This window comes from Scleropages formosus, chromosome 14 (assembly GCF_900964775.1).
Source record: "Scleropages formosus chromosome 14, fSclFor1.1, whole genome shotgun sequence".
Classification (NCBI taxonomy): domain Eukaryota; kingdom Metazoa; phylum Chordata; class Actinopteri; order Osteoglossiformes; family Osteoglossidae; genus Scleropages; species Scleropages formosus.
Window position 1 is genome coordinate 7,777,767 of NC_041819.1, and position 110,011 is coordinate 7,887,777.

At 42.0% G+C, this 110,011-nt stretch overlaps 4 protein-coding genes across 6 annotated transcripts; 2 read left to right on the forward strand and 2 right to left on the reverse strand.

The window, feature by feature from the left end:
- Nucleotides 1-5,065: 5,065 nt before the first annotated feature.
- On the forward strand, nucleotides 5,066-27,190 carry LOC108920554 (ecto-NOX disulfide-thiol exchanger 1-like). Of its 3 annotated transcripts, XM_018729382.2 has the most exons (16): nucleotides 5,066-5,367; nucleotides 5,457-5,523; nucleotides 5,641-5,781; nucleotides 7,525-7,662; nucleotides 12,214-12,381; nucleotides 12,896-13,102; nucleotides 14,034-14,249; nucleotides 17,402-17,614; nucleotides 19,399-19,505; nucleotides 21,145-21,262; nucleotides 22,254-22,438; nucleotides 22,741-22,848; nucleotides 23,878-23,931; nucleotides 24,719-24,821; nucleotides 26,130-26,215; nucleotides 26,775-27,190. In XM_018729382.2, the coding sequence occupies exons 1-16, from the start codon at nucleotides 5,293-5,295 to the stop codon at nucleotides 26,904-26,906; spliced, it is 2,118 nt and encodes a 705-aa protein (XP_018584898.2). In that variant the 5' UTR covers nucleotides 5,066-5,292; the 3' UTR covers nucleotides 26,907-27,190. The 3 variants fall into 3 exon arrangements, with proteins under 3 accessions (XP_018584898.2, XP_018584899.2, XP_018584900.2); XM_018729383.2 differs by lacking the exon at nucleotides 5,457-5,523 and having other exon boundaries at nucleotides 5,067-5,367; XM_018729384.2 differs by lacking the exons at nucleotides 5,066-5,367; nucleotides 5,457-5,523 and adding an exon at nucleotides 7,132-7,450 and having other exon boundaries at nucleotides 5,742-5,781.
- Nucleotides 27,191-33,631: 6,441 nt separating this feature from the next.
- dnajc15 (DnaJ (Hsp40) homolog, subfamily C, member 15) lies at nucleotides 33,632-46,509 on the reverse strand. Its single transcript, XM_018729486.2, has 6 exons — nucleotides 46,394-46,509; nucleotides 44,221-44,272; nucleotides 41,737-41,810; nucleotides 39,424-39,500; nucleotides 37,586-37,656; nucleotides 33,632-34,260 (listed from the first exon to the last, which is right to left on the reverse strand). Exons 1-6 carry the CDS (start codon nucleotides 46,490-46,492, stop codon nucleotides 34,190-34,192), a joined length of 444 nt encoding a protein of 147 aa, XP_018585002.1. The 5' UTR covers nucleotides 46,493-46,509; the 3' UTR covers nucleotides 33,632-34,189.
- A 782-nt stretch (nucleotides 46,510-47,291) lies between these two features.
- epsti1 (epithelial stromal interaction 1) lies at nucleotides 47,292-57,226 on the forward strand. Its single transcript, XM_018729292.2, has 11 exons — nucleotides 47,292-47,712; nucleotides 48,916-48,974; nucleotides 49,569-49,652; nucleotides 49,931-50,004; nucleotides 50,227-50,310; nucleotides 50,635-50,708; nucleotides 51,550-51,628; nucleotides 54,449-54,532; nucleotides 54,920-54,993; nucleotides 55,087-55,307; nucleotides 56,746-57,226. The coding sequence occupies exons 1-11, from the start codon at nucleotides 47,543-47,545 to the stop codon at nucleotides 56,871-56,873; spliced, it is 1,131 nt and encodes a 376-aa protein (XP_018584808.1). The 5' UTR covers nucleotides 47,292-47,542; the 3' UTR covers nucleotides 56,874-57,226.
- Nucleotides 57,227-77,911: 20,685 nt separating this feature from the next.
- Nucleotides 77,912-85,529, reverse strand: LOC108920497 (TNF superfamily member 11). The gene is made up of 4 exons (XM_018729275.2): nucleotides 85,320-85,529; nucleotides 82,730-82,765; nucleotides 81,019-81,157; nucleotides 77,912-80,525 (listed from the first exon to the last, which is right to left on the reverse strand). The coding sequence occupies exons 1-4, from the start codon at nucleotides 85,467-85,469 to the stop codon at nucleotides 80,095-80,097; spliced, it is 756 nt and encodes a 251-aa protein (XP_018584791.1). The 5' UTR covers nucleotides 85,470-85,529; the 3' UTR covers nucleotides 77,912-80,094.
- Between the last annotated feature and the right edge of the window lie 24,482 nt (nucleotides 85,530-110,011).

Below are 110,011 nucleotides of genomic sequence, written 5' to 3' on the forward strand. Positions count from 1 at the left end.
CCAAGCAGGGCTCGAACCCCAGACCTGCCACGCAGCAGGACCAGGCCAAGCTCTCTGCACCTCTGCACCACTGCACCCCCTGCAAATAAGAAATGATCTTGTTAATTTATATTGCAGTTACAGTAGAAATGCTGCTAAGAAACCTCCGTCCATTCAGGGAATGCTCTTTTGCCATGGAATGTCCTCGGTAAAAATCTAAATATATCATAAATAGCAGAAATGCTGTTGCTATAATGTAGCTTTTCACAAAAAGTAACGCAGGTCTTACAACAACACAAGTGTTACCTGAAAAATTATGAAATGTTGGAAATGACGGTATATAGTGGAATTTTTGTGTAAAACATGACGCCGGAAAGCCAGGTTTGCCCACAGAGCTCGGCCCATCTGCCGGGGAGCGGTGATGGAGAGCCCGCGCCACCAGACGCCGTTTATTCCTCAGCGCGGCATCAGCTCCAGGAGCACGGCAGATGGGTCAGCGAGATGGATGAGGCGGCGGCGGGAAGGAGGGGATGTCCTGCGGAACGAGGGACGCGCCGTCCGGGAGGGGGGGGCGGCGGTTGCGCTCAGGCACGGAGCCGGAGCGAGAGCGAGCAGAGCAGGCCGCCTTCTGTCACATGCTGCGTTTTGTCGGGTGTCTCCACACGCAATTGGGCCCATTCGTCTTCATTAATGGCTGAGAAGAAAGGAGGCTGCTTCTTTTTCCTCCTGACAGCGCCAGCATTGTAGACAGCAGGCAAACTATTTCTGCAATTACTGCTCTGGAGGCGCTCAAACGCAGACTAATTACATTCACTTCCTATTCGAGCTTGTCATCTTCTGTTACGTTATGTAATAAAGGCTGTTGCTTGAGGTGTTCGTAACATTTTTTTTTATCTCACACATATTTCGCGGTCTAGCCCCTGACTGTTTTGCTCAGGTGCCACAGACTGCGTTTTTAACACGATTATCCGTTTGACGCTTGCGTTACAATCTATCGAGTTAAAGTTTAGTGTAAATGAGAGAAGCATTCTTAGTAGTTTCAACGTGACACGTGGCCTTTTGTGACCATATCTCGATGTCTAGTGACCGCTCGGTCCTCAAGCCGTTGCCTGACTAAGAGGTACTTAGAGGTACCATGAGACCTGAGCTCATTCTTCTGGCCTTTGTGCTCTTCGGAAACCGAGTGGATGCAACCACCTGGCCTTCCGAGCTCTGGACACCCATCCTTTCGGGACTTTTCGCCCATGTTTTGTTTAGCTGTTTCGGGTTTTTCTTCTAATAACTTTCCATTCACCGCGTCAGAACTGCAGTTCCAGCTTTGCACTGACAAGAAAATATTGTGCTGTTATCGTGGAAGTGATGGTAACGTTCCGTCGCACTTCCTCGCGCAAACAAATATATTCTGTGTTATTTTTACACTGCTAATGTTTCTGGTGCAGTCAGTCCCAGTGGAGACGGGACAAAGGGAGGATTGCGCAGTGGAAGGCAAACCATCGTTGGAGGTGAATTGTACCCGAAGCGCTGACTTGCCCTTGAGGACTGAAGGAGTCAGTGTTGTCATTCATGGTGCTGAGGGCACAGGTTCGGTGGTCTTCTCTCTTTCATCCTCCATTAGATGTTTCCGCAGGCTCCGCTCGTCTGTATTTTTACGACTCAAAGGCTTTAACCGAACCATTATTATTGTCATCCTGTTCAGCATCTCTAGGAGCCCAGTGCAGTGCCCTTCCTTGGGTGGATGTGTCTGCAGAGCTGCAATCATTATGTCTTCAGAAGTAATAGTTATGCAAGTGTTAGATGGCCACGAAGGGTTAGAACATCACAGTGAGGAATCTTCCAGAAGCGCGGTCGAACGATCACATGTACTCTGCGTCAGTGTGTGAGAGTGCAGCCGTTGCCCCAGACCGACCCTCCGACAATGCGAGCTTTTCGTTGCAAAGTGATGCTGGGATCCTCTGAGCACCCATGCAGCATCACTGACCGTTTGTTGGCTTGTCGTTTGGGTGCGCTTAAGTTGTGTATGCTGGATGGCGAAAAAGAAAATTGCTGTTTTGCTAATGATAGATTGCATTGCTTTTCATGCTGCCGCCCTGAAATGCTGGTGTTAATTGGTAGTTGTGTTAAACACCGATGCACAGCCTGAACTGCAATTGGCTACCGGAGACTTCCTGTTGCCTGAGCGACTCTGCCGGAGTATCTGTAAATGTGCAGTGAACAACGGTGTTCCTTCCCTTTAACCTTCACAGGGCTTTCACAATACTGGCTACATATTTAACGACTTTGCTCTTTTTCCATTTTTTTCCAGTTGTGTTCATTGGTTTTTTCTGATGAAAAAACAAGGCAGACACATTTTTATTAGAATTTGAAATTTATTTAATTTTTTTCTTAAGTAGCGCTAATGGATCAATAACAGCAAAGACACGATGCACGGAAATTTAGGTACACATATAAGGAGTACAAGTGGTTTCACAGAAACATTTAATATGCACTGGGTATATGTGACAAAAGGAGGGAAGGAGGGATTTTTAGAGAACGTGTACAATTCTTTCATGGCTGAACGACAGCAACAGCAAAAAAATGGGGATTCTCCGTGGAGAAATTATATATACGTGGGATGTATGATTTCTTTAAACAGTAACCCGTGGTCTCTGGCCACATTTTCATAAGAAGGTTAATGGCTCCTAGAGGGGCCACGGTGGCGCAGTGAGTTGGACCAGGTCCTGCTCTCTGGTGGGTCTGGGGTTTGAGTCCCGCTTGAGGTGCCTTGCGATGGACTGGCGTCCCGTCCTGGGTGTGTCCCCTCCCCCTCCAGCCTTACGCCCTGAGTTGCCAGGTAGGCTCCGGTTCCCCGTGACCCCGTATGGGACAAGCGGTTCAGGAAGTGTGTGTGTGTGTGTGTGTGGTTAATGGCTCCTCTGTATAACTTCTCACATTTTTCAATACTTGTGTTCATGTGGCTGACAGAACAGTCAAATCGAGAAAAGTTGTGGGGAAAAAGAAGCGTTGGTTCACCGTTTCCATTTTTTTCCATTTTTTTCCATTTTTTAACCACCCTCTAAAAGCATCTTTTTGTACTGCCTGGCAGCAAAGCATTGCACTTACCCATATCTAAAACAATATTTTTAGATCGGGACATAACATCATAATTTGCACAACACAATTTAATAAATAAACATTTGTAATGCAGAGACTATTGACCGTTTTATTGAGTATTTTGGAAAGGGCAGTGTATGGGCCGCTTCACATGGCACGCTGGAAGTGCGTTTCATTCAGATGATGGTTTCCACTGGAAAAGAAGACTGTAGTGGGCACTCAGAAATGATGTACACTGGCATGTCTAGATGTCTCAGGGTTTTGTATTATGATCACAATGTGAAGTATTCCTTTGGGAATCTGGCTCCAACTGAGCCTTTATCCTTTCTGCTAGGCACTGCATTGGCCACTTATGAGAGCTGAAGGGGGGAACCGGTAGAGGTACCGAGCCAGCTGGCTATGACCTGTGCCAGCACCAGAAAATAAAGCATGGGTTTTAAAAAAGGCCTTAGCAAATACACAGGAAAATGTTAATAGACCCCTGTTTTTCTCCTAGACATTACTTTTGTACTTTTTCCTGCCTGTGCATCAAAGTTCTTTGTATGTGAGTTACAGTGAAAAGCAACACTGTAATTTTATCCCAGCTGAAATGGTGATGCTGACACAGATTTTCTGATATGGAGACAGTCAACACTTTGACAGTAAAACCAGCAGAAACAATATGGTCTTTTATCACTCGATGACATGTTGTATGAGTTAGGGCGCGAGCTTTGGGTATAGCCGTGACGACAATGCCTCTGCAGCTTTCTCTGTAAAATATTAAATTATTCGGCCTTGAGCATCACTTGCAAATGTAAAATTTTAACAGGACAATATCAGAATTTTTGAGTGTTTTCTGTGATATTTATTCATCTATTTATTTATTCTTTTTCGCTTTTCCCTCACATCCTTGCATATTTGCCCTTATTGTGTAATATGTCATTGCCCTTGGAGGACAGAGCTGCTATGATGCAAAGCACATTTCTGAGAAATCTGTGAAAGTTCAGTCGTGTCGTCTGAACCGCTCGTCCCAGTCGGGGTCGCGGGGAGCCGGAGCCTAACCCGGCAACACGGGGCGTAAGGCCGGAGGGGGAGGGGGCACGTCCAGGACGGGACGCCAATCTATCGCAAGGCACCCCAAGCGGGACTTGAATCCCAGACCCACCGGAGAGCAGGACCCGGTCAAACCCGCTGCGCCACCACACCCCCCCAGTCGTATCGTACAAATAATTTTTTCTTACCGCACTACAACCTATATTACTCGGGATCTTTGGAGGCAAAGAATATGTTGGCAATCATTCAGCATGTTTGCAAAAGTCTTCCTCATACAAATATAATAGAAACCCCATCTTAAACAAACTGTTCCGGTCACCTGAAGCGACTACATTTCTCCATAGTAATGTGTGGCTCCGTGGCTGTGTCAGATCGGAAGCCTTTTCTCCTGGAGTCCATGCCGCCCGCAATTACCGAACACCATAACGTTTCTCTCCAAGTTTTGTCACAACTGTGAAATGCTCCACTTGTCTGGGAGCAGAATGCCACTTTAATGATTTAAGGATGTCAAGTGTGCTCATGAATAATTAATGCTACACAGATTATGGAGTGAATATTTCATGGTGTGTGAAAGTGAGTATAAGCACTCCACGGGAATCGTTATCTGCGACTCACTCGGGAGACGGGGGGGGCGTGGGGAGGGTTGAGGTGGGGGCCAAAACGGAGGACTGAAAACAGCCGTCATGTGCCACAATTCCATGTCGTCCCAAGTTCCTGTGGCAGCAGAGAAGCTGAAAGCCTGTCTGCTTTATAGCACTAGGTGCTGGGTGCTGCGTTTGCCTTGCATGCCAGAGTGCACCTAGACACGGCGTCTGATGGAACTGAAGGCTGTCTGTCCGCATGTCTATTTTTGCACATCTATCTGCAGTATCGTCTATAGGTTTTATTTACTGCTACAAAACCGTTTCTCATATCTGAAGCTGAAATGGCACCGTAGCAAGACACAGAACCCATGCAGTCTCATGCAGTCTCGCACTTTGCTCTGTGTATTTTGCCTATTGCAGCAGCACAAATGTAGAAATGGGGAGGTTTGTTAGTGCATGAAGGAGGTAGTGTGCTGCAGTGCTGGAATTTTGCTTCTTATGAAGGTATGAGACCTGGTCGTTTTGGCTCTCCTGCGTTTCCTGTTGACTGCTAAAGCACACCGTGTGATCCTTGTACTGCCTGCTACCCTCGAACGTCTGTGTGCACATGCATCCATTCGAACGGAAAGACATGACAGGAAGAGGAACGGCAGCAGGAGGGACTGTCACCGAAGGATGTCAGGTGACCCATATTGCAGGGGGTGCGGGGGGGTTGGGGGGGGTTTGATGGCTTGTCTGATGACATATACAACCCGGGCTGCTGACTGCTAGGTCAGCTGTAGCTCATCCGCCGAGACAAAACAAACGGCTGTGCTGCCTAAGAAGATTGCTCTGCCCCGTGAGTTGATGGCTGTCAGACTCTGGAAACAGCATTGTGAAGAAACGTCATTTAATATGGATTTACTAGCTCAGTGTTTGGAGTGTCCCTGACCTGTCCCTGCACTGTTTCCCTCAGGTCGTGAAGACGCGCAGCGATGGAAATCGGCCTGTAACAGCTGGCCCAGCTGCTCCGAGTTCACTGCCCCCGTGAGCAGGGGTTCTGATGACCACAGTCGGAGGCTGGAAGAGGGACACTCAGTACCTGTCATGGCCAGCGGTAAGGCAGCCTACCCTCTTCTCTTTTCATGGCACTCTTCTGCGTTCCTGCCCCGTCAGTCTGTCTCTGGTTTATACTGCCTCTTGTCATGGATCCATCCCATCTGCATCCAAACACCATGATATCTACTGATAGGTCTACTCATTGTTCCCCCACTCAGCACCATGTCTTTGGATCTAGACTACTACCGTCTAGACTACTTCTAGTCAGCATCGTTTCCGGTTGTGGGCCTACCTTGACTAACTATGATCTCTTTCATGGGTCTGTCTAGCCAATGTTCAGCCGCCACCATCACCTTCATTGTGCATTTTGACTTACGGATGCTGACCCTATAATACAGATTACTAAGCGCATGTTAAATTGTGAAACGAAGAAAAAACTAATCAAATTAAGTAATGATAAATAAATCAGTATTATGAAATATCAACTCCCCTGATACGTGTTTATTGCTGGTAGTTGGTTCTAAAAGATGCTCTGCTCTCAATCAGTGCTCTCAACCCAGCGTGTATAAAATGGCTGAAAAATGGAAAGAAGAAATTACTCGAGGCTAATGATCCATCTAATATTAGCCACACTGTTGTTTTTTACCGAGACTGTAAAATGCAAGAGAGAGAGCAGTAGAATTTTCCTGGTGTAGATGAGAGGTTGTGTTCGATACTTCATATTCTCAAAGCAACCAGTATCTCCACCATGTCAAAGAAAGATTAAAAAATATGAAAAATAACCGTTAAAGTGAGAAAGATTTGGAGAAGCTGATTCCAAAGGGCATTCCAAACCCTCAGAAGGGTTGCGTCATCAGGCAGAGTTCTTCCGTCATAGCCTGAGGGTCCGAACCAGAGACAGTGAGATGACAGGGGAGACCGCTTTTCAAAGCATAGCTACTCTACCACAAGGTTCCTTCCTCAGAAAAATTCATACCACTGTTGAGTCAGGCTTTGTGAACAACAGTGCAATTTTTCTGTCAGAAGCCCTAGAAGACATCTAAACAACAAACGATTTAATATTATCATGGAACATGGCGCATGAGAAATTATTTTAAAGGCGCTCATTTTATTTCAGCGTGGTTCTTCTGCATTATTAAATACAAATGAAAAGCTTACTTCATTTGGTGAACAAGCATTCAGGAACAGAGTTGGTGAATGTAGAAGGAGCCGTGCGTTTTAGATCCTGCACAGCTGGAGAGCTATGAGCTGACCTCCCATTAGACACCTGGGAGACCGGGCCGTGTCAGCCTTATTGCATGATCTGCGGCGCTTTACGTGGGCGTCGGGGAGGGCTGCGCTCTGCCTTTCTCTATAATGGCTTGGTCCAGCCAAGGCTGGATAATAACGCAGAGGCTTTTGTTCCCAGTGCTCTGGGATGGGCTTGGCCACAGATGACACAAGCAGCGGTAGGAGAAGCCAGCTTTCTGAGATTGACAACGTAACAATGTGTCCTTGATGGTGTGTCTGTCCTCATTTTATTTTACCTCGTCGCGCCTTTCAGAGCTGTCACTGTGAAATCCTCTCCAGTCTGCTCTCCTTCTCTGAGTTTCACAGAAACCCAAACCCCGGTAGCATTCGTCTGAAGGGTCTAGTGAAAAGAGTCTCCACAACTGCGGTCTGATGCTGGTGTGTCTGTTCGCTCACTGGGGAAGCCATTTAGTTCTGATGTCTTTCTTTTCAATATGGTGAGTCTGGTTGCCCTCGGGGATGCTATCGGGGTGCTCTTGAATGCTCAGTTGTTTCTGGTTCTGCTATGCAGCGGCGGACGGTCCCGGGAGTGTGGGATCGGAGCAACCCCACCTCACCGTGCCCGTGGCAGACCATGGCGCCTGGACAACTGCCATGAACAACCTTGGCATCGTGCCCATGGGACTAACAGGACAGCAGCTGGTATCAGGTAGTCCACAGCCCACTGCCCTCATACCACGTCCATCTCCATGTGAAACGTGTGAAAAGTAACAGTCAGAAGTAAAGATCAGGGTCAGGACTGTGACAGTGTGTGCTAGTGATACAACATGTCTGTAATGTAAATGCTGTTCAGCTGCTTGATCTTTGAAACATTTTTCTCAGTCTTCAAGGTTTTTGCTCAGGTCTTGAAGTAGTCTTATGTATTCTGGGTTCTGCACTAAAAACACTTTATGGTGTAGCTGTACAAATGAGTGTACATTTCAGAGCAAAATTTAATTTCAGGACAGTGCTGTCGACAGCGGGCAAAATGAGCTCATGACCATGAACCAGAATACAATGTAATTTTACCTTGATAATATGAAGCGTTCTCAGTCTAAAGCCATGACTATGTAACACAAACACACTGGTCTCCTCATAGAACTCTGGGGTTTGCTTTTGCAGTGTCTGGCATTTTTCTGTTAGGCATCAATTGAAACACTGTGCTGCCAAAGGATTAACTGAGAGCATTGCAGGAAACCACATGAAAGATTTGAAATTATTTTGCTGCAAGTATCGGCAGATTGGTCAAACTGCAGAATTTGTACCTTCATTATTTTTAAAGATGTAGTTTGTTTATTTTTCTAAGCCTGTTTCTATTGTTAAGGATGATGTAGGAAAGGGATTGAATCTGAATACTGCTCTAAATATAGCAGGTTTGTTTTGTCCAAGGAATGGCTATTGTTAAACCGAAGGGATTTACAGTAAAAATCAATGTGATATGTGGAAAAATTCCAAAAAGCTGAAAGATTAATTTTTAAAACATTAATTGAAAATATTTATATGATGTCGACATTTTTTGGATCTTTGGCACATCAATATATTATTAAGCCTTTTAGCATGACGTCTGTTTTCCTTCCACTGCTTTATTTATTCAGATTTGTTTTGTCTTTATTTAACAATATGGTTTGCAGATGTTAAAAGGTATATACGAGTACATACTGTATATAAAGATATGTATGTATGTATGTATTCATATCAATATAGGAATATAAACTCATTTGGTCGCATCTTGTCTGAAGTCTTAGTACTGGAATTACCTTTCTATCAATCTCGTATTCAGCTCTTGAATTAATGCTGCTTTGGCTGCACACATAATGAACCATCAGCAGATCACCTTTCTGAATCAGCTAGAAATTCTCCTCTGGTCTGGAGATGCTCGTCCCCATTGTAAACACAACGCTTAGGTGAATAATGAGGGTCTGCATTCATTAAATGTGAAGCGACGGGGCAGCGCAGGAATCTGACAAGAGGAAGACTTACTGGAGCTGCACGAGTGGCTTCTGCTCGATCTGAGGGCTGCTGTCTGAACTCCACAGCCTCACTCCCTCTTCACTTCACATCTACATCTCATGGCTGTTATTTTACAGCCTAAGAAACAAGTAGAAGATACATTTGTCCTTGGATTGTAATATTTCACACATTAAGAAAGGTCGAAGGGCAGTCCAGTCCAGCTAGAGAAGTATCACAATGTCAAAGTTGTGTCAGTCAGTAACTGCTTGAAATATGTATTTTCCTTGCATATTCTCATTACATTATGGGAGTGTTCATGCAGATGGAGGCTTAGCTTGGGAACATATCTTACTTTAATTACCACTGCAAAGGACAAGGAAGGCGGCGCGGATTGAGGCAAATTAGACTTAGATTAAAATGCATGAGCAGATCCTGAGATCATGCATATTTATAGCATTGTCATATACTTGCAAAGTTACCATCCACATCATTAGAACTGTATATCTGAGTTTCAGTTTTGAATGACTCTAAAATAACTGAAAAATAAAACGTGCAATTTTAACCTTTTGAGCAATTTTCAATGAGACATTTCGAGGACATTCTTGCTTTAGGGGAAATGCCAGACAGCAGACTTTTGAGCTGTAAGGATATGTGAGTAATAGACTGGGATACGTGAAGATGTTTCACCCAGAGCAAGTGCTGTATATCAAAAAAAAGGGTAATTTAATTTGAGACGTAACTGATTCTCTTACCCTTTTAAGCCCACTTCAGTATGTAAAAACATCAAAGCTAGAAAACGAACTTATTAACATTTCTAACAATTAAATATTAATGTTGATTAATTTTGGCAACCACCAAGGGTTTTCCAGTCTGACATTGATGCTCCTCAACAATTTCATGAAATATTTTTTTGCATTACATTTTTGTCTTTGCAAGTTTAAATTTTGGTATTTTGCAGTAAAGCACAATTTCAACGGCACCTCTGTGACATACAAACCACGATGAAGATATACAGAGCACAGTGTGTCCTGCTGTTCCCTGTCTTTAAAGATTTACCTGAAACGTACCTATGGTCAATGATAGATAGATATGTGTTGGCACTTAAATATAATGGTTTACAGCATTCAGGTAGTGAATAAATATAATATCTGAGTTAGGTAAAAAAGCATCAAGGTATCTCTCACTGCCTGCACTTCCAGGGGCTTCTTTCAATGTTTTGATGTTTTATTTTTTCAGTTTTCCAAGAGATGCTCATATTTTTGCACTTCAAAATATTCATGAATTACACCCCAAATTCCAGAGGAACGTTTGAAAAACATCTGAAATTTACATTTTTGAAGGTATAGGTATTATACATCTATTGGTGGCTGCTGCGCCTCCTCCCCGTTGACAGTTGCCCCTTTAATTTATCTTAATTGATTAATTTAATATTAATTAATTATTCTTTTTAAAATGTGTGTATTTGAAAGTGTACTTGTATTTCTGCTGATGATTTTCCAGGAAGGAGAATGAATCCAAATCTTGTTCTAAATATAGGTTTGGCTTGTATGAAGTGTGGGTATTGTTAAACTGCAAGGGAAGATTTAATAAAGCAGCATTGAAGAGGATTTGCAGTTCAAATCGGTGTAAGCCTTGAAATTCTTTGTGCATAGATTTCAAGAAGAAATTCCAAAACCTAAAAGATTAATTTACAAAAAATAATATTAATAATTTTAATTTTGCTACTGATATTCAGTTTCCATTATGCTGTTTGAAATGTGGGATATAAAATAGTATTTTGTTACTGAAAAGCTGTGTATTTTTATTGGAATTCTTTAAAGGCCACATTGATGTTTACAGCTGATGTTAATGTAGTCAGTCCTTTAAGATTGAATCTGTTTTTCTCTTCCACTTCCACTTTATTCTGAATTTCAAAGGTGGATGGAGGGTGGATGACCTAATTTAATACTATGTTTGCCAAATATGAAAAGGCTAATAATAATTTTTTAATGCTAGGACACAAGTGCATGATAATTACTTTGTTGGTTGAATGGTGGCTGAAACTAATTGTAGCGTTTAGCTCATAAGCTCTTACCAGTGGAAGATAAAATGGTTGGTCCCATCTTCTCAGAAATTTAAACACTGGAATTACCTTTCTGTCAGCCATCAGTTCAGATCTTGAATTATTCCTGATTTGGTCCTGCTCATGTTCAACCTCAGGAAGTCTCCTTTCTGAATTGTGTAAAGGTTACCTTCTGGTCTGCGCAGACGTGGAGATACTTGTCCCCACTCTAGACACAATATTCTAATACACGACAGCCTGTATTTACTGAATTTGACCTGACAAGGAAGCACTCAGCAGAATAATTACTCCTCCTGGATGTTATTTTACATCCAAGGAGCCATGTATAAAGAGAATTTGTCCTTGGATATTTACATTTCAGACTGGTGCATGGGAATGATCTGACCAGTTTCACATGCATGGCAATTTCATTAATGAAATTCGGATTCAAGATTCCATGACCTCCGTGGAAACTATGACCAGATGTTCTCAAGGTGAACTCAAAGCCGACCTTATTTCTGCTGGAAAGAGAAGAGAAGAAAATAAACCATTAATGAAGTGAAGGGCTGATGTTCTCTAAGGCTCTTGGAGAACTGCAGGACCCTGCAGCACTCTCATTGTAAACAACACACTGGAAAACCATGGATATCAAGTGCTCAGTGTGTAATTTATATGTCATTACAGTTTCACGTATATCTGAAGGAAGTTTCAGAGCCATCCTTCATTTTGCTCCGGTCTAACGAGAGATTTGCTAATGATTTGTAGCAAGCAAATGGAGTCATCTGCCATGTTTTTACACCAGTGAATTTTCAGTGCAGCCCTAAAAAGTCACAATAAGAAAAATCCTTTATTACAGGTTAAAATAAAAAAAAGATATTTTTCATGTAAAAATGTTTTTGTTTCTACTCTCAATGCTTTCATAGTCATCACAACAGCAATCTTTTTGGACAACTGCCTTATGGAACACGGGGACACGGTGGGGTAGTGGGTTTGGCCAGGGTCTACTCTGTGGTGGGTCTGGGGTTTGAGTCCTGCTTGGGGTGCCTTGCAAAGGACTGTTGTCCCCTCCTGGGTGTGTCCCCTCCAGCCCTGTGCCTTGTGTTGCAGGGTTAGGCTTTGGTTCTCCATGACCCTGGTTGGGACAAGCGGTTGTAGACGTTGTGTGTATGTCTTAAAGGCGGCAATATATGTTACCTGAAATTCAGTTTTGTGTTCTGTTGTATCTGCTAGATCCCATCTGCATGCCAGGCTATGACCCAACCCTAGGCATTCTAACACCCATCAACCCCATGATGGCAGGAATCAGCCTGGTACCACCACCCCCTGTACCTGCAGAAATCCCAGTCGTCAAGGAGATCATTCACTGTAAAAGCTGTACGCTCTTCCCTCAGAATCCCAGTAAGGGTCAAGGACCAAAAGTTCTTATCTGAAAATGTTGTTGGAGTTATGTGTTACATGAACTGTGTGAAAAGGCAACAGAATCTGTTAAAGCGCAAAAGATGTACCAATACACTATAGACCCACATAGTCTGGGTTCATTCCCTAAGAGACATTTTTCATGTGCTTCAGCTGTTCCCTTCTGCTTCACTGTAATTACTATCAAATTATGATTTAAGGTGAAGAAGGGTATTCTTGTGAACTATTCAAGCAAAGTAAATATAAACATAGAAATCCTGTCCTAGCAGTAGTCACCATGGGGATGTCTGAAATAGCAAGTAATGTTCCTCCTTATCTTCTCTGTTAAGGCTCTGCCTGATTACTTTAGGTCATCTGTTGTTCCTATTGCTGAGATGTAGACTGTTGTTATTATAATATGTAATGCCTGAAACAAGAACAGATTATTGCTCTGGTTAAAGTAGTCTGTATTTACTGTATATATACAGTAAAGCTTTCCTCTTATTTGTACACATAGATTTGCCGCCTCCATCTACCAGGGAAAGACCACCAGGGTGCAAGACTGTGTTTGTGGGGGGACTTCCAGAAAATGCCACAGAGGAGATCATCCGGGAGGTGTTCGACCCCTGTGGGGAGATCATTGCTGTCCGCAAGAGCAAGAAGAACTTCTGCCATATTCGCTTTGCTGAAGAGTTCATGGTGGACAAAGCCATATACCTCTCTGGTGGGCTTCCATTGCTGGATGTTGTGGCAGGTGTAACATTATTGTGAAATCAGTTCAGGGGACAGTAAATGGAAAGGAAATGGATTGTAGAGAAAAGTCCTTACTAACTCTCTGCAAGAGCTTTACACCAAAAAAAAAAAACCCAACAGAATAGAAGGGTAAATAATTGTAAATAGCTTAGCGTACAAACCAACATTGTAGATTCCCTCGGACAAAGGAGTTAGCAAATGAACAGTTAATAATAATACATTTTGCCATTTTTTTTTGGAAACCCTCATAACCTGAGGTCACCAATGTGTCCATGGCAAGAGGGCTCAAAGTGTCTTTAACCCCGACCCATGTTTCTATAATCATTTTTAACTACACTTTCTATGGGGGAGCACGGTGGCGCAGTGGGTTGGACCGGGTCCAGCTCTCTGGTGGGTCTAGGGTCCAAATCCCACTTGGGGTGCCTTGCAATGGACTGGTGTCCTGTCCTGGGTGTGTCCCCTCCCCCTCCAGTCCTTCACCCTGTGTTGCTGGGTTAGGCTCTGGCTTCCTGCGACCCCCTATGGGATAAGCGGTTTCACATTGTGTGTGTGTGTGTGTGTGTGTGTGTGTGTGTGTGTGTACACCTACTACGTCATTGGAGTTTCACCACACTTGCTACCCCATTGAAGACTGTTACATCACACTTAGTGCCACACATGTAGAAACTGATGCTTCACCCACATCATTAGTTTCTCTTCACTGGAAAGAAAGACACTGAGGAATTAATATATTGAAATTACAGAATCAGAAAATCTATAGAGGAATTGGGCTTTATTGGTGCAGACCAGATAGTTGCTTTTCTTATCTTAAAATGATGGTTAGAAAATGTGTGCTCCTGCTGTAATTGGCTGTGGACAGCACGATATTCTGTATGTATTCATGCCAATGTTTCGCTGTGCAGGGTACCGGATGAGGATTGGGTCCAGCACAGACAAGAAGGACTCCGGCCGTATCCACGTGGACTTTGCTCAAGCACGAGATGACCTGTATGAATGGGAGTGCAAGCAGAGGCTGCTGGCCCGTGAGGAACGCCACCAACACCAGCTGCGACCCTCCCCGCCTCCCATAATGCACTACTCTGAGCACGAGGCGGGCCTGCTGGCTGAAAAACTCAAAGGTCAGCCTTTTTTTGTCAATCAGCAGCTCAAACAGAGAATTCCTGATGCAATCTGCAAGCAATGATGTAAATATGATGTTTTCAATTAAAATGAGGGGTGAAACTGGAGATGAAAGCAGAGGGGCAGGTATGTGGGATGTGCGTGTTAAGGGTAAATTAAAAAGATTTTCAGGGCTTTCAAGAAGGTGGCACAGCAATGTCCTGCTGTGTTCAAGATGCCTTTTGCAGCACTGTGTTTGTCAGGGAGGCTTAATAAAGCCCCCGTTAATGAGACCCCCCCCCCCAGCCATCAGCAACCCCTTTCCCTAGTCACTGCTGATAGGGAAACAACCCAGTGGTTGTTGACTCTGCACTGCACTGGTGTGTTTATTCAGTGGTCATAGTTTCCTGTCCAGTCCTGGCTCTGCTATACTGGAGGGGGACGTGGGGACGTGGGGACGTTGGCCATGTTAGTATGAGGGAGTGTTTGTCACTCGTTTACATTCTATTCTATGTTCCGTGGTACTCTTGGTTAGCCGAGGATTTTGCAATTTGGAAACAGGAAAATAACACAAATCCCCAGCACGGGCAGGCTTTGTTGACAGATGCCAGAACAGATTCATTAGGAGATGTCGCTATTCGTGGAAACAAATAGCTAGTCCCCTTTAAAGCGCAACCGCTGACCTAAACTGTGCAAACGCTCATTAATTATACATGCAAGAACGTGGAATATGCCAGCAAGTGCAAGCACATGGCTCAGAGCAGTTTCTTAATGACATTAGCCTTCCTTCAAGCGTTCATACTGAAGACTGCAAATGGACTTCATCAATATCTGCCTCAGAAGACCTGAATTCTTGGCCGTGACAAACTGTCTTTTACAGTGATTCTCATTTCAGATACTTTTGGAATATTCCAATTATAAATGGCTGTAAATAATCAGAATTAAATGCCTGTGTAATACAGACCATGTGTTTAATCCCATTTTGTCTGACAATATAATTTACGCTCAGTTTAGAGAGGGCCGAAGTGAATTCAATTCGCAGAAGCTCCGCACAAAATGCTTTCTTTTAATTCATTATTGAAGTCATGTATAACCCCTTTCTGGCAAATGTTTTCTTCAGGTGTCCTTTGCTTTCAAAATGAGTTTCCTGAATCAGAACTTGATGAATGTCTGCATGCAAAGTGATCGTTGGGCCACAGTGGTAATCATATCGAATGCCACGCCTATCTCTTCATACCAGTGGCAGTGATTTTGACCAGTGGGAGCTTGACTCCTCCGATTTGCTGTCATCAAAAAGCCATAATTTCTGTTGCAAATGAATAAGATGATTACAGCTGCTGGTGCAGTTCTGGCTATTGTATTATCAGACGTGTTCATTGAGGAGGCTGCAGGACGTCAAAAGGCCTGTTGCTCATAAATATGGCTATGTGTCAGTTGTAATTGCTGGAGCTGGTTTTGTGTATTACAGCATGTTTTTATAATAGAATGCTGTGAGCATTATGCTCAGCTGCATGGTATGTTACAGCACAGAAGAAAAGCCCAGGACCTTGGTGTTCAGCAACAATGGCTCCTTCATTGCAAAGTGTTCTGCATTCATGACTGTGATAAAAATGTACACCTTTATGATGTCTCCCCTGCTACTATCATTAGTGCACTCATGGTTGTCATCTTCCGAAAAAATTCTTGTTTTTAAGTTCCTGTTCTGTTCTTCTCATGCTGTCAGCACACTATATATATATATATATATATATATATATATATATATATATTTTTTTTTCCTTTCGCTGTTATTTGGAAATCTTTTTTTATTTTATTTTATTTGTTAATCATATTCAGCCAGAGAGCCTCTGGCTAAAGCCTTTTCCTTTAGGAAAGTAAATATATTCGTGATGCTCATTTAATTTTTATAGCCTCTCAAAAAACAGTTTTAAACATCTAATAACCATCACTGCACTGAAGCTAATTGTCTACCGAGGCAGATGACGTTTTAGAGGCCAGAGAGATTGACTTGAACGGAGGGGGACGCTGGGGGAGTTTTTTCAGCAGGTAGTGTGTACAATGCACCTCCAGGCTTCTTGGGTGCAGTCTCATTTGGAGGAAGGAATTATCATTAAAGCTGTCAGGTACTGTTGCTGCCCTGAGGGCAGGGAAACGGATTGTCTTCCTAACAGCCTATGAAGTCTGGGGACTAGCTTAACTACAGCAGGATCTCTCACACTTAACTGCTGTGTGGTGCCATGGCTGCTTCTTGCACTCCTGAGCTCTCTGTTCTCATTAAAACCATGCATCCCCTTTACTGGTATCAGTACTGTTTCAAAAGTAGAGGGTATATTATTCTCGTCAAGATAATGGCTTCCTTCAGCTTGGTGATGGGCTTCTTTCAGTCCTGTGAGGTCATTTGCAATCCGCATGGTGTACGGTCCTTGATCCGTAGTGCTTCTTAACATGTCTTTTGTTGCATTCGAGTCAATTGGCTCATTTGCTGGAGGCCTGCCTGTGTGAATTCCAAGTTGGTCTCAGGTGAAAAAAACATTTGGGCCATTGAGATGTTATAGCACCACTTTCACATCTGAACTCGCCTCTTACTGTAGAATCGACTCATTTGTTGAATACCTTTTTGATAATGAAGTCCAAGCAGCAGAAAATGGCTCACGTGAGGTGTTGGATGGTTTCTAAACAGCAGCCTGTGCCTCTGCCTACACATGTCAGTCATCATTCAAATGTGAAATGCATTCAGACGAGCTGCACATAGCCTTATTAAAGCTGGTGAAGAGCCGTGAAGGGCTCTTCTTGCCGTCACCCATCCTGAAATAGCATTTCTTCATTTTGTCACTTGGAAGCGTAGCCTTTGATGTGGTCCACACACCAGTGTGCATTTCTCTTGAAAATCGTTTAGCGCTCTGTAGGAAAGCCGGGATAGTCATTCGTGGCTTTAGTGTATCTTTCAGTATTTTTAGTATTTCTGTGGGTGTTGGTATAGCTTGTTTGTCTGTTTTGATTAGAAAGCACAGTAGATGCAGCAAAGAGTTGCTGTTTATCATTTTTCTTTACTTACATCTCTTGCATGAAATCAGAAGCTGTTGTAATAGCTGCCTACATAGGGGGCCTGTTAATTAAGTGAAGAAACTTGGCTCTGTGCAGACTGCCTTAGAGATGACATGTCTTCATGTAGATGATAACAAGTTTGGCGAGGCAACCACTGTGCTGCTTGCCTGGATCGAGCGTGGCGAGGTCAACCGCCGCTCAGCCCACCACTTCTACTCCATGATCCAGTCGGTCAACAGCCACGTGCGGCGCCTGATGAGTGAGAAGGTCCAACACGAGGAGGAGCTGGAACTGGCCAAAGAGCACTTCAAGAACGCTCTGTTGGCCATCCTCATGCAATGTGAGTCTCACGCCTGTTTCGCAGAGCTTCTGTAGTGTCTCCAGAGAAAAGAAGGACATGGCCTACTGTTGTAGAACCTGCGTTTATTGGCAAATGTAGCTCAGGCTGATGAGGAAACCATTCCAGTCCAGCAGTCCAACACATGAGCAGAGAGAGTGGTTAAAAAGATATAAAATCCTGGTAAGTACAGTATGGCTGGAGTCACTGGAACGGCAGAAGAGTGATGGTGTCTATTTATTTCCAGTTCCCACAGGTAGGGTAGCATTCATCTATGAATTTGTATGATATGGTTTAGAAGTTGGAAGTATTAGACTGTGATTGTGTGTTTGGTCGAATGTGTAGTGTACTTTTCAACCCAAGCTAAGAGTCCGCTGAAGGACTTGCACCTGCCATCCAGCCTGATTGTTGAGCCTCCCATGACAAAAGAGAGGTAGAGGTGGGGTGGGTGAGGATTTGTGTAAAACAGCACGTGTGGAGATTAGTGGGTGATTATACAGCCCTATGATTAACAGCTGGGTGTGACTATGGGTTTGGTCTAACACACACACACACACACACACACACACACACACACACACACATATTCAGAACCGCTTGTCCCATACGGGGTCACGGGGAACCGGAGCCAACCCGGTAACACAGGGCGTAAGGCCAGAGGGGGAGGGGACACACCCAGGACGGGACGCCAGTCCGTCGCAAGGCACCCCAAGCGGGACTCGAACCCCAGACCCACTGGAGAGCAGGACCTGGTCCAACCCACTGCGCCACCACGCCCCCCTCCTTGGTCTAATACTTCCCTGATAAAATGTTATTTTTTTACAGAATTCTAGTTTAAGAATCAATTTGTGCTCCAGTATTTTCTGAGGGGGGGTGCAGTAGTGCAGCGGACTTGGCCGGGTCCTGCTCTCTGGTGGGTCTGGGTTTTGAGTCCCACTTGGGGTGCGGTGTGAGGGACTGGTATCCCGTCCTGGGTGCGTCTCCTCCCCCTCCAGGCTTACACCCTATGTTGCCGGGTTAGGCTCTGGCTCGCTGCGACCCCACTTGGGACAGACGGCTTCAGTAACTATGTCACTGCGTGAGAAGAGCGCTCTATAAAAAATTATAATAATAATAATAATAATAATAATAACTATGCGTGTGTAGTTTCTGAGGTGTGTATAATGTGTTTTTGAAAGAACTACGAATGGTAACAGCAACTCCTGGAAAACACGGTAAGTATAAAATTGAGAAGTTTTGACTGTTTCAAAGATGTGAAAAAGATTTTATGCACAGAAGTGAATCTTAGTAAAGGTGGCTTTGAAAGTGCTAAATGGAAAAAAATGACTTGCCGTATACTGAAGGTTACTGACACTTGGCAACATCAGTATTTTAAATGAATTTAGATGTATACATATTTAAGTATAACTGCTAAAAGACAACAGTTTGGGCACAACAAGAGTTTTAAATGCAATAAAATCCAAGAAAAAACACACTTCACTGGATGCAATGTTTCGAAAGTGTGATATAAAGTAAATATATTGTGATCTCCATGTTCTCTTGGCAGTTCATGGAAAACCGTTGGGCATCAGTAGTATTTTTACATGTAAATTTGCCATTCAGAGAAAAATGTTGCTTTTGTAGGTGCTGAAGGAATCAGCAGGTCATGGGATGTAAGTAGTGCGATATGCACATGAAAGCTCAACGAAGCAAGCTTGCGTTGAGATGCTTTGCATCTCTGGTTTGTCACTGAGGTTCAAAGCTCTACATAAATGGCTTGTCTTGTTTGACTTCCTTATCCACCAAAGTTGAGCAGATTACGGCCGTTTTCACCGCCGCTACCAGGCAAAAGGCATGGGACCATTTCTCAAAAGCACAGCGCAAGAACATAGACATTTGGCGCAAGCAATGTGAGGTTGGTATCTTCTTCCCTTCTTGCCATGCTGACGACCAGATAAAAAAAAAAAAAACTTAATGAATGTGTTGTACCTACACTAAGATTTTGTTGTTCTCAGGATTCAAATCGCATATAAAAAACCCAATGCCTGAAAGAGAGACATACCCTCAAAGGCTTCTTTATAAACTGCTGCCTCCTAGAAAGTCTAGGATGCTGCCATGGTGATGATAGTTTCCAGACTGACAGCGGTTTTATTAGATAGCAGGGTTTGAAAAAGAAATAAATTAAAATACATCTCTCAAGAAAAGGGAACTTGGTGTCAGTTTGTAACTTTGATCAGTAACTGAGAACAGCAATTAATCTGGATGAACAGGGGTTTTATGAAGTTTGGTACATGAAGGCTCAAAGCAGTTTGCATCTGTTTATCTCATGTTAAGCTTTTCTCATGCTAGTGTTTCAATTGTTATCATATGAGAAAATACAAAAGATATTACTGCTGTACCGAGCACATACCGCATGACATTAAGGTCGCAATTTTTGCTTTACTATTTAAGGTCAATTTGCCAAAATATGCATACAACGAAAGTCAAGACCCTTTTAAAACCCTGTAAGATTTACTTGCTTCCAGACTTTAGTACTTCTGAAGTAGTTCTGAATGTACTAGAATGTCTGTGTCTCCATCATACTGTATTTTGTGAGCATCTGTGTTTGTGCAGTTGTGATGACCCGCTGTAGAATAGAAAATTGTCAGTTGAATGCTCGGTCGAAGTTAGAAGTCCCGTGGTTTTCACACTGTTCACCAAGACAAGTCAAAAAAGGGATTGTGACATTTAGACATGTAATGGGAGGTAAGGCGGCAACAATGTTCATGCAGAGGCAACTTTATTCACACTGTTGTATGTGGCTGTTGGAAGAGTTGTGATTGATCTGGTAAGTTAATTTTGAGTAGTTGCACATCATGGCAGAAGGAATGCTCCCAGTGACTAATGGCCAGTCTCCCAGTCCATGGACTGAGGATCAAAAAACCATCTGTAGTACAGTTCTCGAAAATTCAAAATAATAAAGTCTCCGGACAAAGAGCATAGCGCTCTCGCATTTTGGAGAAGATGAGCTCTTCTCCACACCCTGAAAGGTAACATCATTAGCTGCAGCAGGCAAGTACACAAAGTCAGCTCCTCCTCGTAGCCACAAGACCCTGCACTGTTTTTTTCCTTCTGGCTGATAACAAAGCTGTGATACGCTTACCCATCCCTAAGCGTATTTATTTTATCAGAGTGGAGATATTTCACAGCAGAACCGTTCAGTTTCCTCTGAGCTGTTCTTGTCGTTTCTATTGTGGGATTGCTGGTGCAATAAGTTAGCCTAATGCGAGTTTTTTTACGGTGTGTTTTCAGCTCATGAAAAATGAAGCTCTGGGCATTTGGTAATGTTTTTCCAGCGCTGAGAGAGTGCGGCCCTTGCAGGGATTGGTCTTCACTCCACCGAGTGTATTTGCACGTTAGACCCGTTGAGGCGCACAGCAAACGGAGGTCACCTGCGCATCCTGTCATTGTCCCTTTGTCTTGCTCAAGGGGGTTTTTGGGAGATCGTTCACTGAACAGCCACCCAGGCTGTAAAATCACTTATAGGGCCCGTGTCTCTGGTTGTGGTGTCGCAGGAGCTGCGGAATGCTCACAGCGAGGAGATCATGGGCATCCGAAGGGAGGAGGAGATGGAGATGTCTGACGATGACTCAGATGGAAACCCTTGCAAGAAACTGCGTTTGGATGACTCAGGTGTGCCGAAAACCCTTACGCTAATCTGACACTTCCTAGAACACGAAATGCCATTTCAGGCTTTACTTCCGTGAAGGACGTAATATCACAGCGGAGCCGGAGCTGAATTTTCCACTGTACAGAAAGATAATTGCACATTCCAGTCCCCACTTTTAATAGTTGTCATTTTGAAAAATGATTAAACAGTCTAAGGGTTCAGCACACGCATTTGTTTCAGCTAGTGTAGTCCAGGTTAACAAAGAGGCGATATTATGCAGCATTATAGTATTTCTTGAGATGCTTGCTTAAGGCTGCATGAGCTATGTATAGTTTATCGTATATATTTTTCTAGCTAGTATTTTTGTCAAGGGTATTGTTTTGAAGTATTTCCAGTCACTTCAGGTTTAGTATTATTTCTGCCAAGCCTGGAAGCTTTTATAAAGCCTCTAAAGTGGCCGTTATAAATATTTATAAGTCGAAAAGCAGTGTTTGTTCAGAGGAGCTGCCGCATTCAAAGCTGTTGCGCGGGTTCAATAGTGACTTCAACCCCGGACTACAAACTGTGTTAGAATTTGTGACTGAATGACAGTCAATTCATACTGTATGTACTAGATGTGTGTATGTATGTACATAGAGTATGAAAGGGAAGTGAGGTGTACTTCTGTCTGCTTGTGCGTCACTGTGAATGTCATTATATGTCTTTAAATGTGTGATGGAAGTTTTTGAGTATTCACATTTAATCATTTAGCTTATTCTTCTCTCCCTAGTGACTAACAGTGTTAACACACTTGCAGTGATTTATCCATTGATACAGCTGGATTTGTTTTGCAGAGCAACTCAGGATAAGTACCTTGATCAAGGATACTGCAGCAGGAAGTGGGGTTGATACCTGTGACCTCCAAGGAGGCGTCTTTCACCCTGTACTGCCTACTGTCCTGCGTATGGGTGCATGCGTACACATATCTGCGTGCACGTACACATAACAGTAGCCCTCTCTTGTTCCTGCGGCCAGACCTGGCTGCACAGACGTGCGCCCTGAGGGAGGAGAACGACAGCCTGCGCTGGCAGCTGGACGCTTGCCGGAGCGAGGTGGAGCTGCTCAGGCAGGAGCAGGGCAGGGTCCCCCGCGGTGAGGACGATCGCGCCCAAGAGCAGCAGCTGCGGTTCCTGCAGCAGAGCGCACAGGGTGTGCAGCAGGTACCACTGCCTCCGGCGCGCTGTTCCACTGCTCTCACCCGCAACAGCAGCATGCTTCCCACCGTTCATCATGGGTAGTGAAGCGCTCCTTGGGCGCACGGAACTGTTCACACTCGCTCTGCTCACTGGTTCCTTTGTACGCTTCAGTACCAGTTAGTTGTGTTCGGTGTAACAGTTCATACCCACAGTCACAGCAGCAGTGGTCCTGGGCATGGGGATATATGACCATCTCTGGGGGTGGCGCTCTGCTGGCCCTGCTGGTACTTCTCTAATCGTGGCAATGCTGTCCTCAATTTGCGCAGCAACTTCTCAGCCTTCAGGAGGAACTCAGGAGGAAGGAGCTGGAGCTGGAGCAGGCTAGGGAGGAGCAGCGCTACTTGGAAGGGGAGCTCATTGCCCTGAAGGAGAAGGTGAGTAGATACAGTGAACTTCTACACTTATAAAACAGTTTTACAAGTTTGCTTGGCTGGTTTAGATGCAGTCATTCAGGTTACACTCTTTCTCAAGAGGGTCCCTTCTGACACTTAAAGTTCAGGTTACAGGTTTCAGTCCTTACCCACCATGCCTCCTTCTGACATCATAAATGTGGAGCTACAGAGAAACATAGTCAGTGGCGTGCAGTTTTTTTCAGCATTCAGTGGGCTTGCAGGCATGAAAGGAACGGTATAAATCAGTAACATACAGTACTATTGAAAGGTTACCTCCTCGGTCTTTTGAGTGGTTTTGATTTCCGAGCAGGGAGTGTCTCCTCGGCCATCCTCACATCCCACATCCTGTCTCCGGGTACGACAGCCCGAGTGCCAGGCCAGCTCAGCGCACGCAGCTCACATGGAGCAGCCTTTAATCTATTCAGTAGGACTTGCTTTCATGAGGGGTTGAGCTGTGGCAGCTGGAGGGGGATGCCTGGCATAGGGGATCATTGATTTTTTGCATATAATTACACTACAATAATTCTCATCTCTATGTCCACTGTATATACAGACCTTTTTAATGCATGCTGTGATTCTGGAGTATTAGATCTAGATCTACATCTTATAACCCAATGGCATCCTGTCATCATTCATAGGTTTATATTGAAGGTGCATGTACAGCTAGGACATGCATTCATCCTTCCATCCATTAACTATGACGGCTGTCCAACGCAGCATCGCGATGGTCTGGATTCTCTTCCGGAAGTATGCAGTGTGAGGCAGGGAACCCCCTGCATAGGATGCCAGTCCATTGGGACTGATTGACTCACATCCTAGAGGCAATTTGGAGTCATCAGTTCACCTGAAAGACATGCCTTTGGACTGTATCAGGAATTCAGCATGAACACAAATAGAACACAATTCAAACCCACGTCCAGCTGTAGAGACCAGCAGGTGCGAGGCACAAGCACTACCCAACATGTCACCGTGTCAAAGTTATTATGAGCCGTTTGTTTTGTGTTTTCACAGCTGCTGAACAACATGGACATGGTGGAAATACACAGTACGGAGCGCTCTGAAAAGGTGGGTCTGTTTCAGGCAGAAAGGGGATACAGGACCGTCTGTGTGATGAGACCGCAGGCTGCAGAGATTCATATTAGCTGCATGTTGGGAGGAGGAGGGGGTGTTCCAAGGATCGCTTACATCCCCCCGCGCATCCCCCTGCACTTCCGGTCCCATCGTCTCCTCACCTCACACTGGATCGTGCTCGACCCAGCGGGAGCCTAAAATCAAGCCTGTGATCTGTGTTTGATTGTGAGTGCGCATGCCTGTTTTCCTGCAGGAGGGAAGCAACGGGAAGCGCGGATGACAGGATGTAAATATGTGCCTGTGTGTGTGTGTGTGTGTGTGTGGGGGTGTTGCTACGGTGTCATACTCACCGCTTGCCAAAAATGGAAGTGCTCTTAAAATAATGAATAGCTCCAGGGTAACGGCAAAAGACATCTTCCTTTCATTGATGAGTAAGACAAGCATCCTTTATCCTTTGTTGCTTGGTTGTAATTTAACCCGTCTGATGTATCGGATGTCAAGTATATTAAATGTTCTACACAGTTTATTAAAACATAATACCACTTTAAATCTGCTCTGTAGGCTGTATTACACTGTATTATACTGCGTGTCCGCAGTGCATTACAGTCCCGGAAAATGCATGTATTATCAGTGGGGTTAGTTCAGTGGGAATTGTAAGGAATAACTGAGCATTTGATTTGAAATGCTCCCCATATTAGATGTGATTGTCGATCCCCAGCCCGATCGGGTGGGTTCCTCCGAAGGCTCACGTGTGTCTTTTTTCCCGTTTCTTGGTCAACAGGGAGTGAATGGATGTGCTGGGTTTCTCTACCCCAGTCAGGAGAGGATCAGCGCACTGGGGGCGAGAGGACCAGTCAAGTCAGAGAAGGAGGCCTTGTTGCTGGGTAACTGCCTGACATCTTAGCATCGGACTCTCCGACGGACGGGATTTATGAAGAGATGAGCAGGGCGGTGTGCCAGGCTGAGGGGAGTGTTTCCCATTTGCATGGTTTGATCAGTCGGGAACCCCAAATGAAAGGCTGGATTCCCCACAGGGCCTGAAATAAACCCCTTTCATTACAATACGCTTAAGAAGAGCAGAAGAGCTCTGCGGTAGGAGTGCTGCTGCAGCGCAGCGAGCATGCGTTTGGCCTGGGCCACGTCAACACGCTGACACAGGCGGTACGGGGCCCGGGGGACATGTTTCTCTCTCAGCCAGACCCTCTTCTGGCTCCGAACCCCGGTCTGGTCCCCTTGCCCGCACACAGGCACGCAATCGTACACAAAGACACAAACGCCTGCTCATATTATCTCCCATTATCACAAAAACACACTCAGCGTTAGGGGGCTGGGAAAAGGGAACCGGACCGGGAGGACCTGGAGCCAGAACGGCAGGCTGGACAAACATATTCCAGAAGTTGGGAGCAAGCCTGTAAAACACAAATTGCCCATCGCTTGTGTTGCCACCCCCAGTCACCACCCCCAATTCCCAAATCAAAACAGCAGCCATAGTTTTAATCTGAGAAAGGCTGATTTTTATAATGTCTTGGATAAGCTTGCTTTTGGTGTCTTTCACCGCGAGTGCACGTAGATAGATTTATGTTCAATAATCGTTGCATATTCACAGCGGCAATAGGACAATTTTGACCTACAAAGGGCTCCACAGAATGATACGGAGACTATTTCACCAGCATTCTATTTGCTTCTGCAGTCTGAAACACGGACAATTTTTACAAAGCAGCACCATGACAAGAGCATCTACAAGGACATTTGTAGCTGTGAGTTTTAAGAAAAGTACCGAAAGCACTAAATCACTGTGCAGGAAGCTTGATTTCATGTCCCGTGTTACATCCCGGTACATTTGAACCGAAGATCAGATCAAGCGTGTTTTTGCACCCCCGCCCCTCTCGAGGGGAAGCAAGCTTTGTGGAGGGAATTGAATTAGGCTCCCCTGTAATTGGCAGTGTTACGCCATATAAATCAAGGAAATAAAAATTGGCTCCTGCCTCTCCAGAGACGCTCTTGTGCTCAACCCCTTTCTGTCACTGTGTTAACTTTCCCAGGCCTCTCTTGGGTAATCAACTTAAGGACTGATTTCTGCCAGGCCAGCCATGTTATATAATGAACTGGACCGTATCATTTTGTGTTCCACCAGTGATATGCAAACTCAAGTCACAGACATGCCAAATCAATCCCAGCATCCTCTCTTCCAGGCATTATATCCACCTTCCTTCATGTCCACCCATTCGGGGCCAACATTGAATATCTCTGGTCGTACATCCAAAGACTTGACACGAAGGTAACTTTACAGTGCTCACACTATTGTTGGCTGCCGTGAAAAAAATCCATTGCAGTCAAAGAAAATCACTGTGGAGTACAGCTATTTTTCACTAAGATATTACGTCTGATGTATTTAGTTAATAATTTCACTCGTTCATAATTCGAGGGCCTCGTAATGAATACTTTCAGTAATCCGGACTCATTTGTACTAACATCCGTTTCAGAAAAATATTTAATCAATTGGACAGTTATATTTAGGAAAACTGTGCAAAATTTAATAGAGCAGATTTAAGATTTGTGTTCTGAGACAGAATATTCTTCAAATAGCTTTTACCAGCTGTAGTGAAAAACATGCAACCAACTAGCATCATTGCATCACTGCATTCTGAACACCTCAGGCTTTGACCTTGGGTTGCATTTAAAATTCTTAAAGAGCTGAGAACGTGGTGTAAGGAGGGTTTTTCTTATCCCTCAAGCACTGACAGGATAAGTGAAATACTTTCAGAGTTGCAGATGGAATGTCAAGAGTGCAGTGTCTCTATGTGTCTCACCCTTGGGTTTCATGCGTGTTCCCCCAGGTGTCTGCCGGAGAGCTGGAGCGCCTGATGCTCCGACTACCCCGAATGTTCAAACAGGAGCTCTCGGGTGTGGGTGCCACTCTGGAGAAGCGCTGGAAGTTCTGCGGCTTCGAGAGTATCCAGTCCATGTGACCTCAGAGAGATGTTGGGGGGACTAAAAAGGGACCTCACACCAGGCCCCAGGCTCTATGCTCCAGGCTCTACGGTATGCTCAGCATCATGGCCGGGAGATGCTGGAGGGTACAAGAAGACCTCTTCCTCAGGACACTCGTTGAGTTATCCACTCGCTGACAGTAGCAAGGCTACTGTCGGAAAGAACGGAAACAGCAGCAGGAAACCATCAGTGGGACGACTACTTGAAATAGTTTGATGCAGAGTTCATAGTCGACTACACATAATCGATGTTTACAGGAAAAGCCCTAAAGAAGAGGAAAGACCAAAACAGGGCTTTGGGCTGTTGGGTGAGACAAGGAGACACATATCACACAATATGTCTGAACCTTTCTGTCACTCAAACTGGAAAAAGTGTCAGTGGACCAGTTTATACTGGATGAAATGTTTTTATAACAAGATCTGTGTATCAGTGTCGGAGAAACAGCCCTACTGCTCCTTGCAGTATCCATTTGGGAGTACATTTGTCCACCATGATCAACATGGACATCGTCTGCTTTTGCCAACCTTGTACTGCTGTAAGAATTATATCATGGCTTTTATTACCTACTATATTATTATCTAATGCTGTAAATGATTTTTTTTTACGAAATAAATGTGTTTTTTTCCATGAAACATGTTTCTAATAAGATATTATGATTTGTAAGAAAGAGTTCCCTGATTAGGGGAGAGACATTGCACCCCCAGATTATTTCTTTACCAAGGGTTTTACTGTTCTGCTACAATTTCTGGTAACACTTATGAATGACTCCCAGTGAGACCACCCCCCCCCTCCCCCTCGCCACTCTGTATTTGGACAAAATTTATGCCTCTGCTCTGTAATTAATTAGTCCACTTAATCCAGTTGTCTTCAGTTGACATTTGTTTTCTAATAACCTCTGCCACATTTCTAGTAATTTGAATCCAATATTTCTTCCAATCACTTCTAATCCAGAATTAATTAGCAAATGTTGCGTGACGTATATTGTGGGCAGACGTTCCGCCTTGGTTAAAAACGCATCACATTTTAATGATGTTAGGGTGGTAGAGGTACTTCCTAGACAGTAATGGAGCAAACACCTCTACTCTATTAAGTCTGCACTGCACTGATTTGTTGCCCACTGTGCAGTGGTTCAGGATGTGGACTTGTAACCCGAAGTGTACTGAAGGATTGAATCCACTCCTCACTACCGTCGTAGCACCCCTGAGCAATGTATTTACCATGAATTGCACCTGTAAAAATACCCAAGTATTATGCCGCTTTGGATGACAGAATCAGCTAAGTAAGATTTAATGATGGTTAATAATTGATTAACCCAGTGAGTTTTGTGACTTTGACAGACACTCTGAACAATTTTACTGTTTACATTTCATGCAGCTTTCAGCAGAGTGCATACAACATCTCACTGGTATCATCTCCATGGCTGAGGGCACATGGTTTCATTAGGAGCAGTATATTTAAATTTAGTTAGGACTGATGGGGGAGCATTCAGACTCGGTCCAAAAACGCTCCCTATCTGAGGTGTGTGCACACTTGCATAGAGAGTCCATGTTTATGCTAGAACTTCTGGATTCATTGAAGGGCCAACTCAGGTTTCACACAGAGCTTTTCTACACAGGCAACAAGCAATCCTTGCAAACGTCCCACATGAAAAAAGAATACTACACAGACTAGTTAATAAATACTGACTTTGTTTTCTGTTTCAGGCTAGCAAGATAATCCAGATGATGAAAAAATGTTTTGTGTAGAAGAGCTGTAATAAACAAGGGGACTGACCATAAGAACAAAATGCCTTATTTATTTTGCTGCTATATCTTGGGATTTTTGTCATAACATTTCTTTGAAGAAAAGGAACACCCATATGTGTGTTCTAATCTGCTCAGTGTCCTTATGGCTTTTTTTTTCCCATCATTTCATATTCCGTGTCGAGTTATTATTTTGTGACACGGGAAGGGAAAAGACCCCATTTACACATTTTCGAAACATTTTAACATCCAGTGGTGAAAGAACTGTTGTATAATGCAGACCTGCAATGTTTTACTTTACCCCTTTTGGTTAAAAAAGAAATGATCATGTGATTAATAATGGGTACTTTGGGAAAAAGTGCCTGTTGTGTTTTCCGCAGTAATTTAAGATATATTATTTAGTATGCAACGTGACATAAATATATAATGTAATAAAACACAGTTGCACTAAAACATAGTAGCACAGAGTCATGATCTGTCTTTAAAGCATGGTTTTCAAATTTAAAAAATGGAAAGATAAAACAGGTAGCTGTACTCTTTCCATATCTATTCCTGTTATTATTTTTTAAAGAAATCTGCACAAAATGGGAATGGGAAGGTGTCCTGAACACGGTGTTTGCCATCGGTATTTTATCATTACAGAACGACCGTAGGCTGATTCAAATAAAACACTGTAAAATATATATATATATAAAAAAAAATCACACGCATGATGGGAAGATGACTGACAACCCTATACTACTCCAAGAGGGCATAATTGTGCTACACACCACCTTACTTCAGAAATCAGTATTTCTCCATACATAATAATTACATCTTCAAGACAACATTTAACTGGAAGCTGTGTTTTTAGCTCATTTAAATTGTGCACTATGATAAAGCTAGGTAATTGCCCAAAAATTATAGTAATCAGTGTGGCTCCCTTTTTGCAGTGCAGTCATTAACCTAGAAAATGCCACTGCTGAGGTGGCCCAACTTTGTGTTGATGTTTGACTTGCAGAATATTTTCTTTAGTGTAAAATCGTTTTGCTTATGGAAATGAAAGGGGTTTGTTTCCCTTCCCACTGGAACACTACAGCTCATACTGTAGGTCACATTCATTGTTTGCTAAGTGCACACCATGTATACAGGAGAATTCTAAATTATTATTTATATTTTCTCTTAAACCTCCCCTACATGATAAATAGATTTTATGAGTGAAAGGCATGTTTATACTCTCTTCCCATTTTGTTCTTATTTCATCCATGTAAAAGAGCGAAAATAATGGATGGCCAGCAACATTGTTTGGAACACAATGGGCTGTCCAACAGAAAAGATTGAAAGTCTTTCTTATTTCACTTTGCATCTCTTCTTGTCTTGTGTGCAAATCCTTGCTCTGTTGTTCTCTCCATGGTCTACTGGTTGAATCACATGGATGACGTGAAAGAAATCGTATTTGTCTTTCCAGTCACATGATCATTTCTATTGTCTTCACGTTAATGGGATCCCTGTGACTGAGACAGCATGTCAGTCATTGATCGAGGTACCGGACAGGACTGGGACCACATTTATGAAAGAAACAGTATTGCACTGAAGCAACAATATATTATTTTTTTTTTTAATTCAAATGATTTTTAAGACCTGAATACTAAAGTCACATTTTAAATAAACACAACTTTCAGCTGAATAGACAGAACAGAAACAGCATGACTAGATGGATGCTTTACACATTGCAATATATTTCACCGCCTTATTAAAATAAAAGCACACACTGCATCAGCATGCATAGTATATTCCCTATAGGAAATATTTAATTTTGACGTCTATAAATTAGTCTTGAAGTTGCATCTCAGTGAAAGGAGTTGGAAGAGGGAATAGAAAGGCATTAACCATGCAGAATTCTGCAAACTAAGCAACTTGACAGTAGTTAATTAGCTTTGGCCTTTGTGCTCTTTTTTGCTGGGAAAAAAGGAAGAAATGCACATTAACATTTTAAGATGTATGCATTTATAGTGTGTATTTTTGTAATACCGGTTATGTCTCATTAACTGACAATTTCCCCCCATTATTATTACTGTTATTATTGTTTTTAATACATTTTTAAGTATTTCATTAGTTTATCTTTCCTTAGTGAAAATTTGACATTCAGAATATTAGCCTCATTGCCTAATTAAAAAAACACAAGGTGGGTATCTGCTTATAGGATGTCATTACAATATAATGCTTATGTCAATTTTTTAAAAAAAATCAGATTTTGGAGAAAGTCAGAGGGCCTCATGGGGCAGAGGGAGGGAGAAGGTGAACTGGACAGGTCTATTTTTAACATCAGTCTTTGTTGAACAACCCAGCTAGACTTTGCCCACCAATTTGTGGCTCCACCCCTGGTTCGGTCAGTTCTAATTGGATGTGCGACTTTTGGTCTGATCGATGCATCATTTACATTCATTCATTTAGTTGACACTATTCTCCAAGGCAACTTACAATGTTAAGGTTACAATTATTTACCCATTTATACAGGTGGTTGATTATTACTGGAGCTATTTAAGGTAAGTACCTTACTCAAGGGTACTACAGCCAAAGGCAGGAATTGAATCTACAACCTTTGGGTCCAAAGGCAACAGCTCTAACCACTACACTACCAGCTGTCGCTGAACCAGTCATGGGCCTGATGGCAACAGGTTTATTTGCCCTCTATTTTTCACTTCACCTATGATCGTGATGTTCTCAGTGATGTGGCTATGTCCAGGGCGAATGGCCAAATGTAGCTCAGGCTGGTTTTGCAAGCATTCTGGCTGCTTTGTGTAAAACCTGAGGATATTGCAGTACATTGACAGATAAAGGGAATTACTAATGTACAGTCTGAAAGAATTCTTTTACAGCCTTAAATAAAAGAAAAGCTGCTGAAAAAGCCTTATAGAATTTAGACAGGAAGCATTTAAGATGGTCCTCCCAATCTTATAAACATTTAAAATACAGATTAGCATGAATAAAAGCAATAGAACATACAGGAATAGCAGCAGAAGTAGCAAGAACAGCAAAAATCAGAAACAAACATTTCTCACAGTTCCTACATGGTTCTGGATGTTGAACCCTTGGACACGAGCAAGTACACCACAAGTGTGTCTTGACATTGTATTGCTTTAAAAAAACAACAGGACTGCACATGACAGTTGCTTAGCAACAAGTCTCTGGTCATGTCTAATTCCTATTATTGAACAGTTTTGGCGGCTATTTTTTTTAATCAACACTGTAAAGAATAATTTGTTTACCAAGTCCTTACACAAGCACATGGAAACTGTTTGTGTGTGCTCACAACTGGTGTGAATGTACAGAGTTATTTATTTAGGGGACAAACTAGAGCATTATTTAGAGGTTTTGTGTCCACTGAAAGGAGAGTGGTCACGGTGGGTGCAGTTCAAAAGGTGGTATTGTTTACGACAATTTGCACCAGCGTCACGACGGCAAGACTCATCCTCCATTATGTTGAGCGCAGTGGATTTCTAGAACGCAACATGAAATGAAGGAATTACAGTCCATTACGTGGAAATCACAACCGAAGCTCTCGCAGGACAGAACAATGAGCGTCAAACGTCTGCATAAACATATGACAAGAGCCACATAATTTGGAACTAAAGCAGCGCTACCTGAGAATTTCCAACTGGTTGGCCTGGAAAACCCCATGCACTAACCATTTCCCCAATCCGGAGGCGGCAGAAATAAATAAGTGAAAGAAGCCTGACCTGATTCTAACCACAGAAATGCAAGGCCTGTTTTTTTTATGGAAATCATACCTGCGTTAGACTGTAATGGAGTTCCGCCAGGTTCGCTGCAAAATACACGAAATTAAACAAAGCAGACCTGTAAAGCCTAATAAATGCTAATACAATTATAAGCGTGAATCATGTACAGCTGATGTTGCACAGTTGTCTGTAATACAGTAATTGGTTTCAGGAAGTGAGGTAAATCACGAGGTTAGCATTACACAAGGAATTCCCCGGCCATTTCTACAAAACACAAACCAAGCAGCATTCTTCTGCGTGCGCTGTTAAAGAAAAAAATCCCGTTTAATTTTGCTTCGGCCCGTTCGCATTCGCACAGCTGAATGGAAATGCGGCTTTGGAGAACAGAGTGGAAAACTGGCTTGTTCACAAAATCCACCTGGTATTCACAGCGAGAGGATCTGCTCAAAATAGCAGTAGCCACAGGAGACAGCCAGAGAGCAGAGGCTGGCAGCAACATGCTTTGAGCAGCACGCATACACGCATTGCATGTTCACCTTAGATAAACTGGCAGTGTCATAAAATAGTAATCTTTGTCTGGAGACACTATCAAACATCCAGTGTTTGCAAGGAAGTTTAAATCCTCAGGTAAATGATTCATTTAAATGCACGGTTGTAATAATATCAATGTTCAATTGCGCTATTTTTCCTTAAGTGCTGTCGGGTTGATCTTGCGATTACGAGATATTGGTTAAATATAATCAAGCTGTAAAACACAAGCTGGAGATGATATCAACACATCTATCTATCATACCATATCTCACACCTGACTGAAAAGATTATCTACAGTTTCCTAACGGTGATTACTGAAGCGAAAATGCAAATCAGCAGCGTGATGACAAATGGTAAATAAATAAGACAAACGCATCAAAAAAGCACGCTGTGCGGACACGCGAGCCGCAATACCCGACCGGTCAGTCTAGGTGGGGGGTGGAGCACGGGTGCCATCACCATGACAGATCGCTGCAGAGAGAAATACGGCCTCTGAAGTTGACCTTTACAACGGCTGTCCTGAGCATGAATAAAACTAACGGCTGCTCTCTCCATCGGCCTTTCCATCAGCACTCCAGGCAGCCGTGCATCTCCTATACTCAGAAATGCACCGAGGGCCATTAGGGAAGCGGTTAGGTGGCAGAAAATTAATGAAAATGACAGCGAGGACAAAAAAAAAAAAAAAAAAAAAAATCAGAAATGCAACTCTGATCTACATAAATTTCTTTATTGAGGATCCTATTATAAATAACTACAATGTACAGTGACGTTCCACCAACCCACGCAAATGTCACATTTCACGGACTCCCAGTTTCATTATTCGTATGCAAGCTGAAAAAAGTAACATTTGATGACTGCAGTAATATTCTCAAGAGAACGTAGTTCACACAGCCAGTTGCAGACAGGTGACCATTGTGTCTCACTTACACATGGGTATGTAGTGGGTTACAGGATCAGTGCAGCGGCAGTACACTGAACAGAGCCACAGCGTGTTTTCCCAGCTGCTGTGCGTGGGTGTCCACAGGCTCGACGCTCCTTCCAGCGGCTCCGCTGCAGTGGACATCCAGACTCCCCAGATGCTGGGGATGTGAGGCTGCTGTGTGGGGTACAACGATGGAAGCTGTGTGTGGTGGTTTCAGTGACACTGCATAGGAAAACTGCATGTATGATGAGTATGTGTGGGGAACCCAGAAAAGGGGGCTGGGGAGGAGGGTAGGAATGCAACAAACAGAAGAGTGGCTTTCCGGGAAAAGGGCGGAATCAAATGGGTCAGCGCCGCGAGCTTGAATCCAGCAGGTCTTTCGCTTCGTTGATCTTCGCCGCCAAGTAGGGCGATCCGCCTGCGGGGCAAGCAGTGGCTTTCAGTCAGTGTGTGCACTCTCGCCCAAACCTGGCTCCCCCGTACATCTGTTCCACATGAAGGAACAGCAGCACTGATCAACACACCTACAAGCCTTTTTTTTTTTTTTTTAACACTGCAGCACAGACTGGAGCAGCACAGAGAATCTCACGTAGTACCACGCTGGCTCTGTGTTCCCGATGCAATATAGCCTCCCGTTACATACAGTGAGTCTTCTTTCTCTCACAGTTCATAAGTCAGTCACTTATCCAATGGCCCTTCTATAAACAGTTTAAAAAAAAAAAATCTGCCATATTCAACTTTCCATTGATTTCCAAAAAAAAAACCTTTAGCGTAAGTTAGTACAGTACCGTTTGTGCTATAAGTATATTTTATGAAATATTAAAAGGTTTTTTTTATGCTGCATAGACCATATTACTGAGCTCGGTGAAAAGCATTTTTGGAAGACTTTCTGGCAGTTTACTATAGTACTACAACATATTACTAATACAGTAATAGAGTAGGACAGTCACAATGCTTGCTAGGAATTCTGGGCCACCTGAAAGAAACCCCTCGCTGCAATATAAATACTTACCTTGTGTGTTCCCTGTACTATGTAGGCTTCTAGAATCATCACTGCCATTCACCCCTCTAAGTGACAGCCCTGGTGACCACACAGTTTGTGGCCCCGAAAGTAGTGGGTGGCACAGCGAGTAGCGCTACTGTCTCACAGCACCTGGGTGGTGTGAGAGGACGTGGGTTCGATCCCCGCTCAGTCTGTGTGAAGTTTCCATGTTCTCCCCGTGTCTGCGTGGGTTTCCTCCCAAAGACATGCTGTTCAAGGTCCCCCATAGTGTGTGAGTGACAGAGAAAGTCTGTTCCACTGATGTATGGATGAGTGACCCAGTGTAAGTAGTGTATCTAGCAGTGTAAGTCACCACAGTGAATAAGGTGTGTGGGCTCATAACACTACATAAAGTTCATTGGAAGTGGCTGCTAAATAAATAAATGTAAAATTATCCAACAAATGCATCAGTCAACCTGGTCTGAGAAACAAGTGGTCATCAGATAAAGACGACTCACTGCATTTGCATAAACCATTCTGCAATCCTTCATCAGTAGCATCTGAGTCCAGTACAGCTTCTCCTAGCTAAATAACAGCCTTTTATCCCCGGATTACAACATAATACCTACTAAATATACTTAGGCAGGTACAAATGTATGTGCTAATCAGAGTGTGCACTTATTACAATGACTAACAACCAGCTGACAAAGGAGAAAATGTGACAGCAAGTTGCAATGGACCTTTATAATATACCTTTGTGGATATGACTCAAACAATGGCCGGGAAAGCTCAGAGGAGAAAGGATCTTGACTAACTTATTCACACCTCCAGTGATGATTCAGAAAAAAACAGAATGCATGAGCGAAACAGGATGCCACGTCTAACAAAGTATAGCTTTGCTGAACCTGCAGAGAACAGCATATCAGCGTGAAGGTAGGAAAAGCTGCACTTAGTGTGCTCTGCACAACGTCAACTGAATCCTTTTTACACCACTGAGCCTTGATCACACAGTGTGTATCTATATAGTGCTCTACACTGGCAGGCAAGAGCAGCAGTGATGGTCTGAGGAGGCTGGAGAAACGGAGCAGTAACAGCTGGAACGGGAGGCCCTCGCAATGGACAGAGTAGCATGATGGCGTTGACGTGTGCAAATGTATGGAAGCGCCCATGGGAGGTGGGGATGTAGAGCCTGCGGGACCCATGAAAGGGAACAGACAGAACCCGTTATACAAATCAGACAGCACAAGGCCATGCCCGGTAGAAGACTGGGTGCCCACACTACTGTACATACAGGGAAGACATCTGCACAGTGCTGGACTCCTCCTCACACAAATCTGATTTACTGCCGTAAAGTGCAAAGCCTAATGAGGGCTAAATCTACAGTAATTCCTTGTCATCATTCCGGTATAACGTTGATAAGGCAACGTGGGCTTTCATTAGCAAGCACTGGAGATGGAGGCAATCATGATGATAAACACCAGAGAGCTTAAAAAAGTTAAGGCCCCATACAAATAAATAATAATAATAATAGCGTTTCACGAATATGTCTGAATCCAGCTCAGTCTGTGTGGTCGACATGTTTTCCCCAGTATTTGTGTGGGTGTCTTCCAGGTGCTCTGTTTGCACCCACAACCAAAAGACAAGTAGACAAAAGACTGGTGACTCTAAATGGCTCATAGTTAGGTGTGTGAGAGCAAGAGAGAAAGTGCAGTTAATGACGTTGAGTAGTGTATTTAGCTTAGCCAATACTTCAATCCAAACACACACACACACACAGTCTGAAACCGCTTGTCCCATGCGGGGTCGCGGGAGCCGGAGCCTAACCCGGCAACACAGGGCGTGGGGCTGGGGACACACCCAGGACGGGACGCCAGTCTATCGCAAGGCACCCCAAGTGGGACTCGAACCCCAGACCCCCCGGAGAGCAGAACCCGGTCAAACCCACTGCGCCGCCACCCCCCAGTCCAAACAGACTGATTTATTAAATTCATTTTTCAAAACCCATTCATACAGAGAGATATTTGACTGGAGTAATTCATGATGCACTACCAGTATGTAACTGTAGAGACCCTTTCCAGGACCAGAACTGGGAACCTTTACATTAGAAGAATGTGTTTTTAACCACTATTCTACCTGCTATCTGTGTTCTGAGAAATCCAATATGAGATAAAGAAAATATAGCATCTGCTTGCTTTAGCCATGAATAGAGCTACCGTCCGAGCGATAGAAAAACTAAGAGAGCTGCTTATCTCTGGCACTCAGATAGAAATCTGAAGTGAGCTATTTCTCCCCACAGGCAGCCATTTTTACACACTGCTGTGAGTAATGCTAGAAGAAGAGGGAAAGAAGGAGAGGCCATTAACCTTGGGGAGGGCGACGGCGTTGCCCTGGGCCACAAGCCTCAGTTAACCATGGTGCTCTCAATTCACTGTGTGACTCAAGAACGGAGAACCCCATCGATACACACGTGGTTGCTCCTTAATTAGTTACTACTAATCGAGTGCTGCATTCAAGAGAACAATTACAGGAATGAGAGACTTGAGTATTTAAGGTGGTATTATTTTACAAATGTAACCGTTTCAAATGTATCAGATCACTCTGCTAGTTACAAACAATGACAAGACAAGAACACCACACAATGACTGCTGCATCTCTGCTAATTCTCACACATTTGTTAACCATCTTAAAACAACACTTGAAATACAACCATCTGAACTGGTCTCTAAGGTAACCTTATTTTACACAACACCGAGTCGCTGACCTTTATCAGGGTGATTCAAAACCATGATCCTCTTGTGTGCTTCTCGTACTTTCGCCTTGCTGCTCGTTGGACTGTAAGGGAAACACAGTATTTTAGAGCTTGAAAACAGCGCCGCCAAGTGGCAATACCATGTACAACTTGAAAGGCTCAATCTAACCCTAAGCAGCTGACATTTACGCCACATTCAGTTAACCTTGATCACTTACCGAAAGCTGTTCAAACAAAATAGAGAAATGATGTATTATTCCTACAAATGGTGTTTATGTAAAATTAAGCCCGTAACTGTATAAGGCGACCCAAGACCATAGAACCCCACAACAATTCAAATTTCTGTAATTACTTCCGTAATCACATGGTGTCCTTTGTCTATAGTTCCGAAAATGACATGTACTGCAGCACTGACCACGAGAGAATGCTATGGCCTGGCTAAGGCAAACAGGCCAGCTCCAGTGGGAACGCACAGCGTGTCCCCCGGTTCGGCGTGCCTGTTCTGTCCCACCGCAGTGCATTTCGGTGGTTTGTTTGGAGCCGCTGATCAGCGGGGTCCGCTCTCCCTAGACAGACAGCCCTGCCTGTTTGCTCCTTTAGCTGAACGCCCCCCAACCTCTGGCCTGCGTACATGGGCAGTGAGTCAGAGTGAGAAACTGAGAAGGGTGGGGCAGAGAAGACACGGTGCTGGAACACATGCTCAAGAAGACTTTCTGAAATAAGACCCTTCCCTGTTGACCTTTACTGTCCAAAGGAGGAAAAAAATTCCAGAAAGAGCTGTAAGCACTTGGAAGCTGAGACACAGAGGGTCGTCTGGGATGGATGGATCTGCTGTCCTTAACCAATGATGCTATTCTACTGGAAGGAAGCTAGTGGGCTCATGAGTGCTGACAGCTCAAGCCTGTGTTAATGCACTGTACTAAACAGTGGAATCACAGTAACACACAGCAAAAAATAAATACCACTTAGGTAAACATTCAAATGGTTACAGCTTTAGAGCAGAGAAAAGTCTAATTGTATTAAATTCTTGCAACCTTTAAAATTTCAATAGGCTCTTTGCACAGAGTATGAAGATGAAAGTGATGCTGATGTTACATCTAATCAGCAGCACAGTGTTGAGTTGGCATAATTTTATTTTGGTCCATTTAAATCCCTCTGTGGGAGGATGAGGGGAAGAGAGATTTACATTTATATTTTTCATTTAGCAAATGCTGTTCTCCAAAAGCAATGTACAACTAACTCAGGGTAAAATAAAGGTGCCTTTTACAGAAGGCAAAAGGCTTTAGTTACAGACATGATTGTTGAAGCACAATTTATGTCTATAAATTACTCAAGTGGTTGCCTGTAGAACTGAGTTGCCTACAAGAGCACCAAGATGATCATTTAAGATGTGAGTCAAACTAGCTTTTAAGAGATCAGGAGAGAAGAGGGTCCAAAAGTGACGGTTTTGAGACCCTCCTTGAACGATGCAGAGACAGAGAGAGAATTCATTCCACCACACTGGAGGCAAAACCACGAACATACAGACTTTTGATTCGGTGCCTCGTGTGACTGGGACCACCAAGTGGTCAAAGGTCTGGGAACACAGTGCTTGCTCTTGGTGGGGTGTAGGGGATGATCAGATCCTGCAGGTGTCAAAGTGATGGTCCTTTCATTATGTAGCTGGCTAGAACCAGTCTTCAATTTGATATGCACAGATAGGGGCAGCCAGTATCACACTTATGAACTCTGCTTACAGCTATGTAAGCAGAGAAAGACCTCCACAGAGGCAGTGTAAGCTGTAAGGACCCCTTTTTATACACACACACACTCAGACACACACCCACACACTTGCTCAAAGTTCCTCTTACCTGACGCCCAGGATGAGGCTGGCTTCCCGTTTAGTCATCTTCTGTTCAAAACCTCCTTTGTAATACGATGAAAAGGCCTGAGGAGCAAGAAGAAAGAGCAGCGCTATTTAACTCCTAACCAAAAGCCGTGTGCGAAAGATCTATGTGCCCTTTGATTTGTGGGATAGAACATCTCGTCACTCAAGGACGCAGACTCCAACGTGACATGTGCACCAGAGGGTGTCATGAATATTCACTCTATTCTTGGGCATCTGACAGCCAACTCCAAAGCCGACTAGGGCTTCATTCTGCCTGCAAACCATTTCCGGTTTAGTAATTACAAGCCTGATTCAACAGTAAAAAAAAAAAAGTTTACAAAGAACGCTCTGTGTAATCTTACTTGGTCAGAAGTGAAGTTTTGCGAGTTATTAATCTTTTTGTGGCATATAAAAAAACCAAAGAGTATTTCATAAAACTCAAACTGGAAGACACAAAAAAATGTTTTTTTTACAGTTTACAGAGAAGTACACAAGTAAACAGTAATCATATCAGTTCCATGGCGTTTAAGTATTCACAAATGTTTGTATTATTATAACACACTGATAAATGCTGAACATGTCCAAGAGGGTGATTACATGACTATGATTTAAAACATTCTGTTGTGACTCCAAAAAAGACGTCGAAAACAAGATAGCATGACAGTGGCGTGTGTGTGGTTGAGGTTTCTGTGCCTTGGCGGAGTATCAGTCACGATCTCGTGCACGCACACACACACACACATAGCACTTGATTAATGAGGTATCTCAGCACGGCCTGCTGCCCTGCACACGCAAACAGGGGTGGTGGTGGGTACTGAAGGCCTGTAGTCCAGTGATGCTGGCCAGCACTTTTGGGTTTCGAGTAGACACGCCACTGGTGACGAGTCACGGCAGCTCACTACAATGGTCCTAAACACAAGAGGCATGCCACAAAAAAACCAAGGTGGAAAGAGGGCTCCAAAGTGTGGCAAACCTGACAGAAAAACCCATTACTTTCAGAGCAGGAAAACATGGTGACATGCAAGATCTAAAAAAACAAACTACTTTATAGAAACAGCAGCTCTATGACAGGCCGTGTGGAGCTTGTAATTCCTCAGCCCCAAAGACCATTCCCAACAACCTCACGACGACAGCTTATCGGGAGCCACATCCCGGGGTCGGAGTTCTCCAGATCAACCCTCTCTGTGTGTGTCCGTGGGGGGGGCTTTGTGAGACAAGTCCTGAGACAGCCAGCAGATGTGAATATTTGCACAATGCGGGCAACAGGTGTGCAGACAGAGACTGGCACAAGGTCAGCAAAGTGTTTCTAAATGGCATCTGGTCCACGTGCTCCACATAGCACCCATTGCGCAAACTCACAGTGATGTTGCCCAACTGTAGGCTACGGCTACTCTGTGAACGCAGCAACACATCGGCTACAGCGCGGCTTTTACCAGGAGGGGTGGGAGACAGGTCACAAGCCCACAATGTGTAACTGATTCAGTGCAATGTTGACAATGTTTCAAAAAGAATTGTACCCCACTTCTCTGGAGCATGAATTCACAGTAACAGTACAAAGTGCGAGTACGTATGTATTAAATTTGCTCAAAAAGCAATTTGATTAGAACTTTGATGAGGAAATGCGGTGCCATGTCTTCCCAGCTCTTCCGTTGCAGTTCCCAGAGATGTAGGACACTTACTTTCACTCTTCTGTCCACTTCATCCCATGTAAGTATTGCCCAGGTTGCGCACACTTTTCCCTGGTACTGTACACCATTAAATTCCTGTTGTTCATTACCAGATTATTAAACATTCTAAATTAAATGTAGTTTGTTAATTGAAATGCATTAAAATGCCAATTAACAGTTTTTTATATGGATTTTGCATTTAGGGAGTGAAGGCAAGCGTGCTTTATTTGGGCGAAGCACATACTTCCAAGGACCCTTTGTGAAATGTACCCTTAAATAACTCGACTGGAACATCTGTTAAAAAAATATTAGTCATGAACAGAAGAAAAACTTTCAGAAAGATCTGAAGACGATCTTTCTGGGAATTCAATTAAAATTGGAGACAGACACATTTGTCAGAGCAGACATCTATTAACCACATGTAAACAGCACCCGCTTTCATACAAGGTACAGTGTTCAAGTTGTCAGCAGATCTTCTGACAAAACCTGCACCAAGAAAACATGTTCCATCATTTCCCATCACCATTTAGCAGAGTCGCTGTTACTGACAAATACACAGAACACACAAATAAGGTTAAATTCTGCTGGAAGCATCATGCGGTAAAAAAAACCTTTCCATCGGTGCTTACCGAGGTAGGAATTTTCTTTGCAGTTTCCGAAATAACTTGTCCTAAAGGTTTCCACAGATGAAGTGCGTAACGGCCTGAAACAGGAAAAATGAATGGTGAAAAAAGGGATTAACCTCAATCCTACATTCACGTCAATCAGCTGGAGTATTTACTTATTCAACTGTAAGACTATAACTGGCATTTTGGCACATTTATTCTAGGAGTGTAACATGGTACAAACTTACTGGAACAATGTTCTTTCAACTATTCAACAGGTTATGAACATAAAGGCTGTCTTTTCTGTATATACCTGTTAAATCACATCCCTAACTCTGGTTTTAATGAAGAATCTAACGAATGCAGTTATTCTTACATGTCTGGAAACAAAATGTATCTTATTGCTAAATTCCATCAAAAATATGTGGTACGTTCAAGAGTCTGCTTTCATTACAAAAGTTAATATTTAATCTGCATCATAATCTCAATAAATTTCAGAAAATTTGGTCACCTTTTGAAAATTTGTAGTGCTACATGTCCACCCCTGCTAAATACTGTAACCCTTCACCCTTGTGCTGTATTAGGAATCTGTACGTAATTGCTTTTTCCTCGGTATATTGATTCTCTCTCTATTTTATGGCAACCCAGTTCTGTTCTTTGTTAAAATAAAATTGTAAAAGAACTAAGTGCAAGTGGTAGGTTTTACCAGAACAAGCACAAAGACATTGAAATGACGCACAATCAATGCTTAATAAATGACCTAGAAGGTATGAATATCAGCCATGACAATGTACAATTTTGTTTGATTTTCCATTCACTGATAAATTAGGCCTTATTCTGCCAGAACCAAAGATTTTCCACACAAGACAAGCACAGGACACCAGACAAGTGGGTGTAATCAAAGTAATGAAAGAGAGGCACTGGGCCTCCACCTCAAACTCAGCAGTTTAAGAAGTCTTGGAAGCTGCTATTACATCCATATGCAGAGAGACTCGAGAAGGACGGCCCACACCATAAACACACTCGACATAATTGTTGCTCAAATGCCAGACTGTGGGAAGAGCAGACAGACGTGCAAAAACAAACGAAATAGAAGAAGGAGAATGAAAGCAGACAATGTGGCGAGGGAAGTCTTTCTGAGTAGGAAGCCTCATTAGGGTGACAGTTCACATCAATCACTGTCACTTTACTACAGACAGACTGCATGTTCCAGCCTGGCATCAGGCCTCTTCCTGAACAGGAGGTTCCGCTGTGCTCTAGGGCCCAATAACCACACTTTACCCGTGCCAGAAAAACCCACGCTGTTCATTTTCCTGTCCTACTGACAATAATATGCAAAAATATTGAGCACTGAGGACTATTCTGAGAGGGGGAGAACAACTTCATGGTGACCTATAGAAGTCACAGATCTCTCCTTGATCTTAAGCCCTAGGTAAATGTACCACCAATTTTCAGCCGCCAAAAAACAGGCCACGTTAAGCCTTTTCTCAGCCAAAGTGTAAGATTACAGTCAAGGACTTCAGACCTTCCGAAAAAAATCATTTGTCATTAAGCATTTTCAATAATGAAAGCAAACATTTTGAATTGTAAATTAAAGTTTAAAGGTTCTAGAGTGGATAACTTTTGCAAAACAAATTCCTTATATGAACGGATAGGTCGTAGAGGTGCTTCTGGTAAGAACCCCCAAACACTCACTAAACTGAAATGTACACTTCAAAAAAAGTTATCAGAAAACATATTTTACATAAAACAGCATTTTCTCGCATACGTGTTAAAGATGAATACATAGTGGCAACCTGAGAAACAAAACACGGTAAGTTAAAAGTTAAGCAATTTCATTGCCGTTTCTGCTTCTTCTTCACTAGAGTTTTGTGATGAGTGACTCAGTGTAAGTAGTGTATCTAGCAGTGTAAGTCACCACGGTGAATAAGGTGTGTGGGCTCATAACACTACATAGTATCCATTGTAAGTTGCTTTGGAGAAAAGTGTCTGCTAAATAAATAAATGTAAATGTAAATGTGACAGACTCAGATGGCTACACTGACTAGCTGGGGAAGGCATGCAAAAAAATCCATGGAAAATAAGTGACACGAATCACTTAGTCCACTCAATAAACATATTTAAAACTTGACTGCTTATTTGTTCAGGACCAAATCAGCTGCAACTACTGGATCAGCAGGTCACGTAGGTGTTTGAGAGATCATACTATAATAGAAAGACTTAGGCTTGAATCTCTGCTCCCAGCATACTACCCTTAAGCAAGAGACAAAACATACACTGATACAGCAAGAATACCCTGCTATACTAAAGGGCAAATCACTGTAAGTAGCACAATATATAAACCTGCCACTGTAACTCACTTTGGAGAAAAGCATAAGGTAAGTGCTTACATGTAATGTTACACTTCAAGGCATTTACATTAAATCATAACAAAATTAAATGTACACAGTTATATTTTTAGCAGCTTAGCTTTAATTTGCATACTGTACCAACAAACACACTGCTTACCTGCAAATGCTGCAGCAGCAACGCCAAGTCCAACAGCAATCAAAGTTCCACCCTGAGGGGAAAGGGGAGGAAGAAAAAAAGAAAAAAAAAAAAAAGAAAAAAAAAAACTTGTTAATCAAATCTCAACTTGAGCAGAAGTGTCTCTTCAAACCACATATATTCTGTAACACCAATGGGTTGACAAATGAAAGTGTAACATCTTGTCTATAATTTGAGCAACCGAAATCTGGATTTAAGGTTAAAGTGGTGTTTGAACCAATAACCTTATGGTTACAAATCTATATAAATACTACACTACCTGCTGTTGAAAAATCTACAGAGAAAACCTGTTCAAACATTTCAGCCTCTATTTTCACCTAATTAGCATACACAGCAAGAATGTAAAATCACATCTTTAAAATAGGTGGCTTTGGGTTAACATGAAAGGAAAAAAAAAAACGAGACAAATTTATAAAATCATAAAAAAAGACCAATGAACCCTTGGTGAGTCTGTTATAATCAACAAAACAAGTGATATATCAAATATAATCCCTCATCTTTAACAGTGCAGTCGCATGTTACATGCATTTGACTTTTGTGGTCTGAGCTTAATGCTGGTGACTTAGAAAAAAAAAAATGCAAAAGAAAAATATTTAAAAATTTTACTTATGCACATGAAGAAAGCTTCTGAATGCACGACAAGCCACCTGAGACAATGATCTTACATCAATACTCTCTTAGGAAAGAAACCTTGTGGGACCTCGACATCCCCATCAGCATCACGGTCTTTCTCAGTCTATCCCGACTACATTTACATATATAGCTATGTAGTGCATACTGGTGTATACTGTTTGTTCTTAGTTTTATCAGTAATTACACTTATTTTCTTTTTTTTTCTTAAAGTTTTTTTTTTTTTTTTTTCATTATTATCAGCAACTACTTGGCCAGTGCAGGACTGGGTGGTCCAGAGGCTATCCTGGAAGCATAGGGTGTACACCATGAATAACGCACTGTACTCATTTTCTCACTTCAATCCACTCGTCCCTCTCGAACTGACACAAGTTTTGATGTTTCACATTTAAATATGTTTGTCTATTCATTCACTTATTTTCCTAGTTATTTCACTCAGCGACATTTTTCTGCTTACTTACACGTTTGGTTACTTGTATATGCATGTATGTACATATTTGTCACACCTGTATGTATGCATGTTGTTCACTGTACGGAGCTGCAATCAGGATGAATTTCCCTCCGGGATCAATAGTTTCACTCATTCATTCATTCATTCATGGAAAGCCACACAAACAAGGGAGGAACACAGATTTTTACAAATATGTTTATTTTATATTTAATATATGTATTGTTTTGAGTATACTCACTCATATAGGAGCACCGCCCATAATGTTTATTTGGTGAAAAGGGTCTTTAGGTGCTCCGTCAGCCCCCTGAAGTACAGATTAAGTCACTGTTCTAACAAGGTTGGGAGGGACATGTCCCTCAATGTTCAATCAGGCCTAACCCTAACCCCAAATATGTGTGTACTACTAGCAGTAAACAGAATACTACCAACATGTGTATACTAGTTCTACTAGCAGTGTACGGAATACTACTAGTTCTTTGGTTCTCCAGTCCTAGATTAATTACAAACTGTAAATCCATAGCACGGCGTAGGCAACGGTGGTGGTGCGGGTGGCACGGTGAGTAGCACTGCAGTCTCACAGCACCTGGGTGCGAGAAGACAAGGGTTCGATCCCCTCAATCTGTGTGGAGTCGGCAAGTTCCCCCTCGTGTCTGCATGGGTTTCCTTCGGGTGCTCCGGTTTCCTCCCACACAGTCCAAAGACATGTCGATGCTGCGCAGGTTCAGTGTGAGTAACAGACTAGTGTTGTGTGTTCCACTGACGGATTTTGTGTCACCTTGTGTGTGGGGGCTGAAACACTAGCCTAGGTTCATTGGTCGTCGCTTTGAGGGAAAGCGCCGTCTGCTTAATAAATAAATGTAATGTAAATGTATATAATATAGCCACAACACAACTTCTTCGATTTACAAATCATCAATAACAATAACAAACAATTATGCCCGAGCCGAGGCTCTCCTGACGAGCTGGAAATCAAATAGACCAAGACCGGCGTAATGATAAATGTCTGGTTCGACGCTACCACTAGTATTATCTGTACACGAAAAGTACACTTACAAATCGTTTGTCGATGTCGGTTTCACTGCGAACGCTCGATTTCGGGGTGTATTCGGCATATCTCATGAGGTCGCTGTCCATGGCTGCGGCGCCCGCCATGCTCTCTGTTGCCTCAAGAAGGCTGCGCTACGTAGCCTACGGACCGCCGTTTGGACAAAATACATCGGAGTTCGACAAAACGAAAGGGCGCGTTTTCAATTTCCCTTTAAAACCCTTCCTGTCGTTACATTTGCTTTAATAGTGTCTAAATCCAGAAACCACTTTCCTATGGTGCGGTGGAAAGAATTATTGAAAGTGGACAAGTACTACATTTTTTTACACCCATATATAATTTTAAAAAAGGATTACCACTCGAAGTGTTCCAACTCGTTTAACCTGAGGAACTGTGTGTGTCATAGAGAAAGTGTCTTAATGTATACGTCATGCAGTTGTGTATATCAATACAAGATCATATAATGTACTTTTTTTTCTTTCCTATGAAAAACTATTGTCAGTGTCACATTTGTAATAGCAACAGTTCAGAAAATATCATCTGGGTTTTACTGAATGGTTTAAAATGGAGAAGTTGACTGATTGTCTGTAGAAACCAGAGCTTCAGGGAGGCGCGGTGGCGCAGCGGGTTTGGCCTCCCCCTGCTCTGTGGTGGGCCGGGGGTTCGAGTCCTGCTTGGAGTGCCTTGGACTGGCGTCCCGTCCTGGCTGTGTCCCTTCCTCGAGCCTTACGCCCTGTGTTGCAGGGTTAGGCTCCTGTTTGCCGCGATCCCGCTCGGGACAAGCGCTCTCTGTGCATTATGGCTTCACGAATGAGCTTACCGACCCCCCACGGTGGTTTAGTAGTTCCTTCCCAAACCGTCCTAAATAACCCCGACACTTACTGGCCGCACCTGGTGCGTGTTTCCTCCCCAGGTGCGGCTCCTAGTCACAGGGTTGGGTTTTAAACTCCTTTATGTCACACACGACGTGCAAAAAAAAAAAACAGATACATGATCATGATGATATTCTGGGTTGCTGTTTAACGCGACTTTGAATATACGCCGAGCGATTTCCACGGAAACGAAACCAAAGGAACAGAGGACAGTGAGTGACACTTAGCCGACTGAGCGCAGGATCCGAGAAATAAAACATCATCTACAGAACCACACACCTCAAAATGGACCCGGGGAGGAGAACCAACCCGAGTTACCTGAAGTACCCTGCACATGATTCTAGAGGCGCAGAAAGCCAAGAAGCGACAGAAGAGCAGGCGGACGGCAGCGAGAGCGCGAGCGCGAGCGCTCCGGCACACGAGCGCAGCGAAACAAACCACCAGCAGCCGAACTAGTAAGACAGCGACTGCAAATAGAAATACACATTATCACAATAAATAATTTCGTGGTGGCTGACAAAGCTTTAAATAATGCACCTGTGTGCTTAAACAACCTGCTTTGTGGTATACAAGTGTGAGCAAAATATGTAATAACCTTTTATTATTAGTATGTTTAGTAAAACTTTGAATATATGCCAATATGAAATTATATATCTCGAAGGACCGACAGGTTGCGTAGTGCTTAAAGTTGTTGTTGTGCAATTTAAAAAGTTATTGGTTCCAATCCCACTCCTGACCTGACGGTACTTTTTTGATCGAGGTAGTTACCCTGAACTGACACAGTGATAGTACAAATAACCGCGTTTATAAATTGAAAAATTGGTGTAATGTTGCTTAACCGACATTGTAAATCACCTTTAAGTGTCGGCTACATAAAGGTTAGTAATAATTATAAATAAGAGTGAGAGACTCGCTGAATGGCACATTACCGCTCAGCACTAACTGTAGTTTCACTTTCGTTTGTCCTGTTTTGCTCTGGGGGGGGGGGCATACTTTACATACATGATGCACTGGGTGAAGTAGAACATCTGTCTGCATACCCACACAGCACTACATCCTGTGCAGATCCATAGGAGAAATGAAATAAGGAACCTTGGATGAACCCGCTGGTCCAGATGAATCATCTAAATATTTATTCCTGAAAAACAATAATAATGTGGTTGCTGTGAAGCTCCATCCATCCTGATGTAATGTGAATCCCTGGAATATATTTGGGTTCATAAGTTCAGGAATGAGTGACGAGTTTAATGTAGTCAGGGCTGTATAATTTTCTGTTTTAAGATGTGACGCTTGGGAGTGAAAGCAATTAATCCAAATTTTGGTCTCATTCTTGCAAAATTCTAAAGTATAGTTGTAATGACATATTTTACAGTGTTTTGATTAAGCAGATTATTTGTGAAAAATTGAATACAATAGTTCCAGAATCATAATTCAGTGTAAGAATGGATGTTTAATGGTGGTTTCCTGGATTTCTTAATGAAATATGTTTGATTTGGACAAAATGTGTTGTTCTCTACATAAGGGTTACTGTGCATTAATAAGATGGGTCTCTGGTAATGAAAGCCTCTCAATGTAGAAAAAAATGTCAAATACCAGTACTAACATGAGATCTCCAAACAAAGCAAACCTGCTGAATTCCAGAATGTTTTGTCTCTCAGTGCTGGAGGATATACCGTGATACCACCAAATGAATCAAGAAGAACCAAGCTGCAGAGAAGTAAGTAATGACAGGACTTTTATGCTATTTCATTTCCCTGTCTCCATGCAACAGATTTCCCTAATGCACAGTAATTGTTACCAGGAGGTAAATATAATCAGAGCAGATGTTCTTTTAATCCTTTTCCCACTAAAAATCAGACCATAGTAAACTGCAAAGGTTAAAAGGCCCATGCAGTTTTCATTTATTTGTCACGACGAACTCATCTGAACTCATTCGTTTATGTTTTTTTACAGCCCCCTGCCTAGCACAGAATATAATTTGTGGTTTCAAAAACAATTGTATGTTACATTGTGGTAAATGTCATTTGTGCCATAAAGCATATTTCCATTAGCAAAGAAATATTGAAGCAAATCAATATATCTTCAGACCTGTTCAGGAAACATGATTTCCAGCATTTAAAAAACATTAACGTTGTGCAATTTGTAAAAATTGAGTTCAACATTCAGAGGTTCTTAAAGGCATAGATTGTACACACACTTGACTGCAATCACTGTGTGATGTATATGTAAATGAAGATTTAATTAGCAGACATTGTATGACTTGTCAGTAATCTTTCATGCAAGCTGTGTGTGTGTATCTATGTGACCTAAGTGGTGCAGAAGGAAGAGGAGGACCTGCAGAGGTGGAGAGAGACACACAGAGCTGGACCTATTAACTTGTCTCCAGCAAGGCTAGGTATGGCCAGAGTGAGAGAGAGTTGATAGAACGTAGCGCCATGCCTTAAGTCCGTCTTGCGTTGTCTGTTGCAATTGTAAGCCATCAGTCCATGCGTGTTACATGTAATGGTGTAACACCTTTTTCATGCCCACACAGTGTGACATTGCAGCCAGTCTTAGTACTTACTAACTGTATCATATAGGAGCAAGAGGTGTGTGGATCGTATTGCGCAATCTTTCTCTGTAACGAAGGCCAAAAAGTGTGCCTTACTGTAACCTTTTCTATCAAATTTGTAGGCGGAGCTGTATCTTTGGCTGAAGCCAGACAAAAGCAGTTTGTAGATTTACGACAATCGAAACTCCGGAAAAAGGTACAAATTATTTACAGTATTATTGTTCTTCCTCTGTTGCCTTTGTAAACCTGTCACTATGATCACGTGTAAAGTCAATTAAAGGTATCTGAGCTTGAAGTTGACCCCAAGTTAGCTAGAATAGCAAATGAGATAGCAACACAAACTGGTCACATGATGTGTTGATTATTACATGTCTATGATAGTCATAGAGATTCACTTGTACCTTTGACATTTCTAAAGCTGAAACAAGAGGACATGGAGAGGAAAATGAGGGAAGCTGCTGAAGAAGAGGTTAGAAAGATGAAAGCCATACAACGTGAAAAGGTAAGAAAAGTGGAATACCTTCTGCACTCTTTTAAAACATATTTGCTTTACATATGTAAAGTAATTCTCTACAGTGTTTTAGAGTGCGAAGGGTTGTAGAGACGAAGGCCCTCTATTCGTCACCTGAACGTGGCTGTTTTACCCTTGAAGTCATGTGCAAATAATTGCATTAATAAGTCACATAATGGCCATATTACAGAACAGTTTTTAGTTAGCATTGCTATTTATTGCACATTTTTGTCAGTTGTGAAACTCCAAAAGGTGCTATTAACAAAGAGGAAATTATTTAAATCCCCCCTGAATAGTATTTAAAATGAATTTCAGGCAATAAAACTTGAAGAAAAGAAAAAACTGGAAGAACAAAAAAGAAGGGAACAATATCGGCAAGATCATCAAGTGTAAGTAACAATAGCGGTGGGCTTGTGACACCCTTTCTCACACCCGTTATTGTTGTGAGTTCCCTCGTACATGGTGCTTTAGAAGGATGTGCTGCTTCAGGATACTGGAAGAACATTCACACGAGAATGTCATCTTGCTGATGGCTGGATGTTTTTCAAATGAACTGCACTCAAGATGTTTGAAAGGTCAAGGTGTGACAGGAAAAGGAAAAAGCAGAGCTGGCATGAGGCAGAACCATCTATTGCAGAGCAATCTGAACAGTTGGAACCTCCACTGGGAGAACCTGTATTACATCCTGACCTCTGTGAGGAACCTGGGTGCCATTTTTCATTGTGGCATCATCCTAACATACTGTATAAGTGCCTTACAAATATTTTTATTTTGTTATTGAAGTCAAGGGGGGGCGCAGTGGCACAGTGGGTTGGACCAGGTCCTGCTCTCCAGTGGGTCTGGGGTTCGAGTCCCGCTGGGGGTGCCTTGCGACGGATTGGCGTCCCATCCTGGGTGTGTCCCCGCCCCCTCCAGCCTTACGCCCTGAGTTGCTGGGTTAGGCTCCGGTTCCCTGCGACCCCGTATGGGACAAGCGGTTCAGAAAGTGTGTGTGTGTGTGTGTGTGTGTGTGTGTGTGTGTGTGTGTGTGTGTGTGTGTGTATTAAAGTCAAAGAACAGAGATTAACTTATCGTTCAGTGCAGTAAAATCGGTAAAAGAAAATAGTTCAATGGGAAGCATACAAAAGCATGGTATCATCTTCAAGAGCATGTCCATAAGAATCAGTGCAGGTTACATACTTTCTAACCAAACATTATTCCTAAAACTGAAGTTCCTCCATTTTCCCTCAGGAAAACTCAACAGTTCCTTCAAAGGTTTGAGAGGTCATTCCCAATGGCAGCAAGCAGCTCCTTGCCAACGTCATCATGGGTAAGTCAGTTTGCCAGAGAATGCTCTGTGTGCCTTTGAGTCTCTGGTTTGAGCCTTCACTGCCAGGGGCTTTAGGCCTAGGTCCCAGGATAATTCACACCAATTGAGCTGACTTTGATCCCTTTTTAAGTAAACACTGGTCCCTTGGTCAACATGGAAATCTGGGCTGCTGCAGGGATGGGTCTCGCCTCAATTATCTCCTCCTTATTTCCGAGATGGAAAGGGATGTTTTTTTTTTTTTTTTCGGGACTGGATTTTAGAAATTATAAATACAGACTTTCTCTTTATTGCTTGCCAGTGAGAGGGTGCTGGTGCTATGTCTGGGCTGCAGGGCAGGCAGAGTTCATGGGACTTCCCAGAGTTCACAGCCCAGTGTGGCGCTGAGTGCGTTTGAGGTACGTCTGAAAAGCCATAGAGATGGAGACAGAGCAGTGGAAGTGACTGCAGAGATCTGGTGAAAGTCCCTGGAATAATGCCAGCATTTCATTCACTCACATTTATTCTACTGTAGTTTTGGGGAAGTCACATCAATCACAGTGTCATCTTCTCTGTCATTTCTGATGCGTATAACATGTAGAGAACCCATAATGCACACAGTAAATGTACTGGGTGTGTTGGCTCCACATGTTAGTTACTCTTAGAAAACCAGTTTTGTTCCACTAATTCAGAATATACACAAATCAATGTTTTGATATATTTTCTCCCAGTCTTGTTCCAGTGGGAAAGTGGTGAGGTTACAGACTAGAGACTGGAAAGACCATGAAAAAGCTCGAGGGTAGGATTTTTATACTGTGAGAAATATGATATGTGGAGACTAACGGCATTGTCAAAATGGCACGCAGAGCTTCTGTGGTGCACTGCGAGATGTTTTTTTGTGTGGCTTTCACAATGTCGTGTGACTGTTCCAAATGTGCTTCTTCCAGTCATCTAAAAACGAAGTACATTTTAACGGAAGCAGAGGGTATTTGAAGCTTGATCATTCTTGATCTCACTGAGTTGGAACTGAGAGTTGGTTGGTTACTAAAAGTTTGATAGTCAAATGTCACATGAAGTGGGGGACAAGGGCTTATTCTGTTGTTGTTTTGTTCTATTTCTGTATGCATCTACTCATGTAATGTATGGCAGTAATAACGGTGGTATTAGACTGTCTGTAATTTCAGAATTTTGTGTCTGTATCTGTCTATTGCTGATATAATGCACTCAGAGATATGTTACTTTGGAGAAAAGTGTCTGTTAAATAAAAGAATATAAAGGTCTGTTGGCGAAATGTGCTTTTGTTTACTCACAGTACAGTAGTACGTTACTGTGGATAAACACATCTGTTAAATGAATAATCTTAAGGTCAGCAACATGAGAGCTCCACATTTTGGACGGGAACAGAAACGTGAACTCGCTCTTATGTCGCTGTGTGTTCAGAGTCTCCTGGCAGTGTTATTTTTGATGCTTTATAAATAAGAACGCCCAATAATAAACCAGAGCTAGAGCAGGGAGCAGGGTGTTAATAAACTTAAGGCAGTGCTCACTATTTCCAATTGCTATCTGTCTGCGAATTGGGTGGAAGCATTGGTGCATGATTTGAATTGGTATGCTAGCTGTAGTATGGGGGGGGGGGGGGGGGGGGTGGTAAAAGTTTGCTAACAGAAGATTTATAATATAAAGCAGATCAGCTGACTCATGGTATTTCATGAATTTTTTTTCTAGCAATGCCAGTAATTATGGTGCTCAGCTTCATTTTTTAATAACTGTTGCAGTATAAAGATAAATGTCTTACTTTTGAAACTAGAGTTAAAGTGCAAATATATGTTTCTTTATGGATGCAAGTTTTTTTTTCCCCTAAAATTTAGTACATGTTTCTTGAATAGGAAATGAATCTTTCATTAATCTGGTGACTATCCTTTACATGGTGGTTGGTAAATTAGCCATGCTGAAAAATCATGCTGTATCCACTGTTATAAACATATTTTCTGACTCATTCCTAATGTCTCAATGGAAATTTGTCAGTTTCAGAGCAAATCTCAGGAAATTGACTCTAGGGTCTGGGTGGACTCCAGGCCAAGTAATGAAGTGCTCCAACCTAAATGTCAAGAGTCTTCAAAGATCAAAGTGCTGAAGGAAAAGACTGGATGTTGATGTGGTTTGGTGAATACAGAAATTTGTTATTCCGGTAAAGAAGGATCCGTGTGATCCGTTCGTCTACTCCTTGGCCTTTGTTTGTGCAGAGATGCCTTTGTGCCGACTTCCCAAGGTGCACAGTCCAGGTTCTTCCTGCTCTCTTGCCATTACAAACACAACTACCCTGGTCATCTTCAGAGTCCTGCAAGAATGATCAGAATACCTCATCCTTGTGTTGTTAGTCACCACTTTTTTTCCTTCAACTTAAATTTTCTCATGTACTGAGCATTTCGTTGCAACAAGTAAATTTGAAGCACCATTCTCATGCGTTCTCAGCAGGCCCCTTTGGAGGATTTTAATCACCCGTCTTCAGATCACAAGTTAGTGTCTTAACTACTGTGCTATTGTATAGTATGCTTCCTTGGGAAGCTCATCTCATGACAAGAATTTCCTTCTCGTATTTAGCTTGTGTTATGTATTTATGGTGTAACCTTGAGAACCTTTTTGTTTTGAGACTTGCACTGGGTGTAGACAAAACTGTCCACTGTCTGATTCACTCTCCCAAAGAGCACCCTGTGGTTCAGCCACACTTGTTGTTTTGCTTGCATGCTGTCACTCATGGGAAAGCCATGTCAGAACTGTTCCATGATCTTCTCCAGAACCATGTTGTGGATTGAGTGAGTATGTTTCATGCTCCTGTGCTTACAGGGCAGGGCAAGAGAGCACCGGGAGGCCCAGAGAGCAGAGGAGGAGGGATTCCTAATGCAGATGAAGGAGGAACAGAGGAGGAAGGTGTCTGAATCCCGACACAATAGAATAACATATCCCCTTTACTTCTACTGTAGATCTTGTCAAACCCCCAAATGTCATGCTGTCCAAAAATGTAATAAATTCAAACCTGAATGAAGTATGCCTTAAAAATGTCATTAGGGATTGAGACTTGTTCATTAGGTTGGATCACAGACAAATCAGCTCAGATGTGCTGTTTTTAGATAGTTGGTGCACCTGAAAGACTTAAGCATCATTGTTCTCATGAGGAGTGCTTGAGGAATCTTGGATAATCCTATAAATATATACAGATTAAATTCTTTTGCAGGGAAAAATTGCTTTTATTGTCCTATGGTTCTCTTACTCTGGTAAATAAGGTTGTTTAAGCTATATATAAATTCCTGAATTCAGAGTGAAATCCTTGAGGAAAAACAAAAACAACTGGAAGAACAACGAGAGAGGGATGTGGATGCTGAACGAAGACGGTAAATTGGAGGGAATTTCGGTTTAGTATTTATTATAGTAAAAATAAATTGTTAGATGTGTCATGAGTCTAACAGTGTCCTCCAACATCACAGGGTGAATGCAACCTTCCTCGACAGGCTTCAGGGCAAAAATGAATCCAGCAAGGAGGTGCAGCCTCCTCACTTGCCTTTGGAAGAGTTGGATGTTAGAGATCTTCAGTCTTGTGAATTTCAGATTCCTACCACATCTTCAAGACCCCATCTACACCAGGTCCCTGTCACACTCCCTCAGCTAGACCCTCCACAGGTCCAGAGAGACAAAGCAAAAGGGGAAGGTGAGCTGTCCAAAAGTATGAACCTGCTTGGTTTCTCTGTTTATTGCTTGTTTAGTCTTTCTTTCTTTTTCTTTTATCCTGTCTGCTTCAGTAATTTTTCTTGATAGTGTGGCAGACTCTGTGTGTGATGAAACTCAACTGTTTGCTGTTGAAATCCCTTTAACTCACTGGTTCTGGCCTTCACATTCATTCAAATCAAGAATATGCTTCAAATTTGTGAAATACTTTGTGCAGCTGCAGTAAAATACATATTGCTGTCTGATGTGAACTCAGTTAAATTGCTATATGAGTACATTCTTTGCAGCCTCCAAAACCCTTGTTTCATGCTTTATTAAAAAGTCGATGCTGTGTGTTTTTTAGTATATATTTTTGTATTAATGTTCAATAGATCATCTTTTTTTTCAAGCAACTCCATTCTTTGATTATTCTTTGCAGCCCAGATCCATATTTTATGGCCATTAATTCCATGCCCTATTATATGCCTCTCATATTTCTCATGAAATAATATCCTGTGCCACTTGATTGACTTTCTTCACCTTGTTCACCTCGCACTGGAATGCCTCTCGTGAATGCAAAATGCTGCACTTTAAATTAAAATGCAGCAAACTTTTCCCTTCAGAGTTTTGCAGTCGGTTGGCCTCTCCATGAATGATGCTTTGGCTTCACTGATGTTCGCCAGGGACACTTTACACAACACATTTAAAGGCAGGGTAGAGGCTGCCAGAAGCTCTGTGGGACCCAGCTCAATGTGCAGTTGCACTCTTGGTGGTAACTTGGCCAGTTGTGCTTGCATTTTTCCTGGAAATCTCTATACAGTGCAACAAAATGTGCTCCATTGCATTTAGCTCCTTCTTGGTCAAGTGTTGGCAGTCCATGTGATTCTCGCTTTTCTGTCTCGCTCTGTTATTGTGATGGTTTTGGTTTTCACGTTCTTTTGCTGCTGGCCTGACCCACTTTCCATTCTGTTACTCTCGACCCCCCTCACTTTCCGCTCAGCCTTGCCATTTTTAATCGTTCTCCGACCATACTGCTTGAGTCCTTAGGTACTGCTGCTGAGCACTTGGTGGAATAATGGACATATTTCAGTTTTGTTGAAGTCAATGGAATTCATTGTTTACCTGATTGTACTGGATCAGTATTATCATACTATGAAAGAAGGTCGCTAGATAAGTGTCTACGTACCCAAATGCAGTTCTCCATGACAATGCAAAGGGATTCGTGCTGTTGAGTGTTCTGCAACCACAGGTCTGCCCAGCCCAGTGGGTGACAATATGGTTTCACTATGGTGGTAGACCCACTGTGGTGGAAACTTCCATTCCCACCCTGAATCATCCATCCCTGTCCTTGGCCATGACTACGCAAGGGAGGGTCTCTGACCTTCAAATGCTAAATCAAGAAAAGCAATTGAATAAATATTTTCACCTTGTCTTTGTTACAGAAACTGATCACGAATGGGCCGTGATGAAACTCCTTATTCGTTTCCCCAGCTGTGAACGAGAATTCCTGCAGGACATTGTGGCTCAGTGTAATGGTGACTACCAGCAAGCCTGTAGTCTACTTGAATAAATGGAGCCTCAGCTTGCCCCAAGTTTAAAATGAGCCTGGACTCAGCATGCATGATCAAGCATTAAATATAATGCAATGAAATACATTATGTTCTTTTGGTTACTATAATGTATAATTATATTAAAAATGGAGTGTGCTACATGACTCATATTTAATTGTGGTTAAGAAACGAACTGAGTGAAAGGTTAGAAGTTCAAATGCTTGGCAGGATCTTTGGGAACTGCAAAGAATTGCTTCAGTTCACAAGTAGTTGTAGTGTATAAACTGTAGAAGTATATGTAACATGTTTTAGCTTAATTCCCAGTGTATGACATTAAGTGTGATATAACACTGTAGTGTTCTTTATAGTAATGAGGTAAAGCTATGGTGTCATTTTGATCCTTTTAACAATTCTAGTTATGTTAACCAGTATTGTATATCAATATACTATAACTGTGGGCTTCTTTCAGAATTCATTTGAATTTGTTTCATTTACTTTTACAAAAAAATGACATCAATATTTAAAAAAAAATTATTCATACATGAATTTTTTGTTTATTTATATGGAGTCTGATTTTTGTTAGGGGAAAATGTGGAAAAGGCTTTTTTTGAAACAGATCTGCAAAAGTGTAACAATGTTTCTAGCTGAAAAATTATACATTGTTTCTTCTAATCATTGTAAAACTTTGTTACATTCACAAATATCTTAGCTATGTTCTTGTCTGCCTTTTAAAAGCAAAAAAGTAAATCCGTTAAATATATTTGAAATGTATTACACCTATTCTCTACTGTCTGTGTGTCTCAGGAATCAAATTATAATTGTTTTGCAGCTGCAGTGTAAAAAATATGTACTGTAAACAGACTGAAAACAAGAAAGGTTACAGAGACACCTGTTAGGGAGATGTAAGGACAATGGTGTTTTCTGTGCTACCTTGCATCCGTTGGAAACATGAATCGAACCTGTGCTGTAATTTTTGTTAGATTGCTTTCAGACAAAGATGTAGTGGAGGTACCCTGGTGACTAGTAGTTCTTTTTCCCTTTAGTGCACCCTTTCATGTGAAAAAGCAGCACGGTGGCACAGCAAGTAGTGCTGCTGTCTTGCAGCTCCTGGGTAGTGCAAGAGGATTTGGGTTTGATCCCCACTCAGTCTGTGTGGAATCTGCATGTTCTCCCTGTCTTTGTGGGGGTTTCCCCTGGGTGCTCTGGTTTCCTCCCACAGTCCAAAGACATGCTGTTCAGATTCACCCATAGTGTGTGAGTGACAGAGAGTGTGTTCCATTGATGTATGGATGAGTGACCCAGTGTAAGTAGTGTATCTAGCAGTGTAAGTCACCACGGTGAATAAGGTGTGTGGGCTCATAACACCTCCTAGAGTTCATTGGAAGTGGCTTTGGAGAAAAGTGTCTGCTAAATAAATAAATGTAAAAAGTGATAATAAATGCATACTCTTCAGGATTCACTGTGGTGGGAGTCTTTACTCAGAAAAGAGGGAAGTGGATTCTTTTGAAAATCTGTTCCCATCATGCGCAACTTTATTGTAGGAGTGTTACCAAGGACTGTTGATCAGTTGCTTGTGGTAAGCAAGGGGGGGTGATGTGTGTCATCAGCATGAAAAGCTGGATCAGAGTGATGTCAAAATCGCACACATTGCTATGGTAGTAATACATGCCCATTCACATGGTTCTGACATGTAACTTTGTCCCTGTTTGCTGATCATCAGCAGTCAGTGCGCAGAGAAATTTCTGAGGAGAACGATGTCATCAAGAAGATGGACTAAGTGAGGAATGTGTACAAGAGCAACACAAGACAAAGACAAAGCAAGAGGCGTAGTGGTTAATAACAGCAACTTGCAACACGAAGTTTAGAGCTTCTATCTCTACTACATACTGCAAAGAAAGGGCAAACGGACCAAGTCTGACTCCACCGCATTTTTAAACAGGCTGAACATCAGCGCCCTCTTTTGTTGCATGTGGTCACCTATCATGGTATCAGCGCACAATATAATGTTCTCAAAGTCAAGTCAAAGTGGCTTTATTGTCATTTCAACCATATACAGCTGGTACGGTATACTCAGGACCATGGTGCTACATAAAATAACACAAACCTACCTACAAAAACAAACAGTAAAAAAAAAAAAAAAAAAAAACTGAAGATATTACAATACAATAAACACTATAGAAATAAAAATACTAATTAGCAGCAAAAAATACAGTTGGTCAGTACAGTAGAAGAACAGTGCAAAGGGAGTAGAATGGTGTTCAGTGGAGTGTGTGTGTGTGTGTGTGTGTGTGTGTACATATGGGTGTGTGGGTTCTGTTCACTTATTCATTCATTGCCAGTAAAAGCTTCTGGTCCCAGTGGTCTGGAAACACAGGGTGTGAGGCAGGGTACACTGCAGATGGCACACCAGTGTATCCCATCCAAGGCAGTTACGCACACTACGAGGAGTTTAGACTCACCTCTTCACCTGTAACTCATGTTCTTGGATGGTAGCGGAAACCAGAGTATCTGAAGGAAACCCACGCAATCACGAGGAGAACGAGTGTTCCAGTACATTCTAAAACACATTATTAGGGAAACAGACACAAGTAAATTCCATTTACAAGGCCTTAAGCCCATATTTCCCCGAAGTACTAAATATCCTATGATAGCAATAGCACAATTAGTTAATTGCAGCCACTCTCTTGAAACAAGTGCAAATAAGAGATTGGACACTACCAGAACATCTCTCAAATACCCCGTGTGCATCGTGACAGTGAGCTGTCTGTTCCTTGCGCTCATGGAGGGAAGGTTGTCTCATTGATGCTTCAGTGGAGAGACTCGGAGAGAGTTGATCTCCTCCGTGGATAAAGATCCGGTGCTTTGAGAGGAAACTGTATCCGAGTTGTGGGCAGCCAAGTGGAGTGTGGTGACCCCCACAGGACGTGGTATCTGACCGTGCCCAGCGGACCCCTGTATTACATCAGCGGCTGCTGGGGATTCCCCTTGGGTGTTTCCCCCACAATTAGATCATAGTGCTGCCCACATCACTTAGGAATGCTGGGAGAAAATAAGCTAATTTACACAGTAATAAAACCACAAAATGCATCCTGAAAATGTGGTTATTACTTGCATGTCGTCAACCAGGGAGGCCTAGTGTTACAGTTTACAACGCAAACGCAAAAACATCAATTGATCACAGCACAACTCCGTTCGATGTAATGCACAGCATATCTTTTTCCTATTTAACTGAAAGGAAGGGGTCAGGCTGGACTTTAGATCGCAGCATTTCATGTTTCAAATGAAAATATTCCAAGACTGTTCTCATAAATGTCAAGAAGTTAGTGTTTCCCAGAAGTAACGGCATTATTAAGCATTTTCTGAGATCAGGCTTACAGGACATACGCTACAGCATGGTAAGAATGATATAACAGCGAGGTTTTTAAAATCATAGGTCTTCCCTGGCCAGAATAAACTCTGTAAAGGAAGTATTGCTATTAGGGGGAAAAAAAAAACTTTAACGTTTAACACTTAGATACACTAGGAGTGTACACATGTTTTCAAGAAATGAATAAAATATTACTCCTTTATCCTTAGGAAGACACTCCAGCAGGAAGACATTTACAAACCCACTGGACATCTGGAAGTCAGCTTGGGAAGTGTGTCACTCACAAGACTTTTGTAACAGCATCCTCTCAGTAAACGCATCCTGACGTGCTCGACGTCAGGGAGACACATATGCTGCATGATGAGAGCTCACTCTTGACCCCACTTTAGAGCAGCTCATCCACATAAAATGATCTACAGGCGCCCTTGCCACAGCAACACTGTGTGTCTGAATGATGTTATAAATAAGCTCTCAAGTGCAAATCCTGTGTTTTCCCACAACATATATCTTTATCATATAACAAAATTAAGAGTTAGTCCTCTTGGGGTTACATAGATAGAGAAGAAAACTAAGAAGAAAGGCCACTCCTTTTTCGGTTCATTCTGAATAAGAACACCCTGGAATGATACAGACGGATGCAGTTTTCCATTTTCAGTTATGATTTACTGTATGGGTTACAAATCAAAAGATATCTGTCGCTACCCTGTTTATAAATCATCCGGAAAAGGCAGCGTCATCAACGGAAATTTATTGTGAGGTCTCTACAGTTTTGAGAAATGTCTCTTTGTAGATCATAGCTTCAGACTTAATGCCCAAAGCTTCTGGTTCAAATCTGAATCTTCACAAAGCTTGACAGAAAGACCCAAATAATATTTTATCCACAAAACTGAATTGATGCTAAATAGTTTTTAAGACGCAACCGAGCACACACGGTCATATTGCTAAGATGGATGTCGAGCTATGAACTTGAACTGCAGATCTCAAAAAAAAAGGTGGCAGTTTCCGAAACATAAGATTTCGTAGAGGATAACAAGGTATGTCTTCTCCCGGAGCTGCAGTTGCCACAGAGGAAGGAAGCTGAGGATGCGGCAGACTGTGTTGACAGGTTGACAGGACCTGGCTGCTCCCTAGCAAGAGGAAGCGGTGACGGGCACCGACACCTTGTCCTGTCCGCCATGACCCCTTTGATTCAATATCGCGTCTAAAGACGCGAAGACTTGTTTTGCTGGTGGGCGATTTTTTTTTATCTTGAATTGTTTCCTCTTTCAGACTGGAGTCACTTTCCACAAAACCTGCAGCATTGTGAAACAAGAATAATATTTTCTTTCTCTGGTCTGGCAGTTTTGCAAACCCAAAGCTGGGGTGGGGAGAGGCAATATTAATGTAGAATTATAGGCTGACTGGCTAACAGAAACAGACCGCTGAGGCCGAAAGCCTTTCTGGGCACTGGGGTCTCTGCTGCGTCTGACTTTTGGCCTCTCTGGACACACCAGTGAACTTCCTCGGCCCTGGTAGCACTGATGCATGAAGCTCACAGGGAGAATCCTGACATCCCCCCCACAGTGGCAGTGGGGTGTCATTGCGGGACCCCGGTCATGCAGCTCCCTGGCTGCCCGCGGCCCACTAGACAGCTGCGCCGCTCGCCTAATTAAAGGCGGCTGCAACGTGGAGCCTGTTTACGACAGCCTTCGTCTCTCCGACCATTGAACCGTTTGGCTCCTTCTCATTCGTCTTGGGAGGATTATGATTACTTGGTACTGGCTTGGAAACTTTTCTTTGTTATGGAGAACACAGATCTTGTTTACACACTTTTTGCATATTCACTACGCATTACCTGAGGAAAAGGATCGTATTTATGTAATGTGTCTTATTTTGGTCCTGAGTGCACTTTCCATGTCTTTTTCTTACCAAGATTCTGCAATTTTGTGGGCATATAGCAGTGTGCCCTCTGGACTGCAGGCTGCCAAACCCTCACATGAGGAATAAAACATGGGATTTACGAACTGAAAGCAATAACAATAAAGAGAAAAAAACTGCAGTGAACCCAGTGTGGGGGTCAGCTTGGTTTCGCAAAGACATTTCATGAAACAAACCCTGTGACTTCATTTAGAAGCAGCAGAGGACAAAGCCCTGACCATGCTGTGGTCGCGTGTCTCCGAAATATCCTCAGCAATGCGTCTCGTCTCTCTGCCGTCTATTCAGGACGTAATGTGTTCAGGAGCCTGAAGGAGAACTCTGACCAGCGTACAGTCGGGCCGCTTTCACAGTGCGGTTTCCAATGTGGCAGTTGTTGGGAAAAGTTCTGTCCAAAGCAACTGTGGTATTCTACCGAAAGAGATCGCCGGAAACTCAAACCTGACAAATTGGGGTGTCAGTTAAAATGTATGAGAATTGTGAAGTCTGTGATTTATTTGGAAGATTTCAATGTCGTTAACATTTTTTGGTTTTGGCACAAATGATATTTTTACACATTGTCAGGCATGGTATACAGGCAGAAGGTAGCATATCTGTCCCTCGGACCCGAACTGAATGCATCTCAACATTTAATAAAGGTGTCAACAGATCTCTTTTGGAGGCACTGCTCTCCTGATATCAGATTTACTCCATAAATTTGCATTACGTCACCCGATGAAAGAAAAACATACGGTGGCATTTGACAAACTGACTGCGAGAATTGCCTCTTGGCATCTATGCCTCTCTTGTTGCTGAAATGCAGTTTTGTTTTCTCTGAGCTGGACGTCACTTTGGAGAAAAGTGTTTGTGAAATGAGTAAATTAAATATCAGCACAAAACACTGACTTGTAACATGAAGTTTACCTATGTGAATTCCCCCTCCCATCACTTCTGTAGAACAAGTAAGGTACTTACCGTCAACTGTTCCAGTAAAAATGCCCTGTTGTGTAAATGGGTCAAAAACGGTGTGAATATGTTACAGAAAAGGTTAAAGAAATACAAAAATCTAAAATTTCTTGCTTCTTAAAATTTATTTTACAAGTACACTTAGTGCAATTTTTTCTTTAGGACTGAGAATTAAGAGTTTGAATGAAGAAGGACTATCAAGGAGTGAATGAATGAGTTCACTGAAGAGAATCTGTGGCATTAGTTAGCTATTTCACAACAACTTGGAAGAGCTCTTGTGTGAGTGTCACTACCTTTCCCCCACTTTGTTGGCCCTTGCCAGAAACAAGTCCAGTGTATGATGTGCTTTTTCCAGTGTGTGGCGGTACCAACATTGGTAGCTGATGAAGTGATCTAATTAAAACAAGATATGACATGGACATAACATGGAAACTGTTTTCTCTACAGAGCCATCTGGCTTACAACAAGAAGGACACACCTTAAAAACAAGGAATTATTAACACCACATCTCTCGGAAAATTTTGTTATGTCTGTCTGTATGGTCTGCCTCAGGATTCCTGGGATTAATATCTAACCCATTGAATTAATATTTTGAGATGTTCCCAGAAGCTGAAAGCTGTACACATCCTCAAAACCCTGCTCAGAAGTCAGGTGATGTTGTGATGGGAAAGGGGAGTGACCCTGCTGTTTACCCTGGTAATCCAAGGATCACAATTAACAGCACTCTGCTCTTTGACTTTGGGATACATAGAGAGGGGCATAAACTCAACCTGCTTGAAACTTCATTTGGACATGGTCAACATGTAAGATGGCCTCAGTAACCAGGGAACACCACTGATGCTTGATGACTTGGCTATCCATCATGTCTGGTGTAACGTGAGTCCAAGCATCACTGGTGTTCATCATCAGTCAAATGGCAGTATTGCCACCAAAGCTTTTCCAAAACTCCTTCCCGAGCTGTGAGAATCTAGGACAGAGTCTGCAAGCTGCGGTGGAGGAGGCACCAGATCTTGACCAGTGTTTACCCAACCTTCCACCACAGATGACTAGTTTGGCCACCTGGGAGACGCTGGACCACCAGAGAGGAGCCCCCACAACCTCTGCGGTCACCACTTCATACGGTACTAGTGCCACCAGGAGGACTTCCCGCTCCTGGTCTCATTCAAAAGTATGTCAAATTTATGTCTCTTTTCTTAGATAACTATGGCAGTATCGCCGGATGTGGAACAGTGCAAGTGTACAACAAAGCACAAACACACAAACATCCCTTTTTGGGGCTCCAGACATATGCAGAACAAGGTACAACAGGGAAGACCTCCAAGCTTCATGAAATGTAAAACTTTCACAAACTCAGTTTGAAGTAATTTGATTTATTTTGCTTTTCCTTACCGTTCAGCACATTGAAAAGTTCTTCACATTTCAGCTTGCCCTTGGAACATTCAAGAGCCAGGTAGAGGGGTAAGGGTGTGAATTTAGATGGTGAGAGGCAGCTTCAACTGGTCTCTTCAATTTCCTGTGAAATAAATTGTAAATATAATTATTGACTAACTAAAAACAAATCCTGAATGCACACGTATGCTGCAATCACTTGTCCCGAGCAGGATCGCGGCAAGCCGGAGCCTAACCTAGCAACACAGGGAATAGCGCTGGAGGGGGAGGGGGCACACCCGGGGGGGGGTGCCACTCCATCAGAAGGCACCCCAAGCAGGACTCGAACCCCAGACCCACCAGGGGGCAGGCACAGGCCAAACCCGCTGTCCCACCACAGGTTGCTTTCAAGCATTTGTAAAGTAAAAATCTCATTTTGGCTGAATTCATTTCCAACTTACTCTCCTAACACCCACTTTGGAGTAAACGGATCTGATCAAAATAAACCCTCTTGCACGGTACGTGTAAAGTCTTTTTTAAGACAATACAAGCGAGTTGTGGAGAGCACACACAGCCCCGAAAGTCGACTGCATTTCACAGTGTACACCATTCATCAGTGCCCTTTGATATTCGTTACTACGAGTGTGTAAATTCATGCTGATGCACTTCGATAGCGATCTGAGACATCCTCCTTCAGCTTCGCTCTGTATCTGTCCAGCAGGTAGCAAACCACAATTTCTTATCTCACCTCCCTGCTCCAGTTTCACAGGAAAGCCTCGCGGGCCTCCTGAAGCTTTATAGAGATATGACCTTTTCGGCGGCACGCAACGGAGGCACAAGAGCAGCTGACAGCTCAGAGAATGCAGGATGTCACTAGTGTGCACACATGGTACACCAGTTTTACCCACAGTATGGCTACTGAGAAATGCCACAGAGCGTTACAGAGAAAAAAAAAAAGGCTCTCACACACTGCTCACACACTCCTGGGATATCACCGAGAGGAGACTGCATGTGAAAACAGACCCCGTAAACAAGCTGGTCCTGCCAGCAGTGAGCATCAAATCATAAGCTGTAGGGAACCAGAACTGATCAGCCCTCACTAACTTCAGTCCATTGTCATATTACATCTGACATTTCATAACAGATCTGAAGTGTTCACAGCTTCACCACATATATAATTAAAATCAAAAGCAGTAGTTTATCTAAAGTACAATTAAATAACTAAACAGACTTACATTTGTCTTGTTTTGTACCGGTTCTGGGACAGAGTAAATCTCTGTTGACAGCGCACAGTGTATAATACTTCACAGGATGTGATTTATACGATGCTCATAAAAGTGTTTCATACCATGATTGAATACTCCCTCTACTCCCACACCTTTTTCCATTGACCTAGTTGAGCAGAAACAAAATTCTTAAACTATGGTTGTGCAATAGGCCAGGCATGGTTTATGACTTGGTTTGCACTTGTAAAACTGTGTGCTAATGTCTGTTAGGAGCAATTATATTCAGCTAACACCCCAAATAAAGAAGCCATTCAGGAAACCTCAGACTAAATAAACAGACTTTATTGTTTTCCTCTTGATCATGCTATTAACAGTAAAGAAAAAAGGGATCTGGGACAAAATGCTTAGAATTCTTTCATTTTTAATCCTTCAGTTTACATGAATGTCTTTGAAAGAATGGGAAATAATCTTAGCAGTTTATGCTTAATGTCAATTTTGGTATGAGATCTTAATTAGAGATGATCAGAATCTTGTTTATTTATTTATTTCCCTCTCTCTGCACAGTGCTTTCTTTTATTTTGGAGGTAACCTATTTGACACTTTACAATGTGACCATGAAATGCATCGGGCTCAGAATGATGAACTACAGTCCTTCCAAAGAAATTGCTCTGGTGTTTTTTAATGCAATTTCTGTACCAGTTTGTTGCTGCGATGCTTGTCTTTCTGTATCTAGATGTGTGGCTGTTCTGTAGGTGTGTTGTTGTGTAGGAGTACATGTGTATTGTATAATTGTGTGTACATGTGGTTTGCAGGCAGGAGAAGATTCAAAGAGTGAAAAGGAAAGCCGGAGTGAAGTACACCATCGCAACTTCCCACTATGAGTGAGATCAGACTGTCAGCGCACTCTGAACTCGGACTATGGGACGGGCTCCTTATATGCAAACACTTGTGATTTTGAACACATTTCTCACACAAAGGGGTAAAAAATACATTTACCAGGGGCTTTAACATTTTTGCACATGGCCTTTGCATGACATGCAGGCCACATTCCCACCTGGATCACTCCGACAGCCACCCAGAGCCTCCAGGTGTGGCTTACTCTGGAAATTCTCCTGCTGTCTTGTGGTTTTTTGCATATTTAAATTAAACCTTTCAAACATGTGTCAGCTTTTGAAGCTTTTCAGCTCCCATTAAATGCTTAGATATAAAAGGCACGTAAAGCCAGCATAAATGCCTGTTTTCTTTGTGTCCAGGTGCCAAACTTTGTTATAAACTTCTCCATCTTGTGGTTTTTGGGTTTGGCTGCTTCACCACCCATGGGGTCCACCCTTGCATGACAAAATGTGGTGCTTTTTCAAAACTTATTATTGTAAAACTGTTGTGCAGATCATCTCCCATGTATTCAGGATATGGGAAGAATATTTTCCATTTACTAGTTATCGCTCCAGAAAACAACAGAAGGTATAGAATAAAGATACACACACATTTTCAGAACCGCTTGTCCCATACGGGGTCACGGGGAACCGGAGCCTACCCGGCAACTCAGGGCGTAAGAGAATAAAGATATATAATTTAATTTCTACAGCATTAAAAGCCTGCATAATAGCATTGGTAATAGCACATTTCATTTGTTTCTCTGAGCTTTTTACATTACTGATCTACCCTTTTTCTCCTGATCATGGGCCAAAATGCATGACATATTTGTATTTCTGTGAGACATTTAATTAATATTCAAATGGGTTCATAGAAGTGCTTACCCAGTTAAATATGTCATCAGTCCAAACAAACCAATATCTGGCAAGCGGGCAATTCAGGATGTTTCAAAACATATTAAGTACATGCCTTTTTAATTAAGTTTCAGCCATAGCAGACCACAAAACAGGATGTTGTCCAGCTTTAAGCAGCTTTCCAGGAGAAGGAAGAAAGATCCAAAAAAAATGTTCCGCAAAACTCAGCCTACACAAACGGAAATGTGTGTGAGTGTCTGCGTGTGTTTTGGGTGGGGGTGTACCAGAAGGTCATAGAAAATGGGATGTTCATTGTAGAACTTGCGCTTCGCTGGCACCCGAAAAACCACAGAGGAACACTGGCATCTTGCTCGAATAGCTCTGGACACTCCAAAGCTTGCTGGACATAGTGCACCAGAACCAACCAGGCATTACAGTGTGTGAGCTTCAACCTCAGTTCATCAAAGAGAAGATACAGAACAAAGATATGAGAAATAAACACTACACATTAAATTCGCTGGAGGGAAAAAATGATTCTTGAACACTGATGAGTGGTGTGCCTCTGAAACTGCTTCAGTAAGTAGCACAGAGCAGTACACCATTGAATTGAGCACTTTTAAAGTGTCATTACCATGTCATTGAAAAATACATTGTAAGGCCTGTGCCGCGCTGTTGTTCGCAGCGATTTCCTGCAGCCGAACGGGTGGCGGCAGAGCATGTCGAAGCCGCATCCATCGCATGGCTCATTAGCTGAGCGGCGTAATAAGAAACACATGTCCCCGTCCGCCTCTCATAGCAGCCGACGCAGCGACAGTCCCAGTCTGGAATGACACCGCAAAGCCGCAGGGGCCGTATGCAGATTTGTGACTTCCTCTTGGAAGAGGAACCTGCTCAGTTCCGTGTTTCCTTTAATTGGATTTAGGGCTTAGGCAGACAGCGCGGTGTCTTCTGAAAGGGTTTTCTGCCAGGTGAAGTGTGCGCTCGGTAACACATCCTCTTCCATTTAGTCTTCTCCCTGCTGTCACCCCGTAATGGAATTGTGTCTGCGGGCCAGCCGGAGGTACGACTGTTTGAAGGATGATAAAAAGCAATTTATTCTCTTCCGCTGAAATTGAAGCAATACCAGTTGTCATTGGGATTAGGGGTACAGCTAATGTGTCCAAGCAGAATTGGCTCTACATTTACTTATTTAGTAGACACTTTTCTCCAAAGCATCTTCCAATGAACTCTATGCAGTGTTATGAGCCCACACACCTTATTCACCGTGGTGACTTACACTGCTAGATACACTACTTACACTGGGTCACTCATCCATACATCGGTGGAACACACTCTCTCTGTGTCACCCACACACTATGGGGAACCTGAACAGCATGTCTTTGGAGTGTGGGAGGAAACCAGAGCACCTGAAGCAGACCCACACAGACACAGAGAGAACATGCAAACTCCACACAGACTGAGCAGAGCTCAAACCCCCATTCTCTCGCACTACCCAGGCGCTGTGAGACAGCAGGGCTACTCACTGTACCACCATGCCTGCCCGCCTCTAGAAAATAGGCATGGAGTGTCTCTGGCCCTGAGGTCGTGTGAGTGCGTAGAGAGTATGAGTGAGCATTAGAGTGTAAACAGTTAAGCCTGTGAATTAACTCAAATTGATAAGTAACATTCAGACATAATGAAGGATTAAAACGTCACACATTTTCTTTCTTAATTGAAAGCAGAGACATGCTGTCTGAGCGACTTTGCGTTATGTATTCTTAAGTAATTTCAGACACGATGACACATTTACACCTTTCAATACCTTTCTCCACTTGTGTCATTCAAACAGAGCTTTGGGCACTGGCGTGTGTGCAGTTTGCCCAGATGCATCCTTGTACTTGTCACTGACCTAGTTACCAGCCCAAGCTGAGGTTCAAAAACTGAGTGTATGAAAACGACCGCAAACTTTCAAGCACATCGGCCTAGTTCAGTCCTGTTTTAGGGACACCTTTCCCTCGCTTAGACAACAACATTTTGACTAAAATGTTCTACGTTCTGTTGCATGCTATAATGAGTGAAAGTTCACATTGTTTTTTTGCAGCACAGATGGTTTTTAGGAAAATTGTCTGGAACACATAACCTTTTCTATCAAAGCGGTTTCAAATTCAGTGTGACCTTATGTATACAATGGATAATTAGGTAACATATAATTAAATCTTTATAGCCTCATTGTTTTTTGTGACCACACAGAAACTGGGAAAAACTGCCCAGGCTTGGCCCTCTGTAAAAAAAAAATGTTGCTTGCTCTCTGCTTTGGACATTTGCCTAATTTGTGATTTTTACATTGAGTTCATTGTGTGAAAAATTATGAATTATTTCACTCTGAGTACGTAACAGTTCTGAAGTCTGTGGCTCTTAACATTCTTTTTCATTCTCCCGCTTAAAATAAGTTTTCCAAGGTATAAGAATGGTTTATACATATGTATTTGATTTATAAATGGAATGAAAGAAAATACATTATCAGGTCATGAACTGTAAAGCAGTGTGAGTTCCAATGTGCATTGACTCCATTGCATCATACTTTGAAGTTAGAATCTATACAAAAAAACACCTTTGCTATGAAATTAAAAAAAAAAAAAAAAACTATTTTACAAACACAGTAAACTCGACAAGCAAGAATTGTATACAAATGATATAATGAACAGAATCTGTTTTGATATCACTCCTGCACCCCGATTGCAGATGTCCCTGCTTTCTTTGTCACAATGATAAAAATCAGCCACATGCTCTGCAAGCAGACGCCTCAACTGATTGTGCAACAAGCAAGTTGCCCCAGTTTAATTAACCAAAGATTGTATTCACAGATACCGGCATGCTGTTGTGAGACATCTTCTTCTGCTTCAACTTTACTGAAAACTGTATGCACAAAAAATATGTTTTAGATGTTCATTGAAAGTGACAAACTTTCCATTTTCTGTTGAGATGTTGGTTTCTCTTCATAGTGTGCACTGCACCTGATAGTAACTTCAATAAAGCAAATACATAAATTAGATTTATTAAATATTATTGCTTACTATCAAACAATGGTTAAGCATCTTTGGTATGGGCTCTGAGGGAGGGCATGGTGGCACCGAGGGTTCAGCTGGTGCCCGCTGTGTGGCTGGTCTGGTGTTTGAGCTCTAGTTGAGGTGCCTTGCAACGGAGTGCTGCCCTCTCCTGCGTGTGTCCCCCTCCCCTTCGGCCTTGTGCTCTGTATTGCTGGGTAAGGCTCCGGCTCCCCGGGACAAGCGGTTGTAGACATTGGAGGGTTAGTCGGTATTTTATCCAGACTAAGCATCTTTCTGCAGTCACATTACAATTATGGAATGATCATAAAACCTCTAAATTACCCATAACTTGTGAATCACTGTGTGTGATCACCCTGCGATGGACAGGTGTCCCATCCAAGATGTACCCTGTGTCATGTGCTATGTTTCCTGGATCGCCACTGGATACCCCAACCCTGCAATGGATGTGCATTTGTCGATAATGAAACTAAAGATGCATTGCGTACTTACAAATATGATATTACAAACTAAAACATTGATATAAATAGTCACAGGTCATGTTCAGTGCAATTATAAAACAGATCACTTGAATTGAGGTTCCCCTTCGAGACGAATGCCCTCCTAACAAGGAGAAAAATGTGAGCATAAAACTTCTGTGTAAGAAATGAGGCAGGAGACAAGAGGTGCAGTGCCCGTTTGTGAGGGGTTTTATTTGCCCTTAGTGCGGGGAGAAGGAAGGAGATGGAGAAGGGGGGCCAGGGAACAGGTAGAATGGGGCTTTGTGCGGGTCAGGGGGGCTGGGAGCCTCGGGTCGGTCCGGACGTCGGTGTCGTCTCCGGGTTCGTCTCCGTCTCTGTCTCTCTGGAAATAGGGAAGGTAATCGGCCCCAGCTGTGGCTGCTTTGCTCCCGTCTCTGCCCCCTTTCCGGGCCACGTCGGCATGCTACATTCTGTTTCCCAGTGTTTGCTCTTGTTGCTAAAGGCTGGACAAATTTCACCTGTCCAGGTAAAGTCCAGCTATTGTGTCTCCGGCTGTCCCTGAAAGCAACGGGACTATTCATGCAGTGAAGGGCCGAGGAGAACCCGACTGGCTGTGTTCTGTAGGTTGTGTTTTTTAAGGTTACTACAAGCAAATATGTTTTGACTAGAATGGCCAGTGGAGAGTTGCAGTAACCTATTCTTTATTGTACGTGAAGTACACATGATGAGTGATTGCTTTGTGCTTTTATGTAAAACTCTGTGCTCAAAGCTTGTGGCTAAGGATACCCTACAGCAATACAGATCCAGTGTCGTATTACACAACAAGATGTCCGGGAAAACATAATTATGAATGCATTGCCCTGAGTCTAACATGGATTGTCATTCTATATTGTGTATACACACAATTGATCTGTCTCTTCTCCATGTTTATATTGTACACTATATAGTGTATGCTATGACTATATCAGAGGTTGAATTTCTTTCACCATCACATTTGTTTCTGAGACTTTTTATTTAGTTTATGGTCCTCTGTTGCTAAGATAGGGATTTCTGGTCATGCACTCTAAGCCTTTTGCTGTAGGTGAAAACGATGGCTCCCCATCTCATTCTGACTTTTCTGGGGATGTTTTCATTTTTGTGAACCCTTCCCCACCCTCCCTAGGCAGACATGGACTTGAGTCAGCCAGCAACTAGTGGTGCGTCCCGAAATGCTGTGGGAAGAAATTAGACCATGGACAAATATTTAAATAAGAAGACACTTAAATCATAGTCTGGACTGAAGCCTCAAAACCAAGATGAAATGTCAATGTTACCATGATGGACAACTGCACCAGGGGCTGTTTCCTAGGTGCTCTTGGAGACCAGTTTGGATCACTGCATATTTCCATGAGTCAAAGTATTGTCCTGTGTGACCTGAAGATGTTGAAAGAACATAAACAGGAATTAACCATGAGACAGATTCTTTAGTGCCATTTTCTACTTAGGGTACCAATTTCAAGTAACTCCATTATTTTCATTTAATGAACCACGTTTCCTTTTTTCTTCTGCCACGGTGTTTTTACTGATATGGCTTGATTTGATATGGATTTATTTATTAGTGCTCAAGGCACAGAGATGGTAAGTTCAGCATTATAGTTTTGAAGCCATAAAGTAATCTGTTTTACTTATTCATACAATTTCCCAGGGCAGAAGGGCTTCTAAAGTTCTCATTCAGCTCAGTTTAAGCAGTGCCATTACTCACACAAGTATTCAGAACGGTATTCTTGTTAATGTGTCACAGAATTTGCCAACTCGAGATTTTGTAGTGTGTGAGGCTGCAGAGCTAATCAGAATTAAATGATGTATGGTTGTGATCGGATGTGTGGGTGGAGGGAATGGCTGGTGGTTTGCAGGAAATCATAATCTTTCTGCCAGCCTGACTTCCCAAGTGAAGAGACAAATAAATTTTATGAAAAATTATTTTAAAAATTGTAAAAAATTACAATTATCATTATATACATTCTCATACAGGAGTGGCAGATAAAGCCCCTGCTTCTTGAGCTGTTGTCTTACGTTTTATGGCCCAACATAAGACTAGAATAAGAAGTATATTATTATTTTTACCAGGTGTGTAATTTCAGGCCATTAATTATGACAATGGAAATCTGTACATGTAACCTGGGAGGTAATGGACTAATGAAAGCTGCAGTCTAATGTGTATGAACCACATGTTTGAAGCTGTGTTTGAAGTTTGCATTTAGAGAAGACAGGAGGCGCCTTGGATAGAGATGCTGGGATAACGGCCGGATGAGCTCTCTGTCCCTGTGACTCAAGCGGGTATTCCCAGGACGGCTCCTGCCAACCACAACACTTCCTGTTTTTTACATTTCTTTCAGTTGCTCCCTTTCCCTCCACACATCTTTGCCTGCCGGGGCCGAAAGCATTACAGTGTGGCCCACTGTTTTTCCTTTACATCGTTACAACATTCATCACACGGAAGGTTGAAAAAAAGGTGGTGGGGGGGGGGAGGATTCTAGTTTATTTTTTTCCACCAACTCCTACACAACAAAGGTCAGTTATAACACAATGGATAAATTGTCATTAGCTAAAAATTTATACTTAAAGAAAAGGCTCATCAGGACCAAAAGACCTTAGTTGTGGGAATCATATAAACAAGTAAAATGTCAAATATATTTGTAAATCTCATGGGTTGAAGATACCTTCTAAAAATGCATAAATGCCGTAAAGCTAATCTATAATGTCAGTGTAATTCTCTAAAATTTATAAGGAAATTAACAAAAAACATTTCTCAACAACAACAAAAAAAACATTTTTATTGGTCATTTTTATAGTAAAATGCATGGAGCAGAATAGGTTAGTTACAGACCATTGCCGTACAGCACAATTATATTTAACTGTAACATTATTGCATTTGTTTAGTGCTGTTGAAGAAATATAATGGTGTAACTTTGCACAGAATGCAAGGCAGTTTAAATGTCATGAAAAGTGAAAGATTAAGACATTCCATCCAAAGTGCTGAGATAGCAGCAAATATATTGAGGCAGGGACCAATCAAATAAGCCTGGGATCAACAACAATAAGAAGAAGGCAGTACAAGAAAGTCTTCAACCATGATGGATCACACAAGTTTGTGTTATGCTGTCCATGGTGCTGAAGTTGTAGAGCACTCTGGTTTGGTTTGAGGTCAGCGACTTGTTCCTTTGACATGACCACACTTGGCTTTCTCATTTAAAGCAAGTCTGCATTTGTTTTGCTAAGATTTTTGTGTGTTTTACAGAAGTACTTATTCTTGACTACTTTCAGGTGGATTGTATGCTCTAAAGAGAGCTAATAGATTGAATAGCTCTTGCCTTTGGTTGACCCCAAGATTTGTTTAGAGGCTAGCTTCAAATTTGTATTTAAATATATTTAAAGAACCATCTCAGTTTTAAAGTGTTTAAGCAACATTCCATTTCATAGCCAAAAATGTTCTCTTTCATGGAGTCTTTTTAATGACTCCTATAAACAGGTCTCTAAATTTGACGAGACACCAACAGGCATTCGTACTTTAGCACAAGAGAGACGAAATCGTTGGCTTTTTTGCTCATTGTTTTACGATCTAAGCACGAGTGGTAATGAGAGGCAATGTACTTAATGCTAAATATAAAACGTTAAAAAGCAAACGTTTTCTTTGCGGCCTTCTTCTGTTAGCCGTAAGGGTGATTGAGCACCTTTTATTCCAAAGTCAAACTCATAAGAGGCATGTACAGCCAAAAGGGATTTTCCTGTTTTCTTAGGTTTAAAAGTGCATTTGTTCCCACTGACAAGTCTCAACATCAGATCATTTTTTTATTCGTTGACAGCTTAGAGAAACAAAAAATAGTTTCCTAAGAGAAATCATGTAGTCACTGTAGCGCTTATTTGTGTATTTAGAGGCGTGTACTGACTATACTAAAGTGGGCCACATCTCACAGAATGTGATGTGCTTCAATTTGTGACACAGCCTATCCTTGCTATTTCAGATATAATACTGTCTAATACTTTAGTCTGAATAACTACAACCTAATAATATTATTACATAGTCAATATTATCCTTACAATATGTGTATTGCATTATGGTTTACAAAATACACTTAAGTAAATATTTAAGAAAAATGTAACAATGAAAACGGCATATAAAAAATTTAAATAAAAAAAATTATGTATTAATTGAAGCAATTTACTGTTTAGGACCCCTAACCTCCCAGGTAGCCTACAACAGTGAAGATGAGATATTTTCTGAGTTGAACTTATTTTTTTGTTTTAGTGACCACTTAAGCATATAGGCATTTGCAAAGCATAGAGCTTTATTGGGGTTGTTTTTAAGTTGGCTGAAACAATATTTCTGCACAATAACTATAGAATTTTTGCCTAGCAGATGAAGCCAAATAGTCTGACCACATTAATTTGGCAGTCTCTTGAGCTGTTGAAAACTTAAAAGCTTTTGGTTTATTGACAGGTTTTTCTTGGCGCTGTACTCCTGGTTTATGAGAGACCAAAGAAAAGAATCATTTTCTCAAAATTTCACAGTAAAGGGGAGGAAGATAAAAAGTATATTTTCCAACGCGTACTTCGCAGCAAACGGAGACAAGAAGTAATGCCACGATAGTACATGAAGAATTGCTCAGATGGTCATGCTAGAGATGAGAGAACCTGGTTTTCTCCAGAGGGGTTCAGGGCAGGGCAGCTGGCCCACTTCAGTTTGCCACCCAGTGAAAAACGCCCAGCGGACCTTAGTCAGCAGAGGAAGAATGTGCGAGCAAGCAAGCTGCTAGGCAACCTTGGTGTGCATAACAAAGCACCCAGCTGCTGCACAAGCCTAACCTGGGAGCCATTTCCTCCCCACCACAAAATCACATAAAACATGGCACCGCAAGTCTGCTCACGCTGCAAAGTCATGTTTCGCTGAAGGAAAACACATCTGCGCTACATCAACAACAACATCATTTCAGTTCATTTGAACCCCTCATTTGCTGATGAATGGTGGAGACACTTGAAGTAGACACTTGAAGTAGACACAACGAGGGCGTAATGAATTATTTGTTGTACAGTATGGAGTTTAAAAAAAGGACTTCACTGCTATGTCGTGCTGCAGCCCATTTCACTTTATTACACTGCTACGCTTCAATCCTTTGACGCTTGATTATCTCATAAGCTGACCTCATACGCATTGTTTTGACCAAGAGCTGGAAACTATGCTCCACCGCCTTAGTCACTTGTAGGCACAAATATATTCAGCACCTGGGGGGAGCATATTCAGCTGTATTCATTTTATGTAATAATTGAACTAGTAAAATCATTAAGAGTTGGAAGAAGTGCTTCTGCTTGTTCAAAACCAAGATTTCCTATTTATAGTTTAGACAAAGAAAGAGACCCTTAGCTGATATGGACGGTAGAAGCCATAATTGTCTTCGAGCAACACTGAGCATTTCAAATAAAAAAGAAAGGCCCATTTCAGCCAGCTGTCAGAAAGTACTGTTCGACTACAGATGCAGTATATTCATGGTTTCAGAGTTGTTTTACTTTTCTGAAAGACTTCATGTAATTTTGGCTCACTGCCTGGGCATGTGATGCTTTTACATATGTGAACAATAAATGCAGAAAAAATACCTGTTTCTTTGCCAGAAAAGCTTTTTCATATACTGCCGTCCCCAGTGAATGTAAGTGCAGTGTACATTGTGCAATGCTGGCAGCGAGTCAGAGTGCTTTAATGAGGCCCCCAGCAGCACGCCAAGAGGATAAAACTGAGCAGAATTCTGTTCTTTCAAACTTTCCAAACCAAAGAGCCTTATGAAATGCATGTGTAGAGCCAGTGAAAGAAAGGTGCTGCACAACGAAGCGCCAAAAAAGCAGTCAATAGCTTTTCAAGGGGCACCAGTTCTTTTGAGGTCTTGCTTGAACTGTCCTCAGCATAGAGACTGATGTCAGTAATGACAAATACAGAGATCAACCTGATTTTTTTCATTCATTTTCTGTTAAGCTCATGAAACACTTTTAATTCACAACGACCAGTTGTGAAATGAAACAAAGGAAAATCTTCATCAGAAATAATGTTCTCCCAGTTATGACATTTGAACAGAAACCAACTCAATATTGCAAGCTGTGGAATGGGTCAACGTGGATCTTGTTTGCTCATCCCTCACAAACCATAAGGTAGCAGATGTGCTTTCAGACAGAGAAGGAGTCATTGTTTGCAGTACTTGAAAATCAAGTGAGGTCCAGCTACAACTGATGTGAACAGGAATCATGTGTGACCACAAATGGAGCCATGTACAATAATAAATTGTGTCACATTGGTAACCAGTGACCATCCACCCTTCTTATTTAAAAACGGTTTTATTAGGATCCAGTTGAATCTGCATCTACTAAAGGGTTTGGTCAGATATGTTATGCAGCCACCCATCCCGTTCAATACATTATTTTTCTGGTTCAATCTGGTTTCACTCAGCCTCAAAACACCCTATGGTTTAGCGTTCTGCATTCAGTTAAGATCTGCTGGTGGGCAGACAAAGCAAATCTGTGCCAATTTTCTCTTTATTAAACTGAAGAAAACACTCCCACTTTATGTTCTTACATATGGGTTCACTATGTAAAGCTTGTTACTTTTTAACTCATTTTGTGAAGCCATGCTGCAAGGCAATTTTTACTTAATGATCATCGCCATCATCAGCAGCAGCAAGAGCAAAATTAGTTTTGTTACTGTGGACCTCAACAGATCCTGGGTATAGAGTATAAATACCACATTTTTCTGTCATGAGTGTATAAATGTGTTTTCACTTAAAGGAATTTATTTGGTTCTCCATATTCTGACTGTTAAGAAACCTACATTCCACACTCAAATGTTTTTATTCAAAAAGCCATCACTGGTGTCTTTTATGATTATCTGGATGTTAAAGTTACATGTCAATAAGCAAATAGTTCTCTTCATAACAAATGAACTAAACAAAAACAAGGGTATATAGAAATGTATTTATTTGTAATGCAGGCAGTGAAAACAAGTTTGTATAAATAAGAGTAAAAAAAGTGTAAGCATTTCTTAAACATAACTTAAAACTTCATGTCCCAATGAATGCAACCTTCTGTTTTGGCAAATGTCTTGCACACAGAATTGTCATGTTTGTTATGTATCTGTACATTATCATATACTGATGCATAACTTTCTTTTTCAGTGACCACTCCATATGATATATTTAAAATACTGGAGCACCTGTGTTATATTAAAACCCGACCTTTTACATGAAAACTAACCAATGCACACAAACAGCAAAGATTCAGTTTTCAACAGGCGGTACATTGTACAACTGTGTCTGGGACTTAGTTATTAATCAAATAAATAAATACATTTAGTGCATTTTCCCATTTCTCGACACAAAGTGGAAATGAGAAAAGAACTTTTCTTCCATTTTAAATTAAAACTCTACCAAACTCAGTTTGATCCCACTTCTTGATCTAGATAGTCTGTTTTCACCATGACTGGCAGACAGTCCAGCTGTCTTACATTCCCCCTCCCCCCCACTGGCATTTTGATTTTGGAACTCCTCTAAAGCAAATTTTTTCAGATGGGGGTGTGATCAATGACATATGTTTGACCTCTCCCTCCATGCCGTCACTAATAAATGTAGACATTGTTGCACCTATGCGAAGAACGTCATCTGACAATTTTGTTTAGGCTAACCTTCTCTTAGGTGATTTAGTATAACAGCCTCATTTAAGAAAAGACAGCAGATCAATTCGTTTTAAAAATACCAATATGTGAAACAAACATCTTTAGATTTATTTTTACCGTACTTGATAGAAAGTGCTCATATTGATGCTATAGGGAAATACTGGAACAGAATTATCTTTGCCCACTATGGCATACATATATCCATCCTGGCCCTCTTTTGCTCTCTGTAGGCACCTGTGGTCCCCAAGAAACAATGTTTCCGAAGTCCAAGACTGCAGTCCTCTCTTCCCTCCTCTACCTTCACCTTGAAATCATTAGCGCTTGATGGGGGTATAATAAAATGTCCTACCCAGTTTGAGTAATTTACACGTTTTGAAGTTGTTTACTTCACACCAGGGGTGTATTTTATTAGCGTAACATGCTTGTGTTTTGTCAGGTAGTATTAACAGCAGATTTAAGACACTCCACCATCCACCCCCCATTTCTTCTTTTTTTGCTGTCCTCCATTCTTATTGAAAATAATTGTTATAGATGGTGTTTTCTTTAAACTAGCCTCATGGTGTAAACATTAACAAAACAATTTTCTTTAACATACTGCTTAAAAGTTTTTTTTTTTTTTTTTTTAAAAAAAAAAGATGCAGTGGAAGGGCTATAGTTAAGCAACATATTAAAATCTCAAGTTTTTTTAGATGCTGTGAAACTCTGCTGACAGAGAACTGTCCAGGCCTTTGGTAAAAGATGAACACTGACTGCTGCTGTCAAATACAAGTCTACAGAAGGCAGCAGTTATTTTGAATTTTCAGGTGTAAAAATCCAATTTTATTATTGGATTTTATAATTAATTGGATTTTTTTAATTGGATTTTTATTTTATGGATGTTGTAACAGTTAAAGGGAAATATGACATTGGCTTTGTAAAAAATTGGAGTGACAAATTCAGCTTTCAGGAAGTGTGAAAAACACCACTGCCAAAATATGCCGTGCACAGTGCTCAGTGGTTCTTGCTCATTCTGGAAATGTTCATAAGGCACAGTTGCCCACATACATTCAGCAGCAGAGAACTGGATTTTCTAAGAAACTTCTCAATCATTGTTTTTTTTTCCCCCTCATTTTTCAGCTACATATTTCTGGCCTCCAAGCTCACCCTCAGCCTTGGCTGTCCACACAGACTTCATCACTACTATGAATCTCTCGTTCGATTCACGCCCCTGCCAATTCAACCTTCTTTTCACACTCTGCGAGTGTGACATTGTCATGCAGGACTACGAGGTACTAACTGGAAAAGACTCACTGCTGGCACTTAGCGACTCTCAGGCACCTGACAGACCAACAAAGTCGCATTGTGGTGGACAGCCAAGACACTCTTCCTCGGCAAAATTATGCCAGTTTGTTTAGCCACCAGAGGTTGAATGCCACAGTCCGGATTGGAACTGTGATCTAAGCTGCAGGGCCCAGTCTGTGCCCAGGATGTGCACTTTCTCTGACTGAGCCACGCAAAAGGCTGCGTCAGTTGCTGATCTTGAAGGCACCAAAGTAGCCCCCTTCAGGCTCCGGATCCAGCATCCATGAATTAGACACGCTGACAAAGAGACCATCTCCCTCCTTCAGTATGAAGAGTCCCCCCTGCTGCTCACAGTACATGTTGTATCCCACCTTCTTCCAGCGCTTAGTACTGCCACTCTTCATCAGCACTGTGGCCTTCACTGGTCGCTGGGTGTGCCTCTCATGGTAGATGTACTGGATTAGCTGTGCATTGCCATCCTGCAGATAATCGTTCCCAGATTCAGCCTCCATGTCATAATACCGGAAGCATGTCTTGGCATAAATGTAGTAGAGCCCTCCTTCCTTGACCAACAGTCGTCCGTTGTGATAGTCAAGTTTTTCCAGGTGTCCTTGGGCTTCATTCCACTGGATCATCACAGGCTGTATTTCTCCTTCTATAAAAACAGTCACAGAGAAAAGCATTCTTCAAAAGAGACCACACTGAGAAGAACAGCAGTATACCCAAGAGCAGCGCAGTAGTTAGGGATATGATCTAATTATCTGAGAGTTAATGGTTTAAGTCAAAGGAAAGACCAGAGTTGGAAAAAGCCCAAATGGCACCAGGACAATAGCTGGCTGTATTTACGTAAAACATTTCAAATTTCTGAAATATGCCCCCATAACCCCAGAAAATTTGTGAGAAGATTTCATGCATCATTCCAGTTGGGCATCAATGGTTGAAAAATGAACTTCCCACAAGGCCCAATACCAGCGTGCCGTCCAAAACTGGAATTACTTGACAAGTGGTGTACAGAGCTTAGACAACCACCCTACACTGCAGTGCCTGGAACTCAATCCACAGCAGCAAAACCCACAGTGGTCTGCTGATGGCACAGAGGTGGATTCTGAGTGTAGCAAGATCTCTTGAATCATATGTGCTGGACTTACTCTGGACATAGTCAATAGGTACTCTTATGGGAAGGTGAGCAGTGGGTGGGACTTCTCTTGGGATTTTCGTGCACCTTGGCCTATCCTTCTTTCGGGGATCTTTGAGTGCGTCAGCAATGACTGGAGCAGTCTCCACCTCCTGCAAACACCAGTATTCAAACAGGTATTAAAGTGATATAGGAGAAAGACTTAAACACTAGACTACAGAAATCTTTTTTTTTTGCCAGACCAAGACCTTATCTAGTGGGCCAATGGAAAATATTGGCACTTCTAAGCAGCACTGCAGTGGCTTGTAAAATCTATGAGCAGCAAATTCAAGACATCAAAATATATGGCAGGAGATGTCTCAGCTTGCATAAATTCTGTTTCATCAGTTTCCTTTATACTGGACTGAAAATATGCAAACAGTGTATGTTTGAAAACTCATTTCAGGTATAACAAAAGAATTAAAGGCAGTATACTACAGGAACAAGGGAAAGTCATTAAAAATTTCAGGTTAGCAATTTCAATACATATTCATGTTCTTACAACTGTAAAATGCTCATAGAAAATTACCCCCCCCCACAATGTTTTATTAAGACAATCTACTTTTAGTGACATTGCATGACTATAACACTAAACAACGTGTAATTCCAGTAGAGTGGAACTGACGAAAGAAATATTCCTGCAGATGTCTGAATAAATTGGTGTATTTAATGTCCCCATACTTGAGGTTCTATCTTTATTTAAAAAACAATATTATGCATGCTTTGGATGTTGTTGTGTGTTTGACAGGCTACAATTAGTACATCATGCCTTCCAAAACCATTTTACTACCCAAATATAGTTATTGCAAGATGGTCTGAAATTAAAACACGGTCAGAAAGCCAACTTCAGACTAAAAAAAGTGATGAACTTTAAAATGCTACATTTGAGGATTATATATATATCTGACTTATTTAAATGTGTTCCTTTAATCACTGTTTACTCAGTTCACTTGACAAGTGTATTGTTTCCACAACATGATCTGTGTATGACGTCAATAAATACCCTTGACAAAGGAATGTAATATCAGACCACCATTCGTCTCAGAAGCTAATAAATTAATATTTCACGGAAACGCTTCTGGGCTGATTTGTAGTTGCTTTTTCAAAATATTTAGAAAATATTTTTGCATAATAACCACAGACAATGTCTGCAAAACAAGCCATTAACAACTTAAAAAAATATATGTAAAAATGTTTTTCTAAGAACAAATTTAAATAAACTGAAAAGATCAAAGATTATATTACTGATTCTAAATAGCAAACATGGTAGACTGACCAAATTCTTCCCCATAAAGCAAGATACACCACATTCTGACACACAGGACATTTAGAATGTGGTGAAATTTGTCCCATTTATTACTGCGATTCTACAAACCAGACAGAAAATCAAACTGGTGTTAAAATGCAGTATTTATGGGGTCTATTTTTCAAGTTTCTTTTTCCATTGACTACAATATTATTTTTATTTAAAAAAAAAATTAAAGTTCTTCAATGATGCTGAATATGTACTTTGTAAACTCAAGTATGAACTTTTTTTGACGTCGTCACATCTGCATGGCAGAGAATCAAAAAGAAATTTTTGGAATCTACGTAATGTATTCTCTCATTGAAACAGCGAGAACTGTCAGGGATTGAATACTGGCTTCAAGAGTTCAGTGAAAAATGTGTAAATGTGACTAGCTTACCTCTAATGGCTTCTGCTGGGCCGAGGAAAAACCTACCTAGAAAGAAAGGACACATTTTAAATTGCTATAACAATGAGCTTTTTTTCCTGAAATGCATCAAGGCATATGGCCATAAAGAGCAAAAATGTATTGCTTAGCCAGAGGGAGACATGGCATGTAGCAGTTTGTTCGGCTGTGCCCAAAGCAGTTGAATGTTGAGCACACCCAGGTCTCATGTAAGAGAGATGTTTATCACTGACATCCAACCAAAACCACGGTATTCGTCTGCACAGATGTCTCCATCTTCCATTAAGGATCTCAGACATGAGCAGTGTATGCATTCGCAAGCAGCTGAAGCTCAATTAAGTGTTCTCCATAATATAAAACATGACAGGGACCCACAAGGGCTGTTAAAGAAGCATAAAACCTGGCCCACTAGATACTCTTATAGCTTTATGCAGCATAGCTTTCATCATCGTGGGGCACAAAGTAGTTTAACATAATCTGTGGCACCTTCCTTCTGCAGAAGACACATGGAAATCTGAAGTACTTCAATCAAGCAATCACTCAAGATGTTAACTGAAGTAGGGATCTTAATGTGAGGTATGCTTCTCAAAGACAATCTCTCCACACGTTAGCTTCTGAAGACAATGCACTGTCGAGTCAAACGCAACAGAGATCCATTTCCCGCTTCTGCAGCCTCTGCTGACTGGGACACAGGCCAGGATTCAGCAGGCTCACAACACAGTACTTTGTTTATGCCAAAGCCACAAAAAGGGGGGAGAAAAGGGAAAAGTAGCCTTTCTCCATGCTTTACTCAAACCCAAGACGAGCTGGTGTTTATTACATGCAAAATGCCATCACCGAGTGTCCCCAGGCCAGCTGAAATGTTTGTTTTATTTGGAAGATGTTGTTTAAAGTTGGTCACCTCCAAAACTATCATATGAGCAACTAACCGAAGGTAAAACAGCAATCTCCATCACTGGCAGGGATACACTGCGCAAATGTTTATTCGGTACGGAAAATGTGACGAATCTTTTCCAAGCGATGCCTAAACACTGCAAGGAGTTCAATAAACAGAAGTTTTACTACTTAAACAACAACAACAAAAAAAAAAGCCTAGGGCAAGTCATAAGACTGAAGTTATAGTAATGCTGAGTGCATAGCTGGTACCACAGAGTGGTGACTCATTGATACAAGATTTGAAAGTAGTTGAAATTTGATGCTACCTAAAAAAAAAAAAACTGATAAATGCAAAAACAGATGCACTTGAATGAATCACACCGTCTTTTCCCTTCTATACAATATTACCTCTAGGGTCAGCTCTCATTCTCAACAATTAGTGTAACTGGAATACAGTTCTTATCAGTTATCCAGTTTTTGTTCAGCTTCATGCAAGGAATTCTTGTGAGATGTGTTAAATTCCAGCAGTAAAGGATTACTCATCTGAGTGCTGCACAAAAAAAAGCACCATTCTGCATCTGTTATACTGATCTTTTACAAGTAAACTGCAGAGATAAGGCAAAAAAATTAAAACTGAACTTCAAAGCAACTTTTAACTTTTGCTCACTGTTCAAAAAGTTTAATCCACATCACGCATGGATCTGAACTTATCACAGTTACGTGGTCATGAGAATAATCACTCATCTTCAACATAAATCTTTGTGAAGTCATTGTACTTGAGTAGAAAGTTAAGTCGTGCAGCAAAGCCAGCGAAGTTTCGGAGACCTAAAGGTAGAAAGATGCAGTTGAAACACCAACGGTTTAGGGAAAACCAAACAAAGAATGATCCAGGGGAATGCTCCAACATTTTAAGTTGTGAGGTCTGCTATTATGAAGCATTCCTTGAAAGCACATCTTGTCATTGTGCCCTCTGGCAGGAGGAGAGGCATCACTGGGGACAAGGAGGAGGAGGATTAGGAGGAGAAGGAGGAGATGGAGGAGGAGCCACAGAGCATCTGCGCTCTTCCCTGTTGCTGGTCAGTTAACGCTGTAAAGCTCTGCAAATTCAGCAATGGTCGAAACACGTCCTCGTGTGATAGAATGTATCACTACTAATAGCCGTAACGAAGACTGTTTCACACAAGAGGAGAGCACACAGCTCATACACCTTCCAGGAAAAGGCGCGCATGCAGCGCGACACAGTAATAAAGTACAGCGGAATTAAGTACTTATCACTGACAAAAAAAAAAAAAAAGTGATATTATGAGCGGAAGCACACGTTCCTAGCAAGTTTTAAAGCTGAAAAAAAGCCCATGATGCATGATGCAGAACCCTGAACGTAACTTAAATAGTTTCCATTGATTGATATCCTTGAGAAATATGAAAGCATGGAAATTCCCAATAAACTCGAACAGAAGAGAAAATAAATACAGAACCCTGAAAAATAAAATGAAAGTAGTACATATTCACTATACTTAGAATTAATTTACAGACAGAGTTAGTTGGTTTTAGAATTGAAGTTCAAGTATCAGTTCAAAGAAACCGAAGTTCAAGAAACCGAAAATACGAAAGAAAGAATGTATGAAGTTCACGGATCTGACATATTTAAATATTAAAAACAAAACTAACTTTATAAGTTTATTCAAATTTTTTTTAAAAAAAAGCCTACCTCGTTCAGGTAACCCGTTAGGTGTAACAGTATTGCCACGCTAGACGTAACTTGTAGCAGTCCCATAACAACTAAGGTTCCGAAAACGAGCGGTCTGCACGCGGGTTCCGTGCTGTGGACCGAGTGGAAGCGATGCTGACCGTCCTCCATCTCAGCCGGTTTTCCCAGGTAACCACGACGATCGGCTGTCACGCGCACTGCAGCGCTCGAGCGACTCTCACAATGGGAGACTACGCTGCCCGGCCCACAGCTCATATAAATGGAGCGCGGCGGTCACGTGGCGTCCCCTTGAGGAGAAGAGAGCCAATAAGATTTCAGTGACGCCCCTAATTTGTATTCTGCGCTCAGTTATGTTTGATATAAATCCAGCAGGTTGTAAACGTGCTTATAACGCAAGACATTAACCAGGTTGTAAACCAAGTTATAATACAGTTTATGAACCTGGTAATAAACTATAAGGTCAAAAAGTTTATTCCACTGAGTGTCTGGCCAAACTGTAAGAAAACTATAACTTTGTTACATTGTTACGGAAATACATTACCAACAGTGTAGAGTACTTGGACTTTTTTATTTTCCCGCAACGCAAAAACCATTGTAAAGTCTATTTGACATTTAAAGAGTTAACTAAGCTCAAATGAACCCATGTAATCCTCCCTAAAAGAGGGACAAAGGAAGCGGAAAAGAACTTCCCATAAAGATTTAATGATGTTTAGATCTGGTGACTGGGGAGGCCATGGAAGGCATTTGACTTCATGCTTATGCTCATGAAACCACTCTTGAATTTGTTCAGCACTGTGTAGCTTATGGGGGTATTATTATCCAAGAATATGGAACCAACATAAGCAAACAGTGTTTGCACCATAGGGTGGTACTGTAAAATGGTCTCATATTTCTAGGCTATTATGTGAACATGCAGACCTAATGACTCTCATGAGATGGCTGCCCATACATTATGGCATCTCTCACCATGTTTAACAGTAAGCAACAGAGATTATGGGTTGAAGGCATACTCTGTCTTTCTCCAAGGGTAAATGTAACTCAGTCGAGGAAATAGGGTGAAACGTGACTAATCAGACTGTATTTTTTTATTTTTTTTTCTTCGCTGTTTTGGGGTCCTGGTTCTATGGTCCTTTCACCAGTTTATGTGTCTTTGCGCATTGGTCTTGGATACAAGTGGTTCTTGATTGGCAGCCCTGCTATTAATTTGAGCTTTGTGAAGCTATTGTGTGTACAATTTTGGTTAGACTGGGACACAGAGTCACCGATTCAATTTCCTGGTAATTTTTGAGGCAGCACTTTTGTGGCATTTCGCAAGTATCTGTTAGTCCCTGTCGGTGAGCTCCGACTTGTGACCGCTGTTCATCTTAGCTGATGCAGCTTGTTTATGTTTGACATATGCTGTCATTATTTTTGAGACTGTTCCCCTTCACAAATTAAATCATTTTGTAGTTTTTGTGACCAGTTCACCTGCAATTTGGGCATCGGCTGTTTGGAATATCTGGAACTCCGTTAACTTGCCTGATGTTCTCTTGAAAATTTAAATAACAAACTATTAATTGTCAGACCTCTTTTACAGCTGACACACGGATAATTGACATTCAACCTGAAATTTACATTTTCCTGATGCTTTTCTCAAAATCACCTTACAATGTTAAATTACCTACAATTATTTACCTATTTATACAGCTGAGTAATTTTTACTGGAGCAATTTAGGGTAAGTATCTTGCCCAAGGGTACTACAGCCAGAAGTAGGAATCAGTCCTGCAACCTTTGGGTCCAAAGTCAGTAGCTAAAACCACTAGGGTACCAGCTGTATGTCTGAAGCTAATTTACCTTTACTGCTACACTTGGCACTGTGATTTAGTTACTGTAAAGTCCTCTTTTAGGTGGGGTTTCCATTATTTTGTCCAGCCAATGTATGTACATTTCATGGAACAAGAAACAAACTCTTAACAGAATACAACTTAAATTGCTTTTCCTAGTCTCAGAACTTCTTTGTCAAATTTCTCTTTTTTGTGTTCATGGAGACTAGCATTGAAATATTGTACATTTAAATTCTATGGGGTTCTTTTGGTTTTCTGATTGTGTTGGATGTTAGCAAATGTAAACTTCAAAAAACTTTGGAGAATAAGACCTTGTAATAGGACTGAAGTAAAAAATGTCATTTCCATGGCTTAAAACTTTTGAGGGAATACTGCAGGTATTGAGCCTTGCTGCTCTTCTTTGTGGTAATGACCTCTTTTCATGTCAGGTGCCAGCTGTTGATCTTTGTTGGATCACTCTGGAAAAGCAGTAAGAGATAATTGGATGAGATCTTTCATCCTTTTATGCCTAACATTCTGTCACCCAGCCTAAGGTATTCTTTGCCTCTTGCTACACTCCCTCTGTGAATGAGATTTTTGTTTTCAGAAGTCACTGAAAAATTTTAAAAAAAGGGAAAAAAACAGTCTCTGAAAGCTATCCAAGAAAGTCTTCTTTGGAAGCAACGGCTTTGTTAGGTGGGGGGGGGGGGGAAAGGAAGTGACAATGGGAGAGGAAAAAATGAATTTGCGTATTTAAATGGGTGTCAAGAGAGTTCATGGGAGGAACTTGGCCTTTTGCATCTTTCCTCTAACCATAAACCACACTGTGCTAAAATCATTTAATACATGGTCATCATGTGCTTTCTTTTCTTTTAACCTCAAACTATTTTGGTTATGTATGGCACCATACTTCATTGTAATAGCTTTTACTTTCAGCAAAGTCGCAGTGTTGACTTTGGGTTTTTATAATGCATTTGATTAGTAGCACTCAAAAAGTACAGGGTGGGGGGTGGTGGTACTGGCTGTATGGCCGAAGTACAACCTTTCCGTGCCCTATTGAACTTGGATGGGCTGACATGATATCTTACCCTGTCACTTCCCACAAAGTCTAGACACACAAACATGCTACAAGAAATCTTCCGTTGCTCTGCACTCTTAGAGGAAGGAGGAAATCTGGACCATGACAGGAAAGTCTGGGTTCTATTTTGCCAGTTGTGGGGGGTGTTTTTGCCCAGGAGGTAGCAGGAAGGTGCAAACCCTTTGCTTCCTCTGAGAACTGGACCAAAGCCATACAGCTGCAAGGAGCAAAACTTCCGAAACCACTGGAAGGCACTTTTTTGGTGCTGAGGGGGCCACTGGAGGTTATTATTAGCTCTCCTCTGTGGACCAAACACACTGTATCTTTGTTAGTATTGTGTCAGATTCCGCTGCATATTCACAGGACTGTGGAGTCACAAAAAACATATTGCTGTATTGAACTCCCTCCTGCTGTGTTTTTTCTAGCATCTTAATCTTATTTTTATGTTTATATGTATATACAAATGGACAAACGAAACAGTGAGTCAGCTATATATTAGGAATAACTGTTAAATCACTTTATTAATCTATATTATACGATCTAAATGATAGCATTGACAATAATGATGATGATGATGATAACATCTTGCAGTTCTTCAAACAAACATTTGCTTGCTTGTCTCAGAGTATGATCTAGCCATAAAACACTGAATGTATTAAATACTGAAAGACTATCCTTCCATATTCCTCTGTTTAGCATCCAAACCTTCCAGGATTTTGGCCATTTTGGACTTGATGTCTCGCAACTTAGACCCTTCATAGCAACTAGATGTTTACAGTTCTCCCCATGGCTTCAACATCACACAGTGCAGAGAGGAGCCTGTGGTTTCAGCATGAGTACAGATTTCAAAGGTAATTTGAAAAATAAATGTCCAAGTAGGGATATGTGCAGTTATTACTCAGATTATGTTACCATTTATGAGTAGGTTAGTTCGGGTGAATTAAACACATACAGACCATTATATCAGACACTCATGGTTTTGCGGGCAGTTAACAAGAAAATTATAGTAACACAAATATGACATTTAAAAGAAGTATATATTATTACCAGACATTAAATCTCTATATTACAACAGCTACTAATAATTTTGCCACAAACATACAGCACCAAAAATTTGAACACGGACTACATTAATTACCATGATTACCAGCAAAGGAAAAAGAGTTTGTTCTTTATATAATGGCACATTTAAAACCATTTCCTGTTGTCATAATACAATCACAGTATTCAGAGTTGGAACCATCAGGCAGTCAAACAACATGTGGTTTGTGGCTGCAGTGAGATGTGTGTATGTGTGTATGTGTGAGTAAAGGATTCTAGGTACTGCCCACAGTAATGTGCCAGAGTGTGTGGCAGGCTAAAAACCAGTGATGCAATGGATGATGTTAATGGTCTTGCTACAGCAAAAGGGGAATCCCCCAACTTCAAAGGAGAACAGGCAGGTTTATTTGTCTACATTCACATCTGCTTCAGTGGTGATGGCCTTTTCCAAAGTGAGATGGACTGCACATAGGAAAACTAAGTACAAAGCATCTCATCTAAGTTTCTGACATCGCGATTGCATTAGCTGGTGGCAACCACTGTTGAGGTAAGCACCATCAAATGTAACTCAGCTCACGGTGGCCACCTGCATAGTTTTCTTGAGAAGGAACAATACAGCAGTGATTTACTGCTACCTTCTGCTATACTTATGTTTGGGAGGTGGGTAGAAACCCCCACAAACAAAAGAACATGCAAACTCCTCATAGACTGAACTGGATTTAAAGCAACATCCAAACATTGAAGCACCAGCACTACCCGTTGCATTACCATGCTGTTAAGCTATTCTGACTGCAAGGAAATTCAGTCACTGGAAGATTTAAATCTTTAATTGTGGCTCATTTTGTTAAAGCCAGCAATGTAACCAGGATTCAACCAAACTGCCTTTCTTCATCAGAACTTTTTAATTAAGGTAGCTTGCAGGTTCAGCCAGTGCCCGCTGTGTGGCTGGTCTGAAGTTCGAGCCCTGCTTGGGGTGCCTTGTGATGGACTGGCATCCTGTCCTGGCGTCCAGTCTTGGGCGTGTCCCCTCCCCCTTCGGCCCTGCACCCTGTATTGCTGGGTAAGGCTCTGGCTTGCCGCAACCCGCTTGGGACAAGCAGTTGTTGACCATGGATGGATGCTTATCTGAAGGGGAAAAACCATTAGTATCTCTCATGACTAAGGTTGATTTTGAGGCACTTACAAAACAGCTTATTGACTGCAAGGGGCTTGCTTTACCCATTAGTAAAGCCAGGGATTTTAGTGGAGTCATTTAGATTAAGAACCTTAAGGGCTTAAGGGTATAGCCCAGCTCTACTGCTGTGAAGTGAGTTGGCAAGGTCTTGGCCACAAACAATCCTTTCAACTGCTGTGCTTCCTGCCCCTATAAAACAGCAATTTTACATGACATCTACATTAAAAACAATACCTAAAATACAGATCATTCTGTTGTGGTGGAAGACTTAAACACACATCATTCATCATCTTTGCAGACTCTCTTTGTCATCTCTTAGGTAGCTGTGCCATGAATGATTTGAAATGTCAACGTCCTTTGGCAATTCTTCATCTGGGGCCTGGTCACAAGGCCTATGTGTTCTGCGTGTGGCATAATCCACACAGGTTGTCTACAGGTTGCTGTGCATCCATCTGGGTTTTGAAGGATGAATTACTGAAGTCACAGTTTGAGAAAGAAGGCATGGCCACTGCAGTTTTCAACACACACACACACACACACACTTTCAGAACCGCTTGTCCCATACGGGGTCACGGGGAACCGGAGCCTAACCCGGCAACTCAGGGCGTAAGGCTGGAGGGGGAGGGGACACACCCAGGACGGGACGCCAGTCCGCCGCAAGGCACCCCAGGCGGGACTCGAACCCCAGACCCACCGGAGAGCAGGACTGTGGTCCAACCCACTGCGCCACCGTACCCCCCCAGTTTTCAACAGTTTGAACTATAAATAATCAACTGTGATGTGTCATTTTTAAGAAATGTTTGACTAAAGTGAAGCTCCCAGGAAGGACAAGTTAAAGGGAATTTTTAAGGATCTTCTTGTATTTAAGGGTTAACTCATTCCCAGTTTATTTAAAATTAAATTAGGGGACATGGTAGTATGCTACAACCTAGGGGGATGCCTTTAACTGAACACACTGTATTATGTCACTGTTGGGATCTCATGTTTCCAGATACACTGTAAATTTAACATATGGTAGGATAGAAGCATGTAAGCTAAAGGATATGTGTTGCAATTTCTGCTCCATTCCTGAGAGAAAAGAGTCAACCATTCCCCTCTTATTGTATTGCATGAATTCCTCATTTTCATCCATGTCTCCTTTTGGAAAGAAAAAAAAAAATCATTCTATACTGCATACCAAACTGATTTAGTCTCCTTTCATGTGTAGCTTGATCTGCATCTTGATGTTCTGGCTGGATGTTTCCAGTATAAACAAGTTTACTCTGTTCTGTCCATGAGCACATGGATGTTGAGTGAGCCGCCCACCACAATGTAAAATGGACTGGGCCCAGAACCAAGTCCCCCACGACCCAGAAACATAACGCAGACCGCAGGCCGCGGCCTGTTGTGTAGCGGTTCGGCACAGACTTTGCAGATAGAGCAGATAGCCTCGCTGGACATTTGAGGTTATGAAAGATTGTAAATAAACATTTAAAATATAGAACAAACCCTCTTGGCTTCATTGTACATGACTTTATAGAAGAACTGACAACTAAAATAAGACAGAACAGGAAGTAATATTTTAAAAGAAAGTAACAAGATATTAACCGCTGTTTAGCATGTGCTATGAAAACTATTAGGAAACAGCTACACTCTATATGAAGGCAGTTCATTGACTGTGCTGTTCCCTCTCAGATGTGCATTAGGACTGACTTAGATTCTATGTCCACCTGAAGCTGTTTAAGAAATGGATCTGTATTCAGAAAAAAATAATTCATGTGAGAGAAAGAAGCTCCAATTAATGACTGAAAGGAGTCCCCTCTATAACAAATGTGTCACGCCCTCCACCTCAGTAACGAGCAACACCTGCAGCTGAACAGGGTCCGGGTACATAAAAGACGGCCCGGACCACAGGAAGATGCGGAACCTTGTTCAGCCTTGCTACTCGCTTGCGCAGCTCATTCTTACCTTAGATCGCCTGACCTCCCTGTTTCCCAGTTCCTGCTCCTCGTCCTGCTCCTCGTCTACGACTTCCTGGTTTGCTACGACTTCTCGCCTGTTTACTGGACAACGACTCTCAGATTTGCCCTTCAGATTCCGTTCACAGATCGGTGACCATTTTGCCTGTTCCCCTGACCATGTCTACTGGATTGCCCCTTGACTTCACTTCCTGTGCTCTGCACTTGGGTCTGATGCATTTGTGCTGGGGAACACCGTGACAGAAGGTTCCGCCTGCACCACAGACCCAGTGAAGCTGAACCGTCTACTGGTGGTAGTGGACATCTGTGGAAGGCCTTCTGGCAGAAGCTCAGAGTGTCCGTCAGCTTGACTTCGGGGTACCATCTGCAGGCGAACGGACAGGTGGAGAGGCTCCAGCAAGATATCAGCCGGTTCCTGCGTAGCTACTGCATGGAGCAGCCCTGGCAGTGGGTAAGGTATTTGCCCTGGGCCGAATACATGCATAACACCCTGCCACATGGATCCACTGGCTGTTTTCCCTTTCAGTACATTTAAGGCTACCAGCCCCTCTTATTTCCATGGCACCCGGCCTCCAGTGACGTGCCAGCGGTGGATGCCTGGTATCAGAACAGTGCAGCCGTCTGGCAGACCGTGCAGCGATACCTCCAACACAGTCAGACCCTGACAAAATAACAGGCTGATCACCGTAGGCATCCGCTCTCCTTTGTGCCCGGGCAGAGGATCTGGCTGTCCACAAGAGGTCTTCGGGGGGCTTACTTCTCTAAGAAGCTAAGCCCTTGGTACATCGGGCCGTATAAGATCCTCCGCCGTATTACCCCGGTGTCATATCGCCTCCAGTTGCCCCCGCACGTGAGGATCCACCCAACGTTCCACGTGTACTTCCTTCGACCCTGCGCCACTTCCTTACATCAGCCGCCTCTGGACTCACTGCCTCTGCTGCTCTTGCCGGACGAGGACGGCCCCGCATACAGGGTGCGGGCTCTACTGGACTCCCGTCGGCGGGGTGGCGTCTTGCAGTACTTAGTCGACTGGGAGGGCTATGGGCTGGAGGAACAGTGCTGGGTGGCCGCATGGGATATCCTGGACCCTGAGCTTATCGTGGAGTTCCACCGGAACCACCTTGATTGTCCTGCACCTCGGCCCCGAGGTGCTCCCACCAGGCTGTCGCAGAGCGGCAAGGGCCGCTCGTGGATGGGGGGGGGTACTGTCACGCTCTCTACCTCAGTAACGAGCAACACCTGCAGCTGAACAGGGTCCGAGCACATAAAAAGACAGGCTGGACCGCAGGAAGTTGTGGAATCTTGTTCAGCCTCACTACTCGCTTGCGTGTCTCATTCTTACCTTAGATCTCCTGACCTCCCTGTTTCCCAGTTCCTGCTCCTCATCCTGCTCCTCGTCTATGACTTCCTGGTTTGCTACAACTTCTCGCCTGTTTACTGGACAGTGACTCTCGGATTTGCCTTTCGGATTCCATTCACAGTTCGGTGATCATTTTTCCTGTTCCCCTGACCATGTCTACTGGATCGCCCCTTGACTTCACTTCCTGTGCTCTGCACTTGGGTCCGATGCATCTGCGCTGGGGAGACACCATGACAAAATGAAACTTTTCATGCACTGCATCTCACTTGAACTTGAAGGAAAATGAGGGAAACTGTAATCTTGGACTGAATTTGAGTTGAAACCAGTGGCATAACCATAGTCACAGAACCATAGACTATGTCTCACAGCACCCAGTATCACAAGATTGTTCGACTGTTAAAGGGTATCTTACCATTTCAACGTTTACAACTTCCACACAATAATTTAAACTAAACTAATTCACTGGCAAAAGCATGATACTCAGAAGACCAAAATAACTAAATCTAACACATTTTCCAAAATCATAAAAGAAGGGCAAATTTAAAAAGGAACCATAGCACTGTCACATCCACGCCCACAACTCAGTCGACAGCACCTGACTCCAGTTCAGCACCTACCCTTTAAAAGACATTCCGCAACTCCCAGACCTTTGCGAAATCTCATCAGGGACAACCGCCCTTTCTTGTAACTCTTCATTCACAAGCATCACTAGCTCTTCGTTCAGGTCCTCCGGTTTCTGACTCTTCGCTTCGTTTCCCAACCATATCCACGGATCCTCATTCCTGTCCTGTTCGCTGTTTGACCGACCCTTTCCTAAGTCCCCTGACCTCGCCCATGGATCTTCGCTCTGGCCCTGACCACCGATCGAACAACCCTTCACCTGTCCCCGACACCGAGAAGCACGTTATATCCACGACGTTCTCCTCGTGAAAATAGAGGCCTGGAAAGCTTGATGGAGAATTGTTACAGGTAATTGCTGACCACGTTGTGCAGAACTTATGCATCTTGTGATTTAACAAAATAAATCATATGTGGTCCTTGTTCATGCCTTTATTGTAAGGCTAATCATTTCTTAGCTGAAAATTAAATGCAATCTGTTCTGCAACACATCACTGTGGGAAAACCATAGGTCTGCTTGGTTACATACTCGAGTTTATTAGTGTTACAAATTAATGTAGAAAGAGGTTCATTTTATCACAGGAGACAAGTTGGATATGACTGCTTTAGGAGTTTACATTAATATGTATGTTTCTTACCTTAAGGAGCATTGCAGCAATTACATATTTTATCTTGTTTCTAATCCTAACATTATAACACTAGATTCATCTTAAAGAAAAGTTTGTCACTGCTGTAATTTTTATCATTTAACCTCTTTAGATCCTTTCATTTTGCAATAGACTGCAATCTCCCTTTACATTCTTCACGTTCGGTGTCACTGTATGGCAATTATTTTTCCATTTCTGTCATTACAATTAGCTCAGTTGATTTATTTTGTGCCTTCAAGCACTATTCTAACAGATTCAATCAAGGTAATAAGATGTACATGTCAAAATCTTATACGGTGAAATAATTAATCAGAATAAATTAAAAAAAGATTATTTTCTCTTTGAGAGGTCAATAAAGTTTGATCTTAGTACTCTATACAAAACCTCACAGATATGACTCCAAACATCAGAAATATCTCTGAGTAGTCCTTTAACACAACAACAATATAAACATGGAATAAACACTCATTCAGATGCAAACATTTGAGAAAATTACAGAACACAATCATCAAGAAATGATTTTACCAAGTACAGAAAATAAAATATGCTTAGCACAAAGCAGCATGGGAGAACTAATTGCTTTTTGGTACCACACTGACAGTCTCAACAATCACAACTGCAATCAAATAATGTAAAATACATATCGCAACATAAATAAGATTCCTTATTAGTAGTAGTTATGTAGTGATTAATCAGTAAATGCAGTACTTAATTTAGCTGATGCTCTTTTCTCAAGGATCATACAACTTAGAGCTTCTGACAGTGATTCACCCAGCCTTATATTTGGGCTATTTTAATTGAAGCAAATCAATGTAAGTACCTTGCTTGAAACCTGGGTTATTTGAGCAATTATAGAAATAAATGATAAACATGGAACCATTAACTTGTTTATTTGCATTATACTGGGCACATGTTTACACTTCCAGTCCTTCACTAAATGAATCGCTTAACCATTTGTGATAAATGTCCATTTCATATGTTGAACCAGGAGTTTCCCACACGTATAACAGCTTTTATAGCATGAATACCATTAGACTATTGTAAATGATGTCTTAATCTAACAATCACAATGTACTGCAGCGTGAAAGATGGCAGCAGTAACCTTGTGAACATTATGAGGCAAATCGTCAATATGTCTCTGTCCCAGATTTACCCTGGGCTCTACGTTTTACTGCACTGGAAATACAGTCATTGATAAAGAAAGAAAGAAAGAAAGAAAGAAAGAAAGAAAGAACATAACAGACCAAAGACAATGGAGAAAAGCAAATAAATGCTTTGGAGAAAACCGTCTACCAAATCAATAAACGTAAATGTAAATGTTTAAAAATACCTTTTATCTTGGTATTTTGGTTAATTGCAGGTGAAATATTTTTTGTCTAGAAACTGATTTTTTTCATAAAAAATAATAGTAATTCAGTCCTCTCAGAATGGTAATTCACATGATCAGGTGATTTCACAGAAAAAAATTAACTCAGTTATGTGAGGATTACGTATATAAGTAGATTCCCTGAGCACTTTATTAGGAACACAATACTAATACTGGGGAGGGCCTCCCTTTGCTCTCAGAACAGCCTCAGTTCTTGATGGCATAGATTCCACAAGATGTTGGAAACATTCCTTTGATATTCTGGTCCATGCTGACATGATTGCATCACACAATTTCTGCTGATTTGTCAGCTGCACATTCATGCTGTGAATCCCCCGTTCTACCACATCCCAAATGTGTTCTATTGGATTCAGATCTGCTGACTGGGAAGGCCATTGAAAAACACTGAACTCATTGTCATGTTCATGAAACAGGGTTTGAGATGACTTTTGCTTTGTGACGTGGTGTATTATCATGCTGGAATTAGGCATTAGAAGATGGATAAATTGTGGCCGTGAAGGGATGCACTTGTACTCAGATGTGGCATTCAAGCAATGATTGATTGATGTTAACGGGCCCAAAATGTCCCAAGATAACATTTCCCACACCATTACACTATCGCCACCAGCCTGGACTTTTGACACAAGGCAGGGTGGGTCCATGCATTCATGTTGTTTATGCCAACATGGCTGACAGGAGTGGAACCCGACGTGGTCTTCTGCTGTTGAAGCCCATCCATCACAAGGTTCGATGTGTTGTGCATTCTGAGATGCTTTTCTGTTCACCACTGTTGCAAAAAGTGGTTATCTGAATTACCGTAGCCTTTCTGTCAGCTCAAACCAGTCTGGCCATTCTCCTCTGACCTCTCTCATCAGCAAGGTGTTTCCATCCACAGAACTGCTGTTCACAGAATGTTTTTGTTTTTCACACCATTTTGAGTAACCTCTATAGCCTATTGTGTGTGTAAATCCCAGGAGATCATCAGTCATTCCCCGGTCAAAATGACTGAGATCACATTTTTTACCCATTCTGGTGGTGTTTGATGTGAACATTAACTGAAGCTCCTGACCTGTATTTGCATGATTTTATAAACTGCATTGCTGCCACATAATTGGCTTATTAGATAATTTCATGCATAAGCAGGTGTACAGGTGTTCCTAATAAAGCGCTCCCTAAGTGTATATTACAGAATAATAACAACTCTTACTAATAGCGTGATGTATTCCAAAACTTGATAGTCTTCTTGTTTTTACGATTGAAGAATTACATGTCAGGTAGTCTTTCTCGACTTTCTGACCTGTACTTATGAATGTGCTTCCCAGTCAGAATGGTTCTGCATCTGCCTTTTGAATATATAGCTTTCAGTAGGAAGGATAACATTACAAAATGGGGAATTCCATGGTATACTGCATGTACGTTTCCTTGCTTTAAATAGTTTGCTTGTTCACATTTTTCCACTGACTAATCAGAATTGTGGAAACTCATCTTTTTTCATTTAATGGGCTCGGAGACATATTGACAGTAATGATGTATTAAACAGAAAACAGATCTCTTGCAATAGTGCTTGTGTATGAGTGAATCTTCACTAAATTTAATCCACTAATTTTTTATGCATTTTTTTCTGTATTTATAAAAAGAGAAAGAAATAAAAGAAATATCTATAGCTATATAATATATATATATATATATATATATATATATATATACAATAATACACAGGGAAAGATGTTCAACCCCTTGTGCCAAAATCAAGGGGGTTGAACATGGCCAATGGACATATGAAGCATGACTTTCATTTTCCTTCTTAATATTTTCACTAGTACAGTGCCATGAAAAAGTATTTCCCCTCTTCCTGATTTACTCTATTATTGAAAGTTTTTGACACAAAAAGTTTTCAGCTCTTCAAGACTAATATTGAAGGACTGATATTCAATTACAGACAGCATTTGGATGCAGTCATTGCCGCAAAAGGTGGTGTAACCAGCTATTACTTGTAAGGAAACAATTACTCTTTCACTTATTGCCAGCTTGTGTTGCTCATTAAACAAATGAATTAAATAAAAAAAATTAATACTGATCACTCGGGAGCTCTTTGTCTCATATTAGCTTTTGGTTATTGAAGATCTGAAAGGCTTTGCTGTGAAAAAGGTTCAGTAACAGAGGAAATCGGGGAGACGGCCAATGACTTTTCACTGCACTTTACAGAGACGCAATTACCAGCAACTGTATTTACGAACAGAATGGGTAGCAAAAGTGTGTCTGATACAATGCAAGACACAACAACCTGTTGGCCTCACATTGCAACATTGAGTGTATATTTTATACTAACACTGAGGGACAAAGGAGCAGAGACTCTCCTCCAGATTCAGTGGGAGATACTGAAGGAGTCCTTTAAGAGTCCCACCTTGCATCAAGAAGGTTTAGGCTAAGCTGCACTCTTTCTAAAGGAAAGGCAGCATGCTCACCAAAGTCCAACTCTCCACACCCCATGTGGTTTGTGAGAAACCCACCTTGCCCTCATTCTATTCACAGCACCCCTCGGAGAAAAAGCACTGACCAGCTGGCTGAACCTAACATCTCTCCCAGAGCTCCCAGCGATCAAACCTCTCACCTCTAAATCAACAATTCCATGTCCACCGCGGTCCCAATTTTCACTCTCCCTGGACCCTTTTCCCACACTCTCCTCAGTCTGGCAGTCGACTGCTGACCCACTATGAGTCAATCGGACAATCTTGAAGTCGGGGGAATTAACCCAAGGCAAAGCTGTGCGGCGTTGTGTGTGGGCGTTGAAATCCCCTTACTGCGCACTCAGCGCTAAGCACAAGTGGATGCTTGTAGTTACGTCAGTTGACTTAACACAAATTATTACCATACACGTCGTCCTTGACCTCCACCCCGATCTCCTTTCTCTCTGCCAAGACATGGCCACATATGACGAAGCCACAGCAGGGAGACATCAATGGACATTAGGTTAGCAGGCCTGTCTCGCAGCACCATTCTGGGAAACAGAGGTGAGGAGAATGCATATAGCTTGATACTGACATGACCTCCTAAACTGCACCATGTAGCTATGAATCCCCACACAATCAGAACTGTAAAAGGTCTGCAAATTACCTTCAGAACAGTTCATAAAAATATCTTTTTGATTATGAAAATAAAATGCACAAGTTTAGTAGCAATCCAGAACACAGCTAGCTAGTTCAATGTATGCAGTGAGTCTGGCCAGAATAAGCATATAATAAGGTCTGCAACTAATTAACTTCCGATGCCTGTTTTAAAGCCATCCTTTTATTGTCATTTAAATGCTAACAGTTCTCTAACAGGCTTGTAAATTGTTGAGGTACAATAGTTTGCTTTAACATTAGGCTAGATGTAGAGAGTGTGCTCCTTTTATAGTTTGGGCACATTTGAATTAAAACAGTTGGCTGGAGATTGCATCCCTGTCCAGTGTCATCATGCCCACAACAGACTTTTGGAAATAGCTTTCTTTGGAAATAATTGCCAAATAAGTATGTTTAGCAAAAAGCAAGGGATAATCAAATACATGCACATTTAGCTGATCCCTTGAATTGTTGTGTAAATTCCTAATTCTGTCTCTCCCGTTCGAGCCCTGCTTGGGGTGCCCTGCGGCGGACTGGCATCCCGTCCAGGGTGTTTCCCTTCCCCCTTCGGCCTTGCGCCCTGTGTTGCCGAGTAAGGCTCCAGCTCGCCACGACCCTGCTCAGGACAAGCAGTTGTGGACATTGATTGGTTGGTTGGTTGGTTGGTTGTCTCTCCCATAGAATAGTACGTGAAAAGCAGCTCAACTTTTAATCAATGAAACTTTATCTTGTTTTGGACACAGTTTCAGCTTTTGAGGTTGTCTGAGTGAAAAGCTGCTGATCAGTGAACTCAAGAAGTCTATTAAGCTCCATGATACTGAGTTCATATAACAAGCAGAACCTCATGCAGGAGGGTTTTACTGCTCTTGCATTCCACTCAAGTTACGTACATGAATTGTCAGATTTAAAAATGTTATGTGTGGTGTAATAAATTATAGTACAATGAATTAAACTGTAGTTGTCCTTTCCCCCACGCAACCCACTGAATATCAGTCTCTGGGTAATGAGTATTATACATCTGGAAAAAACAGAACCTCCAAATCTTCTAAGCCTGAATCCTCTTCATACTCACACACACATTTCCAGAACCGCTTGTCCCATATGGGGTCACGGGGAACCGGAGCCTACCCGGCAACACAGGGCGTAAGGCCGGAGGGGGAAGGGGACACACCCAGGACAGGACGCCAGTCCATCACAAGGCACCCCAAGCGGGACTCGAATCCCAGACCCACCGGAGAGCAGGACTGCGGTCCAACCCACTGCGCCACCGCACCCCCTTCTCCTCTTCATACTCATTTCAGTGAAATCATCAGAAAAGTGATAAAAATTACCCCATCAAATGGAATGCTGAATAAAATGCATTGGCTTCTGCTGCGCAACAACAGAACAACTGATATAAGAGAGCTGGGAAAAGCGCTACTTCCACTCTGCACAAATTTTTGTATTTGTATTTTGTAAATCTTGCAACAAAAACAAGGCCCATGTTGTCTGGATGTCAACATGCAAGTTCCTCACGCTGATCTTTTCCAGATCCTCATCATCTCATGTGCATAACCAGGTTAATAAAAATGATTCTGCAGTATTTAGAAGTTAAAATATTTATCAAACATTGCAACTCTTAAAATTGCTGTAATCTCAAAGTCTTTGTTGAAAGTGGCACTTCATTAACAATTTTGTTTTGTTTATTACAGTTTGGCAAACAGTCCATTCCAAGACCTGAACTGTGAGACATTCCCAGGATTTTATCTTTCATTTTCATAGATGAGCTTTGTTCTTCTTAAACAGACATAGGTGCTCTCCCTTTACAAAAAAAGGATAATCCTAGTTTACAAAGACTGAGGCTGTACAATTTTTCTTTGGTGAGCGAATGTTTCTATTGTTTTTAAGCTCTGGTTGGACACTGTATTGCTGTATAAAATGGTTGAATGAGTTATGATGTTATTGTAATGACAAATTTTCTCTCTGGGACATGGTCCAGCAAGAATCAAAGAAGCCTCTCGATCTCTCGCTCAAGTTTCTGTGCCTGAGTCAAAGCTTCACCAAACGCTTGTCTAATGAATTAACAATTCCTCCCACCCATATTCCCAGATCTTTCATGCCCACCACCTCATCCTCTCACACACAATAACTCTTTTTGGGAAACCACAAAATGCAGAGCCACAGAGAGTTTTTTTTTTTTTTTTGTTCCAGGCTGTGTAACGGAAGTGAAAAAGTAGCAAATACTTCCCCAACCCTAGAAGCCCTTCATAACATGGTGATAAAAGCCATGATGTCATCCAGTCATCTTTCTTCCTGTGCTGGGCCAGTGTGACCGATGTGCCAAATAACTACTCAACATCTGGCACACTCTAAAACCCCAAAGCTTCAAATCGTGCCATTCACACTCCCACTATGGAGAAGAGCTTTCAACATTATCCAGCTTGTAGGTTTTACTGCCAATAAATGTATTAAGATATGTTGGATTAAGATATGTTTGTTCTTTGTTCAACAAATAGCTGAAAAATGATATATGAAAAAAATCTAAAGTATACACATAGACTTCACATCTTGGTCAACCATCAGGTTATGGGTGGGTTAATTGTGTAGTTTTAAGAAGTTTTTCATCTATCTTTGTGGCTATGGTGTTAAAATATATCATATACTGAGAGAAATGTTTCTTCAGCAGAGAAATTCTCTGTTGAGTTTAAAAAAAAAACTTCAGTGACGCCAACACCAATATTCGTTATCTGAGATGGTAATGAACAACTTAGCAGTTCACTGTTAGGGTTGAATAAAATTCAAAACAGACAGAGAAGAAGGATGGTTAATACCACCAGTGGAGAAAAGAAAGCCAGCACCACTTAACTTCAGACCCTTATTGGTGCCTTTGCGTTCTTCACTTGGCACACAGCAGCAATGGAAAAGACATGCGCTAAAGATTCTGTAATTAAGTTTTGGTTATTAAGCATCTGGCATAAAAATGTAAGGTTTTATTCATAAAGTTAAAATGCACAAAATACGAGGGTGCTCGTCTGAAAAAAGTCTTCCCAATCCCACAAGGTTCCCAGTCTATAATCCTGTAATCCTCTTTGTAAAATAGCTGACATCTTGTTGCAATCATCACAGAATCACAGTAAAGATGTCAAACTCCAAACTGCAGAGATGTCAGAGATGTGGAACAACGTTCTCACGCTGGATGAAAGCGACAAACAACTGACTAGCAAATAATTTGAGGAGTGGCGTTGGACCTCTTGGCTGTGCTGTCGAGCAGGGACGGCGTCACACACTCACTGCTGCCCTTTGATCACCGCCACACATCGCACACCGACCTTCAGAACAGTAAAGGACGGTACACCTCACCTCACGTAAATGTCTGTCTGTCCCCTTGTGCAAATGTTTGTCTGCAGCCCCTGACAGTATAGCAGCTAAGGAAGTGGCCTCACAGGTTACTTTCAGTTCTACCCTTAAGAGCTTACAGACATGGCTTCAGCAAAACTTTTCCTATAATTATACTGATGCTCCTCGACTTACGATTTTTCGACTTTACGATGGTGCTCTGGCGAAAGACGTTCACTAGAACCAACCTTCGAATTTAGAATTTTTCCCAGGCAACCAATTAGACGTACGATACTCTCTTGCGATGCTGGGCCCCGGAAGAGAGCCGCATCTCCCAGTCTGTCACGCACCGTCTGTGTCTCTTGTTACTGGCGAGAAGAATAAGAGGAAGGCAACTACTCCTGAGGAGAAACTGTAATTAGTATGTTTATGTCTATAGTATTTATTATTATATTGTAATATCTTCTGTTTCTTATTGTGTTTATTGTTTCTTGTTTAGGGGTGTGGTGGCGCAGTGGGTTGGACCACAGTCCTGCTCTCTGGTGGGTCTGGGGTTCGAGTCCCGCTGGGGGTGCCTTGCGACGGACTGCCGTCCCGTCCTGGGTGTGTCCCTCCCCCTCCGGCCTTACGCCCTGTGTTGCCAGGTAGGCTCCGGTTCCCCGTGACCCCGTAAGGGACAAGCGGTTCTGAAAGTGTGTGTGTGTGTGTTTCTTGTTTAGTAATTACTGTACAGTCTTGCACTATTTTGCACATGTCTTCCACACGTGCACTTTATGTAGTCCTGTGTAAGTAGCTTTGTGTCGTTTTATTTAGCACCATGGTCCTGGAGGAACATCGTTTCATTTCACTGTATACTGTGCTGTATATGGTTGAAATGACAATAAAGCCACTTTGACTTTGATGAAGGCGACTACCCCGTAATGACCATCGCACGTAAACTTGGACTTTTGCAATCGACAATCTAGACCATCTTAAAGGATAAGAAATGATGATGTTTGGTAGGTTTGGTGTATAAAATGCATTTTTGACTTACTATATTTGTGACTTTGGATGGGTTTCACGGAAGGTAACCCAATCGTAAGTTGGAAACCATCTGTATATTATAAATTGCACTGAATGAAACAACACAGTCATTTACATGTATCATGCGCTGTGCAGGTTATCCTGAATAAAAGCATCTGCTAAGCCATGAATTAGCAAAGAGTAGCAACACAAGTAATTTCAGGAACGAGCTCATTGCAGAAAACAGTTTTTAGTTGCTGTGCAGCATGTTGATCTTAACAGCTCTATTTCTTCTGGGTGCTGCTCCCTCCTTGAGACATGTGTGATGGCACTGAGCAAGAACCCCAAAGCCTACGTGACAAAGAACAGGGCCTGGTGACATGTGGGCACGCTGCTGAGGGGAAATTTAGGGCCCGTGTGCCTCTGAGCTGTTGCCAACATCCGTAGTGAGATGCCGAATGAGAAAGGATCAGACTCAGTACGGCGGCATGACTGAGCCCTTCTGTAGCCACACCCGTGCTCTCAAGCGTTGGGATTCACCATCAAAATCTGTTAGAATACAGGCTTTATTGCCAAAAGTAAGAGCAACAGAAAGCATTCTCACATCTCAGCAATGTTTTTGTTCACCTCTAAATATTTCTTGTCCATAACAACGTCGAAACCATCACTTTATGAAACCTTTGCTGCATGTTCATCTTTTAAATATGATTGTAACCGGTGATAATTTGATCAAATAAACATTTTCTACGATGAAAATCAGTTAACATCAAGTTGTGACCAAACGTTGTGGTTATGATTCAAGCATCTGATATGAGATGTGCAGTGAAGACTCTGACACCTCATCTAATCTCAAGTACCTCTGCTCAGCTCATTCTGGAATTTCTTCATATCTAATCTTTACTGTAGTGCATAAGCTGTGAGGCATCGCTTTTTGATCAGGCCTTTCCTTCCTGCAAACTTCCTGGGTGTCCTAGTCCTGTCTGCCAGCGTTCACAGTGAGTCTGTATCTTTTGAAATAAAAATACTGCCGTGTAACTTTGAAAGTTACAGTAACTGAGAGCAGTTCCCACATTACATATAAAAATTAAGGCAGCTTCTGACAGTCCTTCAGTATATTCTTTGCTATTGATTTAACAGACTTCATTGCTTTTTTATTCTGATTTGCAGATCATGTTTCAGTCTCACACACACTGGCTGAAGTCACTTGTCCCAAGTGGGGTCGGGGCAAACCACAGCCTAACCCAGCAACACAGGGTATAGGACTTAAGGGGGAGGGGACACACCTAGGATGGGATGCCAGTCCATCAGAAGGCACCCCAAGCGGGACTCAAACCCCAGACCCACCAGAGAGCAGGACCCGGCCAAGCCCACTGCCCTACTGCACCCTTACGCCAGATACATAACATAAAATAAAAGGTGTTGTACTTGACTGTTACAGAGCTGTATTAGAGCTTTGATATAGTCACCATGTGCCGTAAATAAAACAAGCCCATTTAGCTGATATCTAGATTCATTTTCATCTTAAAAAGAGTACTTTGACCGAACCATACTTTGGCTCACTGCTTGACCTAGTACAGGCAGTCCCCAGGTTATGAACGTCCGACTTACATACAGCCCGTAGTTATGAACCACCCCCCGTAAAGCCAACTATATTAGAAATTTGAGTTACATACAATGGTTCATAAGAACAAACGGGTGCTACTTTGCAACACCCATCAAAACATTGCATGTCGACAGCGGCTTGTCAGTTCGTGGGCGGGGAACGTGAGCCCGAGGTAGGGCAGACTTCCTTCTTTTCCCGTTAACAGTGTCTGTTGTTACTGTATTTGGTTTAGATTTTTTTGTTTTTACCAAAGCATAAATGTGATGCAAGTGATGGTGATGCATCCAAGAAAAAGAAAACGATCACGATTTAAATTAAACTGGAAATAATAAAGCGATCGGAAAAAGGTGCAATGCAAACTAACACTGGAAAAGCAAACATTAATGTTTTAAGCTCGCTCTCTCTTGCCCTCTCACTCTCTCGCTATTATAAAAACTGTAATTACATTTATTATTATTATTACATAATTACATTGTATTATTATTACTATATTGTTATAGTAAAGATGTTTCAGTGTATCCAAAGTGTTTCTTTAATGTTTTTTATGCATAAAAAGGAACACGAAATACAATATAGTAAGACAAACATTTGACTAACTGACATTAGGCACGAACAGTACCTCACTGTTCTGACTTAGTACAAATTTGACTTACAGACAGAGCGAGGAACGGAATTCATTTGTAATCAAGGGACCGCCTGTACTCTACAACTGTTGTAATTCCCTTTTCAGCAGAGAGCACTGGTGTTCCCTTTGTTGGGTAAAATGAAGGGACCCTACCCGATGGTCACAATTCACACACAGACTGAAACTTCAAATTCACACAGATTGCTGGAGAAAGTAAATGTAATTGTTGTGTCTGTTCAGTGTGGGATGATCCTGTGGTTCGGTATGTTGTGAAATGAAAACATAACTTAATGCCACTTCTGACCAACCACAGGAGAGGTGGTGGCTTTGTGCTGCTGCGACCCAAAGACAGACCACACAGAACCAGAACCACACACAACTGACTCGGGACATAATTGGACATTTCACACAGACAGCATGGGAAACACACAGGAGAAAACAGTGGACTTACTGCAAGTCAGAAACATTAAGTCCTAAAAAAAACACAGTTAGAGGAAATGAAAAACAAGCTTGCTTTCCCTTAGGTGATGGCTTTATGTCAAAAATTTAACATAATATTTACCATCAGCATTATTGACTAGTTAAACTATGGATTTGTTTGACGAACAAATAAAGTTCTGAGACTCTGCAGTGGCTCACTGCCAAATTGCACATCTTATATTGGCAAGATGGATTTGAACCCATGAGGTATCACTGAGACCCTCTACAAGGAGAAAACCCAGCTATCCTATTCTCCCATGGGTCATATATTTTCATTTGTTCATTTAGCTGATACTTTCCTCTGAAGCAACTTAGACTGTTAAGATAATCACACTGACTTACTCCTTTATGGAGTTAGTAAAGTTTCGCAGGATCAGTTTAAGGTAAATATCTTACTCAAGGGCACAGTGGCAGAGATTCAGACCTGCTACCTTTGGATCAGTAGGTGACAATGCTCTCCCTTCCTCTCACTAGTAGCAGAGACATCTACATTCAGCTGGGCACCTACAGAACCGCAGATGCAACTGGGCAACTTGCAATCCAATTGTGTCAAAGTGACTGATGAACCATGGTTCACAGCACAGGTGTACCTGTGTTCACCACAGATGTTACTTTTCGAAGGTAGCAAAGAAGAGCTGAACAAATGGCTATGACTAAGTTCTGAGAAAAATAGGTAAAGTGCAAAAAAGAAATAACTGCGGTAAATATCAAATACGGTAATCTGGTGGTATGATGTGTGTTTTTACTTTCCGAAAGAAGGATGTGAAAGTGTCACCGCCTCTGATAAAGCAACAGTTACGTTTTCCATATAGATCCACAAGTTACCAGTGTGTCAGTGAAGTGTAAGATAATTTCTTGGTGCACATCTGATGGTGGATATTAGATGTGAAGCGAGTCATTCTCCGAACACGAACGACAAATGTTCACTGCCGCTAGGATTTTTGTGCGTTTTAGAGTTATTGGCGAGATGTTTAGGATTACAAATCATTTTTCAGCTCATTGTAGCCACTTAAACAAAAATGAAGCTTCAGTGAAACCTCAGGAACAGAGTGCTGTGCTCTCTCACAACAAGTTGTCTGAAAAATGTACAGCAGGTGCAGATATCATCTGCGGGACCACACAGAACAAACCTGCTGCAGATATACATGGGCCTTTTTCACTCTGACCTAGATATTCAACAAGATATTCAAAGAGTGCACAGAGTGGACAGTTGCCTCACACGAAGTTTTGTTGCATTTATGTATTTAACTCTGAATGTATCGATTCTGCTCCATCTTCTGTTGATCTTATTGTGAGACAAAAACTTTCCATTATTAATCTGACACTTTTTGTCAAAAACAGCTGGAAACAGCTCAATAGCATTCCTGGAGATATTCACCTTCAGTGCAGTACCTTACCCCAGGAGTACTACAAGAGGACTGATCCTGAGACTTGAACCTGCAGCCTTCTGGCTGTCTGTGTTCTTAACCATTAGGCTTCAGCAGCTGCAATGGGTCCCTCTCTAGCACTGATGATTTCAAATGTGTTGAAACTGGTTGTCTTTAACAAAACAAAACGAAAGAGAAAAAATGCAGGGATGGCTGAGACAAAGTGTAGATCTATTACAAGTATCCACAAATGTCAAAAATGGGAAACAAATACAGTGAAATAATGAACTAAATGTGTTCTTGCTGCTGCTGAACTACTTTAGTAGTATAATAGATGTCACTTACTAATAAATCTAGACATGAGAATGCATGAGAAAGAAAAAATATTTCTTTAGTTACGCCCGTTTACCCTACTTCATTTTTACACACTTTCATCAATTTAGACATTTTGTTGATTTTCACACTAAGAACATCTTCATGAAGACGTTAGGTCTTCATGACCGCTATGCTGTAGTGCCGAAAATGAATAATTTCAACGACCAGTCGCCCAACAGAAACTATTTTCCCTTCTTTAGTGGAACGAAAGAAGGACCCACTTCAGTGTTCAAAGGAAGGCAGGGGAGCTGGATTGCTATTGAGAAAACACAGTCACAAGTACGTCAAGCAGCTTGAGGACGTCCAAATATTTACAATAGAAAGCTTCCCAGGACATCAGAGCTGCTCTGTGACTGCTGTTCAGAACTGCTTCAAAGCCAATCTGAAGTCTAGACGGGCCTTCTGATATGTTCCTCTCCGATGTTTCTCTTCACTTATAGAGCTGTGCTTGTGTCTTGTTTTCACTTGATGTCAAAGGGCTCCTTGTTTTCATACTGGTGGTTTTGGAAGGCTTTTAAAAACAACAGATCAACACGTCATTTCTCTCTGACCTCAGCAATGCACTGGACAACATTCTGACACTCCCATGATGTGCGAGTTGTGCTGTGTACAGTCTCCATTCGTACTGGATCCCTTATTGCATGCATCGCTCCGGCTTTTGAATGACAATTAATGCTCAGCTCTGAAAAATACACGTCTAGGAAACAATGACCTCCAGTAGTCATGCAGTGCTGGGACAAAGAAATTGACCATTTAAAGGTTCATCCAGACAAGACAAACAACTAGTCATACAGGGAGTACTTGTCTTCATCTAAGGACTTGGCTGAGTGCCTAAAGCTATTCTGGGATTAAATCATTTTTACTGTGGTGGGCAGAAAGATAAACTTCTCCCAGTTAAATTATATTCCTGCGGTTTTTCGCTGGTAGAAACAGAAAAAGCGCGTAACCCTAAAAAGGCAGGGCTATTAGAGAGCTCGTGGGCCGGTAGAAACACTCACACATCTCTCTTTATTGTTATGAATTTCAGTGCTCAGGTGTCAATGTTTATACTCCTGTCGCAGCTGCCATCCAGCACAACCAGAAGTTACAGTTCAAACATTCACAGGTCATCAATAACAGAGTCAGACACTTTAGAAGTTAAAGGCACAATAAGCCCCTAACACCTGGAAGAAACACCAGTGATGCATCTCACAAATGCAAATACATAAAAGCTGCATTTCATGACAAGTGACAATCATATGGTGCAGAAAACATGCTGTTCAGAACTGCAGAATTATACCAGACTGAAACAAACAACTATATGAATGTGTGGGTGGGAAGGAAGAAGAAGAAGCGGAGGAGTAAGCCCAAGACATTGTTTAAACATTGTTAAAATCCACACGCACAAATCTTTAGCCCTATCCTGACACTAGAACTATATAATTAAGCCTAATTTTGTTGCTGAAAGATGCATCCAGCTATATTGAGTAAATACAATTGAAAAATTGCATATAATTTGAAGATTATGCAAAAATAAAGAGTATATCCTCTAGGACAACAGCCCCATTTTCTTGTCTAAAAAAATCTTATTTAAAAAGAATTGTGACTGCTAAATACGTTTACATTTTAAAAATCTACAATTTACTTCACTTAATTTTAAATATATATTTTTACATCATAACAAAATGGAACTTTACCATGTTTCTGTAAAATCTGTACAAGGGCCTAGAGAATGAGCTTTTCCTGGTGAAGCCTGAGGAATACGTTTCTATGGAATGTACTTTTGCATGATGTATTCAT

Coding starts and splice junctions, on each gene's coding strand:
- LOC108920497 (XM_018729275.2), bottom strand. CDS start 85,469: ATGGAGGACGGTCAGCATCGCTTCCACTCGGTCCACAGCACGGAACCC. Junction 82,766..85,319: donor TAACGGGTTACCTGAACGAG/GTAGGCTTTTTT, acceptor CTTTCTTTCTAG/GTAGGTTTTTCCTCGGCCCA. Junction 81,158..82,729: donor CCCAGCAGAAGCCATTAGAG/GTAAGCTAGTCA, acceptor TGGTGTTTGCAG/GAGGTGGAGACTGCTCCAGT.
- dnajc15 (XM_018729486.2), bottom strand. CDS start 46,492: ATGGCGGGCGCCGCAGCCATGGACAGCGACCTCATGAGATATGCCGAA. Junction 37,657..39,423: donor AGCCTCATCCTGGGCGTCAG/GTAAGAGGAACT, acceptor TTTCCCTTACAG/TCCAACGAGCAGCAAGGCGA. Junction 34,261..37,585: donor TTTGAATCACCCTGATAAAG/GTCAGCGACTCG, acceptor CTTGCCCCGCAG/GCGGATCGCCCTACTTGGCG.
- epsti1 (XM_018729292.2), top strand. CDS start 47,543: ATGGACCCGGGGAGGAGAACCAACCCGAGTTACCTGAAGTACCCTGCA. Junction 49,653..49,930: donor CTTGTCTCCAGCAAGGCTAG/GTATGGCCAGAG, acceptor TCAAATTTGTAG/GCGGAGCTGTATCTTTGGCT. Junction 50,311..50,634: donor AAGCCATACAACGTGAAAAG/GTAAGAAAAGTG, acceptor AATGAATTTCAG/GCAATAAAACTTGAAGAAAA.
- LOC108920554 (XM_018729382.2), top strand. CDS start 5,293: ATGCATCCATTCGAACGGAAAGACATGACAGGAAGAGGAACGGCAGCA. Junction 5,524..5,640: donor TAAGAAGATTGCTCTGCCCC/GTGAGTTGATGG, acceptor TGTTTCCCTCAG/GTCGTGAAGACGCGCAGCGA. Junction 23,932..24,718: donor GTACGGAGCGCTCTGAAAAG/GTGGGTCTGTTT, acceptor CTTGGTCAACAG/GGAGTGAATGGATGTGCTGG.